Source organism: Melanotaenia boesemani, chromosome 10 (assembly GCF_017639745.1).
Source record: "Melanotaenia boesemani isolate fMelBoe1 chromosome 10, fMelBoe1.pri, whole genome shotgun sequence".
NCBI lineage: Eukaryota > Metazoa > Chordata > Actinopteri > Atheriniformes > Melanotaeniidae > Melanotaenia > Melanotaenia boesemani.
In genome coordinates this window covers 2544017-2684945 of record NC_055691.1, presented here as the reverse complement: position 1 = coordinate 2684945, position 140929 = coordinate 2544017, and the positions used below count along the sequence as shown (strand labels likewise).

Sequence of the window (140929 nt, the reverse complement as noted above, 5' to 3'; positions counted from 1 at the left end):
CGATATTAATGAGTTTAAGCTCGCGCTCATGTAAACAAGCGGCTCCATTGTCGCTAACTGTATGTATTGCGACCAAATGGTCACATTTTCAACTAAAATGTGAGACATAGCGAGTGAATTTTTCATCTACTCGCCAATACATTTGCCGGTCTTTTTCTTGTAGTAGTTATAATTGAATTTATTTTGTCGCTAACAAACTTCTGCTCCCCTCTTCAGCCCAGTAGTTCAAAATAATGAGCAAATTAGCTGCTGGTTTACCGACTCTAACTAACTTCAATACAAGAAAAGGAGACGAACACCAACGAAGAGGAGGACAGCCAATGTGCGTGTGAGCGGGGACGAACGACCACTGTGATTGGCTCATGTGTAGAAAAAGGCGGGTCTTGCGGGAATTTATTAGTGATGGGATGTTCAGAGAGCTTTGTGTTTTGAAAACTCTTTTGTGTTCAGCATTTTTATGAGAGCCCTTCGATTTGCCTCATTTTGTGCATTTTTTCTGATATAAAACCACTTACTTTTGTTTAATGTTTCAACAAAAATCTTATATTGCACAAATGAACAAAACCCAGCAAACAAATCTAAAAAACAGAACGAGAACCAAACTCAAAGCAATATTAATGTCCTCAGTGCAGGTTGGCATTTAGAAAAATAAGATGCCTCATCAGTGCAGCACCCCCTTCTGTTTCCACATAATGATAATGATATGATCCTATATCCTCACATGTAATTGGCCACCTGTCCATGGGGGTCAGTCCAAACAAAGCAGTGTCGTGGGCAGAGCTGGAGCTGAGCACTGAGAGCTAAGCACTCAGCAAAAGGGAAAAAAAAAAACAACTGGGAGCCGACTCTTCTGATTCACTACGAAGTATCGGCTCTCAGAGCCGGCTTTTTCGTGCATGGCACATCACCAGAATTTATCATTCCTCAGTGTTGCCAGCTTAGCGACTTTGTCTCTATATTTAGCGAGTTTTCAGACCCCTCTAGCGTTTTTTTTTTTTTTAAAAAAAAAAAGCAACCAGTGACAAATCTAGCAACTTTTTTTGGTGTTATTGGAGACTTTTGGAGACTGACATGAATGAACGTAGTTTACGCTTCCCAATGAGGAACGGGTGCTGTGCAGACCCCTCCCCCGTCCAAAAGCATATATAAGGCTTGGTCTTCTTGCTGTTTCACGACCAGGCTGAAAATGAAACGTACAAAGCTGCTACTGGAGGATCCTGCACTGGCTTACGTCAGAGTCTATTAATGAAGAGTGTGGACATTAGTTTAAAAAGTTAAAAGTGTTGTGACATGTTCCAGACTCCTAAAAAACAAACACTTAAACAAAACTGAACTACAAATTAAAGAAAATATTGAGAGAATTATTATTTTATTTATTTTTGCTGTTCTAAACATTTTTAGGTTGTCTTTTTATAATTTTTTTGCCTTTCCCACGACGACCCTCTTTATGGCAGCATCCATTACAACTACATGTACCAGGCTGATGATGCTAATTAGCGACTTCTAGGACAGCCAATAGCTGCTGTTCTTACTGAGGAGTGGGAACAGCGGCTGGAGGAGCATCAGTCCCTGAAGCTGTTTATTACCAGGAACTACATGGACCAGTCGTACCATGTCCTGTGGGGGATGATGGGGACAAAGTTGTCGTTCTGCTTCGACTACAAAGTGAAAATCACATCATTCAAAAATGATTTGATTTGACAAGTTCTATGTCTACTTGTTTTGTATTTGTGCAGCCAGTAAGATGTTTTTTTTTTCATATGTTATGTCAATTGCTGCACAGAAATGTAAATTGTAAACATTGTAATTTCCCTGAGAGCGCGAGCGAGAGAGATAAAGTGTGTGTGTGTGTAAGAAATTTATAGATACGGAAGTTGAACAGGTGGAGCTGATAAAATGGTGAATGTATTTGAAGTAAGAAGAAACATGTAAACATTTACTAAGTGGATCAATCCCAACCTTTCCTGTTTGAGTTGACAGTAACAGACAGTAGCAACTTTATTTTAGTTGTTCGGGCCATTAACTTTTCTGGTCAGAGTTAAATTTTTTCTTTCTCTTCAACATGTAGTAATTTTAACAATCTGTTGTTTCAGATAAATGGCCGACCTTGAAGAGATCAGCCAACACATTCATGACAAAATATCATCCTTGCAGCTCATGTTGGATCTGTCGGTTACTGGTATGACTGTGATTTACACAAAGACCAGAACACACTACAAGATTTTTCTCTGATAAATGAGTCAGCTATGTAACATGTCCCCGTCTCCAAAGACCTATGTGGCATGTGTTAAAGGTTAAAATTACAATCATATGACGATCGAGTCGACACTACGACACTGAGATATCTTGTCGTGTGAACCGGGCTCCAAACTGCAATCATTGGGTTACATGTGTATTGTAACGTGAGGTCTTTGTTTACATTTAGAGCTTCCGCAACACAAGATAAAGAAACTGGGACAAGAACTCTTCACACTTGAGAGACTTCTGGAAGAGTTTGAAAAGTGTGTTGATCAACAGAAACAGCAGCTAAAGCACCTGAAGGTACAGCAGGGGTTCAGCTGTTAGCGGGATGTAAGGGGAAAAGCAGTCACAGCCTCCGTTTAGGTTGCTGCTCCGCTGCCTGACTAAAATCATGCCCGGTTGACCCGCAGACATCACATGACTCTGTTCAACACAGTCTTGTTTTTTTCTTTTCATGACTATTTTTATTATGGTTATCAAACATTTCAACAAATCTTAATTTTTTTTTATAAGACAGCTGTTCTCTGAACCAGAACACGAACTTCACATCGGTCCATCATATTCAGAGTAAAGATGGCGGCTGATTATTTGATGGCACTCCGGTGGCAGAAAGATCGGGAAGCAGCTCAGCAGCGGACTGTAATAAGAAAAAAGAAAATGAAGGCAGTTTGTTGTTTCTAATATGAAATTTAGCTGAATTGGCTGTAGATTCAGGAGGTGTGTTTTCTTTTTTCTTTAAGTGAATGCATCTATGCTTCTGTAGATGTAGCCCTCTGAAGACTCTTCATGGCCTCTGAAACTTAGCTGACTGTAAAATAGCAACGCTGTTATGTCAAAACACTCATTAACAAAGACTCGCTTTAATTAAAACATTTAGGACAGAGTTTTATCATGGCAAAGCAGGTCTGTGAGACTTCTTGACATTACCTTAAATGTACAATAAAAGCACATTTCTATGTCATTCAGGAAACCGAGGAAAGTTTTCAGAAGACTCTGGAGGATGTCATGCACATCAAGGACAACAGTCCCATTTATATTCCCAGAAAAAATGGACCAGTCAGGTAAGAACATTGTAAAGTTTTTATTTGCTTAATGTTCCTAGTTTCTTCTAATTCAGCAGCTTGCCAGCCAAAGCTTCACATTAGCGTGGATCCGATTCTGTTTGATATTGAATGCATCGATTATTAAGTTTCTTGTGCTTTTTTTGTGAAGTTAGATTAAAGAAGTGAAGGATAACCACCGATCAGAAGCTGTGGTCCTAAACAACTTGCTGCTTTTTATCAAGGAAATAAAAAAATGACTTTTCAAATCTTTGCTACGGCTTCACTTTCTGAACTTTCCATTTTTACTGCTCAACATCCCCAATAACACAGCTGCTCTGCTGTAGGTTTAATGGTGCAGCAATGGAAAAGTACCCCCCCCCCCCAAAACAGTTTCTTTCTGCAAAACATTCCCAATATTGTTCAGACTGGATAACCCTTTAAACTCCACCAGATCTCTGGTGACCCCAAATTTATTACTAATATCAACAGTTTCTGAGGAACAGCCGGTGCTAACTCTGCATGTAAAACACCATCAACAGTTTGCCCTTTAGTTGAACTGCAGAAGGTTCAGGAGGTTTTCTATCCAGCTGCAAAATGTAGTGTTTATTCAGAGGCTATGATAAATCCACAAGTGATCCATGATAACACCAACATTTATCACATTTTCATAAAAAAAGAAAAAAAAGTTCACTAGTATGTTGTTGAGACCTCTATTTTGACCTGGAAATTGTGATGAAGCCACTTCCTGACAATCTTTCCACCAATCAGATAGCTTAAAATAATGGTAATGTCCAATCAGGAACAGCCAAAGACCAACAAGTGAGCAGAAAGTTCTGTGTCTGTTTGAAAAAAACAAAAAAAATGGTCCTTTATTGCTGGAATATAATCAAGAAGCATAAACAACTAAATGGCAACAAACATCTGGAGGAAAAAGTGGAAACATGGAAATAGTTTCTGTTGTGTGTTTGTTTCAAAAACAATATTTTTTCTCCTGAAAGCCAAGACTTGAGAGAACGATGAGATGAGAAAGGCTTGGTCACTGTTGATCTGTGTGTTATTTCTACAGAGTTTTGTTGGTAATAAATTCTGGTGTGTTTTTCTCTTTGGTCTTTATGGTGTTATATTGACTGATACGTTCATTTTACATCATTTTAGCCTCACAATCTGACAACTGAGGCTGTCCTGAAAGAATAATGTCTGGATGCTGATTGGGATCAAAAGGGTTCAGCTTCTACAGGCATTTTTATATTATTAGAAAATAATTAAAATAACAGGCAGACCAAAACAAAACAAACAAAAAAAACCCAGAAGGATTAGAGTTTTAAGGGTTAAAATTCTGATCACAACAAAAGTAAAAACTGATTTCAGTATGAACTTATATACGATAACAGATTTAACCGTAAATCATCAGATCTACTTTCATTTAGTGGCAGCGTCTTTGTTCTCATCATCAGCAGTATTAAGATGAGACTGACAGCTTTCTTTGTACCTTTTTATTGAATCAGTTTTCCTTCCTGGTTTCTCTTCAGCAGCTGTATCGTCACTGGTCTGCTCTCAGCTCCATGTTCACATCAACGTACATAAAACCCAGAGTCAGAGAGGCAGGACTCGGCGTGGATAACCAGCGTTGTAGAACAACTTAGTGAGATCCACATTGTTGGAGTTGGTCAAAGCAGAGCAGCAGTTATGATCTAAAACATAAATGGAGAGTTAAAGGATTAAATTTAAGCCCTACAAAATTATTCTGGATGCTTCACAGCTGTTTTGTAGAAATGTGGAGCATTAACAGATTTTTACCTGATGGTTGAAGCCTGTTCCTTTCTTTAACTGTGGCAGATCTGATCAGTCCGAACTGTTCTCTACTTAGTCCAAAAACAAAAATTATCTTTAAGCTCCTTGAAAATAAGCTCCTGTCTGTGTTTCTGTCTCTGCCTTCCAGTGGAAGTGAAGCTGGAAGAAACCAGCACGAAGCAGTAGATCATCAAGCAGATGGCGTTAAAAAGACGAGCAGGAACTTCGTCAAAGAGATGGAGTTCATCACCACGCCAGAGTTTGAGAGCATCCCTCAGTACGTCACCTCACATTATTCTCTTCTCCAGCTCCTCCAGAACAGAGGCGGAAAACGAGGAATATTCCAGAATATTTTAATCTATCCTGTACTTTCATGATTGTTATAGTAATATAATAATCAGTATTATTATCACCTCATCCCCCCTCTCTATTAAAGTAATTAAAGTAAAATTAGTTAATTTTGTACTTTTTACATAAAAAGGTTCATGTTAAATTTCTACCTGAACAGAACATCCACCATTATCCTGTCAACCTCTTGTTTGTTGCCGAGGTGATTTGTTTGTTTGTGCTCCTCAGGTACATGAAAGGACGTGTGTCGTATGAGCAGCTTAATGCTGCCGTGCAAAGCTTTAACGCTGCAGTAACAGCCAAGTACAAGATCCTCCGTCAGCCTGGGAAAACTCTCAACAATCATTCCCGCAAACTGCAGCAGCGCTTCAAGGACCAGGAGACCAAAGAGACGAGAGGTGTGTTTCTGGCTCTTCTTTTGGAAATATCTTGTAATGTACACGTTCCAAGTAGAAGGAATACAACCCCAATTCCAGAAAAGTTGTGAGTCTTTGTAAAATGTGAATAAAAACAGAATTCAATGATTTCCAAATATCATCAACCCATATTTTCCTTCCCCATAGAACATAAACAACATCTGAGATGCTGAACCTGAGACATTTTATCATGTCATGGACAATATTAGCTCATTTTGAATCTGATAGCACTAATGCAAAAAGTTGGATCGGGGCAACAAAAGGCTGGACAGTAACTGGTACAAATCTCAAACACCTGGAGGAGCCGGTGACAGCTAATTAGGTTAGTTGTCAACAGGTCCGTAACATGGCTGGGTATAAAAGGAGCATTTCAGAGAGGCAGAGTCTCTCAGATGTAAAGCTGGACAGAGGTTCACCAGTCTGAGACAAACATGTTTCAGATTACTTTAAATGCGCTTTGGTCCAGAGAAGGCGGCAGTGTTTCTGGATCCTGTTCACATTTGGCTTCTTCTTTGTGTGGTGGGAAAGACTTCCACCCTTTACTTTCCCAGTGGGCGCGGCTGGTCTTGCCAGGAGACTCACCGATTCACCTGTGGCAGTTTGCTGGCCGTGGTTGGGGCAGCCTGTACTGGTTCTGCCTTTGTCGGGTGGACTGTCTCTCCCTGTCTCGGCTGCTGTGGTAACCTGGCATCAGGCCAAGCAGCCTTCTTCATCATCCAGGAGTTGGGTGTCTGACTGATGTTCCCTTCATTCTTCGGGCAGGGGAAACTTCATTCACTGACACGTAGGTTGGCTATGAGCCGGATTTTGTTCGGGCATCCCTGGATGCTCTGCTGTCTTGTCCGGGTCCATTTTATTAAGCACCACCTGCTCACTGGAGGCACCTTCCCTGCTGGGTTCCACCTCGCCTGGATCAAGTGCCTGGCTGGGCTCCTGCTAAGTCGTCTGGAGTACAACCTGTTTTTTATGGACTTGCACGGTTTGGTTTGTTGTGTTGGACTTATGATTTTGTTAGCATATGTTATGTTTCTTTTTGTTAACAGGTTGTTTGGTTTTTAATGACATGCCGGATCCCCGGCCTATGGTGGCCGGGGGGGGGGGACAATAGCAGCTCTTTTATTTTGGGTCCATTTTAAAGCTTGTGTTTAATAAATTAGAGTTTTTAGGCAATCTAAATCTGTTGTCCTGGTGTATTAGAACCCGCAGTTCCTTTTTTTATTATTATTATTATATTTATTTACTTGGGTGAAATTCCCCAGTTAGTGATGTCACTTCACCTGCTCTCTTACCACATTTGCATGAAAGAACTTTAACCTGCATTTGTGGATTTCAGGGTGAACTGTGTTCACAGACAGAAATTTCTGGAAGTGTTCCTGAGCCCATGCAGTGATTTCCTGTGGAGAATCATGTCTGGTTTTAATGCAGTACTGCCTGAGGACCCCAAGATTACCAGCAAGAAGCCTTGTCCCATGCACACAGAGATTCCTCCTGATTCACAGACTCTTTTGATGATATTATACATTGTAGATGGTGGCATCTTTTACAGGACATGCATCTATACACTGTTATTACATTTTTCTTTTACGCACTGTTGTCTGTTTGTGTCCTAATACCAGTGCAGCTCAACATTCAGCCAAACATTACAGAGCAGCTAGTTTCTCCTCAGCTAACATCATCTGCAGCATGAATTCAAGAACAGAGTATGCCTGCTGTGTGGGTCCTCCAGCTGCTCCTCTAAGACCCCTGAATCATTTTGATTCTTCAGAAACTCACAGAATTGTGTTTAAAATGTGTTTCAGGTCAGTTTTTCATTGTGGAGGAGGACATTCGGGAATTCACCCAGACGAAGGTGGACAAACGCTTCCAGGGGATCCTGAACATGCTGCGACACTGCCAGCGCCTCCGCGAGCTCCGAGGAGGAGGGGTCACTCGATATATGTTATCATGAAGAACAAGAGCAGCTAAACTCTCTTATCTTCAAATAACAGAGTAACATGTATGGTTAGCTGTCTGTCCTCCATCTGATCAGATTTGCTGACAATCCAAACTTCTGCTTCCAGAGTTTTTAACGTGTACAGTGAAACATGTAGACGGGAGTATAATCTGTGTGAATACGATCTAACAGCCGCTCTGTCTCGTTTCACTTTTCTGTGCCACGTTTAGATGACGATGTCATGATGTCTTTCTGATTTGATAATAAAGAAAATCTCAGCAACACGGTGAGTTAATGTGAACATGCTAATCTAGCCACATCTCCACCTGACAGCAGCTATCCACCCCTAAATGTAGGATGATGAATTTTCCCGGACATACTAACACACACAAACACAGCAATCTTGGAATAACCCACAGAATGAAATTTATAATGTGTAGCTTGTGGAATGTTACTCATACACTTACGGATTACATAAGACCACACCTGATTGGACCTTAGAAAGTTTCTAAATTTCTCTTGACTACTGACAAACTGGAACTTTCTCTCAAGGTGCTAAACTTCTGCACAGCAAACTGCCTCAGAAAGACATAGTATTTTTACTGAAGGTGTATTTACTGAATAGACTGCAGTCCTCTCTGCTCTACAACAGGGGTGTCAAACTCCTCTTAGTTCAGGTTCCACGCTCAGTGCATTCTGACCTCCAGTGGGTCAGACCAGTAAAAGAACAACATAATGACCTACACTGTAGGTTATACCCACAATAAAAGGCCTCTCTAAAATGTGCGGTTTTATCACAGCACAATGCCACAGATGTCGCAAGTTTTCTTTTTTTTGTTTTAATTGGCATGCTGACTGCAGGAATGTCCACCAGAATGTTGCCCAGGAAATAAATGTTCTATCTATCTATCTATCTATCTATCTATCTATCTATCTATCTATCTATCTATCTATCTATCTATCTATCTATCTGGCTTCAATTCACGTCAAATGAAAATTAGTAGAGATAAATTTTAACTTACAGCAAGAAGCAATAAATTGCAACAGCATTTCAGGAACAATAATGTACAAAGGTTATATGGAAAGCATTATATAATTAAAGAGGACATTAAATAAACATTACAAAAGGCAGTTATATAATTCAAGGCAAGGCAGTTTATTTGTACAGCACATTTCATGAACAGGACAATTCAAAGTGCTTTACATAAAACAAAGACATTACAGACATTTAGAAATAGTAAAAGGCATCAACACATAAACACAATAAAATAATAAATTACATTAAAATGATTAAAAGCAAGATAAGTTAAAAAAAAAAAAGTTAACATGCAGATTTCATGCATAGGCACATGAGAGAAGAAATGTTTTAACCTTGATTTAAAAGTGTCTACATTTGGTGAAAGTTTAATCTCCTCTGGCAGTTTGTTCCACTTGTTTGCTGCAAAACAGCTAAATGCTGCTTCTCCATGTTTAGTCAAGACAAAAGATATAAATAATTCTTAACAAATGGATGGCAATTTTGCTTTGAAAGCCGAAACAGTGAATGAACTTTGTTTTGTTCGAAGTAGCATTTAAGGTAAGTATATATAAATTTAGGTCAGCCATATAGATGTGTATGTAAGGAGGGATTTTTTTTTTTTAACCTGGATTTGTGTATATGAAATTTGCCAATTAGGATTAATAAATTAACTGTATGATTTAGAGATTTGTCATTGCAATCATATCTGCAGATGATGGTTTGGAATGTGATTTTTATGGAGTTACCACTTTTAATTAAAATAAAGTTTTCATTATCCCTCCAAAACATAATAGAATGTGAACAAAAGGAAAATAATTGTAAGACAGTTTCAGGTTCCACATTACAAAATGAGCAAGCAGAATCAGTATTAACTAATTTGGAGACGATAGCATTAGAAGGGTATATATTATGTAAAATTTAAAGGCCACTTCTCTTATTTTATTAGAGCTACTAAATTGGAAGGAGCTTAGCCATGTTTTCCGCTAGTTAATGTTGTGAAATTGTGAGTATGTATGGTATGGTTTTCCTTTAGGAATAATTCTGTTTTTGTTTCCCAGTTCTTTTCCAATAAGCCTATTTGTACATTTATTACTTGTAATATTGATTTTGCCAAGTTTAAATCATTCAGTTTAGAGGTTGTTATTGATTGCTTATATTATCTTTTATTAGTTCAGTTACTCTTGTAGGGATAGCATTTATTACCGAAATTAATTCTTTGTATTGGATAGGGAAACATTTTTCTTTTAAGGAATTTTTATAGGTACATAAGGAGACTTTGTCAAAGATGTCATTAATTCTAATAATAATGTTTTATGCACTTTCATAACAGTTGACGTCATTCAGATGCGACGTAGGTCGGTGTTTTACTGGACTGGTACTGCGCGTGCGCAATGTTAGGAGTCCTTGGCTGTCCGGCCTCCTGTAGGTTACTTATCCTGTGAGGGACACAGACAAAATGCAGAGCTGGACACAGCTGTACCGCTGCCTGGCCACGGTAAGGATGATTGTTATTCCCCAGTAAGCTTCTCTTTATGTCACGGCAGGTTCCGAACTGGTCTTAGCTGATTATGATTCTGATGTTACTTGGATTTTTCAGACAGGCGGTCCAAGGCTAGCTAGCAGCTCGGCTAGCAGCTCGGCTAGCAGTTGTAAACTTCTGTGTTCAGAAATCTTTCCCTTGTCATTGACAAAATACGTATCTTAATATATATTTTATATGATTTCAAACCATGTAGGGGTTGTTTGATTAATCAAGAAGTGTAAAGATGGCGAACGTAAATACAATTAAGTGTGCTGCCTGTTTCTCCAGTGTTGTTTAGGAAACATTTTAAAAAGGAGCTTCGAGGTGTTTACATGTGGTTATTTGATTTTACATTTTACTCGCTGCAAGTCATGTTAACCTGCAAATATAGTCAATATATCTAATAAAATAAATTATTCCTGCTCATTCCTCAGAGGCAGTATATAACTCTCCTTCATTACATGAGCCATCAGTCAGCACCAGATCAGTCTGCAGAAAGAAAATTGTTGAGATTTTTTTCCATCGAAACATTTCCACATATAAGCTAAATCGGTTATTTTAAGTGAAATGTTGATAATTTCTTCATTATTCAGAAAAACTACCCATTTCTGATAACCAAACAGTGATACTTCATCTCTCCAATCTGTTTTCATGTTGTTTTTATACTCCTGTGTTTATGCTGCCCATCTCTGTCTTAGGTCTTGTTTCACATTTGAATTTTGGAGGTGGAGTAGATCATTTCATGTCTGCCTTCCTGGTTATTTCTGGTGTTTTATGAAACTTGTTTTCTTTGCTTTGCAGCGCAGCCACCATCTTCCCTGCAAACTGCATGGAGCTACAGCTGTTTCTGTCCGAACCTACGCAGACAAGGCAGCAAGTAAGATGACTGTAAATCTCAAGTAATGACCTGGACTCTAAACCACATAGAGATTAAAGTTAGGATTGTTTCTTCTTGCACTTATGACGTCATTTGTTTGATTAAATTGGCAAGAATTTTACAGTAATTTTAATACCTTAATGAAATGGATTTATATTATTGTTGTTGTTAAAATAATCAAATATTGTTATTAAATTGTGGAGAAGTTATTTTCATAATGTGTCGGACAATTGCACAGTACGGTTGATAGTATTTATGTTTTCTGTGTTATTTGGGTATTAGAAAGATTACAGGAAGTTGACTGAGAGCAAGACGATGTGTGAAAAGTTCGAACATTTTTTAATTTTAATTAATAATCACAGAGTTGAACTTAACCCTGATAAAATAAGAAAATAAAAACATCTGATGAGGTCATTTTATGTTCTTCCCAGTTGTATATTCAGGTTGGGAGAGGAAAAATAAAACATGTGCAGACAGATAATGTCAGACTGTGCAGCAGCCGTGACTCGGTCTGGACCATCTGCTCGTATGGGACTGGATTGTTATGGATTATTTAGAATGGGACATGAGCTTCAAATGACGACAACAGGAAAGTTATTTCAATTAACTAAAAGCTGCTTGTACAGAAGTAAAAACCTGCTGAAGATGTCTGAGAGTGTCTTTAAAACAAAAATATTGGCTCAGTAACTGAAGTTCACCGTAGTCACACAAGAAAACTGAGATTTATAATAAATATTTACTCATCGTTTATCCTAAATTTGATTGATTACAGCAAAAATTCTGCTGTTTGAGGCTGAAAACAAATATGTGCTGTTATAGTAATGTCTTGTAAGCATGAGATGGTAAAAGTTCCCTCAGTGAATTTTTATTTAATTCCCCTGATGATAATACATGACCAGTACATCCTCGTATAGACAGTCTCACTGTTTAATGGAGAAAAGGTCATTTCTAAGTACAAACCAGTAATCTTGCAGCTCAATTCACCTTCACAGATAACACATAATGCACTTCTAATTCCTTTATGCATCTAACAGTTATAGTATATAAACTGTCAAATGTTGAATTTTACATCAACAACTGAAGCGGATCATTTAAAAAACATAAAAAAAGTAAAGACCATAAACTAGGCTGTGTTGTGTTGGCAGGGGGTTTAGACTGGAATATTTTTATTCAAGAAAGGACAATACTGTATATCAACATAAAAACAAGTTAAATGTAGCCAAGTTAGCTAGCAGGATCCATTTCAGTAGCTGTCTTTCCACCAAATGTAAAGCATCCAGAATAAAACAAAAATCAATATATGAATTAAAAATCTGATTTATAAAAAAACAATAAAACTAGCAAAGCAGTTAATTCCTTGTCTCTCCTCCTGTGGCTGTATATTTCAAATAAACAAAAAGCAGAAGGAAAACAAGCTAAACTACACAAACACAAAGTTCTTACAGTCCAGAAGATCTTTGTGCACACTGGAAAGCAGGAATCCTAACGTGTAGCATAGCAACATGATGGGGAGAAGCTCCACTACAAGGCTCGACCAAGCATTGACATCGAAACCAAACACAGTTCAAACCCCAGCAGTTAGTAAATGGAAATGTAACAAAAACATGAGAACAACCATTTCTACTTTAGAGCTTCTGCTAATTTCTCCACTTCAAGCAAACCACACAAACACGGAGTCGCATGAAAGCAGAAACGCTGCTGATTACAAAGACGTCTGTCTCATCACTGTGGGACAGAAACTCTGCGAGCTAGCAGCCAGAACCAGAAACCAGGTCTTACTTTTGCTGTTTTGTGGTGAAAAGTTTGATTCTAGCTCTAAAAACTCTGCTAATGTGTTCTCCAATGACTCTGCCTTTGTTTGAAATGAATCATGAAGATCCTGCTGGTTTCCATGGAGATGAAGGAGGTTTATAGTGAAGTATTCACTCTTCCTATCGTAGACTTAGACTTCACTTCTTTCTGTATCCTCATGGTGTTTCTAAGGTAAATGTGGGGGCTGAACCTGGATCCTCCTGACTCTGACCATTGATAGAGGTGTCCATCATCATCCGATGGTTTTCTGAGATATTCATCTGCATAACACCTTAATTAAAACATCTGGAAATCTGCTCAGGATATTTTTTTTTACCTTCTACTGTAGAACAGCCCCCACCAGACATTACTCATTCCTGGATGAACTGGGCTGCTGTCCTCTGGTTGAACGTATTGTGGCTCTCTTTTGGGAGGAGATAACCGTTTACATTTTCTACTGTGTTCCAGGTGAATTTATTCGGACACAGTAACACATATCTTGATTCTGACACTTCTGTAGTAATCTCACATGTCTCAGCTTTTTTTTGAGACCAAGATTATATATACAGCTCTTGTGTCTGTGAAGATGAAGTTAATTTATTTTGGGTATGTAACGCATGCAGGCACCCATGCTGCTGAGTATTTTATAAACTTTTAGCTCAGATGTGCTGATGCCTCTGATGCTCGAGCATGTGATCAGTCTGCAGAACATTGCAGAGGTTTGGATGAAGCAAATTTTCAATAATAATGAATAAACATGGGTTCAGCTGCATGGGCAGTCTCCATGGTAACAAATTTTTAGTTGCAGCAGTCTGTCTCAGAGGGTCATAGTGGATCTTTGCAAAGAGGGGAGGACAATTAAATTGAGTAAAAATAATGATGCTTTGGCAGCGGCATAGCTGAGTAGGTAGAGTGGTTGTCCCGTAGCCCAAGGGTTGCCGGTTTGATCCCGGCCCGGAGAGCTCATCTCAAGGTCTCCCTGAGCAAGAAACCGAACCCCTGATTGCTCCTGATGGGTCGGGTCGAGCACCTTGCATGGCAGCTTCCACCATCAGTGTGTGAATGTGACATACATGTAAAGCACTTTGGATAAACGTGCTTTATAAATACAGACCATTTACTATTTGCTTTGCTGCCTCATCTGATTAGAATATTACATTTGAGATTTGATTCCAGAAACAGCCTGAAAAATTTCTAGTGTAAAACTGCAGCTGCAGTTTCTCTCCTGCTGTTTCTCTCCTGCTGTGTCTACTCAGACTTTTGGAGGAAAACATCAACAGTGTTGGCACATGTAGTGGTTGTTGATTCCTGAAGAGGGTTTTGTTCCCCTTTTCAGTGGATCAGGTGTGCAGACAAAGCAGAATATGAACTTTCTCTCTGTTAGTTGAATTTGATTTTTTTTTTTTACATTTTTGTGTTACGGTTCATGATGTCATTTCCAGAAATCTCTGCTGTTTTGTTATGAAGTCATATTTGAACCCTCTGTGTTGTGTTTCTGTAGTTGATGCAGATGTCACAGTTGTGGGGTCCGGTCCGGGCGGCTACGTTGCCGCCATCAAAGCCGCACAGCTCGGCTTCAAGGTAAACCACCTGTCTGACAAATTCAGTCTGATTCAGCCTCCTGCTGCTTTTAGTTAATACAACAAAAGATGTTCGTAATACTTAAATTTCCTTTGACAGACAGTATGTGTTGAGAAAAACGCCACGCTGGGAGGAACCTGTCTCAACGTCGGCTGCATCCCCTCAAAGGTAACTCTCTGGTTTCATTCTCATCATAACGCTTAAGTTTGATCTCTCATTTCGTCTGCTTGTTCTCTGTTTAATGCAACAAAAAAGAAGTTTGATTTTTCACAGCCAGTTAAATTGCTAAATCCACACAGATGTGAATGTGTGATTTCTACACCTAAAAACTTTGCGAAGGTGTGTTTCTGGGTCTGAGTTGAAGTTCTGTCTCTGCAGGCTCTGCTCAACAACTCCCACCTGTACCACATGGCTCATGGGAAGGACTTTGAAAGCAGAGGCATTGAAAGTAAGTCAAGGGCACTTTGTCAGTTTTATGGAGCTTATTGGGCCGAACCGGATGAATCTTCATAATTTATCACAGCATATGTGCAGGAAAGAAACACCAGTCTGCCATCTATATTCTGATAAGAAACTAAAGTCTTGAGGTGTGTTTTTATTGAACTGTGGGGAAAATTCAGAACTCGGTGTCGAGTTTAAATGGACAGAGCAGATTTAGTGCTCATAGCCGTGGACAGCATGATATTCTACCAGACATGAAGGAAAATTCACAAGGACAAGTTCACAAGTTTATCTGATCAGGTATTTAGACCATACGTCTTCACACTTCCAGGCTCTTCTGTTGGAAGATGGACTACAAGCAACTCAGTAGCTACTTTCCTCTGGACATTTTTAACCCTGTTGTTTTGTGCAGACTTTAGAAAAGGGAACAGACTGATAATACTTTACTTTACTGATCATTTAAAAAGACGAAAGGTAAGGAGAAATGTACAGAAGTAAAATATTTTCACACTTAGAACGAGCAAAGAAAATGAGTGTTAGATGAATCATTTCTCCTCAATAATAATCCCAGTTAAACCTGGAAAACCAACATTACAACATGTTATTCATTGCATGCTGTAGTTTAAACTACAGTAAGCTACGTTTTTGTTTGCTCAAGTTTATGTGGCAACTACACATCATTTTCACCTTGCATTTTGTTCTTATTTCTCACCGTCTCGGCCGTGGAAAGGTGGGCTAACTCTACACCCTCTTCGGGGGTCTTGGAGGAGGCATGGGAGTTTGCCCAACCAGTCTACATGGGTTTTGTGGACTTGGAGAAGGCAACTTGGAATACTGGACCACCTCGTACTAGCTGTCCGATCCCTGTGGACCGCATTGCTGGCACTTAGTCGGATTAGCTTCTGGTGAGGGTTGGACTCCGCCAAGGCTGTCAGTTTTTTACTAAGTCTGTTCACAACTTTTCTGGGTAGAATTTCTAGGTGTAGCCGATGTGTTGAAGGGATCTGGTCTGGTGGCCTCAGGATTGGGTCTCTACTTTTTGCAGATGATGTGGTTCTGTTGGCTTCATCGGGCTGTGATCTCCCAACTCTCACTGGAGTGATTCACAGCTGAGTGTGAAGCGGCTGGATGGAAATCAGCACCTCTGAATGACAGACCATGATTCTCAGCCAAAAGAAGGGTGGAATGCCCTCTCCAGGTCATGAATGAGACCCTGCTCTAAATGGAGGAGTTCAAGTATCTCAGGGGTATCAGTGAAGGATGGAGTGGGAGGTGGATTGATGCAGCATTTCCAGTGATGTGAACTCTGCATCTTTCTGTCGTGGTGAAGAAGGAGCTGAGCTGAAAGAAAAAGCTCTTGATTTATCGATTGATCTACGTTCCTACCCTAAAAGTGACAAGCTGTGGGTAGGGACCGAAAGAACGAGATCACAAATACAAGCAGTCGAAATGAGTTTCCTCTGCAGGGTGTCTGGACGCTGAAGGTTAGAAGCTCGGTCATCTGGGAGGAGCTCAGAGTAGAACTTCTGCTCCTCCACAACCAGAGGAGCCAGATGAGGTGGCTCAGACATCTGGTCAGGATACCTCCTGGATGCCTCTCTGGTGAGGTGTCCCCCCAGGAGGACATGCTTCTGAAGACCTAGGACACACTGGAGGGACTATGTGTCTCAGATGTCCTGGGAACACCTTTGGTTCACCCGAACAAGCTGGAAGAGGTGGCCAAGGCAAGTCTCTGCTAAGGCTGCTGCCCCCCCGAGAAGAGATTGGATGGATTATTTCTTACCTAATATCAATCATACTTTCTCTTTATTTGAAATCTGCAAGAAAGGCATGACTATTATATTTAAATCAAATCCAATTTTCTTTATAAAGCACTTTTCATACAAGAGTAGCACAAATATAAATATAAACAAACAACTTAGATGTCCTCCTTTCCGCTCATCTTTTCCTGCAGTTCTGTACAAATGTCGCTGTTGTAGTCGCTGCTCTGTGTCTGCGCTGCCTCCTCCTCTCTCCCCCCTCTCATGCTGCTCAGTGAATCATCACATCGGCCGTCTGCGATCAGCTGATCTGTTACTAGTACTGTTTCTCTTGTTGCTCTTGTTTATGGTTCAGGTGAGAGAAAGAAAATAGCAGTTTGTGGTTCATACTATCTCATATTTACACCAAAGTATTGTTATTACATGCACAAGCAATAGCAAGAATTTACCAGTCTCACGTCAAACAGACCCATGTTGCTTTCACATGAAGCTGGAGAATGAAAAATGTTGATAACAGCAGCCTATTTCAATTAGATATTGTTTGCCTTTATTTCATATAACTTTTCCAGTATTAATGAGGTTTGCTAGTGACAGCTGTAAAATCTACTAATCATCAAACAGCCATGCACACATCTATGAGATAGATCAGGTTCAGATATCTAGTGAGAGTTAAATGGCGAAGGAAGCAAGAGACGTCTTCTCTAAATCACTGGTGCTGTGCAGATGTTGGAGACACAGGTCTGATCATTTATACGACATAAAAGTGATGAGAGAAATTATGAGCGAGGTCTAAGATACAAATTTAGAGCAGGACGCCTGACAGGTACTTTATACTCAGCTACGCAGGGGCGGGTCTAGAAACATTTTTATAGGGGGCCAGACGGGCACAAATGAGACTTTTTTTTTTAAAGTCTAGAATTTATGAAATATTGAAATGATGATTACAACTAAAGTGATAATATAATGTAGAAAAAAGAGAAGGAAATCCCAAATGAAGGCCAGGTAACATTAAATATCCGTAAGCATTGGCTCTTCTGTTGATACAATACAGTAAAAATGGGCAAATTCCAGGCATTGTTCTGAATGGGGATTAATCATGTTAAGACATTTTAAGCTGTGATTATTCTGATTAAAAATTTCAATCATTTGACAACCCATAATAATAATAATAATAATAATAGATTTGATTTCTATTGCACTGTTTAAGGCACCCAAAGCACTTTACAGTGAATCCATCAGGCATTCACTCTTCACTCATACTTGGTGATAAGCTACCTGTGAAGTCATGTCTACCCTGAGGCAGACCGAAGGAAATGTGGCGGCCAAACCTGAGCCGCTTTGGGATAATTTAGTCTGCATCAGTCAAATTATAGTCAGTCAACAGTTTCTCAGGTACAGTAGTGTGTAACTCTGTGGGGTAAATTGTGATGATAGCTTGCCCTATCCAGGAGGTTTAGAAACCTCAGGTTTCCACATAAAACCCAGCAAAATGAGCCCAGTAAATACAGTGCTGAATAAAATGTCTCCTACTCAGTTTCAGGCATCTCGTTGAACCTGGAGAAGATGATGGCTCAGAAGAGCGGGGCGGTTAAAGCACTCACCGGAGGAATCGCACATCTGTTCAAACAGAACAAAGTCAGGCTCGTCTCTATGTCTCCTTCTCATTTGACCTCTGACAGAGCCACAGGTAAGCGTGGGTTCACCCTGTGATGTCGCTCTCTCCAGGTAACCCATGTCAGTGGTTTTGGAAGAGTGACCGGTAAGAACCAAGTTACTGCCACATCAGCAGATGGCAGCGTGCAGATCATTAACACCAAGAACATCCTCATCGCCACAGGCTCTGAGGTCACACCTTTCCCTGGTATCCAGGTATGACATCATTTGTCTCCATGTCGGTCCTCACAGCTGAGGCCAGCTTTTCAGACTGTATCTGTGCCGTCATGTTTCATCAGATCGACGAGGAGACCGTTGTGTCTTCAACAGGAGCTCTGTCCCTGAACAAAGTCCCAGAGGAACTGATCGTGATCGGAGCTGGAGTCATTGGAGTGGAGCTGGTCAGCATCACCTCACTTTTACTCACACATCATCTTCATCCCGGCAAACTTCCTGCCTCTCAGAAGCTGTTTTCACGCATGAACGCTGGATAGTTTGATCTGCTCCTTTTCCACAGCGAAAGGAGGCTCACATCTCTGGAACCTCTCTGTTCTCTGGTGCATGTGTGAAAACAGCAGCCTGTGGTTAGTCAGGTTCCCCGTGTCTCAGACGTGTCCTCCTGTCCTGCAGGGGTCAGTGTGGCAGCGTCTGGGCTCCAAGGTCACAGCGGTGGAGTTCCTGGGCCATGTGGGCGGCATGGGTATCGACATGGAGATCTCCAAGAACTTCCAGCGCATCCTGCAGAAACAGGGCCTCAAGTTCAAGCTCGGCACCAAAGTCATGGGAGCAACCAGGAGGCCTGATGGGAAAATTGATGTGGCGTGAGTTCACCTTCACCCGTTAATCCATTTCTGTGTGGAGAAGATGAAAACTGTGGATGACGTTACTGGGTTTGTTGGATGTTTCAGGGTGGAGGCGGCAGCTGGAGGGAAGAACGAAACTCTGACGTGTGACGTGCTGCTGGTCTGCATCGGCAGACGACCGTACACCCAGAACCTGGGTCTGGAAAGTGTCGGCATCGAGCTGGACAACAGAGGTCGTGTTCCCGTCAACAACCGCTTCCAGACCAAAGTGCCCAGGTAGGGGCTGCGTTCAGGTCATATCGGAGCAGAATGTTCTGGGAATGCAGGTTAAAAGCCTTCAAGTCAGTTTGTTATTCAGATGCGATTCCTACTTTAACTTTGGGAAGTTTTACTCCTAACCAAGCAGATCAAGGTTCATTTTATTGTCATAAAACTAAAATTTGTACACAGGACCAGGCATATCATGATTATTGATTTTCTGGGTTTGATTATTGTCCGAGAAATAATCAGGATTATTCTGCATTAATTAATTTCCATTACTCCTCATAGTTCATTAAGTTTGATCTATTTCTATCTTTTGATGCCAGCATAACAAAATGAAATAACTACAAAATAAAGTGACCAAAAATCTGATGACGTCTACAGGACCGCTCCTGGAGCTGGGAGGCTCCTTCTGTAAACTGCATTATAAAAACATTTCTTTTCAATCGAGCAGAGAACTTAGAAACACAGAGAAAACATCTAGTTAGCTTTGACTTCCAGCTGTTCTTAGCAGAATAGCTGCTGTTTGACACATAAATGATACTGCAACAGTGGAAATAAAGAAACAAAACCAGATGTCTGAAATTAAATACGCTTTCTTCTACAGACCATTAAACACATCACGCTGAATCGAACAGCGAAACTGTCAGAAAAGTTGTGACTTGTTTGGTTTACGTTCAGTGAATGTGGCTTAACTGAGAAGGCAGTCAGGATTCATCAGATCAGACTGTGTTTCTTCATTTCCACTCATGAACTGGTCACCAGAGTTCAGACTTCAGTCTGAGATGTACTGAAGAAGATGTTAGTGAAAGACAAATCTGGACAGAGATGGAAGTTGTGATGTTGTGTAAACTTAGCAGAAAACATCTGTTTTAATCATTAAATGTGATCCTGTCCCTCCTCATTTTATTTTCCCTGCAGTATTTATGCAATCGGTGATGTGGTTGCCGGGCCAATGTTGGCCCACAAGGCCGAAGACGAGGGCATCATCTGTGTAGAGGGAATGGCCGGCGGCGCTGTGCACATAGACTACAACTGTGTTCCCTCCGTCATCTACACACACCCTGAGGTGGCCTGGGTGGGAAAGTCTGAGGAGCAGCTGAAAGAGGAGGTGAGTCGGGCCGACACCCACCTCCAAATACAACATAGTTTCACTCTGGTTCTGCTCCCTAAGATACTTGAAGGCTGGGACATGAAGATGGACTGCGACCAAACACTCACATTTTGCGACTAAAATGTGAAACAATGCGAGTGAATTTTTCATCTACTCTACAACGGCGACCAATACATTTGCCGGTCTTTTCCTTGTAGTTATAACTGAATTTGTTTAGTCGCTAACAAACTTCTGCTCATTTTCAGCCCAGTAGAGCACAGTAAAGCTCAAATTAGCTGCTGGTTTGTCCTCAAACTAACTCCAATACGAGAAAAGGAGATGAACACCAACGAAGAAGACGACAGCCAATGGGTGTCTTGTGGGAATCTATTATTCCTTAGTGTTGCCAACTTGGCGACTTTGTGGTTATATTTAACGAGTTTTCAGACCCTCTAGTGACTTTATAAAAGAAAGCGACAAATCTAGCGAGTTTTTCTGGTATTACTGGAGACTTTTGGAGACTGACGTAAATGTAGGTAGTTTACTTTTCCCAATGAGAACCGGGTGCTGCGCAGACCCCTCCCGCGTCCAAATGCGCTCATACGAGGCTTGGTCTTCTCGCAGCAGCTGCATTCAGACGACGTTCAGCTCTGTTTCATGACCAGGCTGGAAATGAAACGTAAAAGCTGCTGCTGGAGGATCCTGCTGGTTTACCGTCACAGTAACGTCTGTTAATGAAGAGTGTGGACAAAATATTTAAAAGTTTAAAGTGTTGTGACATGTTCCAGACTCCTAATTAAAAATACACCTAAGAAATCGAACTAAATAATAAATATTGACAGAATTATTATTTTTTGTTTATTTATTTATTTATTTATTGCTGTTCTAAACATTGTTAGGTTGTCTTTTTTATCATTTTTTGCCTTTCCCGCTACATCCCTCTTTATGGCAGCATCCATAACAACTACATGTACCAGGCTGATGATGCTAATTAGCAACTTCTAGAACAGCCAATAGCTGCTGTTCTTACTGAGGAGTGGGAACAGTGGCTGGAGGAGCATCAGTCCCTGAAGCTGTTTATTACCAGGAACTACATGGACCAGTCGTACCATGTCCTGTGGGGGAGGACGGGGACAAAGTTGTCGTTCTGCTTCGACTACAAAGTGAAAATCAAACCTGATTTGATTTGTTCTATGTCTACTTGTTTTATATTTGTGCAGCCAGTAAGATGTTTTTTTATGTTATTTCAACTGCTGCACAAAAACAAGTGAATTGTAAACATTGTAATTTCTGAATTTATTGTTGAAGTATTTATCACTAATACAGTGAAAATGAGAGGAAAGGTGAATGTTTGTTATGCAAGGTGATTTCAGTGTGCACCCCTAAATTTTCTGCTTGTGCTCCTAAAAATTGAAGTTGCAGGCCGCTGTGCTCCTCGTAAAAAAGTTTGTCTGGAGCCTTGAATTTCTGAGTGTTAAAAGATGGAAGGTGAATGTGAGACGGACTAAGAAAAACAGCTCTGGATCTTATCTGTGGACATTCTGCTAAATATACAGTAAAACCACTGCTGCAAAAAAAATATGCATGGAAGGGTTAACAGAGTTTACTTGATTCATTGTATAGGTCTTTTTATTCATAATCATTTGAATTAAACATTTACACAAGGTTTTTAGAAGAGGGTTAAAAACATTGAGATCCATTTTGTGAAAGTAGTCACATCATCCAGCCCTCTTTCTAAGGTTCTCTATAAACTGTATGAAAATGGGACTGGTCAGATCTTTAGTTCAGACTGTTTGAAGACTGTTTATACTTCATCTTCAAGCTCTGCTGTAGAAACTTGTATTAGTCATTGTGTTTACAGTATCCTCACATGTATACAATGGACTTTCCATTCTGTGTAATTTCTTATCACTTTATTGTGGCAGGACTCTGCAGCTGCAGACTCTACAATGTGTAGTCAGTTATTTTTACATGATGTTTCTTCACTTTTAACCACCACTAACTCACCTGTAGTCCATTCTTCAGTTTTCCAGCATCAGCAACATGATTCCTCACTGCTGAATGTTCCGCAGTGATTTCCCATCTTCCCCCTCTCTTCCTCAGGGCGTCCCGTACAAAGTTGGAAAGTTCCCTTTCGCAGCCAACAGCCGAGCCAAAACCAACGCCGACACTGATGGCTTGGTGAAGATCCTCAGCCACAAGGAGACAGACAGGATGCTCGGAGCTCACATCCTTGGAAGTGTAAGAACAAAACAAATGACGGGCTGTTAGGTGATTTTATTTATCGCCCCCCACCCCCCACCCCTTTGAAACGAAAAAGGAAAAAATAGAAATACCAAATAGTTTTGAACTTTTTGCTTTATAGCATCACTACATAACTTTCTGACTTTAAAACTCAGCTTTGACTCATTTTGATGACACACAGACATTCATTATGTACCTTCCATCATTGACCTCCAGCATCCAGCAGGCTGAAAAACCACAACTTTTTTTTCCGGCCTGGGACCAAGTTCAGTAGCGTTGCTGAAAACTAAACGTGCAAGGATAACTTCCAGGTCGCCCCAGATTGTTTTCATCTGCTGTGCTTTCTGTGTGGTAATATTCAGCAGCAGGAAACGAGCATGTGTGAGGTTTTATAATCCAGTGATTCCTTGTTAAATGTCTCCAAACATGTTTGTTTCCCTGCAGGGTGCAGGAGAGATGATCAATGAAGCTGCTCTGGCCATGGAGTACGGCGCCTCCTGTGAGGACATCGCCCGAGTCTGCCATGCCCACCCGGTACGTACCGCTGCTAGATCACGTTTCTGTAATACTGACATGTCACAACGTAGTTTTAATCTCACTCTGAGCTGCGTCACCTGATGTCGTAGTGAAGATGTGTGGAACATTAAACTGTAATCCTCTGAAAAATCTGAATCTATGAGTTCTGGCTTCATGATGTCTGACGTGTTCATGGTGTCTGCTTTCTGACCTCCTTCCTCTCCACCTTCTCCGTCCTCCTGCAGACGGTGTCGGAGGCTTTCAGAGAAGCCAACCTGGCCGCCTCCTTTGGCAAAGCTATCAACTTCTGATCTTCCAGCCGCTGTCGCACCTTCAGTGGACATTCAGCAGAGACAGGAGACGCTGTGTGTCTGAACTACTTCTGGGATCCTCTGTTCATCCAGACCGCTCCACAGTTAGCTTCATCTTATTTAAGTAAATTAATAAAAGGGTTCTGGGCTTTTTGTTTTCCACACTTAGTTGAAAAAAGTCCCGGAGGAGCAAATTCTGCACTAATATACAGCACATACAGATATGAATATTATTTGTCAGGTAGTTGAGGGGGCGGGGTTCTTACAGTGTGGAAGAATTCAACACAACAAACAGAAATAAGAGCAGGAATCTGGAGCTGGGTTAGGGTAGCTCATGGTTTGACTCAGAATTAGGCTCCGCCCCCATCTGTGACATCACAGGGCTGAGCGTAATTCTGTAGATGGAAAAATGGAGCAGCAGCTGTTCTCTGTAAAACTGTCGTATTGATGCTTGTCGGGTCGTTTCTGGTCCACAAAGATTTCCTGCTCCGTTTGTAACTGTGACCTGTTCTCACTTCTCTCTACAATCGAAAAATAAATACAGTTCAATAATACTTCATCTGTGGCTTTTTTTATTTTATTTTATTTTATTTTATTTTAAATGTGCCAACATCTTCACTGAGTTTTTTTTTTTACAGCAGTTTTTCAGTTTTACACTTAAAGGTAGAAAAAGGACTTACTAAAAATACTTTATTAGTCCCTGAAGTGGAATTATGATTTAATAGGAGATAAGGCTGGGCTGTTATACTTAACATTTTATGTATTAACCTTTGTGTTGTTTCAGTTTACTACCTTCAGAAGTGCTAAATATATACTTATTCTATTTATTTTTGGCCTTTTAGCGCTAATTGTATTTCACTGTTTTGGGGGGAGGGTTATTTCCATAAAATGCTTGCTTCTTTTTGTGGGCTCCTTTTCTTGTTGTTTTTTCTAATTAGTTTTAAAAGTTCTAAAAATGTGGAAAAACATTGATTTAGATCTTGAAATAAAATTATCATCCCTTTAACATGTTTTCTATGGAAAAGAACTCATTCTTTTTTGTGATGAAACTGGGATTCAGAAGGTTAAAAATAACTTACATATTTGGTAGCTTTTATTAGAAGTTAAGTTAATTCTAGCAAAAAATCGAAAGAAATGTTTAGGGGAAGGAATTTTTTTAAAACTAAGATTACTAAAATGCTTTTTTTTTTTTTTAAATTGAAAACAATATTTAAACATTAATTTCTAATCTAAAAAGAAACTGCACTGACAGTCGGCAGTACCAACAGACTACACATCCACCAATATAATATGCCACCAATACTTGCCCAGAACAGCAGCTACACGTCAGCCCTCCTAAGTGGAGTGAAGTGGAAAGAATCGTGCATCGAGCAAGAGCTGCATCTTACCCTGAGCCCAGCAGAGTCCCATATAGGCTTTATAAAAACACATCAGACGTACTACGTTCCTTTTGAGGCTGATGAAGGCACTGTGGCAGAAGAAAGTAATACCAACAGCTCGGTCGAGGCGTCCTTATCCCAAAAGAAAAGGATTCTGATCAGCCAGTTTCGCTACATCAGTCTTGAATGTCGAAGGTAAAATCTTCTGTGTGATGCCTCACGGGTTGGCTGCCTAACTCGAGAAGAAGCGCTGCACTGACACATCCCAGGCTTTTCTGGTTGTTTGGAGCATCCAAACATGATATGGCATCACATTCAAACCACCAACAAGGATGGAAGAGACCTCCACGTTGTCTTCTTGGGTCTCTCTTTGGTTCCGTTCCACACAATCTCCTTTGGACTGCGTTTAACTCTCTAGTCTGAGGCTTGTACCGCCCTTGTCAAATCCTACAGGACCTGCAATTATTCTTGACAACTGAGGAGTACACCACAGCATGGCAAGGTCTGGAGGTAGGTATCATGGCAGGCTGCACCATCGCCCCGCTAGCCAACACCATGGCCATGGAGGTCCTCTTCCAAGCCTCCCGGTGGGTGGTAGGAGGAGGGCAGCTCAGACCTGGTCTTCATCTCCCTCCCATCGGAGCGTACATGAATGATATGACCATACTCACCACAACCAAGGCATGCACTTGACGACTGCTGAAGAAGCTGCAGAAGAACATTGAGTTGGCCCGGATGAAGCAAGCAAGTCCAGGAGTATATCAGTGGTCAAGAGAGCAGTGCTTTTTTATTGGTGAGGAACCCATGCCAGCAGTGACAGAGAAGCCAGTCAAGAGTCTTGGGTGCTGGTACGAGGACAACGTTCAAGTGGAGCAGCTCAGGCAGGACACAATCGGTGGCTTTCAGAGTATCAACAGGTCCCTGGTCTCTGGCAGGTTGAAGTTCTAGTGCCATCACTTTGGTCTCCTACCCCGGCTAATGTGGCCTCTGACCATCTATGAGGTCCCAGTCTCAAAAGTTGACAAACTGGAGAGGTTGATCAGCTCATTTGCGAAAAAGTGGCTGTCTTCCCCGATGCTTTAGCAATATAGGGCTGTACAGAAAAGGCATCCTGGAGCTTCCTGTGCCAAGTCTTGCAGAAGAGTTCAAGTGCTCCAAAGTAAGGTTGGAAATGATGCTGATGGAATCTCGTGACCCATGTGTAACCCAGACAGCTACTACTCTTGCAACTGGAAGAAAATCAACCCCATCTGCTACTACACAGCAGGCAAAGTCATCCCTTAAGCACCAGAATATTGTTGGCATGCAACAAGGGAGAGAAGGCTTTGGCCTTGGTGAGAGCAGACCGTCCTGACGCAATGCAACTCCAACACAGCGCCGAGGCCTTGTCGTCGAGGAAGTGTCAGCACGCTACAAGGTGTGCAAAAGCTATCTCCCAAGCAAGGCAAAGTTAGCGGATGAGCTGAGAGGGAGATGAAAAGCAGAAACTTTCTTGGAAGGAGCTGTGTGGCATGGAAGCTTCCTTTTACATGCCACTTATGATGTTCGGCCATCTCCCAGTAACCGTAATCAGAGGTAAGGAGAAGACCCTACATGGCCCCTTTGTCCATCTACAGCAATCTGAAGCACATCCTGGTTGGCTGCAAGATTAGCCTGACATAAGGCTGCTATACCTGGCGACACAACCAGGTGTTGAAGAGTCTGGCAGCTATGCTGGAGAACTCCTCCATCACCCCACACTGCACCAGCCAGTAAGTTTGTCAGTGAACCGGGAAAGCAAACTGGACCCAGGGTTTGCTTTCCCCTGGACTAAGGCCAGCTGGGAGGGGCATGAGACTGGAGGTTAGTGGCCGGTCTGAATCAGAGGTTTAGTTTCCCATCTGAGATTGCCACTACTAACCTCAGACCAGACCTTGTGCTTTGGTCCTCCTCACTTCACATGGACTACATCATAGAGCTTACTGTGCCCTGAGAGGATGCTGTGGAGGGGTTCTACGAATGCAAGAGCCTTAAGTATGCTGAACTGGTGGCTGACACTCAATGATGTGGCTGGAAAGCCAAGGTCTGCCCAGTAGAAGTTGTCTGCAGAGGCTTTGTGGGAAAATAAACCACCAGGCTGCTTAGAGGCCAAGCCCAACTCTAAGTCATCAAAGCCCTGTCAAGTGCAGCTGAATTGGCAAGTCGGTGGCTCTGAAGAGGAGAAATACCTCCTGGGCCCCTAGAAAACACCTGAAAAGGGTTAAAAGCTGAGGGGAGCACAACTGTGATGCCAGGTGTTGCCGAAGAGCCCTCTGGAGGAGTTGTGGGCCTATCATCAAAACACCTTTGAAGGAGGGTGCCCACCTGATGACCCTAGTGAAGGTTGTAACCCTGCACAACACCACAGCCCCCACTTGGATCCCCCCAGATGGCGTGGTACACACTTCAGCCCACATACACCACACTAGGAAGACCTCCGGATGGCAGGATCATCCCCCACTCATCAAGTGTGTGAATCAAGCAAGAGATTTTTAACACCTAGTCCTAAATCAGAGCTTACATGTTTAATATTGATTTATTATGATCTTGGATCTAAGAATATGAATAATAAATTGTGTTTGGCAGGAAATGGCTTTAATCACATTAAAATTAAATTTCTTCAGTTTTTTTTATGTCATTTGTACAGTTTTTATATAAAGTGTAGTTTTTCTTCTTAATAGCTGTGAAGTGTCCAAACATCAGTTTGCATTAGCTTTAATTTGTTTCTGTCCTTTAAAAAAAAAAAGAAAAAAAAAGCTTAGTATTTCTTTTATTTACTTACTTTCTTTCTTTCTTTCTTTCTTTCTTTCTTTCTTTCTTTCTTTCTTTCTTTCTTTCTTTCTTTCTTCTTTCTTTCTTCTTTCTTTCTTTCTTTCTTTCTTTCTTTCTTTCGTTCTTTCTTTCTTCTTTCTTTCTTCTTTCTTTCTTTCTTTCTTTCGTTCTTTCTTTCGTTCTTTCTTTCTTTCTTTCTTTCTTTCTTTCTTTCTTTCTTTCTTTCTTTCTTTTTTTTAGTAACTTTGGTCATGAGTCCTGTAGTGTTGTGGTGCTTATTCTTATTTCTCTTTTTCCCTTTGAGCCCTGCTCCAGAATTTCATCCCCATAATGAAATGTGTGTTCCTATGCAACAACAACAAGATCTGTTTGATTACTTTTGGAGTCATAATGAAGTGAGAAGTGTTAACATGTGTAAATAACAGTTTATGGTTCACAATAATGAGGATAGCACGGATGAAAAAGTTGAGGCTGGGATAAAAAAACCTTTTAGGATGACAAGATCAACAGTCTCATGATTTCCAAAGACGAGTTTATGCCTGATAAAGTAAAAACCGAAACCATCAAACTGACGTCCTGCAGCAGAGACCTGGAGGTTTGTTATTAAATAAAAAGTATGCTCGTAACTCCACCTCTGTTTGAACACTGTGTGTGTTCATCAGGTGTGGTGGCTGCTGCAGGTAAAACAGTTGAAGATGGTCGACTGAACAAAAAGTTGTAAGAACTAAGATGTAAGAAGAAGAAACTTCTGGATAAACTTATCAAGGTATTTTTACTGCTGCTGTCTCCTTTTTATTCTTATTTAATGCGATAATCAACACACAGCTAATGTTACAGTTTTTTACTTTCTCCTGCAGTTCTTTATTCACTTCCTCCAATTTTCTTAAGCTCTACTTTCCACTTTTCTTTTTATTTTTCTCCTGTATGATTGTTCTTTATGTTCTTTTCCTCTCTTCCTGTCTTATAAATTTTTCCTGCTTGTCCTTTCTCCAGTTCCTTCCTCTCATCTTTGTAATTTTGTCTTTCTCAAATGTTGATCCACCTTTTTACTTTTTGTTGTTTCTCTATATTTTGTTGTATTAGTTTTTACCTAAACATAAATACAGTTTACATGAGGCAGAATCAGTTTGTCCAGTTTTAAACCCAATAAAAAATTTTTCTGACATTTCTTTCACTTTTCTTCAGGAATAGTTTTCTAGGCTTCATGAAGGACTTTCCAAATCCCTTCTTTGAATGTTTCTGCCTTTTGTTCTGTTCTGTGTCGGCGATCATACTGGAAGTGTCTATATGATATTTGACTTCCAGGAAAAACAGTTTTTGGCTCTGAATCTTTGTGGACTCTGAACCGGTCACAGGTCCATCATCACTGCTGAAAGTTCGAACGTAGGCGAAGAAGCAGTGATGTCACAGTGAGATTCAGAAAGATTTTCCATATTCTGTTTCTGACTATAAAAATGATTTGCTTCAATTAACTGAAAGAGAAAAAGAAGAGCATTTTAAAGTAAGTTATATCTACCTACTGTGCTGTATTGATAAGTAATGATTTGAACTAGTGGGCTTAAACGTGTCCACAGGACTAAATGCATTGAATTGTTGCTGTGTGATTGTCTGATGAGAGATTTGTGTCAAGCAGGTAAACAGGTGGAACAGATGAAGTGGAAGGAGAGTTTGTATTTCTGACCACTTCTGCTTTCCAAATAAATTTATTTCATAAATCGAGTTCCCAGTTTGGAACAGCAAAGTTTACAGATGAAACCGTATTTAATGACAATTAGACTGATGCGTCGTCATAGGTGAACAGAGACACGAACGAGGGTAGAACAGGAGAGGACCGAATCCTCCAGAGTCCAGACTGGTGGATGAACAGAGGAAGGAGGTTGTGCACGACTCTGATGAGGCATCAGGAAGAGCGGGAGAAGAGGTGGAGGCCAGGAAAAAAAGTGACAAGCTAGAAAAGATGCAGCCAAAAGAGCTGTGATGACAGCTTTAAAGAAGCGAGCAGGTGTTTCCTCATCCGGCTCATATATCACACGTATCCTTCTTCCCCTCTGTGACTTCTCATCAATGCTGCAGAAAAAAACAGGTTTATAAGACCTGCAATAAAAAAAGCAAACTTGTTTCAAAAAGAAAAAAGATGTTTTCATTAACTTGAGTGAGGTAGTCGAAGTTAAATTAACCTGATAAATTAATTTGCTTTAAGTACATCAGGTTGTGGAAGAAGTTGATGTGAAACTTCACAAAATCTTTTTATTTCCGCTTACGTGACATGATTTCTAGTCCACCTTACCTCTAGTAAGTGATGAAGTGTAAACAGTTGTTGCTTTACAGCAGGAAGTTGGTGTGGACGTAGTTTTAGCTTTCTGTTACGCTGCAGCAGCTGCCTGGAAAACTGGTTTTAAACTCAGGGATGAGGAAAGCAGTCACATGGCACTACCAACGCTAATTATAAATCCTTCATTTTCATCATCATCATCATCATCATTGTAACGGCTAAACTCTATTTTTATGTCTAGAACATGTCTATACACTGAAACATACTATCAAATATATTAAAATATTTAGAAACTTTTTGTGTCATGTGAATTATTAATCAACCCATAAACACAAAAACAAACAAGTACTTAAAATAATTATTAAGTTCTCAACTAAAGGACAAAGTTGTAGTCTAGACAAAGTTTAACAACTTGATTAAAATGAGTTAAATCACCTCAATATGTTCTATTACAGCCAGTGTTACACAGTATTAGTGAAAGTTTAACCGAATAAGCCTGCTGTCTTGGAATCACATCTGGAATTGCCGTGACAGTGTGAACATGTGTGTGAAAAACATGAAGAAGTGATTTGGTGTTTTGTGGAAAAGGTCTTTGTGTGGATTGTGGATCTGTTACTGAGGTTTTTCTGTGGCTGTGGAACCAAGCAGGAAGCTTTCACGACCACTTTCACTGTCCAGTGTTTCCCTGATTACACTGAAAACAGAGGGAGGAGACATTTCCTCCCTTTCATCAGAAAGTCTGAGGCTTGATTTTGGGAAAAACTCACGATTCCCCGTCACTTCCTTCCTCTTCAGTGGCTCCACGGGACCAAGTGTGTGTTCTTGTGTTTGGTGCAGATCAGAAAGGTTTTGTCTCAGCTGCTTGGAGATGTTGGTGTTTCGGTAAACCTCTACAGAAGTGAGTAAAATATTTCTCTTACAACTTTCATCTGTGCAATTTAGACTGACAGGTTTATTAAATGATGATGTCAGAAATGAGATCCAGTGGTTTGCAGCTTGACCCACAGGTCAAAACATCCAGACTGGTTTTCCAAGTCCAGGAGAATCAAGGCAGGACTGTTTATGAGGAAAGTTAGGCACAGGGAGGAGATCTGTTATCAGCATATGAATCAGACTACAGGCTGCTGTTTGTTCATGGTGGAGGCTGAAGGAGGAATTCCACTCAGGCATGTCAGTAGACTCCCACAGCTCTCATGTTTCTTAGATTTCATACGTCACAATGAGGAAACACCAGCTTCCAGTTCAGGAGTTTTTATTTTCCTTGGCTGTCGTTTGTTTGCCAGTAAACGATCGGCTTGATTGGTGACGTTTGGTCCAGATTTTCCTCTGGAGCCATGAACACAACATAAGTGTGATGGGAAAGACACCATGAAGACAACGCTCTGATACAACAGTTAAAACACTTGACAACATCTGGATGTTTATGTCACTTCTGCACACATCCAATGACGTCGACCTGCACTGATAAAACAATTCAATCATTAATGATGCAGGGCTTCGTGCTTCAAGTTAAAAGAACTTGTACTTTTCTTGAAAGAGAAAGTGGCCAACAAAACTGATAATCAGTACTCTATAAAGTTGGCTCAAAGTATTAAAAAAACTAAAACACTGTACACCGTTTTAAAGGTGTGAGAGGGGCTTCTGAGACCATCCATAATAACTGGAGCAAACTGGAGCTTGTATTTCCATGAAACGACATTATCTGAATAAACATATTTGTACTGTTGCACCTGATGTGACTCCTGTCCTAGACAGAGATTCACAGCCAGATAAGTCCTCTGCATCTTTTTAGTGGATGTGGTTCGTGATGTATTGGACAGTGTCTGTTTAAATCTTCAGCTGTATTCTTTATTGTTGTGGCTGCATCTGCTGACATGTTTGTCTTGTGTGCTGTGACTGATGGCCTTATGTTGAAATGACCTAGGGGCTTTTCTTTCTTGGGACTGAAGAGGTGAGCTGTGGTGAAGCTTGGGTCATTCCTTGTTCTTGCTTTCTTGACAAACTGGTGAGGTCACTGGCACCACTGCTATTTGCTGAATGGTTTGGTTGTGGCATATTGTGGTTCAGATTTTGTGGAACTTTAGGGCTCAATCCCAAAACGCCCCACACTGTCAGACTCAACAAGCTCATCAGGCGAGCTGCATCTGTCCTGGGGATTGACCTTGTGGCGAAGGTGTCTGAGAGGAGGATGCTGAGGAAGCTCCTCAGTATCCTCAGTATGATGTCCTGTCAGAGCTCTTTCATCCATAGACTGAGACCACCGAGGAGCTCCACTGAATTTGTAATTCGTAACCTTCCATTTGCACGTTCTTGCAGAGGCTTTGCCATATCAAGGGCCTTCCCAAACCACGTAGTGTGGAGGGTGAGTGGACCATTCAGCCCTCAAATAGCATGACTGCAGTGTTTCACGCTCACAACAAAGTTTGCAGCTGGTGTGATGTCAAAATGGCGGAAACAGCCTTCAAATATGAATTCCACATGTGTCCTGCATGTTTGTGACACTGAAAGAAAATCACAAAGGTTTAGAATTATAAAACCAAACTAGCAAATCTTGCTCTATGCTGATGTTTGATTTGACGTAAGCATCATTAGCAGCCTTCATTCATTTGTTTGAGTGGAAATGTCAAATGGAGATGTGGTTGAAAGACATGCTTGTGGATTTTAATCCCACACTGTTTAAAAAGAGCAGCAAGCTCCTACGGTTGATTTTGTTCTAAGTTTTTTTTTTTTTTTGAGCAAATGAAAATACAAATCTTAAAGAGAATAATGAAACAGATGAAACAGATTAATACAGTGTAAAAGTGCAAAGATATGATTATGATTAAAACCAAGATTCTCTCGGCTTTTAGAAAAGAAGAAGTTTCTGCTGCATCACTTCCTGTGACGTACTGTTGGCTGAGGCTGCAGTGCTACATGAAAAAAGCAACGCACAAAAGAGCTATGCCCCCTTCAGGTCAAGGGCAAATTCAAAATAAACTAACTCTTTCAATACAATATTGGTCTATGATAACTGTCTTCTGTCCTTCATACTGTTATTATTATATTCCTCACTGCTGGATGGTTAACTCCTGAGTCCATACGGGCACAGACGTCTTTTACCAGGACACGTGTCCTGGTAAAACAGGACTCAGAAACATATGTTGGTTTCTTTGTTTTTACTGTAACTTAATTCATCATCTGAACTTAACACAAAGTTTATTAATGACTCAGTTTTCTGTTGTAAATGCTAACAGTTGAAATCTGACAAACAGCCTTTATCACCATCAGATGATCATCTTTTCACATTTCTTCTTTCCAGAACTCTTCATCCTCCTCATCATGCCTTCCCTCCACCAGTCATCAAATTCTCCTTTAGCCATACGTAATGCCCCATCCCGGATGGGAGCTGACAAGGTCAACAGTCACCATGTCTCCACCACCTCCACCCCCACTAACACCTCCGTCAGCCCTGCTACAAACTTCTTTGATGACCTGCTGAGCCACATCCCCTGTAAGTCACCAAAAACCACCTGTTCTGACCTGGTTTCCTCTGGTTCTGATCCAGCCCCATCCAAAAACCACCTGTTCTGACCTGGTTTCTTCTGGTTCTGATCCAGTCCCATCCAAAAACCACCTGTTCTGACCTGGTTTCTTCTGGTTCTGATCCAGTCCCATCCAAAAACCACCTGTTCTGACCTGGTTTCCTCCTGTTCTGATCCAGTCCCATCCAGAAACCACCTGTTCTGACCTGGTTTCCTCTGGTTCTGATCCAGTCCCATCCAAAAACCACCTGTTCTAAGGCCTGATTAGACTTTTAAGCTCTGAATATAATAAAGTTTAGTCCTCTTTTTGTTGCATCTTTGAGCTGTTCTACTTTTTGTTTTCTGTTAGGAAACCAGTAAAGCACAGAGATAAACTGGATCCAGTCATTTTAAAGACTGTCCTCTGTGAAGAGGAAGATTTTTATCTTCATACAGTCAACATATACCTCCTGGTTGGGTGTGGGGACTGTTCAGGGTCAGGGTTTATTTAATATAAATTAGCATCAGATCAGAGATACAGTAGCTAGCCAACAGTGAAAGTAAAAGCGTTTCCATGTGAGCAATGTGAAGGGAACTCTATGGATTGGGACTAAAGAGCTATTGAGCCATAAAAAACACTTATTAGTGAGAATAATAATAAAAAAAGGCTTCAGTTTGCTATGGGCCATAACGATTAGACTCTGGAGCAATGACTAAAGGTTATGTGGTCTGATGAGTCCAGATTTACCCCATTCCAGAGTGATGGGAGCATCAGGGTAAGAAGAGAGGCATATGAAAGGATGCAGACATCTTGTCCAGTGGCCACTGTACAAGCCTGTGGTGGCAGACTATAGGTGTTTCTCCATCACCCCTAGAATTGCACAAAACCTAAGTATTGCAATAAAAAACTGGTAATGGAAACACCTCAATTAAAAAAAAATCTCAAATATTACTTAAAGGTTTTTACGCTCTTATGAGGTGGTTTTTCCAGACATGTCTATGTAGAATTATATCACAAAAGTGTAATGGAAACATTTTTTTACATTTACTCGTCCCTAGATGTGACGTAGGGGTTCATGTGACCAGTCAATTTCAAGTAAAGATGGAGCTGTAAGAGTAGACGCAGGAGGAGATGGAAATCTTTTTACAAATAATTAAAGAAAATTATATAACTGCCATCCTTGATAGCAAACGAGCGAACTGCAGAGTTTTACAAAGAATTAGAAATCTCCTCCTCAAAGTGGATTCTCATGAGAAAAGATTTTACAAGAATAACAGCTTATACGCTTGGAAACACCTGCAAACTGCAACTGCACTTTGTCGAAAGTTTAGAAATGTCGCTTTTATAGCAAATGTCACTGGGCTCAAATTGTTTGAGGGAACATGAGACATAATTTCCACACATGGATTGGTCACCACAGAGTCCAGGCCTGAACCCTACTGAGAATGTTGAAGTTCAACTCCCAGAGGTCCAATTCTCCCATCGTCACTACAAGATCTTGGAAGTAGATGAATGCAACTCTGGACAAAATAAATGTTGTGCAGAAGCTTATCGAAATGATGCCACAGAGAATGCAGCTGTAATTAAATCAAATATTAGGGTATGGAACATTTGTTTGAACGGACAGGTAGGTCTTATTCAATCCACCGCACCATGATGTCTTTCCTTGTTAACATTAAAAGAGACTTTCCAAGCAAACATCACGGTGGACTTATTGATACCTGCTGACTGACTGCTGGTTGTACCCCTGAACATATCACCCTCTAGAGCCTTCAGATTAAATCTGGTGCAATTATTATTTAGGACAATTTGGTTCCAAAACTATGTTTACCATAAATACATGTAAATATCTAGATATGTTGGAAAATTTCATACTGTAATTCTTTATATCTGCTGCAGACTTAGATTCAGGAGGACAGTTATCCCACACCTCATCAGGATGTTCTTAGCCAAGGATCTCAGCTCAGAAATCAGAACAGAGTTTGGACATAAAGTGTTTCTGCTGCTTATATAAGAAAAAGTTATCTGGTGGGAGGGAGTCATTCAGGAGCTATTTATTCATTTAGTGAATTGTTCTTTTTTAACACCAAGTGTCTGACCTGTAGAAGTCGTTTTATAGATCATACTCAGCTTTCAAATGTTTTAAACATGGTTTCAAAGAGGTCAAATATTCCAAGAATAGCTGTTTTTCAAGGTTTTTAGTGTGAAGTTTGGACATGTTCCTTGTGCTGAGAGCTGTTATTAGATAGAGGTTGAACATTATGGAAAGTTTTTTTTCCAAAATGAATATGGTAATTGTGTGTTGGAGAGATAAAACGGAACCAGAACAAATATGTTTTATTTTTTTATTTATGTCTAAGAGGCTGTTTTAGAAATGGGTCCAGAATGAGCTGATTTCTGTTCAGTAAACATGATTTAAGCAGTTCTGCGGGAGGACGTGAAGATCCGTAAAGCTAACCATCTCCTCTCCTTCAGTGCCACGATGGGCGATCTACATCATCTTGGTGGCAGCTGGCCTGCTGATTCTGCTTTGCTGTCTGTGTGTCTGCATCAAGTGCTGTTGCAGACAGAAGAAGAGGAAGCAGAAGAAGGAGCAGATCAATCTGAAGGCTGTGGATGGAAAAACAGCCACAGCTCTGGTGAGATCCACAGAAGTCAACCCATCAACCAATATCAAAACCAATATGTTTTTATTCCATTAACACTTAGAAGCATGTACAAGGTTGTTTGAAACCACTTCTGGCAGAGCTTTCAGATTATTTTTCTGAGCATCAGCAACATCTATCAACAGATTATGTGAAGACAAACCAGCACAGTGTAGACGGGTACAAGTTTCTGAAATGATCCTCCTTCAGAAGGTGGTCCAACTCAGCATGAAAGGTCAAGCAAGGAGCTCAGGAATCTGAGGTGGCTTTTGGAGGTTTGGCTAGACCGAGGACCCACAGTGTCACTGGGGGAGAGGAAGATCTGGTCTGCTACCTTCGAAAGAGGACCTTGGGTAGAAAATGGATGATTGTATTAACCCTTAAAAACTTGTTTTTTCTGTTTCTCTTTTTTTTTATATGGTCACACTTTTTCCTCCAGCTGTTTTTGTGCTATTTGCAGTTATTTATGCTACTATTTACCTACAAGCCTCACAAACCACCTCCAACTCATCTCGTTTTTGGTACTATTGTGCATCAAATACATCTTCTTGTCTTTATTCCAGCCAGAGAGGACTATTCCTTTTGTTCTTTTTCAGACAGACATAACTTTATGCTCACTTGTGGATCTTTGGCTGCTCCTGACATTCTCGCTAATTTAAGCTATGTGATTAGTGGAAAGTTTAACAGGTTTATAGTTTTTGGGTCAAAACAAAAGTCTCTTAGCAACATAGTAGTGATAGAAATCTTTTTTATTAAAATGTGATAAATCATCGTGTTATCATGGATCACTCATTGTGGATTTACCATATGAAGTCTCTGAATAAACACTACATTTTGCAGCTGGATAGTAAACTTCCTGGATGGGATATAAATGCTTGGTAAACTTCTGTAGATTATTTAAAGGGTAAGCTATCCATCACAATTTACCCCACAGAGTTACACATATCAGTTCCCGAGAAACTGCTGATGATATAACACTATGGGGTGCCGGTCTACTAGCGGAGATTTAACGGTTAATGGGCTGATTTTACAACATTGATTAAATAAATTAAAAATATAAAAGTAAACCTAAAAGGAAACAATAATCCAATAGAGAGGTGTTTCTTTCTCCAAATGAAGCAAACAGTTTCACTGCCTGGAATGATGAAGAAGAACAAACAGCTGATCATCTTCCGAAGGAGATCAGCTTAGTTTGTTCAGAACCAGCTCAGTCCAGGACTGTTTTATACCCTGACTGGGGAAATGTTGTAATCCAACATTCAGTGTGTTCCTGTTGTGATTGGAAAAATCCAGTTGTGCTCATGGCAAATGATTGGACCAGTGTCGTTATCTGAACTGATGTTCTTCTGGACTCCTGACAGGTGCAGCCAGATGTGGGGGACGTTGACTACGGCTCCACCAAACAGCAGAGAGGAAAGCTGCTCTATGCTCTGGAATACAACACTGCTCAGTCTGAGGTGATTACACTTACACTTCGTTACTGTTCACTCATTCAAATGTGGGCCATAACTGGCCTTTATCTATCTAAAGTGTCCCAAATATGTTTGCTGTCTGGGATATCTACAGTGTTTTTAAACTTACAGATCACTTATGTTCCTCATCAGAACTCGATCTCTCTGTCTAACTGCCAAAAATGCCTCAGTTCTGTTTTCTTTGGTCTTTCCAGCTCACAGTCGGGATCAAACAAGCAAACAGCCTGAAAGCCATGGACCTGGGAAGGAGCTCCGACCCGTACGTCAAAGTCTACATCCTCCCGGAAAAGTCCAAAACATACGAGACCAAAGTGTTCAAAAACACACTGAACCCTGTCTTCAATGAGCAGTTCACCTTTCAGGTACAGAGACAGGAAGTAACCTTTCATTATAGACACAGTTTAGATATTCAGTTAAAATACTGAACAGTTGAAGTGATCACCAGTTCAGGTTTTAAATTTAGACCAGAGAATGTCCATATGACTCATAAACATCCATAATGTGATAACTCTGGACACAGCTCCACTCTCCACAGAGACGAGTGGAGGATTCCAGGTTTTCCAACTGTGTCCACGAAGCTCCAACTAATGGATTCATGTGGCACCATTTTTTAAACATTTTAAACACAAGTTTCGAATCAAATTAGGGTGGCTGTAGCGCAGGAGGAAGTTGTCTTCCAGTTGTCTTAACTATGAATGTCTTATTTTGAAATGCTTTATTTTGAAGCACAGTTGTTTTATGATGTCAGCGGAGAAATGTACGTTTTTTGTTCTGTTTACTTCAAGTTGTAAGTAACAGGTTAAAGACACCCGTACAGTTACGTAACACCTGTGAAGCCATGCTGTTATGATGCAGTATGTGGTTTAGCATTGGATGGCAACATCAGTGTACTGATACAGCCAGTACCTGTATGGCACTATTTGCTAATGCAATGCAGTGTTACTTTATTGTGGAAGTGATTATAAAAGGGTCTCATAAAAATAGTGTTGAGTGTGTGTACAGCCAATACAATATGAATTTCACATTTTCATCCATCTGACCACAGAACAGTTTTCCACTTTGCCTCAAACAATTTTAAATGAGCTCTGGTCCAGAGAAGACGGCTGTGTTCCTGGGTCCTGTTTTATGGCTTCTTGGCATGACAAAGCTTTAAAGGCCCCATGTCATGCAAAGTTCAAAGGTTTTCTAACACACATATGTGTCTTCATAGCCTGTGTATGAGGCTCAAAAATTAGAAATTTGTCTCCTCTGTCACTAGCACCGAGTGGGTGCCAGCGAAAGCCGGATCCTCTCCCAGAGAGGGGCGTGGAGGGGCACCACTCATGAACATTTAAAGGTTCAGATACAGAAACAGCCCGTTCTCATTAGAGCTCATTAGAGCTCATTAGAGCTACTTTTAGAATGGCTGAAATTAAGGACCAAGGCTGAATTTGGGGTAATACACTTTGAAAACAATGTTGTTGGACCTCTGAAACCCACATGAAATAGTAAAAAAATGTATAATATGGGACCTTTAACCTGCATTTGTGGATTTCAGGGTGAACTGTGTTCACAGACAGTGATTTCTGGAAGTGTTAATGAGTCCATGCAGTGGTTTTCAGTAGAGAATCATGTTTGTTTTTAATGCAGCTCCAAGATCACCAGTTTCCAGTTTGACCTTCAGCCTTGTCCCATGTGCAGAGATTCATCCTTTGAATCTTTTGATGAGATCATACACTTTAGATAGTGAGATCTTCAAAGTCTTCAAAATTTTACATTGAGGAACATTTTTCTGAAATTGTTTAACTTTTTTTTAGACCCAGTTTGTCTCAGATTGGTGAACCTCTGTCCATCTTTACAAATGCTGCTCTTATACCCAGTCATGTTAATGACCTGTTGCCAGTTAACCTGATTAGTTGTTAAATTCTCCTTCTGTTGTTTTTGATTTGCACCAGTTACTTTTCCAGCCTTTAGTTGCTCCGTTCCAGCTTTTTAAGAGACATGTTGCTGCCCTCAGATTCAAAATCAGCTCATATTTTCCATTAAATGGTAAAATGTCTCAGTTTCAACATCTGATTTGTTGTTTATGTTTATGTTTGGAGTAAAATATGAATTGATAATATTTGTACATCATAGCATTTTGTTTTTATTTACATTTCACACAGCTGTCACAACTTTTTTTACTTGGGTTGTCTGAAACACAATGAGTATAATTTCATGTAAAAATATAAAGAATCTGTGAGTTTGAGGTTGTAAACACATTTAAAAACACGTGTTTCCAGGTATCCAAATCTTCCCTCCTGACTTCAACGGTGGTGATGAAGGTTTTCGACTTCAACCGATTCACCAAACATGAGATCATTGGCGAGCTCAGGGTGCAGCTCAGCAGTGTGGACTGGAACCACGTCATGGAGGAGTGGCAGGACCTGGCTGAGCCCGCCAAATACGAGGTTTTTCACCTGTCAGCATGCAGCAGAATGTTACGCCAGCAGAAACCGTTTCCAGAATGTTCTGACCCACTTTATATGTTCAATGCAAAGAAAAAATCACTTATTCCTTCCATTCTTTTGTTATATTAAAGGATGAATAAACACAGTCATAGTTTTTCAGTGAGCAAGTTGTTTTTACAACAGATTTCAGATTTGATATCATTTTAAAAATAATGAAGTTTGAGAGTTCTCAGTTCTCTGGCTGCTTTCTGAGCTGTGTTTAACAGAGGGATGAAAATGATGAACGCAGTGTTGCATTTGTGTGCTTCGCAGGAGGAGAACTTGGGGGACATCTGTTTCTCCCTGCGCTACGTTCCCACCGCCAGCAAACTGACGGTGGTGATCCTGGAGGCTAAAAACCTGAAGAGCATGGACTTTGGAGGAAGCTCAGGTCAGACCTTGGGTTAGCTAGTGTTCTTCAAGGAACACAGATATTTATCTGAAGCAGCAGATAAATCTGTCCTACAACCAGATAAAGGCTGTAACTTGTAAACGCTTCACAGAAAGTACAACAGTAAAGAAATAAGTTTTAAGAAGGAATATTTCCAGTTATAGGAAAGCTGTTTGATTTTCCACTGCTTGGTGTTTGTAGATCCATATGTGAAGGTGCAGCTGGCTCTGGACAAGAGGAAGTGGAAGAAAAGGACGACGTCTGTTAAAAAGAAAACGTTGAATCCTTATTTCAATGAGTCTTTTACCTTTGATGTGTCGTTTGAACAAATACAGGTGAGTATTTATTCAGTATTCATTATATGACCCTTTAAATGTAACATACTTAAGAAAAAAACACTTAAAGCACAGAAAACTTAAACAAACAAAAACCCAAACAACTATGGCACATTTGGTTTGGAAATATCTCTTTCAGCCTCACTATGGATTTACATCCCACTCTCAGGTCTAACTCCCACTGTGTGCACCATCTTTGACATGTACCAAGACTTGTGGGTACCTTCAAAGCATCAAATATACAAAATAATACCCTTGAAATGCCACAGATCTTTTTAATCTGGGAAACAACCTTTATGTCTCCTTTAAAAGCTCAACTCTTAGATTTCAGTTGTGATTGAAGATGTTTGGTTATCACAGGAACTGAGATCCAGTCGGAAAACACTAGTTTGTGCAGTTTATGTATTAAAAAGTACATTTCAAAACTTTTAAGTAAATTAATAAATAAATCAAATAAAGACAGAAAAAAATAAAATACAATAAGAAAAAAAATGACAGAAATAAAACTTTAAGGGTGAGGAATTTGATAAAAGGGAGCAAATAGAAAATGTTTTAACTTTGATTTAAAGCAGCTGAGAGGTTCAGCAGACCTGCAGTTGTCTGGGAGTTTGTTCCAGAAACTGAACGTCTCCATGTTTGGTTCTGATTCTGGGAACAGAAAGTAGACCTGACCCTGGTGACCCGAGGGATCTGGTTGATTCATAACGAACCAGAAGATCCTGAATGTATTTTAACCTTTTTTAAACTAAACCAGAGCCAGCCACCAGAGAGGAAATAAAGATCAGAGGACTGGACTTATATGATCTACTTTCCTGGTCTTAGTGGGGACTGGAGCAGGAGCGTTCTGGACTAACTGCAGATGTCTGATGGATCTATAGGGTGACCTGTAAGGACAGCGTTACAGTAGTCCAGTCTACTAAAGATAAATGCATAAATCCTGCTGAGATATCAGTCATTTAATCCTCCATATGTTCTTTTAGTGATAAGAGGTTAACTTCACAATCGTCTTTAATGTGATGCCGAAGTTCAGGTCTGAGTTCACGACTATTTCTGGCTTGATTGTTGTTTTTTAACATCGCTGTTTAAAACTGAGTGCTGACTTTTAATCCAAAAACTATTATTTCAGTTTTGTCTTCATTTGACTGATGGAAGTTTTGCAACATCCAGTTTGTATTTGATTAATGCATTTGATTGGTGTTTGGATCAGACTATAGTCTCCAGGTGAGATGGATATGTAAATTTGTGTATCATGAGCATAAATATGGAAACGTATTAAGTTGTTTTTCATCATTTGAAGGAGTGGGAGCTTGTAGATGTTGAACAGTTGTGGCCCCAAGATGGAGCCTTGGGGAAGCCCCCCTGGTTATTTCACTTACATATAAGTCCCTGTTTTTTAGATAGGACTCAAACCAGTTAAGTACTGGTCCAGAAAGATCTACCCAGTTTTCCAGCTGGTCTAGTAAGATGTTCTGGTGGATCCAGTAGTACCAGGACTCAAATGTTACTGCTATCTTTGTTCAGAAGACGTAACTGAAGACCTTGACTAGGCCAGTTTTAGTGCTGTGGTGTGGCTGAAAACCTAACTGGTAGACATTAAAACAGTTATTTAGAGTCAGGAAGTTGTGTAATTGTTGAAGGACAGCTTTTTCTATAATCTTACCAGTGCATCATGGTATGTCCCTCAACAGGCTCAGCCCATAGCAGCAGAACTAGCGCCATGGATGAGGGTCACCAAGCCAGACCTACTAAAAGATTTATCACATGAAAGTTTTTAAATTAGTCATCATCAGTAATATTCATTTAATGTTGAATCTTCTCTGAATATTACTTTTAAATAATTATTACATAATAAAGTTACTGTGTGGAAACCTCTCCAAACTTCCAAAAGCTAACACCAGTGCACACTGTTCATTAGATACACATTTCTTTACTTAGATTTCCATTTTTCAGTCTAAATAAGATAATCCAGTGTGGCCCTGTTGATTTTGTCAGAGGGTGAATCTGGTGATCTCGGTGTGGGACCATGATGCCATGACCAGAAATGACGCCATCGGAAAGGTGTTCCTGGGCTGCGACGCCACAGGGAACCAGCTGAGGCACTGGGCTGACATGTTGTCCAATCCACGGCGGCCAATCGCTCAGTGGCACAGCCTGCTGCTGAGTGAGCAGGTCAACTCCACGCTGGCCCTGAAAAGGAAGCTTCCCATTTCAAACAAACTGAAGGAAACCACTCAGCTCTTTGAAAAACATTTCAGATAGACCATAAAAAAATCATACATACACACATATATATATATATATATATAGACGTGGACAAAATTGTTGGTACCCTTTGGTTAATGAAAGAAAAACTCACAATGGTCACAGAAACTTCAATCTGACAAAAGTAATAATAAATAAAAATTCTATTAAATTTAACCAATGAAAGTCAGACATTGCTTTTCAACCATGCTTCAACAGAATTATTTTAAAAATAAACTCATGAAACAGGCCTGGACAAAAATGATGGTACCCTTAACCTAATATTTAGTTGCTCAACCTTTTGAGGAAACCACTGCAATCAAACAATTCTTGTAACTGTCAATGAGACTTCTGCACCTCTCAGCAGGTATTTTGATCCACTCCTCATAAGCAAACTGCTCCAGGTGTCTCAGGTTTGAAGGGAGCCTTTTCTAGATGCCATGTTTCATCTCCTTCCAAAGATGTTCAGTAGGATTTAGGTCAGGGCTCATAGAAGCAACTTTAGAATAGTCTAATGTTTTCCTCTTAGCCATTCTTGGTGTTTTAGCTGTGTTTTGGGTCATTGTCCTGTTGCAAGACTCATGACCTGCGACTGAGACCAAGCTTTCTGACACTGGCCAGCACATTTCTCTCTAGAATCCCTTGATAGTCTTGAGATTTCATTGTACCTGCACAGATTCAAGACACCCTGTACCAGACGCAGCAAAGCAGCCAGAACATAACAGAGCCTCCTCCATGTTCCACAGTAGGGACGGTGTTCTTTTCTTCATATGCTTCATTTTTCCATCTGTAAAAATGGAGCTGATGAGCCTCAGCAAAAAGTTCCATTTGTGTCTCATCTGTCCATAGGACATTCTCCCAGAAGCTTTGTGGTTTGTCAACATGTAGTTTGGCTTTTTTATGGTTTGTTTTCAACAATGGTTCCTCCTTGGTCGTCTCCCATTAAGTCCACTTTGGCTCAAACAACGACAGATGGTGCGATCTGACACTGATGTTCCTTCAGCTTGAAGTTGACCTTTATTGTCTTTAGAAGTTTTTCTGGGCTCTTTTGTTACCGTTCGTATTATCCGTCTCTTTGATTTGTCGTCAATTTTCCTCCTGCGGCCACGTCCAGGGAGGTTGGCTACAGTCCCATAGATCTTAAATTTCTGAATAATATGCGCAGCTGTAGTCACAGGAACATCAAGCTGCTTGGAGATGGTCTTATAGCCTTTACCTTTAACATGCTTGTCTATAATTTTCTTTCTAACCTCCTGAGACAACTCTTTCCTTTGCTTCCTCTGGTCCATGTTGAGTGTGGTACACACCATGTCACCAAACAGCACAGTGACTACCTGTAGCCTATATATAGGCCCACTGCCTGATTACAAGATTGTAGACACCTGTGATGCTAATTAGTGGACACACCTTGGATTAACACGTCCCTTTGGTCACATTATTTTCAGTCTTTTCTAGCAGTACCATCATTTATGTCCAGGCCTGTTTCATGAGTTTATTTTTTTTAAATAATTCTGTTGAAACATGGTTGAAAAGCAACGTCTGATTTTCATTGGTTAGATTTAATATAATTTTTATTTATTATTACTTTAGTCAGATTCAAGTTATTTCTGTGACCATTGTGAGTTTTTCTTTCATTAACTGAAGGGTACCAACAATTTTATCCACGTGTGTGTGTGTATATATATATATATATATATATATATATATATCTTTACATTATTTTGTTCACTTAGCTTTACAATCAATGATATTTCTCTATATAATTAATAGATTTAGATAAAATGTTACATGTATTAGTAATTTTCTTCTAATATTAAACATTTGACCCTCTGAGAAGATCTTAAAATATGTATTGAGTGTGTTTACTCATATAATTATGTTGAAATAAAGACTGCGCTGCCTCTACTATCTATAGGAGGTAATAGGATAATAAAGAATTAGAACACAATGTACCAAACATAACCATGATAACCACACCTGAAAATGGCTGTCTGAAAATGACATATGTCTTATCAAGCTCGTCATCTTTATTTTATTTTCTTTTTTTGTGTGTTTCCACAGAAAAAAACAGGGAATGTTGCCAAAATATCTGATCAAGGCATCAGTTTATGGGACCCTTCAGTTGGGATCCCAATATTAGCGCTCCAACCTAACAAAGCTTGTCAAACTGCAGTCCATTGATTGGTCGCAGGAATCATTACTTCATGCGCGACTCAGCATTAAGAACAAAGCAGGAACAGTTCCATGTTTAAACAACTAGAAGGTTTTTGTTGTTTAAAGCCACATGCCAAGAACACAAAATGCTGGATGCCCACCATTCCCCTCCTTTATTTCTGCATCCTTCTCCTCTTCACCATAATTCAAGGAAGGTGTTGCGCTGCTATGACGTCATGCTATGACGTCACATTATGACATCACACTATTACGTAGCTGACGCATCAATCAATCAATAGGCCTCCGATGTCTCCTCCACCAGGTGGCCTGCGCTCCAGAGGACCTGCCTGAATCCAAACAATCTATGTGGGGGCAGCATGGCTCAGTGGGTAGAGTGGTTGTCCTGTAGCCCAAGGGTTGCTGGTTTGATCCTGGACCCAGAGAGCTGTGTGAAGTCTGTAGTCCTTTTTCTGTTTTGTGGTCAGACCTTATATTCCAGGTGAAAAATGATGCTACTGCTTTGACTCTGATAGCTGGAAATGACGCCCAAAGGTTCAGGGTACTTACATAAAGAAAAGTTTTTTTAGGATTGAGCGTGCCATCTTTTTAGAACATATTATCTTTGGATTCATTTCTTTTTAGATTGTCATTGGTGTTTTTTAGGTGAATTTGGGAATTAGCCCTTATTTCTCCTGACTGATTAATCGATAAAAATGTCAATCATCAACGTCGAACAACAACCAATGCCGCCTAAGAACAGGTCAACACCCCCCTTTTAAGAATAATGCTCCCAGCGTCCCCTGACAGTCTCTGAACTGCCCCCACTGAGAAACCCTGTATTAGAGGAAATAAATGCTTTTCTGTTGTTCAATATTGTATCAGTAAAGAAGGAAGTTGTGTCGCTGCATGATTTGGTGGATAGAAAGTGAGAGGCGGCTGGCACAGGAGGATTTGTAAACTGAAGGATGACCAGTGTCAATCTTCGGATGCAGTTGTTAGAAATGTACTTTTTTGACAGGTTCTTTACTGATTATGCAGTGATGAATAACAAGAATTGGATATTTTATTTGTGTTTGTTATTGGATTTGTTTGGGGGTTTATTCGGTGGGGACACGATAATGTCATGTTTTTATTTTTACTTTTATTTCTTACTGTTTGATTTTACTACCCTGAAAGGCTTAATGGGAGCCTGTCCCTATGTTAACCTCTTTATCAGTCAGGTGCAAAATACAAATATAAGCATATGCACTGAATAAAAAGTTCTGTTATTTGATCAGCTGTTAGGTTGTACCACAGTTTCTTCCTGAAATCCACCTTGGAATCCTGCCCTCTGTTGGGATCAGGATAGTCCTGTTTTTTTGGATCAAAGTTATCCGGATTCTGCTCAAAAGTTTTGAACAACCCAAACTGAGGGTTTTATCCGGATAACAACCAGGATTGGATTACGTGATCCAAGTGGATTTCGGAATCCGGATTTCCCTTTTGAACAACCCATTTTCAAGATTTGATCCTATCTGATAACCGAAATCCGATTGGATTACGTTTGAACAACCGGCCCCAGGTGATGCCTAATCAGCAGCAGACTACAGTTCAACACAGAGCACCCGGGCTCCCTCGACACAAGGCTAACAACATGAACCAGATCAATCAAGCTGAGTTTGTCAAGTGACTTTTCCTGCTGCCTCAGGCCTCCAGAGACGATCTTCATTAAACTGGTCCTGAGAGCTGCAATGACAAACCCAGAGAGAACCGAGAGCTTCATTTGATTTTTACTCCATCAGCACCTGAAGCTCAAATATTTTGTTTTAGCTGCGTGGAGGAGAGAAATAGTGTCTTCAAATTCTTCAAGAATACCTGGAAATCCATCAGGTGGCACATCTTCATATACCAAGACAATGACCCCTAGAAGCTGGAATCTTTCTAAATCTGACTGTAAATGTTCCCCTGCAACAAAGTTTACTGCACATCCAGTTTATTATTGCAACATTAATCCTGAACTAGAGGAAAAATTAAGAAAGAATGCTGTTTCAGGTGGGCACGAAGCGACTGTTACAAATTTAAAACTGTGGAGCGAAATTAGAGTAAAGAAAAACATATCTTCTTCCCGGTCACAGTGAATAGCTACGTTTACATGGTCAAACATCTCATCTATCCAAGTAAAATCAGTCTGGTCAGAGATTCCAGCTCATGTGTTTTTACTTGGATAAAGACATCTGTCCAGTTATGTGATGGAAAAATTTAATACTCTCTAACGCATTTAATGCCTAATGTGTACTAATTTGGAAGAAGATAAAGAATTTCTTTCTTATTTAAATCTTTTGATTGTCAAAATGCTCAATAATCCTTAACTCTTCAGCTTCTAAAGAAAAAGTTCTGTTTTGCTGCTGCCATTTTTCAAGTTTTCCCAGAAACTCGTTATGTTACCCAACCCCCATGTGGTTCAAGCATGCCCAGATACAACGTGCACCACAGAAAGGTTGGAATGAGTGTAGACATGGAGATTTTATCCTGCTGACCCAACTGGAAAATATTAAATGGTATTAAATTCTTTCTGATCGAGGCTAATGAGATCCGCCTAGGTGACACATTTTTATTCTTATTGGATGTTCGATCAGATCAAAAGCGCTCCATGTAAGCAAAAGCTCACAGTCTGTTCACAGAATGTTATATCTGGGGCAATTTCAGAAAACCAAGATAAGGGATTAAGTGGGATAAGCTGGTTGTCCTGGTTCAACTCATACGTGATCCCGTAGATAAGGCGGGATAGTGGAAAGTGTGATATCATAAGTTACCATGGAGATTTTTCTGTGGAGCTAGCCTGCTCCTTTGGTAAGTTCCAGGATCTATTTAATGCCATCCTTTGTTACAGTCAACACAAATGGAAACCAATATTTATTCCACTGCCTGCTCCACATTGTTATTACACTCAACTAGACCCAGTGTCATTATTTAAACACTTGTGACCATTTATTAAAATCATTTTAGATAAATATTAGATGATTTAGCATACATTAGATACTTTACACTTTCCCATAGACTTCATTTTAAAATACATTTCCAATATAAATAAACAGTAACATGATGTTGCTCTATCAAATAAGGATAAATCAAAACAACTACACCATGAGCGCCGTTAAAACTGAAGTCACACAGTGCTCTACAACACCCAAGGTAACATTTGTTGGTGTTTGGGATGACACCTTTGAAAACTGAGTGGTTAATTAAGGGATGTGTATCAAATGGGTCATCCTGCAGCCATGCTTAAAATGTAAGGCTTGAAAACGGCCAGAATCTTAATTAGTGAGGAGGATAAAGTATTTTGGGGTGGATTCTGTTCACCTCTGTTAAAAAGCAGCTACATGCCCAAAGTCTGCTTCTTTTGCTGAGATAAAGCCAAATGTGTTAACACCATAAAAAAATAAAGCATTAATGCTATAGATTAATCTCTTTGCATTAACGTGTTGATCTGGCGACCCCCTGAAATTATCTTGGGACCCCCCTGTGGGGTCAGTTTAAAAGAGGCTGTTCTACAAGATATAGAAAGCAAGACATCAAAGCATATTATACAACACAAGAATAGATCAACATCAACAAAGGTCTGTATAATACACCACTCATGTCTGCACACTGAAACAAATCAGGACAGATCCATACACATACATACAGATCCAATTACCAGAGAAATGAATGGCTGCAGTAGCCTCTCTGCAGGCCTGTATACACACAGTAAACAGCACACACATCATAGGGGAAAATCTATACCCACTGGCCAGTTTGCCACATTGTTGATTAGCCAGTCAGATTAGCAGACTATCTGAAACATTAAGATGAAGACCCGTGTTTCATAGAACTTGACAAGCAATTCAAATGATCTGCATCAGGTGTGCTGCGGTTGCTAAGAACTACAACATGCAGGGCCGTGGTCCCTGAGGACCAGGACTGAGAAACACCGATACAGACTGTTAAACTAATCAATGCACATCACAAGCCATGTACAGCGTTCATCCATAGACAAAACATCAAAAAGTCACGTTCACCTGAACATCAATGCTGTAAAAGGATTTCCTGCTCACAAAATCCCCCTCATGGGCACCTGAAGAGGATTATCAAATCTATCTGACACCAGCACTAAAGGTAGGTATGCATTCATTCATTCTTTCATTCATTCATTCTTTCATTCATTCATTCATTTCATTCATTCATTCATTCATTCATTCATTCATTCATTCATTCATTCATTCATTTATTCATTCATTCATTCTTTCATTCTTTCATTCATTTATTCATTTATTCATTTATTTATTCATTCATTTATTTATTTATTTATTCATTCATTCATTCATTCATTCATTCATTCATTCATTCATTCATGCATTCATTCTTTCAATCATTCATTCATTCTTTCATTCATTCTTTCATTCATTTATTTATTTATTCATTCATTCATTCATTTATTTATTTATTCATTCATTCATTCATTCATTCATTCATTCATTCATCCATTCATTCATTTTTTGTCCATCCATCCATCCATCCAGTTTTAATACTGAATAATTATTTATCATTACGAAGCCGCTTCTCTTTGATGTGATCACCACGGTAACTCCTATTTAACACATCTGTTGTATTCAAAGTTTCAGATTTGAATGATATGAAAAGTCCATCTTTTCCTGATGATGATAATATTGTTGTCATAAATTCCTGATTTGATCATAAAAAAAGATAATAACTGTTGAACTTTCCGTTTTCACTGTCAGACTGGGAACGTTCAGGATGGACGTTAACACCAGATGTGAAGCGTAAGAAGGAGGATTTCCCAGCAGCTGTAGGTCAGTGAAGGTTCATCAGACCTGACCGCAATGAGCTAAACGAGCTTTAAGAGTCTCTTTGAAATTCAAATGTCCCTCCAACCAAAGCTTCACAGTCACGCAGAATTTTCCATCACACCTCTCACTTTATCTGAGAAGATGATGTTCATGTTTACACCACACAGCTCACAGGCTGGGACTCAAATCCAGCATCTTTTCTTTTTCTGGTGCAGATTAGGCATTTTTTGTTTGTTTACTTTTTTTCAGTATTCAGATACTTTAGTGTAATCAGGTTTGAATTTAAGGACTTTTTCCCTTAAAAAAATAAAATAAAATAAAAAATAATTGGTCACCAAGGTGGGTGTGACAGGAGCTTGAATGGAGACTCCATCCAGCTTCTGTGCAGCAGGTCAACAAGTGGAGCTGCTCAGCGTCTCATGTCCTTTTCCTTTTAACAGTGAAAGAGGTTGTTTTTCACTGTTTGTTGTTAAAACTGAGACTGGCTTCTTCCTCAGAATGATCCCATGGGTCATTTTCTCACTCAAATCCAAGCCATCTATCATCTTTATTATCAAAGTTGTTTTTATGGCTAAATCAGGCCATCAAAGCCTTTGTTCAGCCCAAAGCAAGACATTGAAATTTGGGTCATACTTAGATGTCTGACATCAACCAAACAGTACAAACTGTAAGAATTACGTTTTTGTCTTTCCTTTTTTCTTGTGCTATCTGAACATTAAGTTGCAGCTTAATGAAAATTCTGCTGAATGGTGAAATATTCTCTGAATATGCTTATTTTAATAAAGAGTGTTGGAAAATTATAATTATTAAAAAGAAATAAATTTAAAGGCAGAAAAAGCTAAATTTTTTCACCACAAGGTTTGCTTTTGTTCGCTGTCTACCTCTTGCTCCACCCCAACTCGCCTGGCCTACGAATGCAACCCAAAAACAAAACAATATCACCATTTTGTGGAGCACGTCAAATTAATTTATAACGTTGTTTCTTACTGTCCAGGAGAAGAGAGTCAGATTGTAGCCTCTGTAGCTTTCTGGCTGGTAAACATGGGGCTGGAGATCAACACAGAGACGGTGTGTGAGGTCACGCTTTACTCCAGATGAGATTACACCTCTAGTTCTTCACATAGCAACGGTTTTTAATTCCTTCATTCTAGAATGATAAATTTATGCATATTGTCCCTTTAAAGTGTTTGCAAAGAAAAGCAAAGGAAAACACATTTGTCTCAACTTAAAAAAGAGAAAAGAATATGGTATTTTAAGTCACAACAATCAAAATACAAAAAACCCCAAACAAACAAACAAACAAACAAACAAACAAAAAAAAACAAAAAAAAAACTGCAGCCATTTCCTGGAGGGACTGAAAATACTAAGGAGTGAAAACACAATCAGAGTGCAGGTCCAGGTTCTAATATATACTGTAAAACGTTATTAAAAAAGTAGAGAGAACTTAAAAAAGGCAACCAGCTGCAAAGCTTTTCTTTTTTTAAAAAAAACAATTTCAACAGTCTACTTATGTCTTTAAGATGAAACAACTCATATTGTTAAGCTGAAAAGGATATTTTAAAGGATAAAGGAAATTGAGTAAACCAGAGAAGCGGAGTGCTTTCTGATCACCTTATATCACATCATTGCAGACGTCAGGCTTCACTGTCAGGCTTTTGCCCCGTGAATTTCCCCCCCTGTTACTGAGAGACAGCTAGACACACTCACACTTCATTATGGAGAGCTGTGACATCAGCAGTTTGATGGGTTACCAGGAGACCTTGAGGCCCGGCCATCCAATTAAAACACGAGAAGAAGAAGGAGAAGCAGCAAAGGAAACAATCTGACTTCAGATCAGCGCAGAGATTTTTGTTTTTAGGCACAGCTGCTGCTGCTAACACAACAAGAAACATCGACAAACGGCTCCTCTCCAAACACACACATGCCGTGAGTAAATTAGTTAACAGCTGGTGTAAAGATACACTGTGTGATGTTTTCTGTTTGTATTTTAATTATATTGACTTTTTTTATATGAATGTCTACTTTTTTCACATTGCAGCTGTTACATCTTTGTTGGGCTCTGTTTTGTCTCCATGCAGAAACTCATGCATGATTTGTTTGTGGAAAGTGATTAGACTGGTTTTCTTCTCACTACAGGTTGAAACTGACACTCTGCTGCATGAATTAACCACCAAACCTTAGACTGATGCAGACTTTGCTTTCAGTGAAAACAAACATTTGAAGCTTTCCATAACTGTTTCAAAGCAAAATGTTTGGATTCATTCTAATTTAATAAGAATGAATTATTTCTGTATGGACATGGAGTCAAATGACCAATTATATGATTTCTTGCTAATGATAAAAATAAGCAAGCATGCTGGTGGGTTTTTTATCACTGTTATACTGTTATGAGTATTTATTCTTCTTCCTTCCCCACAGATACAATTATTATATTAATTATTAGGCCCACATAACAAATATACATTACATCATTACGTTCTTTCTTTTTAACATCTTTAAAATTAATCAAACAAATCTGAATCTAAACTATTGCAGCGCTATCAAGTATTGTCTTCCCTTCCAATAAATAAAATACCTATGTGGCATACTTTGGCACAGTTCTGTTATCGACTTGGCCGGATGTAGAGTCTACGTGGTTCTATCCACACTAAAACCTTCATAAAGTCTATGTGCTTTGTGCTGTTCTCATGTAACTTGGAACAGTTGTAGTCACGGCATTGCTGAATGCATGCAGTGACATCTTTGTGCATAGCATAATTTCTATCATGATGTTTTCCACTGTGTGAACTAAAGAAACAATTAGGCGAGGATAAAAGTGTAATTTTTCTCTTTGGCTTATTACAATTTGCTCAGGCATGTGAACATTCACAATGTTTCTGATACTGGGGTTGTATTCTGTGAGGTCTTAGCTACACATTAATACCAATATTACATATTGACCTGATAATTGTAGAGTCATTATTGATTTAACTTGGGTAGGTCTGTTCAGGCAAACCACACCTCAAGCCCTAAAATTTAACAGGTTAATCATAAGATAAAGAGTTTATTTCTTATATTGTAACAAAAATGGTCACAAAGTATCAGAATTTTTTTTCTTTTCAGGGAAGTTCACTTGTTTAACTACAATTAAATTAATATATATGGAAACTCAAGGCAGCTATTTCTGAAATGATTTACTTTTGATGCCATTATCATGAGATAATTAAGCTCATTTTCACATAAGTTAAATTATCTTGACAAACATGCCTTTTTCTTGAGAATATAACCTATTGTAACCGATTATCACAAGATAACAAACTTTGTTTTCTTGATATCACAGAGTAATCAGTTTTTAAAAATATAAACTTATCTTGAGATAATGACAAATTATTTAGTTATCTTGAGATGAGATATCTCCATAAGGAGTTATCTCCATCTTGATCAAATTATGTTTAGAAAAAGAAAAACTTCTCAAACATGAACGCTTTGGGCTTCTGTACAAAATACTTCAACCTTAACTTACAGTTATAAACTCTGACCATCTGCAGCAATTAATGTTCTCATTGGTCCTTTTCAAGCCCACATTGATCTCAAGAAAACAGTCTTAATTTATTGATTTATTTTATTTAACCTTTATTTAACCAGGAGGTCCCACTGAGATTCAAAATCTATTTTTCAAGAGAGACCTGGCCAAGATAGCAGCCAAACCACAGAGTAAATGCAGCATACATATTATAACAATTTACATTTTCACAATAAAACAACAAGTACATAGTCATAAAAACATCTCAAGAAAAACAAGCACAAGTCTCCATCACCACATTCTTTATGGAGGCTTTAAATGCATTTATGGACATAAGTGTTTAAGCTCGTTCTGTAGATTATTTCATCCCCAAGGTGCTGAAAAGGAGAATACAGTTTTTAAAGAAGTAACCACTTCGAGGAGCGTAACTGATGGGTAAACAGAGAGGAGGTTACAGAGGTGGAAGTTTGCCAAGTATTGTTTTGTAAATGAAAATATTCCAATGCTGTTGTCTACGAATTTTGAGAGATATCCAACCAACTAAATCATAAAGAATGCAGTGATGAGTGAAGGACTTGGAGTTTGTAATGAATCGTAGTGAAGCATGGTACACTGAATCAACATGACACAAGATTGAGAATGCAGCATGCATGCACAATATATCACCATAACCAATCACAGACAGAAAAGTAGCTTCCACAAGTTTAAGAAAACAAAGCTAGTTATCATGTGACACTTGGTTAACTTAAGAAAAAGCTGCTGTCTTCTGTTTTATATTTACTTTTTAAATAGACAAATAATAATAATAACAACAACAATAAAAAATAGTATGAAGTGTAATAATGTTCTAGCATTAGAAAATCGTCAGTATTAGAAAAATAAAACACTTATCTTTAATTAATTGGCCGACGGACTCGTCCTGCCACCGGGAGGAACAGAAACCAAACCCCTGCTCGTGTCCAGCTTTAATTCAGGACCTTTCAATGATGCTGATCTCTGAAAAACTAACCATTTATTTAGGTTTTGAGTTTTGTAGGTGTTAGAGGCTATGTTTCCTGTAAGACCAGGTTCAGGGTAAAATGTGTCTCCTTCACAAGCCGCATTTCAACGCGCGTGCTGTGGTAGGAGTTCGGGCTCGCGCGCACGGTACTGATGCTGCTGGGCTGGAGGAGCTGGTGTTCACCCAGCAAGGAGGTCTCTGGACCTCCGTGTGGATGATCCCACCGCGGGTTCTGACAGTAACAGTAGCCCGAGCATGAGCCAGCGGACAGCCGCGACATGCCGCCGCTTTAACTGCTGCTGTTGGCGCAGTTGACTCCATCCATCCGCCCGTTAACGAGCTAATCAGCTGCGGTTAGCTCGCTGCGCTCCAGCTGCGGTTTCGCTGGTTGACCGCTGTCATTGATAAACCGCTTCGCTCATTCTTGCCTGTATGCTTTAGTTTAAAATCGACCTTCCTCCGGAGCGTTTAGGTTAGAGCCTCTTGTAGTTGAACATGATTCAAGGTCAGCTAACTAGCTGTCCGCTGGGTTAACTTCGCACTTAGCGGCTAAGCTAGCTGCTGACGCTAGTTAGTCCATGCAGCGAACAGCTTAAGTCATGTTTGTCCGATGGCGCTGAAGTGCTGCACGGTCTGCCAGAGATGACGGGCCGCCTGATCGTGGGTAATGTGCCTCTGTCAGCAGGAGGCGGAACATGGACGCTGAGGCGGAGTGGGCCGAAGAGCTGACTGCACACCAACTGCTGGATCAAAAGGTGCTTTACAAGCAGAATGGACGACTCGGTAAGACTTTGTTTAGAGTGATGATCATCCCCCACGTCTGTGATGAAGTTTCTCCTGAAAGTGACCTCTCCTCTACAGGCATAGTGACAACTCTTCACCACCTACTGAACACCCAGAACACACTGCAGATTCAGTCCCGTTCAGAATGTACTGGTACGTCTTTTCTGGTGACTATGCTGCAGGATCTGATGAACTCAAGTCATTTATTTATTACTCATTATATTTAGCTTCTCTGCTTGCTATGTGTTTAAATTTAGTTGTATTCACTCACATTGTAGCTCTCAGTTTTCTAAAGAAAGTGAGATGCCTCATAATGATCCGTTTGAATAACCCCAGCTTGTATCTTCATTCAAAGCTGCAAAACTTTACGTTTCAGTTGAAACTGTAACATGAAGATTTGCTTTAAAAAATGACTGACATCTGCATGAATAAATTTCAAGCTTTCAGTCGGCATACAGTAACACTGAACCGGGGTTGCTGTAAATGCCACGTGCTTGTATGTGTTTTGTGTTTTTTAGGTTCTTGTCCAAATCTAATGATGAGTAGGAGCGAACATGTCAATGCCAGGCCGGTTCCTGTGGCCCTCACCCCCCAGCTCCCTCCCAGAGCCCACCGGCCCCTCTGTGTGTCTGTCTCCTCCGACAGCAGCGGCCGCTTCAAAGCTCTTGAGACGCAGGAATGGAAGAACAACCTCAAAGCTCAGGTACTTTCATCACACACACACACACACACCTGTTGTTGTCAGGAGAGAACCTGAAGCAAACATCACGTTGAGACGCTGATGACCACAGAACAGTTGTTTTTATGGTGTCGTCAGCGGTTAAAGGTCAGTTTCTATAGGCTGGTATGTTAAATGAACATTAGACTATTTTTAACTCTTGTTCTGCGATTTTAATCCTGTTAAAGGAACAAACTCAGTTCCAGATACACTGATGGTTGACCAGTTGTGGGTTATTAGAGACTTAAGCTGATCATTCAGTGAACAGTGTGATTGAGAGTTGATTTGAAGTTGTCTTTTTCCATCTGTTGAAATTACGAATGATCCCGTGTCTTTAACACTGTTATTGTCACTATCATGCAGTCCCTCCAGGACTTTGTGGTGTTTTTCCGTGAGTCTTGTGGCATAAAAAGCCAGATTGTTGCAGCAGCTTTTGTGAAAAGTTGTGACAAAAGTTTTAAGATTTCTTTACTTGTGAGAGCACCAGAAATCTATTTAAACTTATTTATGATCTTCTAACATTTTTTATTAAAATAAGTGTATTTCGAACCTGAGTTGGCTTCTTCGAGGAGCTTCTTGTTAATGTTTTTTTTACATGTTTTAGACTTTTATATGTTCAGTTGTTGCTTTCTATCTGTTGTATCTTCCTTAATGTTACATTAAAGTTTTTGCGATTGAAAAAAAAAACTGTGATGTGTAAAATGCTGGAGGATGAGCTGGATTTGGGTTGAAGGCTGTGACTGTAACATTGCGAGTTACTGGTCACGTTTACATTATCTCTGTTTGATGAAGTAAAAGTAAACAAATTGCAGTTCCTGTAGGGACTAGAAGAAGGTTGGATTGATCCAAGAACCTTGTTTTTTCTAAACAAACAACTGATCCATGAATGCCACAAGTGTGTGATCACACTGATGTGTAGAATGAGGGTGCAGAGAACATTATCTGGGAAAAAAATCTGAATTTCTTTTTTTTAAAAATCTTGTTAGTAATTTAAAAAAAAGTGTTGTTGTTATTGTTTTTATTATTATTACAGCCTTTTTTCCTAAATGAATGCAGATGCCCTACTCTAGTGATGGCCAGATCATGGCTTATGAAGCATTTAAGCTTTCCAGCAAATTGGTTTAGAAAATGGTTCATTTCTCGAATTTTATGTGCACCTGCTGGCCAAAGTGTGTAAAACAGGCGGCTTAGACGTGCACCGTGACACACTGCATTTAGTCTGTAAATGCTGTCTGACAAAAAATGTGACCATAGAATTAGCGTCTCTCAGTATGGTGTATTTTCTAGTATTTAATTAGAATATTAAATTAGATCAATATTCATTCACAATGAGAAATTGCCAAGAAAAAAACTCTTTGGGACTTGAACCTGTGACGTCTGTATTTATAGGCCAGCACTCTAATCACTTGAGCTGTAATGTTTGTACGTAAATGAACAAGTTTATGGATTTCACTGGTGTCATGAACAGATTTTTCTCTGGGCTGGACACAGTTGTATTGTTGTGTAGCGTCATACGTTATAATAATGGCATGACGAGTAATATTTGTGTTCTGTGTCACTTCTTGCAAATGGGAGATCAGGGAGATGATGGTGAAGATTCTTGAACCTTTGATAACACTCGTTCGCATGGTACAGCCAGGCAGGGAAGCTTTGGACGTAATCAATGACGTCGCTCTTCTGAAACGACACAAGCCCTGATACGTGCTTCACGCAAATACCTCACCGCAGTATTTGCCATCACTACCATACACCTCTGTATAAAAAGTGTTTTTCTTAAGCCAGTTATTATTGCTGCTGAGTGCTTTTTAAAATGCTAATCAGAGTTCTTGCAAGTACCACTGACTGTTCAGTAAATGTAATCAGTCAGCTGCTCTCATCTTTTAGAAACTTGAGTCTAAAAGGTGTTTTTTTAGTAAATGTTTCTTTTCTCAGGCTGATGATAATGTTGATGTTGCTTATCTCATGTCTAAAACAGCCTGTGAAATGTTTTTGATGTGAGTGCAGGGCACCCAGGAAGTTAACTCACAAACTTACACTGGCCAACTAACATTACCAATGCTACCTAAACAATAAGAGTTGTGTGTTATGTTGTTACAGATGGAGCAGGCTCACAGTGCCGGTGCTGCCAGCAGCACCGGTTCTCTGGAGCGAGCATCCCTGTTCTGTGCTTCGGCCTCCACCACAGCGTCCAGCTCGGGCCTGTCCAGCCCCGTGGAGCTCCTCAGCAAGAGCAAGTCCTCCAGCCGCTTCTCCCTCTTCTCCCCACCCTGGAACAGCAGCTCCGAGTCCGACTCCAACCCTCCATCCCGTTCCGGCTCCAAGAAGCTGCGGAACTACAGTAGGAGAGCTGCCACGGGGCCAGCCGGAGCTAGGGGCCCCGATACAGCCGAGCCCAAAGCAGGTGGTCCCGAACACTTTCAGTACTCTGAACCAGTCATTTCCAAGGTGACGGATTACATCTACGTGGGTAACCTGAACGCGGCGTACAACGGCCGTACGCTGTGCCGCAACAACATCGACAGCATCATTGACATGAGCAGTGTGTCGGGGGAGCCGGGCCCCTCCCTTAGCCTCATACCCTGCACCTGCTCCCGCGGTGCCCGCCACAGCTGGTCCCGCCTTAAAGTTGACATCAGAGACGTGCCAGATGCTTTGGGCGACGGCCCGGCGCTGAAGCACCGCTGCTTTGAGGACATCAACGAGTGCATCAATGCCTCCACCGAGAAGAGGAAGCGCGTCCTCGTCCACTGTCGGGACGGCTTCTCTCTGGCGCCGACGTGCGTCATCCAGTACCTGATGGTGAAGCAGAACATGAGGCTGATCGCCGCCTACGAGCTGCTGAGGGCCAAGTACCCGGTCAACATCAGAGAGTGCCACCAGAACGTGCTGGTGAGCCTGGAGAGGGCGCTGCGGCCCGGTGGCAACGTGGACCCAGAGTGCTTCAAGCAGGCCATCTCACGCAAAGTGGCTTGGACCTGACTCCAACTCCCAGAATGCTTGGCTGCTGCTCAGTCACATCAGATTAAAGACAAACCAAGGGCAGCTGTGCTCCTCCCTGCAGACGGGTCTGCTGGATGTTTTCCACTTCCCTGGTGTAAGAATTATTAATCTGAGGACTTGTTTTTTTTTAATGTTTTTTTTCCCTGACCTGTAAATGTGATTGGCTGTAATTTCCATCTTCACTACTTAGCAGACGCAATAGACTCACCTGCAGCGTGATCACCGTGTTGATAGCTGTGTTGTAGTGTTGGATGTGTAGTGGATCTAATCCTGCTTCAGTTCTGTGCCACGCATTTGTGTTGTTTTTTTAATATCGGGAGTTTCTAGTGGGTGATCTCAGGAGATTATTGATGTCACACCAGTGCAGCGTAGGATGTTTGTCTTTAGATCAGCTGCACTAACATGGGGGGGGGGGGTGGTATCTTTCAGAGCACATAACGTTGATGCTGCTGCCAGTTTAGATCAGAAACCTGGACAGAGGACAGCTGTCCTGATGCACAGAGAAATGTCTCACACAGGATAACCTGGGGAAAAAAAGGCTGCAGCCAAATGTTTAGAAGCACAGAAAGTCTGATGCAGCAGTGGTTCCCAACCTGCTTTACTTTTACCCCCCTCTGCATCTTCACATATTTACCAAAGGAATACTCAAGATAAAACTTTCTAATCACACTTTCCCACTCTAACATGGAAGGAAAACAAACACAGAGGTTTTAACTGTGCTTTCCTTCCTGATCTGATGATACGGTTCAGACATGATCCTTTATGGACAGTCATGATATTTATGATCTTTATAAGCTTTAGGATTAATCGTAGTGTTTAATACTGTGATTGATTGTGAAATAAAATGAATTCATTGTGACATCACTACTGTCTAGGAGCGAGATGTCAGGTGGGATGTTTAACTGTTAAAGCTGCTGTAGTCTGTTATCCATCCAAGCCAAGGTATTCCTCCATCACTCAGGATTCTTTAATCATCCATCAACACCAGTAAAACCAGACTAAAAATCATTCTGGGGCGTGTTTGGTACGTACAGATTCCTGATCCTGTGTTATGGTGTTAACCCTGTTCTGCAGCTGATGGTTCGTGTTGCTGTAAAAATTGAATGTGTCCCTGAGGAGTCCTCATCTCTGAAAGCAAAGCCATAGCTGTGCTTGTTCATCAGTTACCCCCCCTCTTTGATTTTTATTTATTATTTTTTTTTATTGGTAGCTGTTATATAAAACACACCAGCATTAGCCCACGCATCACCCAACACAGCTCTGTAGCAGTCCAGTGATGCAGTCCATCCTTACACAGATGGGTGGTAATCCAGTGGATCTTTCTGGATTTTTTAATGTTCGAGGTTTAATGCAGTGAGTCCTCAAACCCTTGAGGGGGTGCAGACCTGAGGTTGGGAACCAGTGAGGCTGGACATGCAGCCGAGGAACGACACGAGCAGTCTGATGGTTTCCCAAATCTGATCAAATCCAGCAGTTTGGTAACGTGATGAAATGAGACGGTTTATGTTGATCTGTTTACAGTCTTAAATCCAAAAATGTTGGTTTCTGTGTGAAATATAAATAAAACAATACAATGATTTCCAGATCCCATCAAGCCATATTTTATTTCCAGTAGAACGTAAACAACATCAAATGTTGAAATTGAGAAATTTGATCATTTCATGGAAAATATGAGCTGATTGCGAATCTGATGGCAGCAACACTTCTGTAAAAAGTAGTTCCAGGGTGATGTTCGGCACGGCGTAAAAAGTAGTTCCAGGATGATGTTCAGCATGGTGTAAAAAGTAGTTCCAGGGTGATGTTCAGCACAGTGTAAAAAGTAGTTCCAGGATGATGTTCAGCATGGTGTAAAAAGTAGTTCCAGGGTGATGTTCAGCATGATGTAAAAAGTAGTTCCAGGGTGATGTTCAGCATGATGTAAAAAGTAGTTCCAGGGTGATGTTCAGCATGATGTAAAAAGTAGTTCCAGGATGATGTTCAGCATGGTGTAAAAAGTAGTTCCAGGATGATGTTCAGCACGGTGTAAAAAGTAGTTCCAGGATGATGTTCAGCACGGTGTAAAAAGTAGTTCCAGGATGATGTTCAGCATGATGTAAAAAGTAGTTCCAGGATGATGTTCAGCATGATGTAAAAAGTAGTTCCAGGATGATGTTCGGCATGGTGTAAAAAGTAGTTCCAGGATGATGTTCTGCATGGTGTAAAAAGTAGTTCCAGGGTGATGTTCTGCATGATGTAAAAAGTAGTTCCAGGGTGATGTTCAGCATGATGTAAAAAGTAGTTCCAGGGTGATGTTCAGCATGGTGTAAAAAGTAGTTCCAGGATGATGTTCAGCATGATGTAAAAAGTAGTTCCAGGATGATGTTCAGCACGGTGTAAAAAGTAGTTCCAGGATGATGTTCGGCACGGTGTAAAAAGTAGTTCCAGGATGATGTTCGGCACGGTGTAAAAAGTAGTTCCAGGGTGATGTTCAGCACGATGTAAAAAGTAGTTCCAGGATGATGTTCGGCACGGTGTAAAAAGTAGTTCCAGGATGATGTTCGGCATGGTGTAAAAAGTAGTTCCAGGATGATGTTCGGCACGGTGTAAAAAGTAGTTCCAGGATGATGTTCGACACGGTGTAAAAAGTAGTTCCAGGATGATGTTCGGCACGGTGTAAAAAGTAGTTCCAGGATGATGTTCGGCACGGTGTAAAAAGTAGTTCCAGGATGATGTTCGGCACGGTGTAAAAAGTAGTTCCAGGGTGATGTTCGGCACGGTGTAAAAAGGAGTTCCAGGGTGATGTTCGGCACGGTGTAAAAAGGAGTTCCAGGGTGATGTTCGGCAGGGTGTAAAAAGTAGTTCCAGGGTGATGTTCGGCATGGTGTAAAAAGTAGTTCCAGGGTGATGTTCAGCTTGGTGTAAAAAGTAGTTCCAGGGTGATGTTCAGCACGGTGTAAAAAGTAGTTCCAGGGTGATGTTCAGCATGGTGTAAAAAGTAGTTCCAGGGTGATGTTCAGCACGGTGTAAAAAGTAGTTCCAGGGTGATGTTCAGCACGGTGTAAAAAGTAGTTCCAGGGTGATGTTCATCACGGTGTAGCATCTCTTCTTCTAACATGTCTGGAAACATCTGGGAAGTGAGGAGACCAGTTGCTGGAGTTTTAGGAGAGGAATGTTGTCCCATTCCGGTCTGATGCAGGATTCTAGCTGCTCTACAGTCCTGGAACTTTATTGATGGATTTCTGCTTCCATGATGCTCCAGATATTGTGTACTGGTGAAAGATCTGGACTGCAGGCAGACCAGTTCAGCAGCTGCACTCTTTTCCTGTGAAGCCATGCTGCTGTGATGGATGCAGGATGTGGTTCAGCATTGTCTTGTGAAATCTGCAAGGCCTTCCCTGAAAGAGACGTTGTCTGGATGGGAGCAGATGTTGCTCTAAAACCTCCATGTACTTTTCAGCATTGATGGAGCTTCACAGATGTGGAAGCTGCCCACGCCATAGGCACTAATGCAGCCCCATCCCATCAGAGATGCAGCTTTTCACCTGTTCACTGATAACAAGCTGGATGCTCCCTCTCCTCTTTAGTCTGCAGGACACGCCGTCCATGCTTTCCAGAAAGAATTTCACATTTTCCTCCCATCTGACCACAGAACAGTTTCCACATTGCCTCAGAACATTTTAAATGAGTTTTGGTCTAGAGAAGACGGCGGTATTTCTGGATTCTGTTCACATCTGGCTTCTTCTTTGCACGATAGAGCTTGAACCTGCATTTATGGATTTCAGGGTGAACTGTGTTCACAGACAGTGGTTTCTGGAAGTCTTCCTGAGTCCATGCAGTGGTTTCCAGTAGAGAATCATTTTTACAACCTTTTACAGAGATTCCTTCTCATTATGTGAATCTTTTCATTTATACACGGTAGATCAGGGGATCTTTAAAGCCTTCACAGTTTTGCAATGAGACACATTAATCAGTCAAATGCTCCTCCAGTTGTTTCTGATTTGCACCAGTTACTTTTGCAGCCCTGTTCCAACCTTTTACAGATGTGCCATCAGATTAAAAATGAGCCCATATTTCCAATGAAATGGTAAAATGGCTTTCTCAACAGCTGATATGTTCTATTGACAATAAAAAAAAGGGTTGATGAGATTTAGAGATCATTGTATTCTGTTTTCATTTACATTTTGTTCAACGTTCCAACTTTTCTCTTCTTACAAACATGTTTTAAATAATCTAAATCAGCCAGCTTTCAGAAGAATAACTTTTCTTTCTCTTGGTTTGGCTACCTGTCCTACAGCTGAATCCACACAATAACCCGCCCTTATAACCAGAGGTGGTTAATGGTGACACGAACCTGGTCATTTAGTTTTATTTTGTCCATAGCTGCAGCTCATCTTCGGTTTTCCTGCCGTGGCATTCAGACTGCAGCCAAGTTATCTGATGTGCATCTCACTTCAGTATTACTGTTGGTGCCACTGATTAGAGCTTCAGGGTTTTTATACTCGTAGGTTTGTCCACAGTGCAAAGTGTTTTTGCTGTGTTTTTTTATTTTTTACACAGTATTGTTCAGTACTGAAAACCATGGTCAGATTGGGTTCAAACCCTCCAGATATCACGTCAGCGCCAACAAGCAGCTAATATCAAGAGAGTCATTGAGATAACAACCAAACTAATGGCTTCATCTTGAGTTTCCTTCTCCATCTTACTGTTGCAGCATGTTAACATTTCAGTGATGATCAGGAAATATTTATCAGAAGACGTTGGTCATTTTAAAAGAGAAATGGTTGAAGCTGATGCACCAAATAATCCCAGCAAGTTGAGTGAGACGTGATCCGTCAACATGTGAAGGTTTAAGCCAACCTTTATTCAATCTTCAGCTTTGTTTCTTTCTTTTTTCCCTTATTTTTGGGGGGTCATTGTTCAGTAATGGGGTAGAGGAAGAAAACTGGGACTGTGGAGGCTGCAATGAGGACTTCAGAACGTCCACAACGGAGGTTAAAAATGTTTATTCACACAGACAAGCCGGTAAATCTGTCCAGCTGCTCCACGCCGGCTGTGATCTTCTGCAGAGAAAACCAGACTGTTTCCTTATTTTAATCTAAAGGTGTACAGCACCGTTGAATTGTGGGAGTGCAGGTATGGTGCCTTCATTTGGAGTCGTCTCGTGACCACGTGGTGACGTTTGCACACTTTGTATGACTTTAATCTCTTGAAATGTTGTAAAACATTGAATATTTTTGGATGTTTTATTTGAAGCAAATGTATGCATGTGGCATTTGTGAGAAGTTCTTGCTGTGATATAATTGCTGTTCAGTAGTTACAATAGCTGGTTTTTTGTTGAGGAGACGCTGTAGTAGATGAAGAATCAGCAGATTTGGGTCATTGATGGTTGTAAAATGTCGTCATATCAAACCTACTCGGTTTTTTAACTCATTCTCTCAGGTGATTTCTCAGTGGCCCAGAATGTTCTCAATGACTATGATGTTTAGAAATGTGAAGAAATGTATTTATCATGTCATGTTTTTAAGTCTGATATGATTTGTACTGTTGAAATATTAAAGAAGCAGATGCTTCTGATCTGGATCCGGGTGTCAAATCAATTGTTTGGTATTAAAACAGTATGAAACATGACGATGAGTTCACTGGACTCCAACGGCCTCCACAGCCACCAGATCTCAGTCCAGTAGAGCAGCTTTGGGATGTGGTGGAACGGGAGATTCTCATCATGGATGCAGCCGACAAACCTGCAGCAACTGTGTGATGCTGTCATGTCAACATGGAAAAAACCTCTGAGGAATGTTTCCACCACCTCGTTGAATCTATGACACCAAGAATTAAGCCAGTTCTGGAGGAAAAAGGGGGTCCAACCCGGTACTAGAAGGTGGTCCTGATAAAGTGACTATTTTAAGTCTGACAGTTGAATTCAGAAGAAAACTTTTTTTTTCTCCCGAACAATCTGAACTTCATGGAGAAAGTTTCTGTCTGGTCTCTGAATGTTACCGACCGCCTGTTAACAGCGTCTTTGAAGCATCTATTAAGTTTGCCGTGAAGGAGCCCTTTGAGAATCTCGCCCACCTGCTGTGTCCTCAGCTTTCATCACTGCTCCCACTTCCCCCCTCCTTAGTGGAAATCTGCCTCAGACCCCAGCCCTGTTCCTCACACGGTTAAACATGGTCATATTTACAGACGCATGTGTTGTTCAGCCTTCAGCTTTTTCTATTTTTCACTTGTTTATTCTGCAGCAACTTTTTGTTGTGGACAGCTTGCAGTCAGCCGAGCAGTCAGGACAGACGTCGTCGTTATATTGTCCAAATAGGGAGGAGGTTCTGAGGATGGAGGGGAGGACAGATATAAACGTTCGCTGCGCTCATCAGCTCATTGGTCAGGTCTACTTCCATAAAGAGAAAGATGGGGTTTCCTCGGCCTTCAGGGAATGTTATATATAAATTATGGAGCCAGAATCAGAGCTGCTACACCAGATCTGTCCCTTTCTCCATCGTCAGACAAAAGGTGAGGATTTTTTCTGTTTTCTCTGCTGCTGCTTCTTTTTCACAAGCCTAAACTGTGAGGCTCTGATGTATTAGGCTGTGGTTTTCCTTCCAGTTGAGTTCCAACAAACATGTTTCTGTTGGTGGTCTGACAAGAAGAAACCTGGATGAAGGTGGTGATGTCCTCTAAAGAGTTGTTAGATGTCAGTGTTGTGAGGATGAAGATGTTGGTGCTGCCGGTGTGACTATCTTTTGTACCCCTAGAGGTACAATCAGGTACTTTATTTTCTGAGAGTGTACTTAAACTTAATAAAGAAAAAAAAAGTGTTGCTGCATCTATGAACAAATAAAAACTATATTATTTCTATATTGGCATTATGACACCATGTTTATAAGGACATGTGTTTTGTAACACAGCTGTTTGCTGTGTGCAGCTGATCCAAACTTGTTTTGGGGGTTAATTAAAAGTTATAGTTGAGTCATGGCTCAGGAGAAATGTGGTCTAATGCACGGTGGAGTTTCTATTTATTCCACTCTATACATTTTATTTTCTGCAGGGTATTCACTGTGAAATATTCACAGTTTTTCTCCGGTCTGGGAGAGAAAGCTGCTTTGTGTTGATAAATGACAGCTTCGTGCTGGCAGTGATAAAGGGATGGCTAAAAGGAGACCGTAGTGACCCAGCTGTCTGTACTGGTCCATCACAGGCAGAATTTCGTCCAGATTGTCCAAATAAAATGTGGACGTATTAACTTTCTTGGAACATTGTGGTAAAAAACAGTGTGTTTGTGGTGTGGATCCATGTCATTGTTTTACGTGGATCCATAAGGCCAGTATAAAGCCAAATCCATGTAAAAAGGGACCCATTTAGTCATTTGCTGGATTTTTCTGCTTCGCCCCTATCTTCAGAAAGGATGAGTGATGTCTTGGTCATATCTGAGATGTTTGTTTGGTGTGTTTCCGGATGAGCTTCCAAACGACTGGCTTTTTAAGACAAGGGTACCCAAGGGAGCCAACTGGACCGGATCTGGTCCTAATTTAGACCTGAGGCATTTCCCTCAGGCAGGCAGTTGATGCTCATCTTAGTGTTTCTTATAAGTGGAGGTATTATATCCCAGCAGGCACAGGGGGAGGAATTCCTGGAGCCTCTGTTAGGGTTAACTAATGGCTTCAGAATCCCCCAGAGATTGTTTACTATAAATAATGAATAATAAACCAGTTTGTCTTTGTTTCATCACCTTTCCCCCCCGAAGGACCTCATTTCTCCTCCAGGGTTTTGATGCCAAACAAGCAACAAGATGTCAGAGTGAGTAAATCAGGTTCACATTTTATTCGCATCAACAAACAAATCTGCAGGATGCAACTGGAACAGTCATACACTGTAAAATGTTATTATAACAAGTTCATGTTTTCTGCAAATCCTGAAGGAAAAAGATGTCTTCCAGTCGCAAACATCATCTGAAGGTAATTTTTTAAAATCTATTTTATCAATTTGTCTATAAAATGGTTAAAGTTGTTGTTGTTGAGGAAGCAAAATATCATCTGTCCTCAAATCATTGACTGAAACTGTCAGAAAATTTTCATTTTTCTTTTGTAGAGTTTGATGCTGTCCATTGCTAAAGGTCTGCTGGAAGAAGAAGAGAGGCAGCGGCAGGAGGAGAGGCGGAGGTACATGTCTGAGAGCTGCCCTCCTCTGTCCATGCCCAGAACCATGCAGGAGCTGCAGGTGCGTCACAAAAAACATTAAAACCACTGACAGGTGGAGAAAATAACAGTCACTTGTTTACAGTGGCATATTTAAAAAGGGGGGGGGGGGGGGGGGGGCACATTAGCTCATGTGATGAAAGCTGTGGAAAAGATCATGAGAGTTACTGATATCTAAACATCTCAGTCAAGCCAAACAGCTGATCGGTGGTGTTTTCTAGAAGCCATTCATCAGGACCACCGATGCAAGCAGAAAGTGAAGGCTGACCCATGTGGTGTGGTGTGTGATGTGGAGAGTGTGTTTGTGTGTCCAGGAGTTCTGCAGGGAGATCCACCACAAGATCGATGTTATTGATGAAGAGCGATATGACTTGGAGATGAAGGTCAACAAGACCAACAAGGAGGTAGACGAAGACGTCATCATGAACTAACACACTCTCACTTCACTGTTTTTAGAATTGATCAGATTTAGAAAATATAAAGAAATTTAAAAAAAGGTTCCTAGACTAGCTACATTACCCACAATGCAATACTGTTGAAGGGGAAGTCTTGGCTGGAAATATTCCATTTATGTCTATCTCTCTCTCTCTCTCTCTCTCTCTCTCTCTCTCTCTCTCTCTATCTATCTATCTATCTATCTATCTATCTATCTATCTATCTATCTATCTATCTATCTATTTTTTAAGAAAAAATTAAAAAGTTTTTCTTCTAAATTTCATGAATGATCCTTTTAAAATTATTCTTTTTAAAATTTTTTGTTAAATGAGTTTATAAAAATTTGGGACTTTTTTCTTATTTGTTGTCTGTATTATCTGGTTAGATTGATCAAACTAAAAATAGGAGAAGTTTATAAGTTTATAGACTGAAACGACTTGTTTAGGGTTGTGCACCTCGACCTGCTGTATCTCTGGTGTCAGTGGTCGTCCTCCAGTCAGTAGTTAGATGCTTCAGTCTCCAGCCCCTCTGCAGAGACATTATGAACATATCAGTTCGGAATAAATGCATTTAGAAGAAGAGGCTCCTCATGAGTGTTTGAGTGAATCTATGAATGAGAAGCATATTTTTAAAGAACCTGAATCAGATTCAGATGCAAGTTTTGCTCACAGAACAGTTAAAGTCAGTGACAATATTTTGCTTAAATTTCTGCTTCTGAAAACTTTGAATGATCTTCAGCTACTGTGTGATCAGAGACAGCAGGCTTTCCTGCAGATGAGAGGTGAGATGTCTTTAAAAACCGGTTTGAAGTTAAGCTGCCTCCTGTCCAGCTCGGCTTCAGAACAACATGGATGATCTGCCGAGGTTTAGAAAACACCTGTTCTGGTATCTGCAGACTTCAGATTTGTATGTGTATGTGTGTAGAAGCTGAATTCTCACTGTGGCTTCTGTATCCCTTTTTTAAGATCACTGACCTGAAGATCAAAGTTCAGGACCTGATGGGCAAGTTCAAGAAGCCTGTCCTGAGGAAGGTTCGTATGTCTGCTGACGCCATGCTGAAGGCTCTGCTGGGCTCCAAACATACAGTCAATCTGGACCTGAGGGCCAACCTGAAGCAGGTCAAGAAGGAGGTGAAAGAGGAGGTGAGGAGAACAGTTACTCTTGTTCTCTAAGATGCAGAACATTTGCAGCTGAAGTCTTTGTTTTAACCCTTAAAATGCCACTAGATCTCTGGCACCCATGAGCTCAGTCACTTTCATCATCAGTTTGTCAGGAACGGTAGTGTGTATCTCTGTGGGGTAAATTGTGATGGATAGCTTACCCTTTAGGTGGTCAATGGAAGACTTTAAATACTGCCCAGGAGGTTTATAATCCCTCTGCAATATAGTGTTTATTGATCCATGATAGCACCATTTTTTTCCACTTTTTTTAATAATGAAAATGATTACAATCACTACTATGTTGTTAAAACCTCTATTTTGACTTAGAAATTATGATGAAGACACTTCCTGTCCAACTTTCCACCAATCAGATTAAAGCTTAGATTTACGGTAATGTCCAATCAGAAGCAGCCAAAAATCAGGTCTGTGTCTGTCTGAAAAGGACAAAAATATTAGTCCTCTATGGCTGGAATTAAGACAGGAAGACGTTTTTGATGACAGCCAGTGCTGTTTCATGTCCTGCTCTGATATGTGGACGTCTTGCTGTTTCAGGAGAAAGAACTACGTGATGTTGGCGACTGGCGCAAAAACATCGAGGACAAATCTGGAATGGACGGGAGGAAGAAGATGTTTGAAGCTGAGGCTTAAAATAACTTAATGTGTGACTGGCCAGAACCAGCCTGTAAGCTGCAGAAACTGAATAAAACAACATCTGCTGAAGGAGCCATTTGTCTTGCTTATTAGAATAATGAGGATTTTACAAGATCATGACAGCCCATAGTCATCTGCTAGAATTCATAAGTCAGAAAAACTGATGTTAAGTCAAAAATCTTTAATGACTTAGGAACAGATTAATTTGACAGGAAACTTGATTGATTAACCAGCCTGCTGGTGGTTAACATCCACACCTGTCCACTCAGATGCAGATTATATTAAAAGTTATTATCTTAACCTTTAACCTCTGACTTAATCTCTGACTGCATCAAGGTCAAAGTCAAGGTCAAGGTACTGAAAGCTGAAGGTAGGAGAGACCATCCTATACTGACATTGGTATTTTTTTTTATTTTACTACTACTTTATTTATTTACTTATTTATTTATATATTTATTCATTCTATTGTGAAGCAGTAGGATTCTTGAGTGAGGTCTGAGCTCAATAAATCCTGTCCAGCAGGTTCCAGGCTGCAGGACCTGTTTGTGGCCAAAACACAAAGTTTGTACAAGTTTATGACTTGATCTGACCGGTTTTGACTAGTTCGAACTGGTTATGACTGGATCTGACCAGTTCTGACTAGTTCTAATTGGTTCTGACTGGATCTGACCGGTTCTAACTGGTTCTAACTGGTTCTTACTGGATCTGACCGGTTGTGACTGGTTCTTAATAGGTCTGACTGGATCTGACCGGTTGTGACTGGTACTGACTGGATCTGACCGGTTGTGACTGGTTCTTAATAGGTCTGACTGGATCTGAGAGGTTGTGACTGGTTCTAACTGGTACTGACTGGATCTGACCGGTTGTGACTGGTGCTAACTGGTCTTGACTGGATCTGACTGGTTGTGACTGGTTCTAACTGGTACTGACTGGATCTGACCGGTTGTGACTATTTCTAACTGGTTGTGACTGGATCTGACTGGTTCTGACTGGATCTGAACTTGTTGTGACTGGTTCTGACTGGTTCTGACTGGATCTGACTGGATCTGACTGGTTGTGACTGGGTCTAACTGGTTGTGACTGGATCTGACTGGTTCTGACTGGATCTGACTTGTTGTGACTGATTCTGACTGGTTGTAACTGGATCTAACTGGTTGTGACTGGATCTGACTGGATCTGACTTGTTGTGACTGATTCTGACTGGTTGTAACTGGATCTAACTGGTTGTGACTGGATCTGACTGGATCTGACTGGTTGTGACTGATTCTGACTGGTTGTAACTGGATCTAACTGGTTGTGACTGGATCTGACTGGATCTGACTTGTTGTGACTGATTCTGACTGGTTGTAACTGGATCTAACAGGTTGTGACTGGTTGTAACTGGTTATAACTGGTTCTGTGTGGTTCTGACTGGATCTGACTGGTTCTAACTGGTTCTGCTGTTAAGTTTTTCTTAATGGCTCTTTTTTTTAAAGAAAGATAACAAAAAGCCTTTGGATTATTACCTTAAACAGATTTTAATATTGGACAGAAAACCAAATTAAAATATTAGAAACTTTGTTTTCTGTGTAGCTGAGCTGTAATATCATCTCTGTGTTATTTCTACAAAGTAGCCTACTGTTAGTAATAAATTCTGTTTTGTTGTTTTGGTTGGCCTTTATGGTGTTGTATCTAATGATACATTAGCTTCATAATATAACAACTTAGGCTGTCCTAAAAAATGTCTGGATGTTGGTTGTAATTAAAGTGGTTCAGCTTCTATATGCATTAAAAAGATGGGCCAGTCAAAAATAGTAAAAACTGGTTTGGAGTTTTAAGCTCACGTGGAGACTAAAGATCAAACCTGAGATTGTTATCAGTGATCTAAACAGATGGAGAAATAAGAGAAGCTAAATCTAACAGAAATGAATGAAATGAAATGAAATGAAATGAAATGAATGAAATGAAATGAAATGAAAAGTACTTTATTAATCCCAAAGGGAAATTCAATACAGAAATAATACAACCCAAATGTTTCATGAATTGAAATCCTACATGCAGAATCATCTGGAACACAGTGTAAATATGTTGGAAACTGACCATTTGTTATTATTTTTGATTCAGCTGGCCCACTCTGAGCCTACTGAAACTTGGATGTGAGTGTTTTCCTGCTTTCTCTGTGTGTGTTAGGTGTAGTTTGGCGTGCTTTAATCTTTTCTGGACTTTTGTTGGTGAGAAATATGACAGCGCAGGATAATAAGGATAAGAATCTTAAAGGGCGGGTTATTTATAATGAGGCGATCCAGGGAAGGGGGCAGAGGACACTGTACTGTATTTCATGACCTTGCCAGCTCATTGGTTTGTCTAGTAATCCACTTCCATTTAGAGAAAGTGGAGGCTTTAGAGGGCTATCTGTGATTGCAATATATACCTTCCTAACACTGGGTCCGCCTGGGACTCGGTTTGTGTCTCTGTGACTGGAACGTCTCCGCCTGGTTAAAGTAAGACATCTGTTTGCCTCTTTCTTGAAGTTTCAGTCTGTTCAGCTTGTCGTCAGCTGATGGGAATGTTTTGTAGTCACAGCTGTTTCTAACATGTCTGCTGTGTATTTCATGTTTTCATGTTTTTGCATGCATAGTCCTGTTATGACACAGTGATTTATCACACTGTCAGTTAGTTTGATAAGTTTTCAGTGACAGTAAAATGTCTAGGGTTCATGGAGGTTGGATGTCTTCATAGGAAGTATCTGTTAACGATGTAGAATTTAAACAATTTACTCTCAAAATAGTTGATGTTATTTCACTTTCTATGCTCTTTCTGTGACATGACATGAACGTTTTCAGCTGACATGGACACTATTTGGTTTAATGTGTCGTCTGTTTTACTGTCAGAACTTTTCTTATTGATACTGACGGACTGAGGTTTGAAGGGGCTGTTTTTTTGTCCTGATGTATACTCGGTCCACTACTGATGTACAGTGTGATGATGTGGCACACTGAAAGGCAACACCACTACAAGGCTTGAAGCTGAAAATCAATCCATCAATGTTTATCCTCCTGTCAGCACCCGGGTGGGTGGTGTTCAGAGCAAAACCAGGTCTGATCTGCTGCAGATACCGGCCTCAGTCTTTAGTCTTCACTTTACATCACAGTTTGATCCCGGTGCACCAAACTCGGCAGATAATCCTCAAATACTCTCAAATTTAAGCAGCTGAGAAAGTTTAATCTTATTCATTCCTGCAGCAGAGAAGTTTTTTTTTTAGTTTTCAGGTTTTTCTTTTTCATTCATACTTTTTCATTACTTCAGTCAGCACACAAACTTTAATTTATCAAAGTTTTAAAAACAGAAAAGTTATTGAGACAGATTGTAACCATTCTTATCCTAACCTAAAGTCATGAAAGCTTAATTTTATATAAAAAACACACAATTAATTTAATACAAGAGGTTTTTAGTTCGGATATGTGTTAATGTTGTGGTCCTGACCTGCTGGATGCCTGTTTGCCTAAAAAGATAAGCTTCTTGTACTTTTTTCTTTATTTTTACACACGAACAGTGTGTGCCTCTGAGGTCAGCCTGGCGACAAGTTATTTCTGTGTCATGTTCTAATATCTTGGCCCTCCGAGGAACATTCAGTGGTGTTATGTTACTGTGAATCCCTCCAGAGACAATCCTGCCCCTAACAAACACCAAAACTGCTTACAGTTAATATCAGAGTCCATATTTAAACCTTTCAGATATTATTCTATCTCCAGAGATTTGCTGCTGTGTCTGCACAGTTTCGAGTGTCCAAAATATTTCGAGTTAGCTCCCGAGATAAATCCCGTCTCCCCCTGGCTGATTGCTTTAGACGACGGCCATTAGTTGGGTCATTTGTGGAGCACCAACAGGCATCCTGTCTGTTTTCGGATGCCTGCTGTGGTCATCACACATCTTTTCCTTAAAGATGAGCCGGCTGTTAGTCCCCCCCCCCTCTCCATAATGAAGATGTTGGGAACAGCTGTGGATCCAGGAATAGAGTCTTAATCCACGGCTCAGTTGCAGCTCCTTAACACTGCAGGCAGCAACTATCTAAGGACCTCTAGAATTGTCTCCAGGCTGCTGCTCTGAGGGTCACTTCAACCCAGTCACATCTCCACAACTTTGACTCATTACAGATGTTATTTAGGATTATTTCAGTCAACACAAAATACCAGTCTCAAGATGGAAAAAAAAAGAAAGAAAAAAGCTAAACACACAGGATAGAAGAAAAGAAAAATAGTTTTATGCATCTGGCCACTGGAATTTCTGCTCATTCTTTTGGACAGAACTTATTCATTTGGGAATGTTCCATTCTGGTCCGATGCAGGATTCTAGCTGCTCAACCTTCATTTTTTAATTTTTGGTTTCACGATGCTTCTAATGCTTTCTATTGGTGAAAGATCTGGACTGCAGGCAGGCCAGTTCAGCAGCCGGACTCTTCTCCTGTGAAGCCATGCTGCTGTGATGGATACAGGATGTGGTTCAGCATCGTCTTCCTGAAATCTCTAAGACCTTCACCGAAAGCGGTGTTGTCTGGATGGAAGCAGATGTTGCTCTAAAGCCTCCATGTACTTTCCAGCATTGATGGAGCTTCACAGATGTGGAAGCTGCCCACGCCATAGGCACTAATGCAGCCCCATCCCATCAGAGATGCAGCATTTCACCTGTCCACTGATAACAAGCTGGATGCTCCCTCTCCTCTTTAGTCTACAGGACACGGTGCCCATGCTTTCTAGAAATATTTCACAAAAATTTCAGTTTTCCACTTTAACTCCGACCATTTTAAATGAGTTTTGGTCTAGAGAAGATGGCTGTGTTGCTGGGTCCTGTTCACATACAGGACCTGTCACATGTTCACAGACAGTAATTTCTGAAAGTGCTCCTGAGCCCATGCAGTGATTTCCAGTAGAAAATCATGTCTGTTGTCAATGCAGTGCTGCCTGAGGACCCCAAGTTCACCAGCATCCAGCCTTGTTCCATTCACACAGGGATTCTTTTGAGATTTTCTGAGATTGTTCCACAATTTTTAGCCCCAGTTTGTCTCAGACTGGTGAACCTCTGTCCACCTTTACATCTGAGAGACTCTGCCTCTTTGAAATGCTCCTTTATACCCAGTCATGTTACTGACCTGTTGACTGTAAACCTAATTAGATGTCAAATGCACTTCCAGTTGTTTTGGATGTGTATCAATTACTTTTGCAGCATGTTGTTGCTCCTGTTTTAAATTTTTACAGATGTTTGCTGCCATCAAATTCAAAATGAGATCATGTTTTTTATGAAATGACAAAACGTCTCAGATTCAGGGTTAGGGTTAGGAACCAGTGGGTATTATTGTAGAAATGACTACTCATCTCCTAAAGGAAGATTGCATTTTGATTTGGGTTTTTTGTTCCTTTACTCTTCTTTCATAGGTCAACATGCTTTAATTCAAAGGCTGTTGCTGTAAGCTGCCATATTGTAAAACCATAGTCATGTTAGCATAGGATGCTACAGATGTGGTTAAGTAACGAGGGTTAGCATGTTCAGCTTCAAAACACAGTGTAGACTGAAAGGTGTGAGGTGAGCTGGTTTAAATGAAGCCTGATATTCACCAAAGCCAGTAAAAATTGACCCAGTGTGAATGTCTGTGGAGATATTTCACAGCACAGTGATGAATGTGTATGCTTTCATCCATGCTGCTAAAATTAGCTGGATTGTCCTTCAAAGCATTAGCACAGCTTCGGGGTTACGAAGATCAGTTCCATGAAATTTCCTGGAATTAACATGATGTCTTAAGATAGAATTAACATGACCCAAACATGAAATGTGAGACAGGTGAGACTACATCAGGAGAGAGTAAGAGGTAGGAGACGTGACCTCTAACACCATATATCTGATCTACTCTGACCTGTGTAGGATGAAATCAGTGTTTTAAGGTGGACACCAGCTGTATACTGACATTACAACAAACACTATAAATATATTTTACTACTGCAGTCAGCAGAAAAGCATTAAATTACTTTGTTTGGATTGAGATAACGTACAAGTATTATGTCATTTGCCGATGATTAAACACCACTAAAAACATCCCAGACCCTATAAAGCCTTAAAAATAGCTGGATGATAAAAACAAATTAGATAACTTCAGTTTTACTTCTTATAGAAAAAAAATATGCATTAATATTCAGATACACTTTAATCACAAACCAAACTTTGATTTTTGAACAGATAACATCAGGATCCTGCAGCAAAGATGGCTGATTCTGAGTGAGTGAAAAGCTATTTCGTTCTCTCAGCTTGTCTAAAACGTGTAACAGAAAGTTTAATTTATGTTTAGATTTGATATGTTACTTTGAGCCTGCTAATATGACATACCAATATGCATACCTGTAGCATGGAGAAAAGCTAAGATCCAGAATGTAATCAGGATAATGTGGAATTTTGATAAATGAATATTTTGGGAATGTCATGGATCAAATCTCTGACTTCCTCGCAGATAGATTTATGTTGTCCCGTTCTGTCTGCAGGAAAAGACTCTCTGCAAGGCGTAAGCACACGCTGAAGGTAAGAAATTTTATACTCACACAATCAATAGTAGAAAAAATAATCCACCTGTCCAAATAAAAAAGAAATCCCACACTTTAACATTTGGTGAGACCTCCTTTTGCTTTGATTACAGCTGCCTTTGCTGTGGCTTCGTTTAAGCTTCTGCACAACATTTATTTCCAACCAGTTACATACATTTTTCTACAAAATCTTGTAGTGATGAAGGGATAGTTGGACTGCTGCACATCCCAAAGATTCTCATTGGGGGTCAGGTCTGGACTCTGTGGTGAAAATGATGTCTCATGCTTCCTGAACCACTCGTTCACATTCTGAGCCCAAGAATCCCGGTACTGTCGTCTTGAATATGGACCCATCAGACAGACTTCTTCCATGGTTCCAGTTTCCAAGTCAGCAAATTTTACAGCATTCCTGAAAAATGAAATATTTCTTTTACCATAGAAAACATCCAATTTATGTTTTTGTGTACGAAATTCAGGATTTGCAAATTCCTGAGCCTTAAAGAGTCTTTTCTAGATTAACAGTCGTGTTCATAAACAGTGAAACTGTGACAGGTGGATGTTTTCTTACTCTCACAAGACCCTATTTTTAATCAAATGAGGAGTAATCTGGAAGTTTTGTTACATTTAAGTCTACTTTACTTATAACTTTCACATCATGTAACATGCTTAGGACATTTTGGGTAAAACACACTTGATAGAACTTGCAGGCCAAAAGTATGAACATCTACCCCTGCATCGTTTTATTTATAGTTTTGATTCATGATCACATGACTTTTTTTGCTTTTCTCCTGTATCTGCTTACAGTGCATATCATAATCTTGCCAGCTGTCACAACCCATTTATTTTCTCTTGTTTTCTTTCCCCATGACGTCCTCAGAGCTGTATGCTGGTGGTGGCCAACAATCTGTTGGAGGCTGAAGCTACAGTGAAAACTGATGAGCGGGAGAAGTTCCTGGCAGAGAAATGTCCTCCTCTGGAGCTGCCCTACTCCAAGGATGAGCTTGTGGTGAGAAGAACTGCACATATGTGACAACACAGGTGCAGCAGGAACAAACTAAACAAAACAAAAGGTTCAGTCTTTCCAGCTGCAGCGTGTTTGGCTTCTTGTTTCACACTTTTGCTTGAAAATTTAAGTTGTCTCAACAGGAAGTTTTTAAAAGGCTTTTTGGATTTCAGGATCTTTGCAAGAAACTCCATGAGCAGATTGGCATCAGTGAAGAGGAGAGATACTGCACAGAGTTTAAACTCAACATGGTGCTAAATGAGGTGAGTCCACGTCCCGTCTGAGTCCGTGTGGTGACACATGAAGAGTCCAACATGACTGAAGACACTTAACTTGGACAGGTGGACACCACCCTGGGATTACATATTTAACCAGATGTTCACCGATTCGAAAGGTCACCATGTTCATTCATTATACAGACCACAGGAGACTTTTTCTATTCAGAGCTCTCTCTTTTTTTTTTTGATTAATATACAGAATTTACCCTCAATTGTTAGTTTAATTTACCATCCGCTAGAGTCTTTAAACCTTTAAAGCCCGACTCCAGGAAAAATGGGGACAATATATATGTATATATATGTATCTATATATATATATATATATATATATATATATATATATTAATCTGAAGTCTTTATTTTGTCCTTTAACTAAATATACAATAATTAGCAAAAAACAATTTTTGTATATTTACCATTTATTACCACATATGTCCAAATAATTGTGGTACAGAAGTCAAGTATCAGATATCAGAAACTATATGTACCAAATATGATGCATACGACATTAAAGGGTTAAGAACAAAAATGTCTTCTTTCAAAACTGCTATAAAACTTAGCCAATGAACCCTGTTTAAAATCATAGTTTTTCAAGGTTTCAAGGCACACTGTAAATGAGAAAAAATGTTAAATATGAACCAGACTTTTTCATGCTGTAAAATCGTTGGCAGCCATATTAGATTCCATAACTTTCACTATGAACTATGAACTATGAACACACACACATACTCTTACTTTACATGGCAAATCCACCATGCGTGATCCATGATAACACCATTATTTATCATATGTTTTTTTTATAATAAAAAAAGGATTACTTTTACTACTATATTGGTAAGAGACCTCTATTTTGACCTGGAAATTATTATTATAAAGCCACTTCCTGTCACCAGCTGGATAGCTTAAATTGATGGCAGTGTCTTAGGAGCAGCTAAAGGTCAACAAATGAGCAAAAAGTTATATGCCTGTTTAAAAAGAACAGAGTTGGAGTTGGTTTTGTGAGGTTAATAAGTAAATAGTGGCATAAATGACTGTAAATGGCAGAAAAACAGCAGAGAAAATGTGTAAATATGTGAACAGTTCCTGTTGTGTGTTTGTTTCAATGCCAATATACTAAGTAGAGTTGGTTTTGGGAAAATAGTAAGTAAACAGTAGCATAAACAACACAAACAGCAGGAGGAAAAAGTGTAAATTTGGAAATAGTTTCTGTTGTGTGTTTGTTTTAATGCCAATATTTTGTCTCCTGAAAGCCAAGATTTGAGAGAATGATGCAGATGAGAAAAGACTTGGTCACTGTTGATCTGTGTGTTATTTCTACAAACTTCTGACAGTAATAAATTCTGTCTTGTTGGTCTTTATGGTGCTTTATCTATTGATACATTCATTTTACATGATTTTAGCCTCACAATCTGACAACTAAGGCTGTCCTGGAAAATGATCTCTAGATGTTGACTGGGATTAAAAGGGTTCAGCTTCTACATGCATCTTCAAATAAAAAAGCAACAAAAACTACAAAATTTAAAACAAACTAAAAAAAAAACAACCAAACAAAAAAAGAAAAAACAAAAAAACAGGTGGACCAGAAATAGTAAGAAAAGGCTTTGGGGTTTTAAGGGTTATGAAACAAACCTGTAACACGTCATGCTGTCCACAGTGTTAGATTTTCGTTGTACAACCTCAAGCACACTCTCAGCTCCCTGCTGCTGCGTCTTCTCTTGTTTTTATTTCAGTGACCTGACATGTGCATTGATTTTGATGCCACTGAGCTGTTGCTACTATTTGAAAACCTCACCCGACTATGCATGCCATCTGTCATAGCTTCAGACAGTAATGTGCTAAGAATACAGAGGTGTGAGGCATTTCTGACCACAGCCAAGCAATGTAAAGCGATATTAGAAGAATGGTCAGAGCATACAGAGCATGCCTTCACCAATCAAACTCCACTGGTATGAAGAGCTAAAATATTTATGAATAAATGTAACAACAGCTCTTTTACATCCTGCTGGTTTGATTTTATAATATAATACTTTCACGTCTGTAAGAGCTGTGATGCTAACTGTCTCTAGACTTTTTCTAAGGGAAAAAAATACAAAACACTGAAATAAAATCAAATCTAACTGAACATTAAATAAACTGATAACAATTATTAATGAATAAATAATAAGAAAAAAACTTAAATATCAATAAATAAAATACAGTTAGAAGCCAAGGAAAAGAAATATGTGTTCAGCCATGATTTAAAGCTGTTAATTGATTACCGGCCCATTGCACTCCCATCATGCTTTGAGAGGCTGGTGAAGGAGCAAATAACCTCCAGACTCCCTCCCACGCTTGATCCCAATACCAAACCGCTGCACTGAGGACGGCATCTCCTCCGGTGTACCCCGAAGCCCTGCACACCTGGAGGAGAAGAACACTCGTGTGGATGCTGTTCCTGGGCTTCAGTTCAGCTTTTAATACCATCATCCCACAACACCTGGTGGGCAGACTAGGACCCCTGGGCCTCAGCATCCCCCTGCAGAACTGACTGAGTTGCTCACTGACAGACCACAGTCAGTGCAGGTCGGACAGAACACCTCTGGTGCCATCACGCTCAGCACCGGCTCCCCTCAGAGCTGCATCCCGAGTCCTCTGCTGTTTACGTTGATGACACACCACCGCGTTCCCAGATATGCCAAAAACCACACTGTGAAATTTGCAGATGACACAACAGTGGTGGGCCTCATCAGGGACAACAACGACCTGGCCTACAGAGAGGAGGTGGAGCAGCCCGTGGGCTGGTGCAGAGACAGCAGCTTGATCCTGAATGTGGACCAAAGAGATCATTGTTGACTTCAGGAAGAACCAGCCCAGCTACATCCCATTTTTCATCAACAACACGGCCGTGGACGTGGTCAGCAGCATAAAGTTGCTGGGGGTGCACATCACAGACGACCTCACCTGGTCTGTGAACACTGCATCACTGGTCAAGAAGGCACAGCAGCGGATGTACTTCCATCCTCATCACATTCTACAGGAGCCCCAGAGAAAGCATCCTTACCAGTTGCATCTGTGTGCGGTGTGGAGGCTGCAGTGCCTCCGGCTGGAAGGATGTGAGGCAAGTGGATCACAGATCACAGAGAGGGTCATGGGGACCCCTCTCCCCTCCATCCAGGATTGAGCAAAACTCTGTGTGTCTCGGGATAAGAAGCTCTGCAGTGATTCCTCACAACCCCACCATGGACTCTTTACCCTGCTGGCCTCTGGAAAGAGGTTCAGCAGCACTCGGTGCAGGACCACCCGCTCCTGCAACAGCTTTGTCCCCCAGACCATCAGTGTTAAACACTTAAAATCATGAACAGCTCTTACAGTTACTGGACATTACTGCTCTACCTGCTGCATTTTATTTGTTTTTCTAACCTACTATTTATTTTTATTATTATTATTATTATTATTATTATTATTATTATTATTATTATTATTATTATTATTATGTACAGGTGCCAGTTCATGGAGAGCTTTAAAAACCTTCACATTGATTTTAAAATAAGTTCTATGTTACATTAGAAACCAGAGATGCTGGAACAGGGCTGATATGTGTTTGGTACCAGTTAAAAGTCTGAACCAGCTGCAGATAAGAGACGGATTGATTGATTTTTTTTCTTAATTTTTTTTGTTTTTATTTACAAAATTTCATTTGAAATCCTCCTCAGCCATAACTCTGGTGCTTTACTACAGAAAAACACAACATCCTAAATGACTGAAAATCAGATTATGGTTGGAGAAAAGTCTGAAAAAAATCTGCATCAACTGAAGCGCTGACTCATGGTTAATAATTTGACTTTTTATTCTATAAAAACTTCCTTCTGGTCTTCAAGGTCAGAGACCTGAACATAAAGATCGTGGATCTGAGAGGAAAGTTCAAGAGACCCCGGCTGAAGAAGGTGCGTATGTCTGCTGACGCCATGCTGAAGGCTCTGCTGGGCTCCAAACACACGGTCAACATGGACCTGAGGGCCAACCTGAAGCAGGTCAAGAAAGAAGTGAAGGAGGAGGTGAGCTGCCACCTGATTCTCAAATCTGAATCATGACCACAACGCTTCCTGAAACCTGCTGAAAACAGACACATAGTTTCACCTGAAAAGCCTGACGGTAATACTGCATCACATCCACATTTTTGGGGAATAATTAAAAAACATAAAAATCAGGTGTTTGAAAGACCCTCTATTGCAGTGTTGCCCACAAGACATTTTTCCAATTTTTGGCATGGCACATTTCCTAAATTCATCCCTTCAATGATGCAATACTCTGAAGTCGCAGTATGTAACTTTCTGACCTTAAAACTCTGCGTTCCTGACTCATGGGACAGTAACAGCCGTCGATGCCCAGCAGCATACCGAGGCTGAAAAACCACTTCACACGTTTTTCTACCGGGACGCTGCATGACGTTGAAACCATGTTTTGCTTTACGCATCACGTGGTGGCAGGAGGATATAATGGTGCGTTTGATTTGACTTGGAGGTCAGAAGTCGGATCTGGGAATTAGCTGCCATTTTATTGGGTGACGTCTTCCCCGACTTTCCAAACCTAGTTCCATTTCCGACTGGGAACTTAGAAAATCTGACTTCTGAGTACACATAGAATGCACCATGAACACACCTCCCATTCTGAACACCCACCGTGGCTGATTCAGCATTTGAGGGCATTATTGGAGGAAGACAGGAAAAGAAAGAGCAAGAGATAAGACAAGAGTCAACGTCCGCCTGACCATTCCTGGCTCGAGAGGCCTCAGAGACAGAAGAGAGACGGATGCTGAATTAGAGGACTTGGTTAGAGGATTATGGGGGACTCCTTGAGAAAATCTGCAAAAGTTCTGTAGCACTTCTTTGAAAAGCAGAAGCAGGGAAGACCACACGTAACCAATAAAAATCCTTTAATTTGTCACATGACTCTCAGGAAGCCATGCTGAAACCCTTTTTGGTGGACTTTTTCAAACAGATTTGCTATTTTGCTCCACAAAAGGGTGTAAATTTCTTGCCTTTTTCTGTCTAGAAAATATATGTTCACACTGCATGTTGAGTAAATCTTGACTTTAAATAGTTTAATGCAAGTTATTTGCTAAATAAATGATGAACACTTGCTGAGTGAATTGAGACAGAAAACAGATTAAAAGATTGAAATGAAATGATGATCAAACTCTGGAATCTGACTGCAGTTTCTTGTTTAGTAAATGATTATAATCTTTGTTTTCATGCATAGTTTGTGTCATGTTAGAAAACTGTAGATGTTCATTTTAGTGGTTTGTTCCACAATGCTCTAACAGTCACACATAAACTTCTTTAAGAGACTTCCTTTCTCTCGACTCCAAACATTTAAACCTAGATATATTATAACTTGTTAAAGTTATTGAATATTTTACATGTTTCTGAAAAAAAAAATTATATATAAATATATATGAAATAAAATAAAAAAATCTCTTTTTCACTTGAAAACCATTATAGTACAATGTTGCTTACAGGCAATAATACCCCAAAACTTACAACAAATATTTTCTTTAGCTTATGTTTATTTAGTCTATTTTTAGATATAAAAACACTCCAAACATATTTTCCTAATTGACATCATAATGCAACAGAGGATTTTAAACATGAGTCTGTGATCATTTATCCCTCCTGTAACACTAGAATAAAACACATCTGGACAAAAGGATATATATATATATATATATATATATATATAACAAAACTATATAAATATATATATATACTATACTATACTATACTATACTATACTATACTATACTATACTATATATATATATATATATATATATATATATATATATATATATATGTATATATATATGCGTTTTCTTATTTTCATCCACATTCTGATTTCTCATCAGTTTCTCTTTGTGTTTGCAGGACAAGCAGCTGCGTGATGTGGGCGACTGGCGTAAGAACATTGAAGACAAGTCTGATAGGAAGAAGATGTTCGACAGTTAAATGTCACCTGACTCTGACTTTCAGCTTTAGGAGAGATGTTCAGGGCTGAATTCAGGTCTAGCATCTTTTACTCCAAAAAGATATAATGTTTTCGTTTTACTGGACAAATAAGGCTTGATAACTCTGCAGGTTATCATGGTTAATAGTGTAAATTTTCAGCTTCTGCTGTAGGTGAACGTAAGTTAAATATCTGGAGAGGGATCTTCATGCTGTGGTACAGGAAGGGATAAATGGTCTCCCTGGTAGGTGTGGAGCGGGGATTGGATTGTTTTAACATCTCACTGTGGAGAAAACCTGTCAGTTAAATGTCTTCTGCTTTTGCCTTTATTGAAACTGTACTATGATGTATTGTACTACATATACTGGCACCAGTTAGTACACAAGGAACAAATCAGTTGTACTTTGTACTCTTTATAGGCTTAATGTGCTTCTGGATTAGATCTATGTACCGGCTATCTATGGCACCAGTCAAAAGTATGGGCACCCCCCCCCCCCCCCCCCCCCCCCCCCCTCCTTCCTGGAGTTTGAAAGGGTGCCCAAACTTTTGAATGGTGTAATGGTTCCATCACTTATGTTCCAGATAGTACGAATAAATTCCTTTATTATGATGATGGAATGAATCTAATCTGCTATTAAAAAAAACAAAAACAAGAAAATCCTCATCTGTATTTATTGTGGTGTGTTGATTAGAGAGAAGTATATATTTAAAATTTATGTTTGATGACAGAGAAAAGAACGTTTGCCTTATTTTCCCAGCTGTCTCACTGTGTCTATCTGTCTTCAGCAACAAATCATCCCTTTATAATCAGTATTTTGGTTGCATTCAGCTCCGGCTGAGCAAGTTGAGGACATGTACATCTAAAGTAGCAGCTGCAGTCATCACTCTTGTGTTGGGAGAAAGACAGCTTGATGCAGTGGTTGATGTAAATCTCCACGAGACAAGAGCCGAAAGTCAATTGAAGGAAGTCTATCTGGTGAAATTTGAGTAAATTTTACTGCGTGGCCACAGATTACTAATTCCCCCTCGTCTGCACTTTCAAAGTTCCCCTGTTTTAATGCACCTGACCAAAATGAATGGCTCAGTAGCAGACTCGCTGGTCTGGTGCAGCAGGGAAACATCTAATGCCTGCAGGATAGTGGGCCTTGAGGATTACTGGTTATGGGTATAAATAGCTGTTTTTGGCCACTTTTAATTTTAACTTATTTGGTATTATTGTTGTCAGCACAACCTCATGTGTGATTATACAATTAATTTTCATTTTGACATCCTGTATTAAGACACTGTGACTAAAATCACACACAAAAAAATTTAAAATCTTAATAAAAAATGGTAAAGTTTGCATGTAAACACCACAAATATGCTTAACAAACCATGTTTATAACTCAGTATGCAAATATAAGTGGTAAATTAACAAAAAAAACTGATACAACTAAGATGATTACTTATTATGACTGATTAAGCCCAACCGGTCTCAGGAAATCATGGTAACAAATCATTTTATGTGAGACATGTGCCCCTGCATGAGTACAGTAGGCAGACCATGGCGCCATGTTGTTTGGTCTCTGTTTGTTTTGTTTTGTATCAAAGTAAGACCAGTTATCTCATTATAATTCATCCCAAGGTTAAAATAAATTCAGTTAAATGGTAATTATCCACCTTACATGTGTGCTATAAAGGAGCTTGTGCATTAATTATGTGATTTCTACACTCAGTTGTTGACATTCACATGAGGTGTTAGAAATTAAGCAACATTTAGAAAATTAAATTAGATTTTCTGAGTTAAGGATTTGTAGAGTGACTTTGCAAAAATGTTGTTTGAGCACAGAGAAGAGGTGACATTAAATTAACACAGCAAATAAGGAAATTTATACCAAATGAAAGATTAAAGTAGCTGGCAGGCATGGTTAAGATTGAAAGAGATGTGCAGAACGTGTGGGCTTTGCTTTGTCCAGTGTCATTTAAAACTTCTTCAGACATCAAGCTGAACTCTTCATGTTTTTTTCTTGTGATAAAAATGAGATTTTCTTTTATATTTAGGATTAATTTGACCCCTATGATTCTTGATTCCTTCAAAGAACATAAACCAACTGAAAGGTTAATTAATAATTTGCTAACTGTGATCCATAACCAGCCATTTGCTATCATTTGTAAGCTTAAACCATAGACAGATGTCAAAAGAAAAGATTTGAATATCTCTATCTATCTATCTATCTATCTATCTATCTATCTATCTATCTATCTATCTATCTATCTATCTATCTATCATTATTTTTTTATACAAATTGTATTTTCTGATACAACAACAACAACAACAAAAGAAAATCACAGACATCCATGTTACAGAATAAAAAAATGTGACATTTCTGGTTGAGTCTTTGAAGTAATGAATGTCAGTTTTGACAGCCTACAATGTTTTCATGGAATGGGTTTAAGTTTTTTCTTCTTCTTTTTTAATGCCACATATTCTGAGTGGTGAAGCCTCTTCTTCCTCCAGACAGAACAAAGGTAAGTAATTCAGTCAAATCCTATTTTTATTTAACTCCCCAAATAACTGAATTTTTTATTTTTCTTTGCAGAACAAAGAAATAGGACGTGATGCAGTTTAAACTGCTGCAAAGGTATGTTCTTTGTCTTTTAATCCAGACCATTATCCTAATTGAAATGTGTCCATAGGGATATAAATGCATGCAGGCATATATGGAGCATTATTACATTCAAAGAACTTGTGAGAAGAACTGATGGTCACACTGGCAGTACTGCATGATTTTTATGGTAAATAGTAAATGGACTGTATTCATACAGTGTTTCCCAGTCATGTTGACTACTCAAACATTACTTTACACTACATGTCACATTCACACATACATTTATATCCTGAGGCAACATAGGATTCAGTGTCCTGCCCAAGGACACTTCGGTATGGAAGTGGAAGCCTGTAATCGATCCACCAACTTTCCAGGCGGTGGATGTGTGCTTCTCAGTAAGATAAAGAGAGGAAGAGGATCTGAGGGAATGAGAGGGGATAGCAGTGTAGACCAGAGTGGCCCGGTATGGAAGAGTGAGATGATGGGTGGCCTTACAGTGAAAAGGAGGATTTTGAAAAACAAATGGAAATTTATGGAGAGTCAGTGAAGCTTTTGTAGGACAGGGGTGATGTGGGAAGAGGATGGAGTTTTTGTGATTATCTGAGCAGCAGAATTCTGGGTCAGTTGAAGTTTATGTTGGGGTTTGTGAGGTTAACCCAAAAAGAAGGGCGTAACAGTAATTAAGGCGGGAGGTGGAGTGAGGGGTGAGGGAGGGGCAAAGGCGGTTAATGTTGCAATGATTGAAATATGCAGACCAAGTTATGTTTTTGATGTGGGCTTAAAAAGGGAAAGTATTATCAAGGATGACACCTAGACTCTTAACCTGAGGGGAAGGGGAAACTGAAGAGTTGTCAATAGAAAGTGAGAAAGTGTTAGTTTTGAAAAGAGTTGAAGGTGTGTCAATGACAATGAAGTCATTTTATTGCTGTTAAGTTTGAGGAAATTAGAGGAGAACCAAGATTTTAATCTAAACAGTTTGGAGGAGAGGAAGGTGGGAAGGAGAAGTTTGGTTTGCCTGAGATGCAGAGCTGGGTGTCATCCGCGTAGCGGGGGCAATGAATGTTGTGTTCCCGGAAGATGTTGCCAAGTAGGAGGATGTAGGTGATGAAAAGAAGGGGACCCAGGACAGAGCCCTGGGGGACACCTGCAGTGAGAGGACAGGGTTGGGAAGAGGATTTAAGCTGAATGAACTGAATATGGCCAGAGAGGTTTGACTTAAACCAATGCAAGTGTTACCAAGAGAAAAGAAGGATGGTATGAGATCTAGTATGAAAGGGCGCATGCAGAAGACCAGAATCAGCTGTGATGAGAAGGTTGTTAGTGAGTTTTAGAAGTGCAGATTCAGTGCTGTGGAGGTGTTGGAAACCGGACTGGAATTGCTCATACAGGTGGTTTTGGGTTGGATGAGTATGGAGTTGTGAGGTGACTTTTCTCAAGGCTTTTGCAGAGGAAGGGCAAGACTGAGATAGTGCGGATTTTTCAAAGTTATTTGAATCTGAACTGGGTTGTTTTATTATTGGCGTGATGGCTGCAGTTTTGAAAGGTGTAGGAACAGTTCCAGTGGTAAGTGAGGAGTGGATGATAGAGGTGATGAGTTCAGATATGACTGAGGGGGCAAGGAGTTCAAATACAGAGAGCAGATGAGCTGTGCTATGTTTTTAGACTTTTGCGTTGTGAAATGAACTTAATTTTTATTTATTTATATGCATGTTCATAGATATTGTATATTATAAATTCTTTAAACTATTTTGAGTGTTTCATTGTTATATAATATGTGAATATCTACATTGATTAATCTACACTGTGGGATCATCCTACTTGTATTAATATAAGGTAGCATACTTTTAAAGGATAATTTATACTGTTGAGACATCCCTTATTCATTAATTTATTCAAAGTTTGATTTCTGAATGACCGTTACATTATTTCTTAAGATTGTACTTCTAGGGTACTTTATCAGTTTAAAGATCATTAATCCAGAAATACGTGAGGTTACCCTTGAGTTGTAAGTCAAAATTTAAATGATAGCTTTTACAATGATAGCTGTCACAACTCTACAATAAATAATATTTTCATCTGGAACTAACTTGCCTCTCTCTAATGTCTGATGGAAAAGTTTAGGTCCATTCTACTGTATTTTAATATTAGTTATAAAGAGGATAGTTGGAGAAGCTGACTTCATTCTCTGATCATGGTTGCTCATGCTCTGGAGCAGTAGTTCTCAAACTTTTTTGAGCACTGTACCTATATTTATTGTTAAGCACTTTGTGATTTTATCTTGAAAGGTGCTATATAAATAAACATTTACTTACTTACTTACTTACTATATGAAATATTGTTTCAGCTGATTATTCTCTGACCGGGGCAAAATGTTTTAAGAAAATAAATCTCAAACTTGACGTGAGAAACACTAAAATGGTCATATGTGGTTTAGTTTGTACGTTTCTATTGATTATATTCTTAATTATTTTAGGAATATAAGGTTTTTATTTGCTGATATTTTATTTATCTCAAGTACTTTCTGCAGTACTCCAGTACTCCATTTTGAGAACCACTGCAGTAGATAGCCAGGAAGGCCGATTGCTTTCATTTTTGTTGAACATGCTGAATTTTTCGCTCAAGCAATTTAATGTTAAACATTTTACTGTCAAGAGAAAAAGGGAACATGGAGGGAGCAGAGGGAAAAGAAAGAAGGGAGCATCAGGAACAGGTGAACTGAACTTTATAAGGTGTTTTTCCTTTTACTTCAAATGTAATGTTCCAAAACAATGGATTTTAGATTTAACGTTACAGGTAACATCATCATACACTGGATGGAACATTGCAATGTTTTAACATGCATTTGGACATTAAATTATGATTTAGGTACTTTACAGTCTACTTCTATCTATACTGCTGTCTTTTGTCTACTATAACACCTTTTTTGTATTCAAATAAAACAAATGGTTGGCTCATCTTTTGAGTGTTCTTAAAGGCTGGAAATGCCCCTGCCACGTGACTTCATCTGACACAGTTTGTTTTGAGACCAACCAAAATTTCACAAGACACTTTTCTCAGTTTTTTTCATTAAATTTTACCCTGAAGGAACTTCCATTAGCTTCATGATCTGAATGATTTAAAACAACCAAAAACAACACAAACATGTAGAATTTACCAGAGATCAAGATTACGTTCACCCCACACACTCTGCTCACACACAATGAGTTGGTTGACCCCCACTTCCTGTTACACAGAGCTGATGAGGAGGATGTGACGTCATGTGAATACAAGTATTATGAAGTTTGTTTCTCTGATGCGATTTTGTGGAGGTGGTACTTTACAGGAACTATGAGGCACATTGAAGGGTATGAATCAGCCGCTGACATGAGCATTTTGAGCTGGAGGAATTGTTGGTTGTTGTTTTTTCCTTCTCCACATTGGAACATACATTTTATCCTCTTAGGTTTGATTTTCTGGTAAAATAAAAAATAATTAAAAATTTAAAACTGTTTATGTGGATGTTGGTTTCAAGTTTCAGTCATGCTTTGGTCCAGAGGAGAAGCTTTTGCTTGGATATCAGACACTTGATAGACTCAACAATGTCTTGTGTATAGGGTACGTTGTTCCCCAGAGTCCCATCAGGTTATATTTGACCTCTGCTGATGGCTGTGTCATATCCTCAGATATAGCTGCCTTTTCACTTAGACTAAGATCAGCTAGATTTAGAAATAGGAGCTCAAAGGAGGAGAGCTATTTTAAAACTCATCCATCCATTTAATTAACTGCTTAGTCCAGTTCAGGGTTGCGGTTCAGGGTTGTGGGGAGCTGGAGCCTTGTCTTGTACATGAAATGTGCTATATAAAAAAATCTGCCTTGCCTTGCCTATCCCTGCAATTAGCAGGTGAGAGGACAGGTCCCCAGTCCATCGCAGGGACAACACAGAGAGACAAACAACCACTCACATTCACTTTTTGGGAGAATTTAGAGTGACCAGTTAACCTAACATGCATGTCTTTGGACTGTGGCTTTTGGGGGCTGCGCAGTGGTGCGGGGGTTGGCACCTCAATCTCCCATTAAGAAGTTTGCTGGTTTGAGCTCTGGCTGGGTCGGGGTTTAAACACTGGCCTTTCTGTTTGTATGCATGTGTTCTCTCTGGGTACTCTGGCTTCCTCTTTAAAACTCAAGTCATGAAAATAGAGCAAATTATTTGTATTTGGGATGTGAGTTTGGTTTTAAGCTTCAGTCCAATTCAGTCTAGAGAACAAATGTATTATCAGTTGTTTTCAAACTAAAGGTGTGTTCCTGTAACTACACACAGTATGTCAACTGGTAAAACTCAATCTGGTATTTACAGTAAGACTTAAAAAAATATTCAGTGACATAAAATAAAAAAATCTAAAATGTTTACAAAGCAACATTTCCACGCAAAACGCAAATGTTTTTCCTTTGTGTTAATAATAATAAATGAGTAATAACAACTGTCCGTGCAGGAGAAAACAAAAGAGGACCAGAAACGAAAAGTTCACTCTGGAGGCCGTTGTCAAATCTTTGTGGTTACCGTGTAAACAAGAGGCCAGAACGCAACCGGACGTCTCAGCTTTGTGATGTAAACTGCGCCTCAGGTCAGGCCCGTATGCTGAATGCTTATGTTAATCAGTGAAATCAGCTGGTCTCAATGTCACATTCAGCTCTAAATTAAAACACTGCAGCAGGCCTTGGTGCCGAAGTGTTATGTTGCATTTATTGAATGGCAGTTTTAGAGTCCAGTGTGACAGATAATTCCCAATGAGTTGTCTCCTTTTCTTCCTCTGACTTTTGCCTCCTCATCTCCTGCCTGCAACCCAGAAAGCATCATTATAAAATGAGGACAACTGGAGCGCAGGACGCCTCCCATTTAAGATTACGTAGCTCATTTTCATGTGATAAGTTCATTTTTCTCATTATCTCCTGAAATTGGCTTTTTGTTTTCTCATGATGTACTACTGTTACTGGTTATCATTAGATATAGAGTTTTGTTTTCTGGATGGCAGTTAGCTCCAAATTTAACTGCTAATTCTTGCTATTTGTCAGAATCTACAACAGTAAGTTTAGCCAAGCATGTTTTTGCTTTCGTGGGATGACTTTAGTAGACTCTAACATAGAGAGGTTCTCTCCTGCCTCTTCCAGAGCTTTCCAAACTGACATTATTAAGGGTGAAGGGAGGGAGGTTAAAGATGAGGAGCATCTGCTCTGTTGGGGGAAACTGACACCAAGCATTTGTTGGGAGCGCCTGACTCCTTCAGCTTAGTGAAATTTTAGTGAAGCAGGAGGACGCTGGTGTCATGTTGTATGTCCATAGGAATTATGTCCCATAAATCTGATCTTTGAAAATATTCTTTGAATGCATTAGTGACATGATTATGTTTCTAAATGAATTATAATACAAACATGATGGAGCGCAATCATGTAGGAAAAAAATGAAGCTGCATTCCCTTAAAACAGCCACCAGATGCTGCTCCAAACACTTTGAATAATAGATGGAATTAATCTGATAGAAAATAAGCAATATATTTTTAATTGTTGTTAAAATAACTCGTGTATAACTCAGTTCCAAAATCATGATTTTATTTTTCCATATTCAATCTTAGATGTGAACATTTAGAATAAAATATAGGAATATTTCAGCAGCCAAGAGATTTGACTTGATCACTTTTATAGTAGTTAGTACAGCAACACTACATGGGTTCATGAATGGGGCGGCGTGGCTTAGCGGTCGTGTTGTAACCCGAGGGTTGCCGGTTCGATCCTCGGCCAAGTTGAGTTCATGTTGAGGTATCCTTGGGCAAGACACCGAACCCCTCATTGCTCCTGATGGGTCGTGGTTGAGCGCCTTGAATGGGTGAATGTGTGTATGATGTAAAGCGCTTTAGGTATCATCCCAGGTACAGTAAAGCGCTATATAAATAAGGACCATTTACCATTTCACAAAACATCAGAAGTCCACATCTGTCCTATGTCTCTGCGTCCACATACGACTCAAAAAAGTTCTGTGGTGTCTCATCCAAACACAAGGAGGGAAATACACCTCAGACAATCTTTCCCACATAAAATCTGTCACTTGCAAGCCACAATGTCCACATGGAAAGAGGGAAATAGTGAGATGAAATAGGGCTGCACTTGCAACCATGGACATATGCTAGTCAGGAGGTAAGAGGCAGGAGAGGCAGCCAGATGTCCGCCATGGTGATCTACATCACTTCCTCTCAGCGGTTCACTGGATGGTCTGTTTGCTTTCTCACTGCAAACGAGCCGCATGGAAACTGACACCTTAACCAAGACTTTTTCAAGCGGAGTTCATTTCTTTGGTCCACAGCAGAGTCTGAATGTGTGTTCACACTGCTCCCAAGGAATGGTACTATCACTGGAAGTGGACCAGGGTTTGTTAAAACTGGACCAATGAGTACGAATGCATCCAGAACCAACATAGACACAACAAGACTTTATTAAACACCAAAGCTTCATTTCAGTAGAATCAGAAAACGCTCAGCTGGAATACTTATTACAATGTGATCGTCACCTTCATGGACACCAGTTTTAATTCATTTTAAATCAGCTTTATTCATACAACAAATTCACCTCATAATGGATTTTTTTCTATTGGATTATAATTGGACTACAGTGAATTGGATTGAATTGGACTGTGTTTGTTAAAGGGCTTTGTAATCCACATTAGTCCAGTTTATAACAGCTGTGTTCATATAAATCAATCCATAAAAATAATTGCTTACTCAGGAAACCAATGGATTGAATCAAATCTTCTCTTTGATTTAATTCTCCATTCTGAGCTGTACGAAGGAAAAACCTGCCTTTTTAAAGGAGGGAAAGCATCCATTAGAACCAGAGCCAGTAAGAACGGCCTTCGGCCTGGACTGGTTGGAGGGGGAGAGGACAGGAAAGAGAACCATAACTCTAAACCAGGGATTCCTGCTGAGACCAAAGAAGAGAAACAACCAATAAATATGCATCTAATACGCATAAAACATAACAATTGTGGTTAATCGAGAACTGTTTTTCACAATGAAAAAGCTTTTCTAGACTTTATAATACATGGGGATGCAAATTCAAGGCTGGATAACAGTCTGAGCACAAAGTTTCCCACATGCACAAACCTAGATGTGAATACAGACTCTAATCGGCTTCGTGCCCACGTACCCAGATGTTTTGAACAAGCAGATGTGTCCAAACTTGTGTGATGATTTTCATGATTTGTATGCTTCTAAAGGAAACGAAGTCTGGATAAAGAGTTTGTCTCAGTGTGCTGTGACTTAAAGTTCAGATAGATGCTCCGGAGCATAAACAGTTAAGACAAGCTGCTCTTTCAATGACACGATCATGCGGATTGTTTTGATTTGCAGATGATTTTTTTTTTATTGAAACTCATCCAGTCTCCTAATACGACTGCATTCAGGTTAGAACTGAGCTGTGCAGGAAGTTTTATGTAAATGTTATCAGGTCTTACATAGTAAGAATTAAATTTATTGACAGAAAAGAAACATGGTGCTTATTCATGTTCTGTTCAGTTGCTCTTTGCCAGACTTTACGTTACCACCAGATAGTGGTTAGATCTGAACAAACTCCTTGTAGCATCCAAATTATCTATTAATATTTATAAACATCCATTTAAGCATTATTAGAGCATTGACTAGGTGTAGAAACGCCACACACTTCACTCACATTTCCAAACTCAGACCTGAGCTAAAGAACATTCCTGGGGGTCATATTGTAGATCAGATGTCTATGAAGAGAAAACTTCCTGTGTCTCAGACAGAACCGTGAACTCAACCCGAGCATCACTCTCCACCGGCACATTCCCAGGATGACTCTAACTCATCGTGGACTGTCGGCTTCTCACTCTGAGCTGTCACCACGTGTCCTCTTAGCCGTCGATCTGGAAGTCACGTCTGAGCACATTACTACTCATGCTTGGCTTGTTTCATTTTTAGCTTGAGATTTATATTTTTTCTGTTTTCTATAAGTCCATATATTCTAAAATTTGCTCCAGTAATGCATTCAAAAGTTGTCTAACTGTGGACACTTTACCAAGTTATTTGTTGTTTTTCTTTTTCTTTCTTTTTCTTTTTTTTATGAAAGAATAATTAAATAACTTTTTTTTTTTCTCGTTTGGATCTTTGAAATCAGGTGAACACCCTTCACTCTCTTATTCCTCAAACTGTGCCTGTTTATATGCAGGCAGACACAGACTATAATTAGATTAAAAAAATGATGCGACCTCTAGTGGTCGTGAGAGTAACTGCATTTGAAGGGACAAAATGGCGGCCATGACACCTGCCTCGTAAAAGTCAGTATTTCAATTCAACTGAAGTGGTACTTCTGACTGAATCCAACCGAAGAGAGAGAAAAGAGTTTTAGTAAAAAAAAAGAAAATGTTTTACTGGCAGAGTTTAAGTTGGTTTCGAAACTTATTAGAGACGTATTTCCCTCATTCAGTTTGAGAGGTTGGGACTTCACAGGACAGAATTAGCAGTAAAGCCATGAACAAACAACAGATACAATGACCTCATGTTGGAAAATCATAGCACAGTATCAGTGAAAAGCATCCTGCGTGAACAATTTAGTACAATCTTTAATACAATCGATGGGTTTAAATGATTTTTTAAACATTTATATCTTCCATCCTCATATTGTCTCTTAGCTGACTGGACTCCTGCCTTTTCTGAAGCATCAGCTGGTAACGATCTCATCTGAAGGTCTGTGGTTCAAGTCCTATATATATATATATATATACTGTATATATATATATATATATATATATATATATATAGATAGATAGATAGATAGATAGATAGATTCACACATTAGAGTTTTCTGGGGTGGATATGAAAAAAAGTTGGATTTGGGCCATTTTAGCAGGCAAATGTGGCCCAAATCCAACTTTTTTTCACCACTAAAGTGAGACAGAAGTCAGTTGCAGAGGATGAGGTGAACGTGTAAACACAGGGTGCTAGGTATGACGTCACATCTTCTTCTACACACAAGGATCTGATGGAGATCATATTAATTATAATGTGAAAAACCACGGCAAACCATTCATTCATTCATTCATTCATTCATTCATTCATTCATTCATTCATTCATTCAAGGAAATGACAATGTAGTCTGAGATACTCTTATGTAAACATGAGAGTAAAAGTTGAATATTGCTTGTAGTGTAAAATCAGTTTAAATGGTCCAAAAAAAAAAAAAAAAAAATCAAAGCAATTTAATAAATCTAATATTTAATTATTAAATCTTTTAATAATTAAATAAAATCCTAAAATTGAACTCAAATATAATTATTTAAAGTAAACAACATTTAAGATAAGTTAAAGACACAGTGCAGTTTCATCCATATTAGTCCAGTTTATAATAACTCTGTTCATAGAAAATCCATTAAAGTAATGAACTAAAAGCAAACCAACTGACTGCACCAAATCTTCTCTTTGATTCAGTCCTCCATCATGAGCTGCATGAGGAGACAGTGGGAAGCAAAGCCTCCACCAGAACCAGAACCAGGAAGGAAAACCTCCATCAGAACCAGAACCAGGAAGGAAAAACTCCATCAGAACCAGAACCAGGAAGGAAAATTTCACCAGAACCAGAACCAGGAAGGATGGCCATCTGCCTGAACCAGTTGGGGGTAAATCCTTTTAACTAGAGATCAGAAAGCAAAGAAAAATCCCAGATTTTTTACAATAAAACAATCTCCTTTTTTATTTAGTGGAGAGGGGTTTGCTGTTCAGAGGAAGGAATTCTCTTCTGGTGAATTTTATCCTCATGGAAAATTTGCCTTCCTACCCACCTGAATTCATGTCCCTCATTTTTATAGCCCGAACGTTAACTCGAGAGGTCTCTCTGCGGCCAGAGAAAGATCTGGAAGGCTTTCTGTGAACAGATAAACGTCTCCAATCAGCAATCCAAGATGAAATGCTAACCAGGCGAGTGAGTGAGGAGGTGATATTTATAGATGGAAGAAATGCAGGCTTACTTTATCTGGACCTGCAGTTGATATCAAAGCTTCATGGGTAATGTTTGTCTTTTTAAGCTGTTTAAACAGGAGCCCACCTTCCCTTTGCTTTTTATTTTCATTACTTTTCTGGATGTTCAATATCACAGAACTCATCGGTTGTTAATTCTTGGAATGATGGTAAACATGAGATGTGGATTTATTTTTTAATTCTATGTTTTAAGTAGTTTTTTTTTGTGCCTTGTGATCCTTAAAAAAAACAAAAACAAAAAACAAAAAACAAAACATAATGTCCTGATCAAGATCCATCCCAAAATATTCCTGTTCAGTTCTGTTCTTTACTGGGAGACAAAACTAAAATCACTGAAACTCTTCATCTAATCCAGCAAGTGGAGCCTGAATCATAAAAGCAGATGTTACCACTTTATTTTGGTCCACTGATGATCAAATTACCATCACACAGAAACTTTTCCTGTGCTCATTAAAACTTTATTCAGTGAACGGTTTACTTCCAGAGATGTGAGGTGGCTGCAGAGCTGACGTCTCCGCTGTGTTTAGAGTCGGTTGGGGCAGAAAGATGCTGCATGAAGGACGAGTCCCTCCAGAGAAACAAGAGGAGATGCTGCTGAGATTAACACGCTCACTTCTGAAAAAACAAGATTAAAGGTTTCTGTAAGTCTGAAAAAACTGGACCCACATTCATCTGGTGAAACATTTGGACCCTGATGGTTTTATAGTGGATGTGAATCATCATCCTCATCCGCATCCTCTTCCTCCTTTTTATAGCGTCCCGGCGGCTCCGAGCTGAGTCCTAAAAAGAAGTGTTGCTCCTCCTTGATGACGCTCGATCTAAGGGGTGAAGTTGGGGGGATGATGATATTTCAGGAGCTTGATGGCCAATTGGACTGAGGATCCTGCACTTCCATAAACAGCAGCTCCATTTCCATCTGAGCCCTCGTATATATACACCCAGCTGATGATTTCCTCTCACTGCCACTGCTGCCCTCCTTCTCGACTTTCCGTCTTGTCATAGGTGAGACCAGTTTCTCCTTCTTCCTCCTCCTCCTTCTGTCTTCATGTTTACATTGTTGATGTAAAATAGCTTCTGTGCTGAGTCTTTGTTGGGAAACCAGTTGGTAAAGTGGGAAGGTGATGGATGTTTGTGAGGAAGTGAAGGAAGGGAAAGTGATCCAGAGAGGAAGAAGAGGACTGACAGAGGTCCGAGCAGCAGGATCTGATGATGCTTCCATCTGGTTTTGGATTTTCCAGAAGCTTTCTGTTTGAATGCTTCTGAAGCGTTTGGATTTATTTGGAAAGTTGGGGCTGTTCCTGTAAACCAAAGCTTTGCACGACTTATTCGAAGTATTTAGAAATATTTTTGGTTTTGTTCAGAAACTGGAGAAATCTTCTGGATGTAAATGATTGAATAGTTTTCTTTATTTTTTGTGTCAAATCTGAAACTTAAGGATGTTTTCTTCTCAGAACGTTTGAGGTGGGGATATTTACACTTCTTTCTACTTTAGATTGATGGATTTTGAGTTAAAGCCGTGTCTATTTATAAAGTGGCTGAACAAAGTGCTACACAGAGTAGAAGTACAACAGAAACAAAACATTTCATCACATTAATGAAGCTGCCAGGAAGAAAGCATTTCTGGATTTGAGGGGAAAGAAAGAAGAGTTGGGTCCTTATACCACCGTGACTGTAAAGTCCCTTCCTCGTTTTCAGCTGATTCCAGGCTCATGTTGGAGTCACTGGGCTGCTGGTGTACGAGGAGATCAGCTGAATCTGATCCGTCTGTTAATGCAGAGGAGTGAAGAAAATGTGTCAGATGATTTGTTGATACTTCAAATTGAAAACTGAACCTGGAAGTTATTTCCAGTAAAAATAACTCCTGAAATCCAACTCTGGGAGCGGCTGCCTTGTTGAGGCGGGTGTGTGTTTGGTGTGTGTGTGTTGCTGGCAGGCGGCGAGCTGCTGCAGCACATTCTGCTGGACAGATTCTTCTCTGCTAAAGGAATTGAAGTGTTAACTCCAGCAGGATATTCAGTTCTGACATTTGACCCAAACCCTAAACTTAGCTCAGCCCCTGGTCAGCTGCCCATCAAGTGTTTGGATCGGTCACATATTAACACATCAGGGTCTCTCATATGATGAGCTGATGAGTTTTTCCTGTGTCCTTTGTTTCTTCAAACAGGCTGTGAAGAAAAGAAAACGCCAACATGTCTGAGTAAGTTCTGCTTCTCATTTCTTCACGATCCATGTGTTTAAACCAGGGACCAACGTCACAGAGAAGACATCAGGGATGCAGTTTCCTTTCAGATGCAGAGAATAGTAAAAGCATGCCTTCAGATTTTCAGGATTTTTGATGAGCTAGTGGTGGAAAGGACAGAAGAGAAGAAGGGAGGAGATATACGAAGAGTAAATGAGATAGAGTACGAATACACGATTAACCCTTAACCCGCCACCAGATCTCTGGCGCCCCCGAGCTCTACCTCTTATTCCGTCAGTTTCTCAGATAGCTTGTAACTCTGTGAGCTAAATTGTGACGGATAGCTTCCTCTTGAGATGATCTACAGAAGGTTTCCAGTCATTTAAATCTAATCCAGGAGGTTTACAGTCCAGCTGCAAAATGTAGTGTTTTTTCAGAGACTCTATATGATAAATCCACAATGAGTGATCCATGATGACACCATTATTTATCACATTTTCTTAAAAAAATGATCACTGTCACTACTATGTTGCTAAGAGAAATTATGATAAAACCACTTCCTATCAAACTTTCCACCAATCAGAGTCCTTGACAGTAACGTCCAATCAGGAGCAGCCAAAGATCAACAAGTGAGCAGAAAGTTCTATGTGTGTCTGAAAAGAACAAAAACAATGTCCCTCTATGGCTGAAATAAAGACAAGATATTTTTTGATGCACGGTGGAGCAATAAACCAGCTGAGTGGGTTTTGTGAGGATTGTAGGGGAAGAGTACGTAGCAACAAACAGCTGGAGGAAAAAGTGGAAACATGGAAATAGTTTCTGTTGTGTGTTTGTTTCAAAGCCAATATTTTTTCTCCTGGAAGCCAAGACTGGAGAAAATGATAGATGAGAAAAGGCTTGGTCACTGTTGATCTGTGTGTTATTTCTACAAAGTTCTGTTAGTAATAAATTCTGTTTAGCTGTTTTGGTTGGTCTTTATGATGCTGTATCTATTGATACAGTCATTGTTTTAGCCTCATAATCTGACAACTGCTGCTGTCCTGGAAACATAATGTCTGGACGTTGACTGGGATTAAAGGGTTGAGCTTCTACATGTATTTTTATATTTAAAAAACAATAACAGTTGGACCAAAAATAAGTAAAAATGACTTGAGTTGTAGGGTTAAAGGGGAAGACAGTAGAGTGGGAAATAAAGAAAAAGAAAAACATAGTAGAAAGAAAAAATCACAAAGAAAGGATGGCTCTTGAAGGCCATTGCCTTGCAGATTTTAGATGTGTCCTACTCCAACACACCTGATTCAAATTACATGAATCCAACAGCTTGTTGTTGAGTTCTGTAGGATGACCCTATTAATCTGAATCCGGTGTCAGAGAAGGAAACATCTAAAACCTGCAGGACAGTGTTTGAGGTTTGAGGTCACTGGAGTAAAACAAATGAAGACAGAGAGACAAACAAAGAAAAAAAGTCCAATTAAAACAAAAAAATGTCAAGAAAATGTGTTAATGAGGAAGAGAGGAAAGAAAGAAAAAACTGAAGCGAGATAAAGATTAAGTGAAAACTTCGGACTTTTCCGACAGGAAAAAAGAGAATCATGTGCAAACGTTTCTTAAATCTGATCAGTTTCATGTTCACCTCCACATTTATTAGACTTAAAGCAACAGATTTCTTCACCATTGTGACGCTAACAGAGTTGTCTGTGATCTTGACAGGAAAAAGATGACTTCAAGCCGCAGGCATCATCTGAAGGTACGACACCCTTATTAAAAGTCTGTTATATGATGAAAGTGGTGGACATAGACCTTTATACATACGGAAGTTGGGATGGGTAAGACTTTATCAGGGGGGAGGCATATACCAAGAAAGGAAATGACTGTGTTCCTCTAACACATTCACATCCACTGCTGAGATAACTGTGGTCACATTAGAGAAACATGAGAAATAAAACATCTTTATATCAATAATCTGGATCACTAAGTGAAGATATTTGCAACAAGCTGAAAAAGCTCCACAGAAATGTAGGTTGGTAGTTTTGGTTGCAGTATGTGGAGCTTGATGTGGTAGTAGGGGGATCGGTTCTGGTTTACTATCTGGTGGTGGTGGTAGACTGGATCCTTGTGTGGCTAGCTCCATGTTGGGATCTGTGCCCTCCAGCTTAATAGTTATACTTACACATGGACGAAATCTCTTCCAGCAATGTGCAGTCAAATATCCATATTTCTAAAGGATGAATAATTAGAAAACTAATTAAAAATTTACTTTAAACTGGTGAAGTGCTACTGGTGATCCATGCAAGTATGGAAAGATGTTTCTGTCAATCTACAGTCAATCACCTGAGGTTGCATCTAGGATGTCCAGTCAGATTTCAGAGGTGGCCAGTGCCACCCTTGCACCCCTCTAGCCCCATCCCTGTTAATATGACATACTGATGGTTTCCTGGAAGTTACTCTTTACAGATGTTCGAAACTGGGGTCTTTTTTTCTGTAATGTCTTGCTTTTATTTTCCTGGACTTCTAAATAACATTTAGAGTTTGGAGAAATGATGTGGTGCCAGTTAAAGGGAACACTACTGACAGAGAACATGGAGACAACATGACTCTTCAAATGAACCCCTGATCTGCAGCTGCTCTGCAAGGCCGTGGTGGTTCTGGTCTCTGTCTGGTCTTCAGTTGTTCCTGTGGTTCATTCTGCAGCGATGTGGATATGTGCAGCTGTCACTGTTTGATCCTGACTGATAACAGCTGAGTTACCAACACACACAAGTCCACATGCACAAAATGCTAACAGGGTTTCTGATTAAACTTTGTTTTTAATTTCCAGCATTTTCCAGCAGTTCCTGGAATCAGTCATTTCCAGATATCAGGAACAGACCAGACTAAATACCAAGAATATATAGACCAACACACAGTTCTGTTAGCTCTGTTAGCTGCTTTTACACTCAGAGTAGCCATGATCTGATTTAGACTCATCCTTTGAGTGTTGGAACAGCATGGCTTTCAGCTTCAGTCTCCCCACAAAGACAGCATCACTCTGGGTATCGTTTTTAAAACTGAGGTCAATAAAGTTTAGAGAACAAATCTAAACTTTAGGGGGGGGTTATATCTGGGTTCAGGTCACTCATTCTCTGCTTCGCATAAACTTCCACTTTAAAAGTGGATGCTGTGCATGATGTAGCTGTCATGGCTGCCTGGAGTTTAAACAAGGAAATCCAAGAACAATGGATAGTAATCAAGGTAGTGAAACAGTCTTGCTAATCTTCCCTTTTATTATTATTATTATTTTTTTATTTTATTATTATTTTATTGTTATTAAGTTTTTTCTGTTGAAATATTTTAGTTTTTTTTTCTTTGCCTTTTCTCACCAACCCTCATAGTTTTATTTGAATTCTGGTAGATTCTCATCTACAGAATTACCAGCCAGTTATTATATTTGAAAAGTCTGGGATTCATTAGTGGGTACACTTTCAGTTCAGTTCAGCTTTATTTGTATTGTGCCAATTCTTAAATTAATTTAAAGGCACTCTACAGACATAATCAATTCAAGCAAATCCATTGTAATCCCATTAAAGCAAATCCACATTAGTTTAATTTATAATAACTGTGTTCATGTAAACCAGTTCATGAAAACAATTACCTAGTTAAGGAAACCAACGGACTGCATCAAATCTTGTCTTCGACTCAAACTTCCATTCTGTGATGCATGAGGTGGTGGGTATCAGTGAAAATGAAAGAACTTCAACAACATTATGAGAAGAATTAAAAATGATCATTACAGTGACAGTGGTCACTCTAACCAAGCTGTTTTTACCAGAATGCAGCCAAGAAATTTAGAGTTGGGTGTCATGTTGTTGGAAGAAGTTTGTGTGTAACACTACCCTCTGCTGGCTGTCTTCTTCATGGGACTACATTTGCACTGCAGGGAAAACTGGTTTAATCTGACATTTCTCCTTACAGTATGCGACCCATTTCTGAACAGCACAAATCTTTTCAGATTTACTTCAGACCACTTTCATATGTGACACTGAATCAGATTCATATCTAATGTTTTTCAGTGACCTCAGTCTAAACGGTAATGTCACATTTCATCTGACCTTTACATCATTGAAGTGAGACACATGTCAGAATTCTGGGATGTGGCAACAATAAATGTAAACAATATTTTTTATTAGATATAATTGTATTTATTATAATAATTTTCTCAGCTTTGATTGCACAGCAACACTGACATCTGTAACATCCATATTTACTTCCATAAAGATTGTGCTTCAGTCACTTCAGGACTGTAAACTGTTCACTCTGGAGTCTGATGGAGGCATTAGTTAAATTAAAATGTGAACAACCACAGGGGGAAATAAAATCTGAATTCAGTGTAAAGACCTCCATACTGAATGTAGTCATTGTAGCTTGTTAGAAGAAATGGTTTAGAATAATTTAGGACCCTAACAGAAAAGCTCCATTGAGTGAAACTTGGCTGTTTAGTTCTAAGATGTGTAATACCACCTTTTACCTGTAGGGGCCTAGTTTAGAGGACACTGTTGTACCTAGAGACATTAACAAATAACTGTATGGATTTAAGGACAGGTTTAGAACATTTTAGTGTTTCTGATCTGATGATCAACAAATTTGAAAGACTGAAAAACTTTATCTTTACTAAGTTTATCTATAAAGTATATCTATAGGAAAATTAACTTTGTGAATGAATATGGAAAGTTTTTTTTTTCATATCTGCTGAGTAATACAGTACCTTTCTAAAAAAAACAAGATGTCTACAAGGGGGGATATTTTACATAACAATGTGCATACCTTTCAGCTTTGACGGTGTCTTTCTATAAATGCAGTACTGATTTCCATCGCTTTAACACAGAGATGTCTGTAAGTTCTCTGAATTTTTTAGGATGTAATGTTCTGTATATGATGAAATAATAAAAGGAGAACATCATCTTGAAATTGTGTCTTACCTTGTAGACAAAGTTTTACTTCTGAGAGACTCTGCCTCTCGAAGGTGCTCTTTTTCTGCCCAGTAATTTTACTGACCTGTTGATATTTAACCTAACCAGCTGCAACATGTTTCTTCAGCTGTTTCTCTTCAGTCCTACTCCTAAGTTATTTGCACCTCTCACATTTTTGAAATCACATGCTTTAAAATATTGATTTTCCATATTTACGTCTCTTTCTGATGTCACATTACTTACATTACATTAATATCTGAAGAACATAACTTTAATGAAAACACAACAATTGTAAATGGTTAGATTAATAATTATCCTTTATTTGTTGTGTCCCTCTCAGTGTTGATTCTAAATTCCATGAAGAAAAACATATTTTGGGTTTCTTTTCTCACATAATTGATTAGACTTCAGTGGTTTTTCTCCTTATATACACCAACAGTCTGATAAATGAGGTTCCTCTCTATGACCTTTTGACTTTCTGTTCATCCTGCAGAGTTTGGTGCTGTCGATTGCGGCGACCTGGCTTGAACAGGAGGTAAAGGATATTGCAGCTGCCAAGGAAGCCTATATCGCTCAGAGCTGCCCCGCCCCCGACCTGCATGGGGACCAGGCTGCCCTCTCGGTAAGACACACTGCAGCTTTGACTCCATGGAGATGGGTTTCCTCAGCTGGAAGTATTTCAAACCAAATGTCTAAGTAAAGCAAAAATACATGTATGTTCTGAGTTTGTTACATCATGGAAAAGTATTATATTAACCACTTAGCTAAACATGAATGATTGAAAAAAACAATCAAGGAAATAAAATTAGGTGCCATAATCCCAGGAAAACAAACAGAACTGTGTGCTCTGAGCTGAAGACGACACGTCTCAGATAAGCTTCATCAAGCCAGCCTTTACATGTAAAGTCCGACTGCAGATGACCTTCCAGAGGACACACTGATAATTTTACCACCCCTTAGACACTTCGTCTGACTGTTGCAGAAATGTATTGGTGTGTCCATTTACAGTGTTGTAGGTGTCTCCTTCCACTAGCGATGGCACCATTATAGATTTTCCTGGTATGATTATTGTCAGAGAAATAATCCAGATTATTCTGAATTTATTAATTTACTATTTAACCCAGTAACTAAACATTTATCTTTACTTTGTCGTACAAAGCTGCTGGTTATCCTGCAGGTAGTGAAACATATTGGATGTAATTTCTTTTTTATATCATGCTTTACAGGCAGGAGAGCTGTTATCTTTTCTATTATTGATTTAATCGGATATTTTGAAAGGAATAACTCTTCCTCTGCCGTACTTTGCCACTCTAACACGGAGGGAAAACAAAGCTGTAACACGCGCATGTTGTTTAACTTTGTTTTCCTTACTGATCAGTTCAGACATGATCTTTTAGTGTGAGCTAATTCTCGCTTTAAATCACAGATGCATCACTGATTGTCAAATTTTAGACCTGCCCTAAAAATCTCATACATAAAATTTAAAATTGCACAATTTAATAAAACACACTCTTTAGTTTTTAACAATTACTTCCTTAACATGCAATATGTCATGCTTCCTTGCAGATCTCCAAATATACTTTACTGGACTTAAATGGACAAACAAGTGTTGTTCTCATTAATCAGTTGTTGCATCTATTTGTTTAACCAGGAAACCTGCAAGAAGCTGCACGCCCTCATTGACAAGGTGGATGAGGACAGGTATGACCTGGAGGCCAAAGTGGGCAAGGCTGATAAAGAGGTACACCTCCTCCTGCTGTGCAGAACAGACTGATCAACCTCTTCATTATATGATCACGGTAACCTGGTGTGTTTGGACAAAAACATGCTGGTGGGACAAAACTGAGAATCTAATGTTGATGACAGCTTTGACAGTGAAAAAGATCTCATCATGTTATTCATAGTGATAACATTCAGTAAATCAGTAAGTTTCTGCATGATCTTTTATCCGCTTGGTCAACCGGAGGGCGAAACCAGACGAGGAAATGGGTTTGGGGAAGGGCTGTTTAGTAAAGAAAACTCTATGACATGAATATGTACATAAAGCCGACTATAAGTTTAGCTTGAGACAAGCTAAAGTCACACAAAATGTGAGCAGACATAAAAATAGAAAACAGCTAAAATATTCAATCAAACCATTGAAACATTACTTAACATGTAGGCACAGACGTTATCATGGTGCATCACCGGCTAACTCAAGTATCCCACACTCTAGTCCTGGAGGGTCTTTGTTCTGCAGGTTTGACATGTTTCCCTGCTTAAACACACCAGACTGAAATGAATGGGTCATTGTGCTTCTTGGCAACTTGGCAAGTTGTAGGATCCATTTCTTTTGAATCAGGTGGTTGGAAACATCTAAATCCTGGAAGTCAGTGGCCCACAAGGATCAGAATTTGACTAAATGTTTCCTACAACCATGATCAAGCTTTATATAAGCTGGTGAACTGAGAAAATTCAATAACCACAAATCAGCTTAGAGTGCATTCACACCAACCTTTCTGATTAAACCCTGGCTCGTTTGCTTTAAAAGTCTGGTTCGTTTGGTGAGATGTGATGCAGATAAAAGAGGTGAACTCCACCTACAAACACAGGCCTCAGTTAGCTTCAAGTGAACCTAATACAGGAAACGGACTGCAACGCAAAGGGCATTGTGGGTAAACGCAACCTAAACATATGTGTAGGATGATAGCCAGGAGAAATGTCTCGCGGTCAGACGCAGAAGAACAAGGTAAAAGTTTTGATAGACATATGATCAACCTAAGACTGCTAGGATCTGATGCAGCTCCATGTTTGACTCTGATGTGGTGGAAACAGAAGTTGTCTTGCATTAACTAAAACATGAGTCAGTTTTCATCTTCCTTGCTTGTCTCATCTCCTTTAATAATTCTTGATGCAGCACCGCCCCCGGCGGAGGACATGAGCGCATTAAAAGGTCCGATTTGTTTAAGTAAGAGCAGTCACTGGACTATGAGGCGTGAATGCTTGATCTGTTTTAAATGAACTCTGGTCTGCTGGCTCTTTTGGAGCAGCATGAACATGCATTTGCACTCTTGTGCGGACCAAAACTTCTGGTCCAACTGAATCCAGGGGACTTCTGGTTCGGTTCTCTTGTGAGAAAGCAAACGGACCATCCAGTGAACCAAAGAGAGGCAGTGATGTAGATCAACATGGCGGATATCTGGCTGCTCTCCCGCTGCTCATACTGGACAGATTCTGGTGAAAACTGCATTAAGTTTGAACACCAGAAACCAGACTGCAGAAATTTATTGTTGCTTCATTGTTTACTTGTAGGGAAAGAGCTACTTTCAGTCCTGGCCAATCAATAAGCTGGATGTTTTTCTTCTTTCTTGGTCAGTGGTCATTTCAGGAAACATTGCCCCTAGTGAGGAATTGTAACTGTGTGACGTCCAGGTGGTTTGGTCCGCTTGAGTAAAGTGTAGTGTGAAAGCAAACCGAACCAGAGGAGGGTGTGATGTTATCCTCGGACTATACTGGTGTGAATGCTCCCTTAGACTCATTGTTACAGCATATCATTATTGAAGCAAAGGAGCTTCCATGCTTTGTGGATTTTATGTGATTCTGTACTGCTGCTTCCACGCAGAGGCACCTTTTGTCTTTAACACACACTTGAATTATTATGGATATAAAAGCGTCACATACACGACGTCAGCTCTGGGCTCGCTTTCACATTTGAACTGCTTGGTCGCTCTTAGATCGATGACCTGAAAATCAAAGTGGTGGACTTGGCTGGAGTGAAGAAGCCCGCCCTGAAGAAGGTGCGTATGTCTGCTGACGCCATGCTGAAAGCTCTGCTGGGCTCCAAACACACAGTCAACATGGACCTGAGGGCCAACCTGAAGCAGGTCAAGAAGGAGGTGAAGGAGGAGGTGAGTGTCTGCAGGAGGAGGACTGGCGGCTGCTCTACAGGAGAAGTGATGAGTTAGTGTTTTGTTGACGATGTTCTGTGTTTGTATCCTGCAGCCGGCAGAGGCAGTCGGTGACTGGCGTAAGAACATTGAGGACAAGGCTGACAGGAAGAAGATGTTCGAGACCTCCTAAAGAGCTTCATTTTGCTCTTGCTCCTGGCTGGACACTTTTTTCTTGGAATTTCTGGAATTTTTCATTGAATTGAAATACCTTTTGTTTCATTAAATCTGCGAGTTTCAGCCTGATTTGTTATTGTACATTTGTATAGCGAATGGGGCAGTTGTAGCTGAGGAGGTGGAGGGGCTGACCACCAGTTGGTAAGTCAGTGGTTTGATCCCCAGCTTCCCCAGTCTAGATGTTGAAGTGTCCTTGGACAAGATGCTGAACCCCACGGTGTCCCTTATGTGCTCCTCACCTGTACGGCGCTAAACGAATAAATGTAACGGTGAAGACTCATACCAGACTGTTATCTATGCTCATGTTCACTTCTGACAACTTCCTGCTCCAAGTCTTTTTTAATAAATGTTTTTTGTTTCCTACATCTTCTGTCATGGGATATTTTGTCTTTGACTCAGTGATGCACAACACTGCAAAGCGAGTGCATGACACCCTGAGCTATTTTAGCCATACTGAGGACGCTGACATTATATTTTCTCCTTTTTTGTGTCAAACTTTAAAGCTTCACATATTTTAAGTGGGGTTTATGAGAAAATGTATTGTGAGTTTTTGTCTCTTTGAACAGTCATGATGCTGCTAATCAGAGCTTTGGTTAGAAGGTCTGCTCAGACTTTACGTCCTGCTGGGCTCTTTGTAGTGCTGTGCACATCAGTGAGGCATACGACACAATCTCCTTGTTTCTACCAACATCTTCCATATTTGATTTACTGAAAACTAAATTTAATGTCAGCCAGACAATATTTTCATGACACAGTAAGAAAATGTTGGAACTATATTTTACTGTTAATCAGACAAGTTTAGGTAGGAGATGTTTTGTTTTTGTCTTGATGTGTTTTGACCGACTGAAGCACCATCTGACCTCTGACGTGTCATTTATTTACCGTTATTCCAAGGCACGATCCGATGGTCTCTGAAGGCGAGAATCCTAGGTGTTTGAGAACATTCTGATCTCTGCTGCCTCACTAATACATTTTTATGTTTGCTTGCCTCTGCTCTGATGGTTTTAGCATTGTCCCAGTCCATGATGGGGTTATTTCTTTTGCGTTGGCCTGGGTGCATTGACAGTGGTGCTGTTTGGTCCACTTTTAACAAACCCTGGTCCACTTCCACAGATAGTACGGTTCATGCTGTCTGTGAAAGTGCTCATTCACACTCCAGTGCCACTATGTCTGTGAACTCTGGTCTGCTTGAAAACCAGGGGTCTGCTGGTTCGGTTCTCTTTCAGTGTGAAAACAAAAAGGGCAACCAAGCCAAGGAAACCTTTTTCAGAATTCCTCACCCAATCGAACCGAATCCCCCGGGCTATCGTGGTGCAAACACACAGACCTTAGGCTCGTTGTTCTACTTTTTCTTTTTGAGTTCTCCTAAACCGCCTCCTGTCTCCCCTACTTTCTGGTTTTCTTTATGTCTTGTGATGAATGAACTTCCAGTTTCTCCCACATATGTTGTTATTACATGATTTCCATGTTTTTTCTTCTTGTACATTATGTTGCATTTTTCATCCTCTTTTTATTCCAGCCTTATCTTACTGTGAATTTTACTGCTGTTCAAACATGTCAAGGTAAAAGCAAACATCTACTTCCTAAACTTTGTCTGATGAAAAGAAACAGTGAAATATATTCAAAGAAAGAAGACAAAATGAGCCTATTTGAGATAAATGCTGGAACTGATCAAATATGGAGGGAATAATCAATCCGCTTCAGGTTCATTTACCACACCGTTTACCACATCTTGTTAAGGTGCTAAAAGTCTGTAATTCAGACATGAAACTGAGCCGATTGTCAAACTGAAAGAACTTTTATTGAAACTGACCCCACATGGTGGCGCTGGGTGAAGCACATGCAGCTCACGTGACGCTCTTAAATAATTAAATAACTACGTAATTCATGAGCTAACACAAGTTTGATCAGGAAGTTGTGCAAAGGGAGTTTTAACTTGTTCTCTTGCACTTCTGACTGTATTTTTGGGAATACATTCTTTGTTTTTCTGGTAGAATTGTTTCTCCCAGCTGAAGACTGAGTAAATCTGGGTTGATATGATTGATACAGTCTGTGTAGGTGACCAGCGGTGGAAATACTGAGTTAAAATATTGCCACATACTCTATAAATATTAACTTATTTTTTCCTTTGCTGCGAAGATTTGGTTTCACTTCTGGAGAGCTGTCATGTCGTCTTTATATGCAGGTTATAGCTGTAATGCAGAACAAGGAATCAATATACATTAATATGTGATAACAAAACTCAAGGTATGCGGATGAGTCCCAAATGAAAATGACAACTAGAGTGAAACTTTTTTTTTTGGTCAGGATGGCTACACAAAAATATATATAAAAAAAGCTTCTGTACTGAAATGCTTTAGTTATTTTATGACCATTATTCAGTCTTGAGCAAAAATGTATGAAATTCTAACAAATCTTAAAAAAAATGTCAAACATAAAGGTGCACAGTAATAAGAAGAGATAATTGGTTATTGATTAAAAAGTGTAGGAGAAAAGGTAAAGTCACATTTTAAAAACACACTTTGCTTTTCTGATTACATTTGCGTGAGATGTAAGGCAAAGTACATGTTTCTCTGTCAGCTTTAGGTGGTGTGTTGTTGCCCTCTGTCTCAGCAGGGCTCAGAGGTCATGTGACTTATCACTGTCACTGCTGAAAGGTTTTAAAACACCACACGGTGTCAGCAGAGGACTGACAGACCATCACTGCCTGTAGTTCCTGTTCCATTGGGCAGTTAGGGCCATTTATCCAGGTCCAGATCTGACCTGAACAAAGTTTCACAGGAACAGATTAGAGAGCAAACCTGGTTCTGAAAACATTTTGTAACCAGAAGTTTGCATTTGTGTTCAGTATGATCCAAAAACATGGGTATAAATAATGATTTCTGTTTAATTCTAACTAAACAGAACATAAACTATCTAATCATGCTGTGTTTAAATGCATTTTCATGTAATTGGCACTTTGGGTGAATTATATAATTTGTTCCTCAATCATGTTTAAAATTGATGTAAATTAACTCTCCAGTTATGTAACAAGGTGAGTGGCATCAATTCTAGTCTTTCAGATCAAATGTTCTTGTTTTTTGTTCTTGTTTTTTTTTTAGGATGATTAATTTATTCCTGCTTATTTCATGTTTTCAGATGCTGTGAATCCAGCAGGAGTCATGGCCACGATCTAAAGAGTAAGGTGCACCCACACACGCTTTTCAGCACAACATCAATCTGCACGCTAACAACACAAAGCATTCATTCACATCTTCTGTCCGCATTACTGATGATAAACTACTAGACATGAATTTACGTGTTTCGTCATGGAAAATCTGGGAGACAAGTTGTGTTAAAATGGTTATATTTGTTATTGTAAGATTTACAGTATCAAGTCAGGGACACTGACTTGGATGGGTTGTCAGTTCAGTCTGTAAGATTCAATATCAGTTTGTAGCATTTGAGTTTCAAAAGTTTAGCGAAAATAACATTAAATCCTGAAATTTGAATCTAACTAGATCTGTGTTAACTTCTCTCTGGTTCAGTTCTGAGGCAGATGAGGATAGAAAAGATAAATGTGCAGTCATGTTTGAGGGTATGTGTTCAAGGTTTTGAAGGACCCATGTCCTTGTTTTTCATGTTTTCTGGTGCATCTACAGCATTAAAGCTATGTATTATCATCTTCAACATCACCAAAAGATTCAAAACAACAACAACAACACAACTATTATGACCATTAGATTAATAAAATTGTCACTAACTGGCCACCATTATTTTAATTTAAATGTATTATTCATTTTATTTATCTGTTATTATTACCCCCCCCCCCCCCCCCCTTTTTCTTATATCCAGTATTTTTTGTCTGTGTTTGAAGATAGAGCAGTTTATGGTTACGTCTACTACTCACCTACTCAACCCTATCCAGGTATTTAAGTGCTAGCCACTAGCCAACATTACCCTTCTCCTGGATGGGGAGAAGGGTGCAAGCTGCCATGAACCTGCCTGAACGCGACCACCTGCGATCTGTAACCATTTCACCTCATGCCAGCCTGGACACAGTGTCTGTCTGCTTTAAGGAGAACTCACCACCTTCATCACATTGCTGTCACTCAGCAGGCAGGGGGGATCTCATACTCCGGAAGGGTCTGGATGCTTCAGAGTAGAGCACTGTGACAGATATTGTATGTTTTTTATTCCAGATACTGTTTTACATGCGCCTGCATGATTGGTTTCCGACGGTGAGCAGAGAAACCAGACGTTTTTAAATCCAGTGTTAACCCTTTAACCCTTTTAAGACCAGGGATATCTCGCCAATGATGATGAATGATAATGCATTTTGCGTCACTGCAGGACCTAAAGGGTTAAAAAAGCCAACAGAATTTTCTGATGTTACACTTCACCACTGGCGTACTGATAGTTTCCATTTGTTGTTTCTATAGCCGCTAATTTTAAGCAGTTTAAACCTCAGGCAGCAACGGAGGAGTGTGTGATCATCAGTACCTTCTGGATGTTTACAGCAGGTGTTTTCTTCCTCAGCTGGTATTTTACTAGAACCATCGGCAGCTGTTAACATGGAGTTTACATCAATATTAATACAGTGAGATGCTGTAATCTCTGATGTGGTTTAATGAGATGATCACCTTCTGGATCTGTTTCCTGATCTAACATGTACGGCTGTATCTGTGCTGATGTTGTGACTTAAAATGCTGTATTTGTATTCGTATTCGTTTTCACTGATAGTGTGTGTTTATGAGTATCTATCCTTCACCTACACACTCTGCAATCTGAGCAACCAGAAGTGTTGAGAAAGTGGTGGTATCAAGAGAAGAAAGTTGTCCCAGGTTTTGAAATAATTACATCATGCAGAGTTTAGATGAGTGCAAAGCCAATCCAGGAAGATTACAACTGAATAGAAAGTAAACATGTTGGAGTCACTTTAATGAAAGGAATGGCCCGTACTGGAAGGTTCCGGTTGGGAAGCTAATTTATGGTTTGACTGATCCACACTGGACCTAAAGTATCTCATAACGGATGTGGAGGTTGTGGTGAAGAGTTGTGGTGACTTGTGACCACATTTTAAGTCTGATTAAAGTCTCGTATGTCTCCTGCTGCTTACAGGCAGCCTGAGCTGGTCCACAGAGGTCTGGTGATTTTTTCCACACTGACCAGTGTCAATTGATGGAAACTTATTTTTATTGTGTGTCTTAATGGATGATGTAAGGGATAAGGTCGGTATTAAAATACTTGCAGAGACTGATGTCTATTTAGACAGAATATTTTCAATCTCCGTTTGACATAAAAGGGAAAAAAGAACTTTTTCTTGTAATCTATAATGTTAGAAAACAGTGTCAGCATCTTTCACCGTCCACTGACAGGCAGAAGAAATTCTCCAAATAATCTCAATCTGCAGATTAATTTCAGGAGTTTGACAGCTGGAATGAAAACAGCAAAATGTGGGAAAATGGCAGGATGATGAAGCAGTTTGAGTCAAGATGTTTGACATCTGATCACTGAAAACATACAGAAGTCTGCTTCACAAAGCTCTCCAGGCTGATGGTTGCCATGTGCCTTCAGGTCCCAGATCAGCTTATCTGCTTTAGATTGAACCTCTCTGAGAGAGCTCATCACTCACCTCTGACCCTAGGCTAAGATTAGCTGCAGGCTAAGGACCACCAAGGACCCCTAGAGACCCTCAGATCACAGACCCCTCACAGGAAATGATGAGAATGAGTAATATTATAGTTTATAGTTGGACCAAGGAATATTATTGATAAGGTGATTAGTTTTGACCAAAAGGAGAATGTGTTGAGCTTTGATCTGAGACGTTAATGACGTTTTGCTTCAAAAGCGCATGTTTAAAAAAACTACTGATTTATGGTCTAAATCAGTGGTTCCCAACCTGGGGTCCCTGACACCCACAGGAGGTCCCCCAAAGATCCCAGAGGGTCTGCAGATATCAGTAGTTGACCTGGAAGTGGATTATGGCAAGTATTTTGTGGGCCAGAATTGGTCCTAATGGTTTTTCTTTTGGCGGTTTCCTGTTCACGTGGCTGAGTTTTGGCAGCTACACTCACATTTAGTCTACACTGTAAATCAGGGCTAAATTTGGGCCATACCTTTTTCGCTATTTGGGCAGGCTTTAACTGTTCGGAGCCAGGGTTAATAAAATTAAGGCTATGCCCAGACAGAGATGAGTTGAGGTGTATATCTACTGAAGATTTTTTTATCATCTGGATGTTTGGTTCATGTGGTGCTGCCATTTCTAGGGCCTGAACATTTTTGAAACACCAAGTCCCAAAGTGAATATACAGGGGTCCTCAAAAAACTGCTTGATAGGCTACCCTTGCACATCCAACCAGCTCTGGTTCAGGTACTGTGGTTTGTTGAGGCCAGTGAGCTGGTGGAACTACTGTAGTGTAGTAGTTCCTGTCTGTCCTGGTAACCTGAATTCTTCCTGCATCATTTCATTAATGAAACATGTCTGAGAATCACCACAGTGCAGATGATTTGTCCATATTAAAATAAAAAATGAAAGACTATAAATTAACTTTGATTTTATCAGGTAAGGACTGGACCAGAATGCATTATTCACGGTGAGGAGCAGCTAATGAAAGCATAGAATCAGGAATGGATCCGGCATGGGACTGGGCGGGGGGTTCACGACTTGTTGGTAGTTGCATGAAGGAAAATAGGCTGGGAACCACTGGTCTAAATGCCACTTATTCTGTTTATTTATTAAATCTTTTGGATTAAAAACTGCTTTCAAAAGGATTATCAGTGATTCATCACTTTATGTCCTGGTATTTCCACTAACTTGCTGATATAAATCAGAGCAAAAAAGAAGTTTTGAGTCTGTAAGTGAAGATCTGCAACTTAAATTTGCATTAGAAGTTACAGGATTCACTCTGAGCAAAAGCAACTGACTTAATTTCCTCTACAAAAAATGTGCAAATCAAAATTTAAATAGAATCTCTGTCTTGATAAACTGAGACTGCAATTTTTGCTGTAAGTCTTTGGTTGATACTGCTAAACAGGACCCATAGAAAGTTATTTAAATGATGTAAAGCACATCCTGGACCTGATCACAGGAGTTCTGAAGCAGAAAGAATCATCACATTATGAAGTGTGAAAGCTGAGCTCCTCGTCCTTCACTTCATTCACCACATCAGATCTGTGTGGACAGGGTTAGGAGAAGAATTTATTGGTGGTTGCCATGGTGACACATGGACATGAGACTGTAGGTGCTTGTAGCTCTGGCTCCTCCCTCCAGATTACAGGTATCATGAAAAGTCACCACTAGATTGTGTTAAGCAGTTATAAATGAACCTCTTAACGCTCAATAATAACAAAAAGGAAAAGATGGCAAAATACAATTAAATATTAAATAGATTCACAAAAATAAACAAAATGAATAAATAGTTTTAACAAATTAAATTAATAATTATAATGAAATAAATAAATATCATAAAATAAATAAATAAATAACAACAAGTGAATCTGTTTTAAAAAAGTTTGATATTTATTATTATTATTATTGTTATTATTGTTATTGTAGTGTCTTATTAGATATGAGATATCTCTTATAAGATTTATATATATATTTTAGTTTATTTTAATTACATTTTAATGCTCACTAAGCATTAACTGCCATATTAATGATTTTTTTCTTTTTATTGCTATTTCTATTATTATTAAAACATAACAAAAAGAAAAAAGACTGGAATAAAATCAAATGCAATTAAATAATAAATAATTAATAACAAAACAAAGAAATAAATAAACCATAACTATCATTAAATGTATAAAAATAGTAAATTAATTAAACAAAAATAAATAAGATTGTTTTAAAATAAGGAGTTTGTAAAACTTTTACAACAAAAGTTGTAAAGAGTTTAATAACATAAGTTATTTTCTTTTTATTTTTGTTTTTCCCACAGTGTCTTATTACATGTAAACTTACTTGTTTCTCAGAAACATTTAACGGTGATGATTTCTTTTTCATTTATTATATTTAATGCTTACTGATCATTAACTGCCATGTTTTATTTTTTATTATCAGAGTCTAAATCCAAAGAGAGGCCAAGATGTCTGAGTAGGTATATATTTATTTTGTGTGATGACATGAAACCAGTCTCAGTCCTTTATGTTATGATCACATCTGTGTTAATAAAAGAGGAAAGAAGATGACATCAAGCCGCAGGCATCATCTGAAGACTGCTGCAGGATACTGTCTGAGCTGGTTGGCTCATCCTGGTGTTTTTAAGACGGCTGATGGCTGTGTGTGTGTGTGTGTGTGTGTGTGTGTGTGTGTGTGTGTGTGTGTGTGTGTGTGTGTGTGTGTGTGTGTGTGTGTGTGTGTGTGTGTGTGTGTGTGTGTTGTGGTCCTGCAGAGTCTGATTCTGCAGATTGCTGCCAGCTGGTTGGAGCAGGAAGTCAATGACAGCGCAGCTGCAAAGGAGGCTTACCTGGTGGAGAAATGTCCTGCACCTGGACTTGGTGGAGACCAGGCAGCTCTGATGGTACATAACATGAGAGAGAGAGAGAAAATAACTTTACTCTTCTATGTGGTGGACAAAAAAGTTTCTTATTTTCATCCTGACAGGAAATCTGCAAAACGCTGCATCATGCTATCGACCAGATCGATGAGGACAGATATGACACCGAAGCCAAAGCAGCGAAGACACAGAAAGAGGTGCAGACATTTCTAGATTATTCAGAACATTATGCAGGTTTTTTGCACATTTCGTTTTGCTCATCTTAAACTGTGGAGCCCTGATGTTTCTACTGGTTTTCATTTCTTCTTTTATTTAAACAGAATTTTTTAAAGTTTTATATCATTGCCTGAATCCTCAGCCGCTCTGTGCGGAACTTGTTAGGATGTTGGAAACCACTTAAGATGTTAAATGATTCCACTGAAACCCATCTATAAATATCTAATTTGAACTCACTTTGCTGAGTGGGTTGTCAGCCTGAACCAGAAGCAGGAGCAGCTCTGATGCTGTGAAACCAACCTCGGTGCTCATGTTGCTGTAGAACATGTTCCTGGACCAAGCCGCATCACAGGAAGGTGAACAAATCTGTCTCATTGGTTTTTTGCTTTTTGTCTTCAGATTGACCATCTGAAGCTGAAGGTGGTGGAGCTGGGTGGAGTGAAGAAGCCTGCCCTGAAGAAGGTTCGTATGTCGGCTGACGCCATGCTGAAAGTTCTGCTGGGCTCCAAACACACAGTCAACATGGACCTGAGGGCCAACCTGAAGCAGGTGAAGAAGGAGGTGAAGGAGGAGGTGAGTGTCTGCAGGAGGACTGGCAGCTGCTCTACAGGAGAAGTGGTGAGTTAGCGTTTTGTTGACGATGTTCATGTCCTCCAGCCAGCAGAGGCAGTGGGCGACTGGCGCAAGAACATCGAGGACAAGGCTGACAGGAAGAAGATGTTCGAGACCTCCTACAGATTCCCTGATCCAACTTTTTGTTTTCCCTCTCTGGCTTTCTGCCTCTCCTCTCTTACTTCCCACCTTTTCATAGAATTGGAAGAAATTTGTGCAATTAAATGTTTTTTTTTGGATTACATAAACTCTGTAATGTGATGTTTCAGTTTTAAAAGAAAAGATTTCACCTCAGAGGTGCCGGTTGATGGAGATCGTCTTTAAGGTCTGAACCGGGTCTGAGCTCAGACCTACTCCTGACAACATGAGGATTTTTATAGGATGAGCTTAATGGTATTTATGGAAAAGCCTGCTAAAGTTCGGTGTACCTGTGGGCACATCTGTTGGCTGAGTTGTGCTCATATTGAACCACCAGATGTCAGCAGACAGCTCACATTGCTTCCTTTTCCTTCCTAATATTTCCAACAAATCCCTCTTCTCCTGCTTTGTGTTTGGTTATGATCACAAGCGCAACACAAGTTCAACAAACACATGGTGAGTCACAGTTTTCTTCTTTTCTATTTCAGGATCACTCGTTTACTCCTCTGTGTGTTAGAAGCACATTTCCAGCATGTTTCAGCTTCTTAACCAAGTGAAACCCTTTTAAGTCATTTCCTGAGATAACTGGTATATTTATTCATTCATTCATCAAATTTAAAATAAATCTTCAAGACGTTTGAGTGGACGATGGCATATTAACTGAAACGTATTTTGTTAAAATGAATTTCCAAAAACTGACTCAGTTTTCTCATGTTTTAAAGAAAAGTGAGGCTGAAAATCTGATGAAGCTAAAAGAAGTTTTATTTTTTGTTTGTTTGTTAACTCTCCACGAATCATCTTCCTAACATCAGGTTTCTACGTCGGGTCCCTTTTAAAAGTTTGGCTGTGCATCTTTAGGCACAGACAACGTTACTGAAGTTGTGTTTGGTTTATTGAAGCTGTTTTTTAGAGACCTGGATGAGTTTTTCTTCTCATACCTGATGCTTATTGTCATGTTTGAGGATGAACAGGTGTTTATTTCTTTTATTTGTGTTTGCCTTGTTTCATCTGAAGCTGAACTTGGATGGGAACAACTCCCAGCTCTTGGTTTTAGGAAACTGAAGCGCTGATCATTGATCACATTGGCCACACTGCCTGACTGTTGTGTAACAATTGCTTCAGCCCCTCACTTGTCTTGGGGGAGGGAACCTGATAGCGTCTGTCCAGCTTCCAGCAGAAGGAGATGATTTCTTGCTCCCGAAAAATTTACGAGGTTCCTCAAAGAGTTGTGGAGGTATTTCTGGAGCCTGTTGGCCCATTGGTCTGAAGTGGCTCTGCTACCATAAAGAGGGCTGACTTTACTGCTGAGACAGCACTTAACACCCTATATACCATGTTTTATCTTTACTGTTTGGGACTTGGCAGTATCTCCCCCCTTCTTGTGCACCTCGTCCTCGTCCTCGTCACGGTCAGTAGGTGAGTCTCTCGCTCCGCTCAGTCTGCCAGGGACGATACTCCCACTCAGGTCTGCTCTGCAGGTGGTTTTTCTGAAAAGATGTTTTTTGGTGAGGAGGACTGTTTTTAGAGATGCTGCTGAGAGTGATCTCTGACCTCTGGGGGTTCATGCAGCAGCTGAGATTTCCTGGATTTCTTCAAGGACACTGTAGGACGACTGCTGGATGTGTTTAAGATGGGACTGAAAGTGTTTTCTGCTGGTTTACGTTGGCTCTGCAGAGCTTTTACTGAAAATCTGTTCATTATTGTTATTATTTCTATTGTTATCTAACCCATCATAAGATGTTGTATATGTAGCTCGCGTGCATGAGATTTCAGGAAAAAAAGTTAACACTGAAGACAGTAAAACATTATTAGCTTCAACCTCTGAAATCAGGTCTGCTACAAAAAATGTGTCCATATTCATATTATGTGTCGTTTCCAAACACACACACGCACACACACGCAGATCTGAATGGTCCTTGGTAGGGGAGTTTATAAATGGTTCTGACTTGTTATGCTGACTTGTTGCACATCGTCTGGATTCTGATTCTTTAGAGGAATCTGGATTTTCTCTAAATCAGTGCCACATAACACTATTCTCTCTTCAGACTTCCAATATAAAGCATTGCATAACATTTACTGGACAGTATTTTCAGATAAGTTTCAATAAGAGCATCCTTATTCATTCCTTTTCGGGCTGCGGGTAAATTCAACCGGTTTTGGATTCATGTGTGTGACCAGAGCTTATTTTATCCATTTTTTAGTGGCTGGTTCTTCATTAAACCTGCTGGTGGGCTCAGCTGCCATCCTGCTGGCCTGCAGGTGGTTGGAGTTGGTGTTAACTGCTCCAACTGCCTGCTCGGCGCCACAGTTGGTTCTTTGCTGGTGGCATTTTGTGCTGAGCTGCTTGGCTCGCTGGAACAAGTTCAATTCCAGGCAGAAAGTCTTCAGAGTGACAACTGCTGAGTGCCAGGACCCTGGCAGCTGACCCCGCCTGTCCAAAATTAGCTGGTTTGTGATCACTAGCAGCCAGTTTTTTATTATGGTGAAGCGTGTTATGTTTCCTGCGGGAGGTCAGAGGGCGTCTAATCGATAATAGAGAGACACCAACATGTATCCAGTCCAGCTGTGGTCCGAGTCACTGCGCTGCTCGTCACTAACTCGCTGTTTTCTCTGTCTCAACAGGGTGTGAGGATCAAAAACAGTCAAAATGTCTGAGTAAGTACACATCATCTTCTTCTTTTTGGAGAATTAGACTTCCCAGCTGGCCAGGAGATCTTTCAGACTTTTCTTTTTTTTTTCTTTTTTTTTCTTTCACCTGTCTGAAAAAAAAAAAAAAAAAAAAAAAAAAAAAAGACTTTTCTGATTGTTTTCCAGGTAGTTTCAGACATTAGATTGAGTGTAGATCATAGAGGAAGTTTAATGTGGGACTGATGTGGTAAATCATCTATTCATGGCTCGTTCAGTTGTTTTACAGGGTTTTGGAAGACGGATATTCTCACATTTGGAGATAAACTGAACATTTTACATCCAGATCTCACCAAAAGAAATAAATACAATCTACAGTAAAGAGCCAGTGGTGATGAATAATCTAAACTATCAGAACATTAATGAGCACCTTCACATCCTCTGACATAACTGTTGAGACATTTCCCTGTGGGGGGAGTGTGTAAACTGATGTCAACACATGTGAAGCCAGCAGCTCCATCTGAAGGTCGAAGTTTGGATCACATTCTGCACATGCTGCTGGTATGGAGGAGGAATAAAAACAAGCAGGCAGCCTCCATAAACTGAACATTTTAGCAGTTCATTTTCTGTTTTACTTTTATTTTTCCAATTCCAGTCAGTGTGTGTGTGTGCGTGTGTGTAAACCAGCTGCAAACAGAGATCAGACTGGCTCATATAAAACCTGGATGTCAGTGTTGGATGATTCTTTCAGCTTCAGAAAAAACTAAGCTGCCTGTTTCTTGCCATGATTTGTCTTTGGGGAAGTTAAGCAAACTGGTTGTAGCTTTACATTTAGATTGGGAGAGGTGTTAAACTCTGCTTTCAAATCACTGGTGGAAGGTTATTTTACAAATCTTAAAGATAAAACTTAAAGCATCAGAGAGTTGACGACTCTGTTGTCTTCATCCCAGAAAGAAAATGACCTCCAGCCGCAGGCATAATCTGAAGGTGAGAGTCGAATCTTTGTCTTTGCGCTGGGATCATCTCAGCCTTTGTTTTCTTCTCTGAGTTTTCCCCTTTTCTTGTTCCTGCAGAGCCTGATGCTTCAGATCGCTGCCAACTGGCTGGAGAATGAGAAGAAGGAGCTGGAAGCTGCAAAAGAGGCCTACATGGCCGAGAACTGCCCAGCCCCAGACCTCAGTGGAGACACGGCCGCCCTCATGGTGAGACTTAAACGCAGCAGCTCCCAGCACCCCGCACTCGCGCCATAACATTTAGCTTAAAATAGCAAGGATGAGGGCTTTTTTGTTGTTATCTCAAACATATTTCCTGTTATAAGACCCTAAAGCTCTCCACTAGAGCATACTGCATGACCCAGTGTGTTTACTGCATTAACAGGAACTCTGCAAGAAGCTCCACCAGGCCATCGACGTGATCGATGATGCCAGGTACGATGCTGAGGCCAAAGTTCAGAAGTCCGACAAAGAGGTGAGAGGTGTTAAAAATCCTCTTTTTTTAGGCTGTTGAGTGAAATCCTTCATTTATTTTGTGACAAACCTGAAGTTGAATTTAGCAAGAAAGAAGTGACAGAAATGTGTGTTCAGAGGATTTCTCCAAGTGTCCTGAAGACCTGGAGCTGGGGAACTGAGTTCAGATTTAATACCGAGGTTATGAAACATTAACCCAGACGCTATGGAGGCAGAGGGAGAACTTGTTTTCACCTCATCCTCTTGATAACTGGAGAAATAAATAGATTAAAAATGAAAGGGAACATGTAATGAATTTATATTTGCATTTTTATTTTGGGGAATTTCTTTAACATTTTGACTGCAGTGGCGGTTTTAAGACGTTTGTTCTTCTTAAAACGTTTTATTTAGTAAATATTGTGCACGTTATCTAACAGCTGTATCATCTGCCTTAGAGGTGTGCATCTACAAGACAGAAAATTTGCATTCTGGGTAAACTGCAGAGAGATGTGGTCAGCAAATAAGATGCAACATCTCTAACGTATAATATGGAAAATAATCTAGTTTATGCAGGAAAGAGATGGTTGAAATGATTTAATTAGTAATAATTGTAAATGGTAAATGGTCCGTATTTATATAGAGCTTTACTGTACCTGGGATGATACCCAAAGCGCTTTACATCATCACATTCACCACACATTCACACACTGATGGCGGAAGCTGCCATGCAAGGCGCTCAACCACGACCCATCAGGAGCAATTAGGGGTTTGGTGTCTTGCCCAAGGACACCTCGACATGAACCCAACTTGGCCGAGGATCGAACCAACAACCCTCAGGTTACAAGATGACCGCTCTACCTTGCTGAGCCACACCGCCACGTAGAAGTAGTGACATGTTTATCATACATCACAATGATCTGAGTGCTGTGTCTTTGAACGCCTCTCTGGCTAGTTTCTGAACGAACGTTTCTCCTGCTCCAGATCGAGGATCTGAAGCTGAAGGTGGTGGAGCTGGCTGGAGTGAAGAAGCCCGCCCTGAAGAAGGTGCGCATGTCTGCTGACGCCATGCTGCAGGCCCTGCTGGGAGGAAAACACAAGGTGACCATGGACCTGAGAGCCAACCTGAAGCAGGTCAAAAAGGAGGTGAAAGAGGAGGTGAGAAACAAAGCTTTCAGCTTTCAGAGCTGTGCTCTGATTGGACGGGTGAGATCTGTTTAGAAGGTTAATGATAGGCTGATGAGGAAGCTCGGTTCTTGTTTGTTGGTGTTGACTTGACTTTGCTGTGGTCTGCAGCCCACAGAGGCCGTCGGTGACTGGCGTAAAAACATTGAGGACAAGGCCGACAGGAAGAAGATGTTTGAGTCTTCCTAAACCCCTCCTGGACCGGCGAGGACGACGGCAGGGGCAACGTCTCTGTCCGAGGTCTGAGAGACTGAATGTGTGTCCGTCTGGACATTCAGGGACGATGTTTAGGCGCCATTTTCTTGTTTTTCTGGTTGTTTTTGTGATGCTGTCACCCCCTCATCCCTAAGAGAAAGACACTGAATGAAAATCAAAGAAACATGTTCGTGTACTGTCAAAACTTCTGGCAGAGAGCATTACTTCAAAATGTACAGGTTTCCATGGAAACGGTAGAAATAAATGTTTTGAAATAAGGATGAATTTGGTTGCTACTTTTATCCGTTTGTTAATTCTTCCACAGATTTGAAACTGGCAGCTGAGTGAGGCTGGAAAATAAACAAAAAAGAGAAACAAACCAAAATGAAAACAATGAGAAGACAATAAATTAAGAAATGATTCAATCGAAGTTTCAGTCTGACCGATTCAGACGTGAAGCGGACAGATGGGAGTTTCTAGTGACCACTTACGTTTTTTCTAACTTTCTCAGAGTCAAATTATCAGATTGTGTCAGAACATCTCAGATCTGAAGGCTTTTAAGTTTCCTCCTTTATCAAAGTTGATTAGAACCCTAATAGTCAGTGTTTTAATGAAAATAATTCTGTTGTAAGGCTGCTGTCATTGTGATCTTTAATGTCCTGTTTCACACACACCGTTACACACAGTAAATATGCAAGAAGGAGCCTTCAGCTCCGCAGACGTGGTCTCAGATGGAGGGCATGTTGCAGTGTGGGGCTGGGCCGGTGTATTTCAGGAGCTCGCAGGCCTATTGGTCTGACTGGGAATCCATTTCCATAAAGAGGATGTGAGCATTTTGCTGAGGCATCGCCAGCCACCATATATACGTATTTCATTTTTCTCTGTCTGTGGCTTTGGCAGTGTCTCCTTTTCTTCCACCAAGTGTGTCTTGTCCTCCTTCTTCCTCCTTGTCAGTAGGTGAGAAATCTTCCTTATTTTTTCTCCTTCTCCAGCCTCTTCGAGCCTCTCTGAGAGCAGCATCTTTAGCTCTACTGAGCAGTTTCATCCGGCCTCAGTCGGTTTCTACGATCCATCATTGCAACCTGGATTAAAACTGTCTTCACCTCTGACTCATCGTGACATCCTCAACTTTCTACGTGTTTTCTATCAATATGTCACCTTATCTGAAACCTGAATTTATGGCTTCTGCTCAGCTCCGCATTGTGTCTAGTAGTTGTGTGTTTTAAGAGATGTTTGCAGTTTAGTGTGAAGAAGTGAACGTCACCCAGAAACTGGAGTCTTAAAGCTGCTGCAGGCTGCGTCTGCAGGGTTTAAAAAAGATGAGGTTGGTGAACAAAAAGAAAAAAAAAATCAATTTATTTAAAACACTTAATCAGAAGGAAGAAAGTTGATATGAATGAAAACAGTATCTTAGACTTAACTTGCAAACTTAACCATTTCATGCATGGTATGTTTGTAAATGATCCACTTCAGTGGACATCAGCGACTCATCCAAACACTCACTCACTGAAGAATAAAACGTTTACAGAGTTTGCTGAACATGATACAGCTACGTTTTTGATCAAATATTTATATTTGACAAATTTATTTTATACATATCTATGTAGAACAGATAGATAAATAAATAAAATGTAAAATGTTTCAGAAATAATAAAAAGGCATCACTGTACATGTCTAGATGTAAAATATTGTATGTGACAAACATGTAGCGCTGTTTATTAATTATTCATGCATGAAAGGTTCATTCATCTTTACTGATTATTGAATACATTAATGGTCTTATTCATGATTTTTCAGGACACTTATTTCATTTTGATAAACCGTTGATTGAAGTTTTTTTTTTTTTTAAATGACAAGTCAAAGTCCTTCAGGATAAAGCACTTTAATTCCTCAAAATATATTCATGTCCAACTGGAAAGTTGAAACATTAATAAAACAAAAATATTATAAAAATGTGTTAAAATAAATCATTTAATAATTAATAATAACAACAATTATAATTATTAGTAATAATAATAATAATAATAATAATAATAATGTAAGCTTGTTGGGAGCTCCTACCTTATTGTTGAAAATGATTGAAAAGTTCTATTAAGATTAATTTCCGCAGCAGAATGTGTGAAATGAAGCGTCACTCGATCCGCTCAGAGGCGTGACACCCGAGCCGGACCTTCCCAGTTTAGTTCTCCTCAGCTGTGCTTCAGATCGCGTTACCGTACAAATCTGCTGTCCATCAATCTCCATCAGAGCTGAGGAACATGCTGATCTCAGACCGGATCGCAGTGGCCACCTGATCCGGGTGAATCTGGACTCGCACATTGAGGCCTTTCCATCCTAAACATGTTCTAATCTGTGTATTGATGCAGGTTCTGAACCACAAAACCCATCAAGATGTCTGAGTAAGTCTGAACCACATCCTCTGTTACCTCATAGATGAAACATGGAATATGATTTATTAAATTAGGTGTGGATGGGAAATTTAAAAAAATAAAGAAAGTAATAACTGCGCTAGGAAATACAGTTATTACTCATCTGTTGCTTTCCGTCTTAGTTGTTATAAAAATGATCATTTAATGGACTTTTTGGGGGGATTATAATTGACAATAATAAATGGGAGATTACTTGAATTTATTAAAATTCTCACAGCTTCAGAAAGAAAATGATTATTTTTTTATTGAGTTAAAATAGTAACTAATGATGGGAACTTCGTCCAAAACAGGAAAAAGATGACATCCAGCCGCAGGCATCACCTGAAGGTAAACTCTGGATGCTGGTTATCACTTCTCAGCAGTCCCTCAAGTCTTTGTTAGACTGAGAGCTGTTACGCTGCTTTTGTGTTTCCCCTCCAGAGCCTGGTCCTGCAGATCGCTCAGAGCTGGCTCGAGCAGGAGAAGAAGGACATCGAAGCTGCCAAGGAGGCTTACATGTCCGAGCACTGTCCTGCTCCGGAGCTGAACGGAGATCAGGCTGCTCTCATGGTGAGACAAAATCTGTGAGAAGAAAGAAAAGATCTATGAATGCTCAGGAAACTCCTCCTTTATAAGCATAATCAGGTCAGATGAGCTTGTGTATGACTGTAAGATGTTTGTCAAAGCCCTGAAACATCAGAGTCAAAAGAAACAGCAGAAATCACTTGATGAAATGATAGTTGTAAAATTTCTCTTACTTTTGCTGTTTTTCTGGGAAAAGTTTATTTTACCTGTAAATCCATAATATCCTGTTAGACGCATGTCTCGTGTTTCACTCAAATCATTCTGGCATCTCTAACGGACTTTATGTCCCTGTCCGGCTCTTATTCTGCTGATTCTGATTGGCTGACAGTGCTGGTTTATTCTGTTGGTGCTAATGACTCCAAAAAAAGTCTCATTCACTCAAATCAACCCATCTGTTGTGGAGTTAGAGGTCTGCATTCACACACAGCTCAGCAGCAGCCAACCACACTTTACATGGTAGGATGCAGCTGTGGTTGAGTTAAAAAGAAATGAACATACAAAACTGTTGAATTTGTGTTATACAAATGATTTCTGTACACTGTTCAAATGCAGAGATGGGGCCAAACCGGGTTAAAATGGCCACTTTGAAGACCTGAAGAAAAACCTCTTTCATTTTATCGTCGCTGACCTTTGCAGACATGATGTTCACACTGTTCTATGATCTGATCGAGGTTTAGAGCTACAGCTGCATCATTCCAAAAAGTTATTCACATTTATCCTGAAAGTGGTTTTAATATTATTATTATTTTTTTATTAGGGGATCCTGAACTTTTTTTTTTTCATTTGTGCCATCTTCTTTTCTTCTTCACCAGTAGCACATGTACTGATATTTGCACATCTTAACAAATCTCCCTTTACTGTCACTCTAGGAATATTCAAGCAGACCTTGTGGTTGCAAAGAAATACTCATTTAGTTATTGGACATTTTGAAGAAGAAGCATAGGGTCCAAAAAGGGTTAAAATGCTTCAAATGTTTCTGACAAGGACAGTAAATGTTGTCTTTAATTCACCATCTTATATTCTTCATAGTTATCTTTGCTTTGTAAACTATTTAATGCTCCAGAATATTATTTTAACTTGTTAAAACTTGAAACTTCTGGATGCTGCATGATACTGTAATTTTTTTTATTTTATTTTACTTTTGTATTGACAGGAAGTCTGCAAGAAGCTCCATACTATCCTCGACAAGATTGATGAGGATAGGTATGATGCTGAGGCCAAAGTTCAGAAGGCTGACAAAGAGGTGTGTGTGTGTGTGTTTTTTTAATACGATAGATTTAACAAGGAAGAACAGAAAATTAAAACGTTTGTTTCCTTCTCACAGATTGAAGACCTGAAGATCAAAGTTGTGGACTTGATCGGCGTGAAGAAGCCCGCCCTGAAGAAGGTGCGCATGTCCGCTGACACCATGCTGCAGGCCCTGCTGGGCTCCAAACACAAGGTGACTATGGATCTGAGGTCCAACCTGAAGCAGGTCAAGAAGGAGGTGAAAGAGGAGGTGAGATTACAGCTTTTTACCGACAGTTGGAGATCTGTGGTCCAAATCCACCACTGTGATGCAGTCTCTCACATGGACGCTTTTTGTCGTTTGCAGTCAACAGAAGCAGTGGGTGACTGGCGTAAGAACATCGAGGATAAGGCTGACAGGAAGAAGATGTTCGAGTCCTCCTAAATGTTGCTGCTGTTTGTCTTTCTGTTTACATGAACTCCTCGTATCTTATATGTGTTGGTGACTGATGTATGTCTCACAGAGCTGAAAGTTAACAGGTCATCCCGCAGGAAACGTGTTCAAAGGTTTTTATTTCTTTTCAGTTTTTCTGTCTTTTTTTTTCCTTTTCCTTTGGGTTGCACTTTGTGGACGTTTGGAGGGAGGGAGGAGGAGGAGTGTGGAGTTTCTGCAGGTTCACACACAAACATCAAGTCTTCAACTCCACAGTAAAGGAAACATTCACACAACAACACAATAAACATCAATTTGGAAGAAACAGACTGAAGTTTTTGTGTCAGTGTGTCAGCTTTATTTATGTAGCACATTTAAAAGCCTATGGCCAACCAAAGTGCTTCACAGTAACAACACGTATCAACAATAAAAACAACAAAAGCAAAACAACAAAAAGAAAAAAAAGAAACAGATAAAAGATCCAGTAGAGGTGACTCTGCTCAGCGAAAGGCCAGGGTGAATAAGTGGGTCTTAAGACGTGTTTTTAAAAATGAAGAGGCTATTTACAGACCGTACAGAGGGGGCAATGTGTTCCACAACGTAGGAGCCACAACTGCAAAGGCTCGATCTCCTGGTTTTCATGAGGGATGGAGCCTTAGTCCAGAACCATCTGGTCAGCTGACCTAAGGGCTCTCGAGGGTTGATGCACCTTAACAGGTTCAGATAAATATTCTGGGGCCAGTCCATTCACAGACTTTGAAACAAATAAAAAGTGAAGTGAGGAAATCACAGGCCTTATGTGCTCGTGCTTCTTTGTCCTGGTTAGGAGACAAGCTGCTGGATTCTGGACAAGCAGCAGATGATTGAGATCTGAATGGCCGACATACAGGGAGTTACAGTAGTCCAGGCGCGATGAAATAAAAGCATGGATAACGTTTTCTAGATCAGCCCTTCTTAGATAGAGTTTGACTTTGGCTAGAAGCCAAAGTTAAAAGAAGCTAGCCTTGATCACTGAGCAGATATGATCGTCTAATTTATGTGCCCCATCAGTAAAAACACCAAAAATCCTAGCCTGTGCTTGTATATAAGGTGCTACTGGGCCAAGGGAGCTGGCAAGGACCTGAACCAAGTCAGGGCGACCAAACAGGACAATCTCAGTGTTTGTTTTTAATTAATCTTAAGAAATTTAAGTGCATCCATGTCTTAATATCCCTCATGTAATTAGACACAACAAGAAGAGATTCCTTAGAAGGGACCTTTAATGGCAAGTAAACCTGCACATGGTCAGCGAAGCAGTGACAAGGAATATCATGCTTCCTAAATAGCAACCCCAGGGGTAGCAAAGGGAGAACAGTAGAGGGCCCAGAGCTGACCCCTGGGAGATCCCACAGGTCAGATGGGCCACCAAGGAGGAAAGCTGCCCCAAGTGCACACAGAAGGATCTATCTGCGAGATAGGATTTTGTCTTTGTTATTATAGAAAGATCAAACCAAAAATCAGACAGTCATCTATTTATAGCTTCAAATCTGGAGATGGATGTAAACCAGCAGAGAGGCCAGCCGCCTCTCGTATCATAGCAACACTGCTTGTGACATCTTTTTTTGTCGTCCTGTGTCGATCACGAGGTCAAATAATGAAGTTTAACAACTTTAACAAGACAAGTCAAGTCAAGACAAGACAAGACAAGACAAGACAAGACAAGACAAGACAAGACATACTTTATTCATCCCCAGCTGGGGAAATTCAGGTGTCCAGCAGCATACAATGTTTGCCACACTCTCACTGCCATACAAAACCACAACATGACAACAGTAAATAAAATTAGTTAAAAACTACTTTCAATAGTAATATTGATACTGCAATCTTCTACAATCTTTTGCACACTTCATTATATTACAATTTTTAAACAAATGTTTAGCCACAATTATGAAAACAGGCACATCAAACAGCAAAACACACATTTAGTAAAACACCTCAAGAAATTTAGCAAAATAAAACTTCCTTTGTAAAAGTTATACACAAAATTATAAAAACTGTATTTTGTCACCAGTAATGGTTCTTATGATCAGATTTATTTTTAACAGCTTACACACTGATATGATGAATCTAAAACACTTTTAGCGCTTTTACTTTGCTCATGATTTCTGTTGGTGAGGTTTATAAAGTACTAAAATAAAATCAGTAAGTAGTGCAAAGTCCAATGCTGCACATGGAGGGAAATACTTTTTTTATTACATGTACTCAAATCAGTCAACATGGAAGTCAGAAATATAGTTTAAGGTTTAAACTCAACAAACATCTGTGTAGGTCAGAAAAGAAAATACTTCGTCCAACACACAGAGATTAACTGTAGGGAAAAAACAGCTGTCTAGTTAAGGTATCGTCTCTTCTCCTAGATGCATGAATGGATGGCGGATGGATGGATGGGTGGATGGATGGATGGATGGATGGGTGGATGGATGGATGGATGGGTGGATGGATGGATGGATGGATGGATGGATGGATGGATGGATGGATGGATGGATGGATGGATGGATGGATGGGTGAAGGAATGGATTGATGGATGGATGGATGGATGGATGGATGGGTGAAGGAATGGATGGATGGATGGATGGATGGGTGAAGGAATGGATGGATGGATGGATGGATGGATGGATGGATGGATGGATGGATGGATGGATGGATGGATGGGTGAAGGAATGGATGGATGGATGGATGGATCGGTGAAGGAATGGATTGATGGATGGATGGATGGATGGATGGATGGATGGGTGAAGGAATGGATGGATGGATGGATGGATGGATGGATGGATGGATGGATGGATGGATGGGTGAAGGAATGGATGGATGGATGGATGGATGGATGGATGGATGGATGGGTGAAGGAATGGATTGATGGATGGATGGGTGGATGGATGAATGGATGGGTGGATGGATGGATGGGTGAAGAAACGGATGGATGGATGGGTGAAGGAATGGATGGATGGATGGATGGGTGAAGGAATGGATGGATGGATGGATGGATGGATAGATGGGTGAAGGAATGGATTGATGGATGGATGGATGGATTGATGGATGGATGGATAGGTGGATGGATGGATGGATGGATGGATGATGGATGGATGGATGGATGGATGGATGGATAGATGGATGGATGGATGGATGGATGGATGGATGGATGGATGATGGATGGATGGATGGATGGATGGATTTGTGAATGAATGAATGGATGAATGGGTGAAGGAATGAATGGATGGATGGATGGATGGATGGATGGATGGATGGATGGATGGATGGATGGATGGATGGATGGATGATGGATGGATGGATGGATGGATGGATTTGTGAATGGATGAATGGATGAATGGGTGAAGGAATGAATGGATGGATGGATGGATGGATGGATGGATGAATGGATAGATGGATGGATAGGTGGATGGATGGATGGATGGATGCATGGATGGATGGATGGATGGATTTGTGAATGAATGAATGGGTGAAGGAATGAATGAATGGATGGATGGATGGATGGATGGATGGATGGATGGATGGATGGATGGATGGATGGATGGGTGAAGGAATGGATGGATGGATGGATGGATGGATAGATGGGTGAAGGAATGGATTGATGGATGGATGGATGGATTGATGGATGGATGGATAGGTGGATGGATGGATGGATGGATGGATGATGGATGGATGGATGGATGGATGGATGGATAGATGGATGGATGGATGGATGGATGGATGGATGGATGATGGATGGATGGATGGATGGATGGATTTGTGAATGAATGAATGGATGAATGGGTGAAGGAATGAATGGATGGATGGATGGATGGATGGATGGATGGATGGATGGATGGATGATGGATGGATGGATGGATGGATGGATTTGTGAATGGATGAATGGATGAATGGGTGAAGGAATGAATGGATGGATGGATGGATGGATGGATGGATGAATGGATAGATGGATGGATAGGTGGATGGATGGATGGATGGATGCATGGATGGATGGATGGATGGATTTGTGAATGAATGAATGGGTGAAGGAATGAATGAATGGATGGATGGATGGATGGATGGATGGATGGATGGATGGATGGATGGATGGATGGATGGATGGATGGATGATGGATGGATGGATGGATAATGGATGGATGGATGGATGGATGGGTAGTAACAGGTATTAAAATGATCCAGTGTGTCCACAGTATGCTTCCCAGTCTGAACACCTGTTCGCTGCCTATGAATAATACAAAAGAAAAAATTGAACAAATGTCACTGAAAAGTGCTCCAAACTCTGAATGATCTCCTGGAGTTCATTAAACATTAAATGTGCTGTTGTTTTAAGATCCACCTCACACTGACACCTTCCCACTCCTTGTATGGTGCTTTGAGCTCTTCCTCCAGCCTGAAGGAGGCTCCTTGGCTCCGGGGCTTCTAAAGTTTCCTCAGAAGCTAACTTTATCCCGGTAGCCTCTTGGGGAATGTCAAGGAGATGCCTCGAAGACAAATTTGGATCATGTGACTTCACCAAGACTCTGTTTTAAAAACCGCTGCAGTTTCCCTTCGCTCACCAGTCTGCTGGACTTAGTCCCACAGCTGATTTTAAATTTAGCTACAGGAACACTTTTCTTATGGTATATGTGTGGCATGAGGCAGTAATCTTTTTTTTCTTTTTCATGTATAAGGCACAGAGAGAAGACAAACTTCACCACAGAAACCATGACATTTTACCATGCTACCCAAAACTTCTGTTATGTTTCTGTTCCCCAGAGCCCAATATTCCCAATCCCCACATGAAGACCTGTAGTCTTTGTCACCGTCCATGAACCAGATGTCCTCAGGCTGTTCTCCTATTGCTGTTGTTGGTCTGCTGCTTTGACCTGCCCATGATGTTCATGTCTTCCAGTCAGTCTAAATAAATCAATAGACAAACTAATGAACCAGGACCAGCTCTCTTCTTTTATTATTATCAATTTTTCATCTTTATTTTTATTTGAATTGTTTTAACCCTTTAATGTCTAAGTTTATTTACAATAATATAAAATCAAAATGCGAACAGAAAAAGTCATGAAAAATAAAAGGAAAGACTGTAATAAAATAAAATACAATTAAGTATTAAATACACAAATAAAAAAAAGGAAATAATCTAAAAGTAAATACACATGAGAGAGTGAAAAGAAAGTGGTGTGTCACAAATTTGTGACAATGAGCTTCAAGGGCTTATTTTTTGTGCCTTTTCCTGTTTTCCTTTTGGTTTGTAAAACACATTGGGATGCTTTTATGATAAAATGTTATATAAATTAAATATATTTAAAAGGTTATTGGTCCTCTTCTCCAAATTGTGCATGCTCACAAGAAGAAGGGCACACCCATTTTCAATGCGACATTTTCAGTGTCAACATGCTACACAAGAAATGCATCTTCATCTGTAAGGGAAATAAACCCTAAGGAAACAGTTAGACAGCAGTGGGTGGAGTTTGTTTTTGAGAGCCAGCCACAGAGTTGCATCAACATTTCTCTTTGAGACCGGCACTTCCCCCAAAACTGCTGGATAAATAAAGGCAGGTACAACAAAGGACATGAGACCAGACTTTATCTGAAAGGAAGGTCTGTTCCTACAATCAAGGACTGTCTTTCTGATCCTGAGCCACAAGCTCTAAGTAAAACTGAATAAGTTGTCTGTTTTGTTTTGACAGTGTTCGAACAACGGTCAAACTAAAGGCATTAACCCACACTTGCTTTACCTGATTGTTACCAGTTTCACCATTCTCTAGCTTAGCAATAGTATCCATCAATAAAGCTAACTATATTGTAACAATGCATGAAGGTGTTAGCACCATTACTGAGTTTCTGTGGGTTGCTGTGTTGCTGCATGTTGCTGAATTGCTGCGGGTTACTGAGTTTCTGCGGGTTGCTGAGTTGCTGCGGGTTACTGAGTTTCTGTGGGTTGCTGAGTTGCTGCGGGTTACTGAGTTTCTGCTGGTTGCTGAGTTGCTGCGGGTTACTGAGTTTCTGTGGGTTGCTGAGTTGCTGCGGGTTACTGAGTTTCTGCTGGTTGCTGAGTTGCTGCGGGTTACTGAGTTTCTGCTGGTTGCTGAGTTGCTGCGGGTTACTGAGTTTCTGCTGGTTGCTGAGTTGCTGCGGGTTACTGAGTTTCTGCTGGTTGCTGAGTTGCTGCGGGTTGCTGTGTTGCTGCGGGTTACTGAGTTTCTGCTGGTTGCTGAGTTGCTGCGGGTTGCTGTGTTGCTGCGGGTTACTGAGTTTCTGCTGGTTGCTGAGTTGCTGTGGGTTGCTGTGTTGCTGCGGGTTACTGAGTTTCTGCTGGTTGCTGAGTTGCTGCGGGTTGCTGAGTTTCTGCTGGTTGCTGAGTTGCTGCGGGTTGCTGAGTTTCTGTGGGTTGCTGTGTTGCTGCATGTTGCTGAATTGCTGCGGGTTACTGAGTTTCTGCGGGTTGCTGAGTTGCTGCGGGTTCCTGAGTTTCTGTGGGTTGCTGTGTTGCTGCATGTTGCTGAGTTGCTGCGGGTTGCTGAGTTGCTGTAGGTTGCTGAGTTTCTGCGGGTTGCCGAGTTGCTTCGGGTTACTGAGTTTCTGTGGGTTGCTGTGTTGCTGCATGTTGTTGAATTGCTGTGGGTTACTGAGTTTCTGTGGGTTGCTGTGTTGCTGCATGTTGTTGAATTGCTGCGGGTTACTGAGTTTCTGTGGGTTGCTGTGTTGCTGCATGTTGCTGAGTTGCTTCGGGTTACTGAGTTTCTGTGGGTTGCTGTGTTGCTGCATGTTGTTGAATTGCTGCGGGTTACTGAGTTTCTGTGGGTTGCTGTGTTGCTGCATGTTGCTGAATTGCTGCGGGTTGCTGAGTTTCTGTGGGTTGCCGTGTTGCTGCATGTTGCTGAGTTGCTTCGGGTTACTGAGTTTCTGTGGGTTGCTGTGTTGCTGCATGTTGTTGAATTGCTGCGGGTTACTGAGTTTCTGTGGGTTGCTGTGTTGCTGCATGTTGCTGAGTTGCTTCGGGTTACTGAGTTTCTGTGGGTTGCTGAGTTGCTGCGGGTTACTGAGTTTCTGTGGGTTACTGAGTTTCTGTGGGTTGTTGAGTCGCATCATCAAGGACTGTTTATAAATAGTTCGGCCATATATTTCAGAGACTGTAATATTTTGATCCCACAAGAGGCACAGTCCTGCAGGTTTTCAAACTTTCCCTGCTCCAACACGCCTGAATAAATTTAAATGGATCAAACAGTCTACGAAGTTCTACGCAATGATTGATTGAGTAAGGTGTGCTGGTGCAAGGAAACTTTGAAAACCTGCGGGACTGTGGCCCTCGTAGGATGAAACTGAGTAGGCCTGTCATAAACTAACAGCATGGTTAATATGTTTACATTCATTTTGATTTTCAACTGCACCCGTTTTAAAGACACAGCAATATTGATTCTGTAATTTTACACAATCCTTCTCTCTCTTATGACCTAGCAGAGAGTCAAATATGAAGGAAACAATGGAAGCATAGAAGCTGCAAAGGATCAGAAATCAAGTAAATGAGAGTGTTTTTCACACTCAGTGTCACAGATATGTCTCATAGATTGTAGAAAGGTAAAGTGTAGACAGGAGAACACAGCAACGTCAACTCTCTGAGGGGTCAAAGGTCAGAGTTCAGAGAGGGAATCTGTCTGACTCATCCCTCGGAAAAATAATCCTGGTAATTTTAAACTATAGCTGCTGGAAGATAAGATATTGTGATGGTGACTTAGGAAAATCACCTAAAAATAACTGGGATAATAAAGACGAAACACAGTTTCATACCCCAATCTGGTGAGTCCAGACCTGGAAATATTTGAAACACACTTCATCCAACATGAAGATCAGATGTAGGGGATAAGAGAACCACAGAGGATGTCACATTGCTGCCGTGCAGCAGCAAAAATCCCGGTGACAAGATTATGTTAAAGAAGTCATTTTTGCTGTCTTTTTCTTTGAAGAAATACTTGATCTCAATCTCTAAATGTAAGGATGAGGATCTCCATAGTACAGGAGATAATGAAGCACTGGAAATGAAAATAAAGAAGATAATACAGTCCCACAATTCCTTGTTGTAGCAACATTCAAGGCAGCAGTTATCCTCTTCACATCATTCCTTGACTTTGTGATGTTTTCTGACAAAGGACAAGTGTAGGTCGATTTTGTAGGTCGATCATATCAATCCTGATATAAGTCCCTGTCTGCTCCTGTGCAGATCAGAGACAGATGAGACGCCATGTTCCTGTCAGATCTGCCCTGTTGATGATGTTTGGTGCTGACGGCCAGCAGGGGGCGCAGCTGTTCTGTTTTTCTGCTCTGAACAGACACTCAACATGAGAAATAAACAGATTCTCAGTGAACTCAGCTTCTGAATGTAAGCAGATGTCTAATTAAGTCTTACATTTTAAGATTTTTACAGATTCTTTGCATATTTATGATTTTTAATTTCACATTTTTATTTACTTTGAACTGGTGGTTGAAGTCACTGAGTTTAGTGCTTGTTCTCGATCGAGTATCTCCTGCTTTTAAACTCATCCGGGATACCATGTGACATTGCAGCCGAGTTTCACTTCATACGCTAGCAAACAGATATAAACACACTGGCCATTTGATAGGCACCATGGCTGAAACACAAGAGGACATTATCGGGGGAAGAAAGGAAAAGACAGAAAGAAAGGGAAAGAACATGAGTCACAATGAGGCTGTGTTTTGTTTGCTGGAGAGAGCTCACAGTACAGGTTGGATACAGGCAGGATGGAGATGTGTGTTAACCGTCCATAGAGCGGTACATCACTGGGAAAACGGCAAAAGTTCCGTAGTGCTTCTTTAACACCTGACAAGCCACTCTAGAATATAAAGCACTGATGGGTTATATTAAATTATCACAAACTGGTAAAGAAATAGCTTCAAACTTTGCAATGACTGTCAGTTTTTTTTATTCTATCCTCAGGCTGTGAGACATCGCTGTATGTGATCTGTTTGTGTTACTGACTGAATGATTTTTATATTCTGGTCCCTTTATTGTCTGAAAAAGAGCAAATAATATTAAATTTAACAATATCTCGCAGATTGGTCATTTACTTTCAGCAATACTGAAGCCACTTGTCTCTTAGTCCTTTAACATTGACCAGCATAACAAACTTCACCCGTTGCTCCATGTTATGTCGGATGGCAGCATTGATACGTAGAATTTAGTGTCTTATTGATAACTGCTTACCTAAATTTACTTTGCTGAGGTTGTTGAGAATAAGATCATGTTTCCTCTAACATTAAATTAGGGGTGCTGCCTACTCTCTGCTTGATGCTTCAAACAGCTTAGAACGGCACATCCCTGCCAGATTTCCTTGATACATTAAGAAAATAGTCTAATTCTATGTCTTCGTCTCTGACATGCTCAAAAAAGCCTTGGAGGAAGGTCTGCTTCCCATATTTGTTTGTATTCTGCATCTCTCCACAGGCAGCTGGCCTAACCCAAGCTGTGAAGTCACGCAGACTTGCTATGTTCAGGCTGCTTGAGGCCATCGTAAAAGTTCACAGCACTGTAACATTTAATGCTTGCTTAAAATCGCATTAACTTTCTCCTGTTTGTCCTGAATTCCACGTTGTTTCACTTTCAGCACAACAGAGCTCATGCATGGGATGCAGTAACTCCGTTTTCTGCAGACACCAGTTTTCTTCTCTGGATAGACAGAAATTTACTTCTTTTTTAAATCTGCCCTACAACCTACATCCAGGTGCCTGCAGATTGTTGAAGTTGATTCATTCTCTGGTCATATAATCTGTTTTACTTAGAGATGATGTAAACTTTCTGCTCTGTTCATGCGATATGCACTTTTGCACCGACTCAGGATAGAAAAGAAACAGGTCTGTGTTCCTGATAGAGGAAGAACAATGCACAGCGTGTTTGTGTGTGAGATCTTAATTTTATTGCGCTATAAATGATGTGACAGGATTCTTACAAATGGCACTGATATAATGCTCCCTGATTGATTGGTGTAATAAAACTCAGAAAGACATTTAATTTGGTGTGAGAATCAAATTACTTCATTTGGTAGTGATGAATATTTTTCTTCTGTACAGAGGACAGGTTTGGATGATTTCAGCTCCTGTGAATCAGACAGCAAACAAGACAACCTAAGCCATTTCACACCATCCTTTTTCTCTTTCAGTAGTAACAACCATGCAAGTAATATTACTAAATGGCTGATAACATGGCCCAGTCATTAAATAGTAGAAATGAAAAGAAAATTTAAAAAAAAAGACGGCAAAAGAAAATTGAAATGTCAGGTCTGCATACCAAGGCCGTTTTTTGTAGGGGCCCCTATTCTGAACTATAATTAAGAGATGCCTAATCCCTGATGACCTGTGAACATGCCACAATCTATTGCACTTCATATGGGGTGGAGTTAGAGGTTTGCCACCCTGGTGTTAGCATGAAGCTACGTAGCAGTGCTAATCCACTAGATTTGTTTTAAGATAATGTGGTGAAACCATATTTAGTTTTCAGTGAGTGTATTTAGGGACTACACATCAACTCATTTGATCCAGATTACCAAATTAGAGCTGAAACTATAAAAATGCTCAAGAGCCAAAGGGAGGAAAAAAAAATCCAAACCGACATGAGTCTTTGTGAAAAAGTGATTGCCCCCTAAACCTAACACCTGGTTGGACAACCGTTAGCAGCAACAACTGCAATCTATAACTTGCAATGAGTCTTTTACATTGCTGTGGAGGAATTTTGGCCCACTTATCTTTGCAGAATTATTGTAATTCAGCCAGAATGGAGGGTTTTCGACCATGAACCGTCTTTTTGAGGTCATGCCACAGCATTTCAACAGGATGCAGGTCAGGACTTTGACTAGGCCACTCCAAAGTCTTCATGTTGTTTGTCTTCAGGCATTCAGAGGTGGACTTGCTGGTGGGTTTTGGATCATTGTCCTGCTCCAGGACCCAAGTTTGTTTCAGCTTGAGGTCAAGAAAAAACGGACATTCTTGGCACTGCAAAGTATGCTCTGCTGCTGAAACGCTATAGACATCAGATTGATATTGCTGATTTTCCTATTTAAGTGATTTCTTGATTGAGAACAGGTGTGGCAGTAATCTGACCTGGGTGTGGCTAGAGAAATTAAACTCCGGTGAGATAAACCACAGTCAAGTTATGGTTTATGAGAGGAGCGATCACTTTTTCACACACTGCCCCTGTGACATCACATTTTGATTTCTTTTTCTCCCTGACTAATATTTAAATTTGTTTGATGATCTGAAACATTTAAGTGTGACAAACGTTTTAAAAAATAAGAAATCGGGAAGGGGAAAAACACTTTTTCCACACCATTTAACAAAGATAAAAAAATCTGTAAAAGATACAGAATTCGGTCCATAAAAATCCAGTCTTTCTTGATTCGTTTACACTTTAAATCAGTCTGGCCTTAGTTGTCCTACAGTGGGGAAATTTAAATTTCTCAGCAGCTCCAGGTAATGGGGCAAAATACACTGAACAGCAGGAAAACAACACAGTGCAACTCCGAGAGAAATTAAATTCCCAAAGTAATTATATAAAATATACAGTAAACAAATAATAAAGTACAATAAATGGTCTGTATTTATATAGCGCTTGACTGTACCTGTGATGATACGGTGGAAGCTGCGATGCAACAGGAGCAATTTGGGGTTTGGTGTCTTGCTCAGGGACACCTCGACATGAGCCCGACAGGCCGAGGATCAAACCGGCAACCCTCAGGCTACAAGACGACCGCTCTACCCACTGAGCCACACCCAGTACAAACAGCACCATAGTCCATTAACTGTACAAATGTATAATGCACTGGTTTTTGTGCTCAGTGAAGAGTCTAATTGCTGTGGGAATGAAGGACTGGCTGAAGTACTCCTTTATGCATTGTGGAGTCTTTTGTCTGAAGTGGCTGCTTGTTGCTTCTGAAATCTCATACAGGCAGTCAGAGGTGTTGGTCATGATGGATATCAGCTTAGACAACATCCTCCTCTCACTTACTATCTCCACTGAGTCCAGAGGGCAGGCCAGGACCCCAGATAGCACACATGTTTGGGCCTAACCTGGGCTACATTAGGCTCAGTTACAGTTACAGCTGTGTGGACCAGAAGTGGTCCAGATTTGAGTCAGCCTGGACAAAGATCACAGCAATTTCTTTGAGGACCACATGTGATGGTCATGTGACTGAGTATTGGCAGCCACACTCACATGGAATTAAAGCCATAAATCAAGCTCAGATATGGGACTAACAAAGTTGCATATGTGGGCTACATTTGGACCACATTTTTTGCCATCTGGGACACAACTGGCCCTCCTCCCCCGATGCTCAGCTTCCTCCTGTCTCTCTCAGTGGATCCACCTCCTCAGCAGACCACTGAATAGAAAATAGCTGAAGCACTTATGGTGTCTTAGAAAGTCTTCAGGAGTCTCCTGCACACTCTGAACAACTCTCCTCCTCCTCCCTCCTGACCTACTCGGTCTCCTGAGTAGGTCAGGACGACTCTGGCCTTTCTTGTGCAGGACATGTGTGTAGCTCCAGTTTATTATTTAAGTGAAAACCCAGGCAGTCATCTACCATCTGAATGTCCAGGCCATGATGTTCAGTGGAACACTGTAATCAATCCCAATCTCCTTTGTCTCGCTGGTAGTTGCTCTCTGTACTCCGGTTCATTTCCCTCTGACACATCACCAGCAACGGCAGTGTCATCAGAAACTTCTGGAGATGGCAGCTGCTGGTGTTGTGGCTGAATCTGATCTGTAAATGATGTTTTCTTGAAAGTGTGGCATGGATTATTCACAGAATGTTTTTTTTTTACTATTTGACTTGCACATTGTCAACAATACTGTTTCATTGGCAACCTGAACCTAAAAGAAAATTACTTTTCTTTTCAAGTCATTTTTAAATCTTATTAAATGAAAGCAACAAAATGTGACTTTCAATAATACTTCAGGTTTTGTGTCTAATAAACACTTTTAAAAAAATGTATTTTGATCAAACTCCCTGAAGTTTCTCCATTCCTTTCTTTGTTCCCAGACTCAGTGTTATCTCCACATTTCTTCCTGGTTTACCTCACTCATGAAGAATGCAAGGTTTCTCTTCTATCAGTTTTAATGAGGCTGCATTCCCATACCTGAAGGTGGACTTGCTGCTCTGTTACTCCAGTACATCTCTCAACATGTCTCCTGTACACTGTGAAGCTTCTGGTGGGGGTTGTAAAACAACTATACTGCCATAAAAACCCATCCTGAGTGAAGCTCATAAAAACCTCAACCTGGACTCCAACAATGACCGAACACAAAGCACCACAACACAAAACTTTTGATGCCATTTACATGACCATGAACATAAAAACAGCAAACATTTGGAAGATAAACTAAAATTATTGTAATATTGATTAACAAATTAAAAACAAAATGAGACATATTCAAGGCACAGCCAGATGGCTACACAGACCGGACTTTATTTACAGCAGAAGACAGAAAAAATAGTCCTTTGTCCTGTTTTCAACTCTATGTTGACATATCACTGTTGGCATGGAAACCTGACTTTATTTACCATCATCGACTTGTTGAGTAAAATTCCCCTCAGGGCTTTATCAGCGTGAAGATCACATTGGCGTCATTAGAGCCCTGTAGACAGAACAGATTTATTCAGGAGAAAAAAACTCTTCAGCCTCAGACATTTCCCAGGATTTTTTCCCCTCATCAGCTTCTGTCTGGTTCTATAGTTTATTAATCTATTTTAGTCAAATTGGATGTCTTAGATACATACAGCAGCAAAGTCAAGGCTTGTGGCAGCTTACTGAGCTGAAAAATCAATTAATAGAGTTCTCACAGCTTGACATCTTCAAGGGTTCATATGCACCCTTATCAAGTAGAACTAACCATTGATGTTCACAGGAGGCAGGAACCAGGACGTGCTCACAGGGAACTTAAACATGTACTTATTATATCATTCTTCTATTTATTTAATAATATAGATCCCCTTTAATCTTTTATGTGTTCTACAAAACATTTTACATGTCTGTCTCATTAACTCATACATTCTACACTCAGCGGCCACTTTATTAGGTCCACCTTGCCATCATAAGACAGGTACACTGTGGTCACAGGTCAAACCCATTTTTGTTCAGGTTCCACATTCAGAACAACATGATCTCCAGTAAAATAACAGCATAATATATATAT

General features: G+C 40.0%; 10 protein-coding genes across 19 annotated transcripts in view; all 10 read left to right on the top strand.

Annotated features, from left to right (window-relative positions):
* ska1 (spindle and kinetochore associated complex subunit 1) overlaps positions 1-8048 on the top strand; it is an 8184-nt gene extending 136 nt beyond the window's left edge. The window contains exons 1-7 of one of the 3 annotated variants that reach the window (XM_041997115.1): positions 249-322; positions 2094-2179; positions 2426-2541; positions 3208-3302; positions 5224-5352; positions 5652-5821; positions 7639-8048. In XM_041997115.1, coding sequence (XP_041853049.1) covers positions 2098-2179; positions 2426-2541; positions 3208-3302; positions 5224-5352; positions 5652-5821; positions 7639-7787 — 741 coding nt within the window. In that variant the 5' untranslated portion in view covers positions 249-322; positions 2094-2097 and the 3' untranslated portion in view covers positions 7788-8048. Of the gene's footprint in view, positions 1-248; positions 323-2093; positions 2180-2425; positions 2542-3207; positions 3303-5223; positions 5353-5651; positions 5822-6597; positions 7611-7638 lie in introns of those variants that run through there. The other 2 variants (XM_041997114.1, XM_041997116.1) reach the window with 2 other exon arrangements.
* Positions 8049-10150: 2102 nt separating this feature from the next.
* dldh (dihydrolipoamide dehydrogenase) lies at positions 10151-24197 on the top strand. 2 transcript variants are annotated; one of them, XM_041997111.1, is made up of 14 exons: positions 10151-10285; positions 11114-11189; positions 14482-14561; positions 14661-14729; positions 14940-15009; positions 18297-18397; positions 18488-18631; positions 18715-18816; positions 19046-19236; positions 19324-19494; positions 20401-20590; positions 22676-22813; positions 23261-23350; positions 23578-24197. In XM_041997111.1, the coding sequence occupies exons 1-14, from the start codon at positions 10247-10249 to the stop codon at positions 23641-23643; spliced, it is 1527 nt and encodes a 508-aa protein (XP_041853045.1). In that variant the 5' UTR covers positions 10151-10246; the 3' UTR covers positions 23644-24197. The 2 variants fall into 2 exon arrangements, with proteins under 2 accessions (XP_041853045.1, XP_041853046.1); XM_041997112.1 differs by lacking the exons at positions 23261-23350; positions 23578-24197 and adding an exon at positions 22986-23229 and having other exon boundaries at positions 22676-22833.
* A 4109-nt stretch (positions 24198-28306) lies between these two features.
* On the top strand, positions 28307-43251 carry syt8 (synaptotagmin VIII). Of its 3 annotated transcripts, none has more exons than XM_041997818.1 (9): positions 28307-28578; positions 33383-33574; positions 36061-36224; positions 37592-37687; positions 37897-38064; positions 39964-40131; positions 40444-40561; positions 40763-40896; positions 42889-43251. In XM_041997818.1, the coding sequence occupies exons 2-9, from the start codon at positions 33403-33405 to the stop codon at positions 43153-43155; spliced, it is 1287 nt and encodes a 428-aa protein (XP_041853752.1). In that variant the 5' UTR covers positions 28307-28578; positions 33383-33402; the 3' UTR covers positions 43156-43251. The 3 variants fall into 3 exon arrangements, with proteins under 3 accessions (XP_041853752.1, XP_041853753.1, XP_041853754.1); XM_041997819.1 differs by lacking the exon at positions 28307-28578 and adding an exon at positions 30882-30982; XM_041997820.1 differs by lacking the exons at positions 28307-28578; positions 33383-33574 and adding an exon at positions 30937-30982.
* An 11517-nt stretch (positions 43252-54768) lies between these two features.
* On the top strand, positions 54769-59998 carry LOC121647967. Its single transcript, XM_041997822.1, has 5 exons — positions 54769-55125; positions 55306-55403; positions 55482-55556; positions 55922-56106; positions 58219-59998. The coding sequence occupies exons 2-5, from the start codon at positions 55316-55318 to the stop codon at positions 59098-59100; spliced, it is 1230 nt and encodes a 409-aa protein (XP_041853756.1). The 5' UTR covers positions 54769-55125; positions 55306-55315; the 3' UTR covers positions 59101-59998.
* A 5516-nt stretch (positions 59999-65514) lies between these two features.
* Positions 65515-69728, top strand: LOC121648159 (troponin I, fast skeletal muscle-like). Of its 2 annotated transcripts, none has more exons than XM_041998125.1 (7): positions 65515-65607; positions 66839-66891; positions 67013-67049; positions 67183-67311; positions 67604-67693; positions 68690-68866; positions 69437-69726. In XM_041998125.1, the coding sequence occupies exons 2-7, from the start codon at positions 66884-66886 to the stop codon at positions 69530-69532; spliced, it is 537 nt and encodes a 178-aa protein (XP_041854059.1). In that variant the 5' UTR covers positions 65515-65607; positions 66839-66883; the 3' UTR covers positions 69533-69726. The 2 variants fall into 2 exon arrangements, with proteins under 2 accessions (XP_041854059.1, XP_041854060.1); XM_041998126.1 differs by lacking the exon at positions 65515-65607 and adding an exon at positions 65701-65861 and having other exon boundaries at positions 69437-69728.
* Positions 69729-71934: 2206 nt separating this feature from the next.
* On the top strand, positions 71935-83998 carry LOC121648160 (troponin I, fast skeletal muscle-like). Its single transcript, XM_041998127.1, has 7 exons — positions 71935-72015; positions 75740-75778; positions 76039-76075; positions 76955-77083; positions 77254-77343; positions 81216-81392; positions 83261-83998. Exons 2-7 carry the CDS (start codon positions 75765-75767, stop codon positions 83339-83341), a joined length of 528 nt encoding a protein of 175 aa, XP_041854061.1. The 5' UTR covers positions 71935-72015; positions 75740-75764; the 3' UTR covers positions 83342-83998.
* A 12854-nt stretch (positions 83999-96852) lies between these two features.
* LOC121648239 (troponin I, fast skeletal muscle-like) lies at positions 96853-107531 on the top strand. Its single transcript, XM_041998256.1, has 7 exons — positions 96853-96942; positions 98105-98137; positions 99830-99866; positions 103559-103687; positions 104717-104806; positions 106779-106952; positions 107047-107531. Exons 2-7 carry the CDS (start codon positions 98130-98132, stop codon positions 107122-107124), a joined length of 516 nt encoding a protein of 171 aa, XP_041854190.1. The 5' UTR covers positions 96853-96942; positions 98105-98129; the 3' UTR covers positions 107125-107531.
* A 7515-nt stretch (positions 107532-115046) lies between these two features.
* On the top strand, positions 115047-119266 carry LOC121648069 (troponin I, fast skeletal muscle-like). 2 transcript variants are annotated; one of them, XR_006011915.1, is made up of 5 exons: positions 115047-115669; positions 115753-115842; positions 116261-116434; positions 116519-118027; positions 118535-119266. XR_006011915.1 is itself a non-coding variant. In XM_041998002.1 (4 exons), exons 1-4 carry the CDS (start codon positions 115334-115336, stop codon positions 116732-116734), a joined length of 816 nt encoding a protein of 271 aa, XP_041853936.1. In that variant the 5' UTR covers positions 115047-115333; the 3' UTR covers positions 116735-119266. The 2 variants fall into 2 exon arrangements, 1 of the variants encoding a protein (XP_041853936.1); XM_041998002.1 differs by having other exon boundaries at positions 116519-119266.
* On the top strand, positions 117029-122493 carry LOC121648070 (troponin I, fast skeletal muscle-like). 2 transcript variants are annotated; one of them, XM_041998004.1, is made up of 7 exons: positions 117029-117067; positions 119234-119266; positions 120187-120223; positions 120310-120438; positions 120614-120703; positions 121663-121836; positions 121975-122493. In XM_041998004.1, the coding sequence occupies exons 2-7, from the start codon at positions 119259-119261 to the stop codon at positions 122050-122052; spliced, it is 516 nt and encodes a 171-aa protein (XP_041853938.1). In that variant the 5' UTR covers positions 117029-117067; positions 119234-119258; the 3' UTR covers positions 122053-122493. The 2 variants fall into 2 exon arrangements, with proteins under 2 accessions (XP_041853938.1, XP_041853937.1); XM_041998003.1 differs by lacking the exon at positions 117029-117067 and having other exon boundaries at positions 119129-119266; positions 121975-122492.
* Positions 122494-122695: 202 nt separating this feature from the next.
* LOC121648071 (troponin I, fast skeletal muscle-like) lies at positions 122696-127027 on the top strand. Of its 2 annotated transcripts, XM_041998005.1 has the most exons (7): positions 122696-123015; positions 124425-124457; positions 124778-124814; positions 124908-125036; positions 126205-126294; positions 126376-126549; positions 126646-127027. In XM_041998005.1, the coding sequence occupies exons 2-7, from the start codon at positions 124450-124452 to the stop codon at positions 126721-126723; spliced, it is 516 nt and encodes a 171-aa protein (XP_041853939.1). In that variant the 5' UTR covers positions 122696-123015; positions 124425-124449; the 3' UTR covers positions 126724-127027. The 2 variants fall into 2 exon arrangements, with proteins under 2 accessions (XP_041853939.1, XP_041853940.1); XM_041998006.1 differs by lacking the exon at positions 122696-123015 and having other exon boundaries at positions 124288-124457.
* The last annotated feature ends 13902 nt before the right edge of the window (positions 127028-140929 follow it).

What these genes read in the sequence shown, in the direction of transcription:
- dldh (XM_041997111.1), top strand. Translation starts at nt 10,247, where the DNA reads ATGCAGAGCTGGACACAGCTGTACCGCTGCCTGGCCACG. An exon ending in CACCTTTCCCTGGTATCCAG is followed by an intron (nt 18,632 to 18,714) that starts GTATGACATCAT and finishes ATGTTTCATCAG; the next exon opens with ATCGACGAGGAGACCGTTGT. An exon ending in GAGTCTGCCATGCCCACCCG is followed by an intron (nt 23,351 to 23,577) that starts GTACGTACCGCT and finishes GTCCTCCTGCAG; the next exon opens with ACGGTGTCGGAGGCTTTCAG.
- syt8 (XM_041997818.1), top strand. Translation starts at nt 33,403, where the DNA reads ATGCCTTCCCTCCACCAGTCATCAAATTCTCCTTTAGCCATACGTAAT. An exon ending in GAAAAACAGCCACAGCTCTG is followed by an intron (nt 36,225 to 37,591) that starts GTGAGATCCACA and finishes GACTCCTGACAG; the next exon opens with GTGCAGCCAGATGTGGGGGA. An exon ending in TGTCGTTTGAACAAATACAG is followed by an intron (nt 40,897 to 42,888) that starts GTGAGTATTTAT and finishes TGATTTTGTCAG; the next exon opens with AGGGTGAATCTGGTGATCTC.
- LOC121647967 (XM_041997822.1), top strand. Translation starts at nt 55,316, where the DNA reads ATGGACGCTGAGGCGGAGTGGGCCGAAGAGCTGACTGCACACCAACTG. An exon ending in GTCCCGTTCAGAATGTACTG is followed by an intron (nt 55,557 to 55,921) that starts GTACGTCTTTTC and finishes TGTGTTTTTTAG; the next exon opens with GTTCTTGTCCAAATCTAATG. An exon ending in AGAACAACCTCAAAGCTCAG is followed by an intron (nt 56,107 to 58,218) that starts GTACTTTCATCA and finishes ATGTTGTTACAG; the next exon opens with ATGGAGCAGGCTCACAGTGC.
- LOC121648159 (XM_041998126.1), top strand. An exon ending in GAACCATGCAGGAGCTGCAG is followed by an intron (nt 67,312 to 67,603) that starts GTGCGTCACAAA and finishes TTGTGTGTCCAG; the next exon opens with GAGTTCTGCAGGGAGATCCA. An exon ending in AGAAGGAGGTGAAAGAGGAG is followed by an intron (nt 68,867 to 69,436) that starts GTGAGGAGAACA and finishes TTGCTGTTTCAG; the next exon opens with GAGAAAGAACTACGTGATGT.
- LOC121648160 (XM_041998127.1), top strand. An exon ending in ACTCCAAGGATGAGCTTGTG is followed by an intron (nt 77,084 to 77,253) that starts GTGAGAAGAACT and finishes TTTGGATTTCAG; the next exon opens with GATCTTTGCAAGAAACTCCA. An exon ending in TCAACATGGTGCTAAATGAG is followed by an intron (nt 77,344 to 81,215) that starts GTGAGTCCACGT and finishes CTGGTCTTCAAG; the next exon opens with GTCAGAGACCTGAACATAAA.
- LOC121648239 (XM_041998256.1), top strand. An exon ending in GCCGCAGGCATCATCTGAAG is followed by an intron (nt 99,867 to 103,558) that starts GTACGACACCCT and finishes TTCATCCTGCAG; the next exon opens with AGTTTGGTGCTGTCGATTGC. An exon ending in GGGACCAGGCTGCCCTCTCG is followed by an intron (nt 103,688 to 104,716) that starts GTAAGACACACT and finishes TTGTTTAACCAG; the next exon opens with GAAACCTGCAAGAAGCTGCA.
- LOC121648069 (XM_041998002.1), top strand. Translation starts at nt 115,334, where the DNA reads ATGACATCAAGCCGCAGGCATCATCTGAAGACTGCTGCAGGATACTGT. An exon ending in GAGACCAGGCAGCTCTGATG is followed by an intron (nt 115,670 to 115,752) that starts GTACATAACATG and finishes TCATCCTGACAG; the next exon opens with GAAATCTGCAAAACGCTGCA. An exon ending in CAGCGAAGACACAGAAAGAG is followed by an intron (nt 115,843 to 116,260) that starts GTGCAGACATTT and finishes TTTTGTCTTCAG; the next exon opens with ATTGACCATCTGAAGCTGAA.
- LOC121648070 (XM_041998004.1), top strand. An exon ending in GCCGCAGGCATAATCTGAAG is followed by an intron (nt 120,224 to 120,309) that starts GTGAGAGTCGAA and finishes TTGTTCCTGCAG; the next exon opens with AGCCTGATGCTTCAGATCGC. An exon ending in GAGACACGGCCGCCCTCATG is followed by an intron (nt 120,439 to 120,613) that starts GTGAGACTTAAA and finishes CTGCATTAACAG; the next exon opens with GAACTCTGCAAGAAGCTCCA.
- LOC121648071 (XM_041998005.1), top strand. An exon ending in GAGATCAGGCTGCTCTCATG is followed by an intron (nt 125,037 to 126,204) that starts GTGAGACAAAAT and finishes TTGTATTGACAG; the next exon opens with GAAGTCTGCAAGAAGCTCCA. An exon ending in TTCAGAAGGCTGACAAAGAG is followed by an intron (nt 126,295 to 126,375) that starts GTGTGTGTGTGT and finishes TCCTTCTCACAG; the next exon opens with ATTGAAGACCTGAAGATCAA.